General features: G+C 46.8%; 1 protein-coding gene across 1 annotated transcript; it reads left to right on the top strand.

Moving 5' to 3' along the window:
- Positions 1-69089: 69089 nt before the first annotated feature.
- MAEA (macrophage erythroblast attacher, E3 ubiquitin ligase) lies at positions 69090-129814 on the top strand. The gene is made up of 9 exons (XM_044294925.1): positions 69090-69411; positions 77042-77224; positions 87648-87851; positions 108543-108665; positions 111308-111384; positions 118428-118536; positions 119210-119343; positions 127568-127763; positions 129070-129814. Exons 1-9 carry the CDS (start codon positions 69343-69345, stop codon positions 129163-129165), a joined length of 1191 nt encoding a protein of 396 aa, XP_044150860.1. The 5' UTR covers positions 69090-69342; the 3' UTR covers positions 129166-129814.
- The last annotated feature ends 5740 nt before the right edge of the window (positions 129815-135554 follow it).

Below are 135554 nucleotides of genomic sequence, written 5' to 3'. Positions count from 1 at the left end.
TGTGCGTTTTACAGCGCGTAGGAACGCGCTGTAAAACGCTCAGGTGTGAACCCAGCCTAAGGCTGTGGAGAGTGTTACAGAGCTGAAGGTACCCTGTCAGTATCCTTTATGGTCTAGGGCAGTAAGGCTGGAATCAGTATCCTTGGTGGTTTAGGACAGTAAGGGGGTATTGTTAGCAACCTTGGTAGTTTAGGGCAGTGAGGGGGTAATGTCAGTATCCCTGGTGGTTTAAGGCAGTAAGGGGGTAACATCAGCATATCTGGTAGTCTGGGGCATTAGGAGGTAATGCAAGCAAACCTGGTAGTCCAGGGCAGTAAGGAATTCATGTCAGTATCCCTGGTGGTTTAAGGCAGGAAGGGGATAATGTTAGCATCTCTGGTAGTCTGGGTCAGTAGGAGGTAATCCAAGCAAATCTGGTAGTCTAGGACAGTAAGGAGTTAATGTCAGTATCCCTGGTGGTGAAAAGAAGTAAGGGGGCAATGTTAGCATCCCTGGTGATCTAGGGCAGCAGGAGGTAATCCTAGTAAACCCGGTAGTCTAGGCAGTAAGGGTGGTATTTTCAGTATCTTTGGTGGTTTACAGAAATAAGGCCTAGTTCACACAAACGTTTTTTTTGCGGGTGTACGGGCCGTTTTTTTGTGTTCCGTATACGGAACCATTCATTTCAATGGTTCCGCAAAAAAAACGGAATGTGTTCCGTATGCCTTCCGTTTCCGTTTTTCCGTTCCGTTGAAAGATAGAGCTTGTCCTATATTTGGCCGTAAATCACGGGTTGTGGCTCCATTCAAGTCAATGGATCCGCAAAAAAAACGGAACACATACGGAAATGCATCCGTATGTCTTCCGTTTCCGTTCTTTCTGAATCATCTATTGAAAATGTTATGCCCAGCCCAATTTTTTCTATGTAATTACTGTATACTGTATATGCCATACGGAAAAACGGAACGGAAAAACGGAAAGGAAACGGAAACACAACGGAACTTAAAAACGGAACAACGGATCCGTGAAAAACGGACCGCAAAAAACAATAAAAGCAATACGGTCGTGTGAACTAGGCCTAAGGGGGTAATGTTAGCATCCCTGGTAGTCTAGGGCAGTAAGGGTGGTATTTTCAGTATCTTTGGTGGTTTACAGCAATAAGGGGGTAATGTTAGCATCCCTGGTAGTCTAGGGCAGTAAGGGTGGTATTTTCAGTATTTTTGGTGGTTTACAGCAGTAAGGGGGTAATGTTAGCATCCCTGGTAGTCTAGGGCACCAGGAGGAGGTAATCCGAGCAAACCTTGTAGTCTAGAGCAGTAAAGAGTTAATGTCAGTATCCCTGGTGGTGAAAAGAAGTAAGGGGGTAATATTAGCATCCCTGGTAGCAATGGCATACATAGAGAAGTAAGTGACTATTAGAGGGGTTTTCGGTGACTTTGACACTGATGACCTACGTCCACCTCCAGACAGCTGCCTGAGAAGGCCGCGGTGCTCCGCCGAGTGCCGAGTCACAATTACAGTAAATATACAAACTACATTTTTGGAAACAATTTTTCCAGTTCAATCATTTTTTGTTTATTTGTTTGTTTTTTATAGTTTTTTTTTTAGACTTTTTTATGTTTTGCTTACAACACCTAATGCCATAAATCGGTTTGTCGCCATCTCACTGACCTGACCAGTCCCTCTAACAATTGCTCCAGGACTTTATTAAATTAGCCTTCTGCCTTTCGGGCCCAGTGAAATTATTAATAAATCATTATGTGACAATCCTGAAATATGCGGCGCCCAGCGCTCCAGGCCGCCTCCATTACTCTCGGGGTACGAGCCGTCAGCAGCATCATTACCGGTCGACCTTTGCCCCAGATGATCATTTTCAGTCTCGTCCAAAAGTTTTTGCCCATTACTTTTTTTTTTTTTCCCAGCCACTGCCTCGTCAGTTTTTATTACTGATAACGAAGCGTCGACGACTAATTAATCCCGACGTTCTCGTCCTGACTCTTCGGCGGTGTAAGCGTTAATGGACGTCTTGCATTTATCATATTCATTTCATAACGTGACCCAGAAAGAACCCGGCCTCGTAGTTCGGAGCCTACACTGCACGACGGCCCAAAAAAGTCACAGTTATCTTTTTTTGCTTAAATGAGTAAAAACCGGTGCTTGGCATTTGGCAGAGCAGACGGGGAACTTCCATCCAAATTACACATCTCCATCCAGATTTGTTTGTAGATGGATTATCGAGACTGAAGAGGGATGAAATAAATTACCCGAAAAATAAGAATATCGCCAATTATACATGGTAACGCACCCATGTGGTGCAGAGACCTGAGCCATGATGCCAGGGCCCCCCTCACCCTAAACTGCGAAGGTTTACCCGCCAGAGGATAGGTCATCAGTATAAAAATCTCATAAAACCATTTTAATGGGGTTGTTCTCACTTCAGCAAGTGGCTAGTATCATGTAAAACTACAACTCCCATCATGCCCTCCTGTTGGCTGATAGCTGTAGGCTGTCCGGGCATGCTGGGAGTTGTAGTTTTGCAACAGGTTGAGGGCCGCAGGTTGGGCATCCCTGCTGTAGAGGAAGTTAATACAAGCCGCTTACTAATGTATTGTGATTGTCCATATGGCCTCCATCCCATCACAATATACACCGCTCGTTTCCATGGTTACGACCACCCTGCAATCCATCAGCGGTGGTCATGCTTACACACTATATGGAAAACAAAAAAACAAAAAAAAAAACACTGGCCTCTCCGGTAGCCGGGACCGTGGGAGCTCACAGAGGCTGGTGCTCTTTCCTATAGTGTGCAAGCATGGCCACTACTGATGGATTGCAGGGTGGTCATAACCATGGAAACGAGCAGTGTATAATGTGATGGAAAGGAGGCAATATGGACAATCACAATACATTAGTAAGTGCCTTGTATTAACTTTCTCTACATGATAAATGCCATTTGCTAAAGTGAGACAACCCCTTTAAGGCCACCATTATATGACATTTACTAGGTACGTGGCCTCTCCGGTGCCCAGTGTACACTAATGTATATTTTTCTTTTTAAGCAACAGGACTCTATCCGCCGTGAATGCGAAATTGTACCCAGAAAATATACTCCTATCGAAATAATGAGGTGGCTCTTCTCCTCTCACCATGGGATTGACCACCAGCACAGAGCAGTCTCAGCTACCAACTTAGGCCTCTTTCACACTTGCGTTGTCCGGATCCGGCGTGTACTCCACTTGCCGGAATTACACGCCGGATCCGGAAAAACGCAAGTGTACTGAAAGCATTTGAAGATGGATCCGTCTTCAAAATGCGTTCAGTGTTACTATGGCAGCCAGGACGCTATTAAAGTCCTGGTTGCCATAGTAGGAGCGGGGAGTGGGGGAGCGGTATACTTACAGTCCGTGCGGCTCCCGGGGCGCTCCAGAGTGACGTCAGAGCGCCCCATGTGCATCGATGACGTGCCATGCGATCACGTGATCCATGCGCTTGGGGCGCCCTGACGTCCCTCTGAAGCGCCCCGGGAGCCGCACGGACGGTAAGTATGCTGCTCCCCCGCTCCCCGCTACACTTTACCATGGCTGCCAGGACTTTAGCGTCCCGGCAGCCATAGTAACCACTCTAAAAAAGCTAAACGTCGGATCCGGCAATGCGCCGAAACGACGTTTAGCTTAAGGCCGGATCCGGATCAATGCCTTTCAATGGGCATTAATTCCGGATCCGGCCTTGCGGCAAGTCTTCAGGATTTTTGGCCGGAGCAAAAAGCGCAGCATGCTGCGGTATTTTCTCTGGCCAAAAAACATTCCGTTCCGGAACTGAAGACATCCTGATGCATCCTGAACGGATTTCTCTCCATTCAGAATGCATTAGGATAAAACTGATCAGGATTCTTCCGGCATAGAGCCCCGACGACGGAACTCTATGCCGGAAGAAAAGAACGCAGGTGTGAAAGAGCCCTTACCAGTGACCCCTTTGAAATGGGAAGAGCTTTCATAAGGGCCATGATGTGAGCCGGATACCTGAAAGCATTCTCTTTCAGATATTGGGCCCCCTATACAGGCTCCAGGGGCCCATGTGCATCTGCAATCTCTGCAGCCCCTATAGATACAGCCCTACAACTGAGGAGGCCATATCGAGTGGAGAACCTGGCACGACGGCAAGATCCACAGCTCCATCAATGCATCTTCTATAGTGATGGCTACCCTAACGTCACCCATCTCTAGACATAGTGATGATCCAAGATCACAAATAGCAATTTTCTGCTATTTCTATTGGAGTGAGAAACTAAAGAAATTACCACAAAATACCACTAAATCTGCAGTTTCTGAAGCCCTCCACTACTGTCTGAGGAGATGACGGGGCATCCTGCGTGTCTTACTGCTCTTCATAGTCATCCATCACATTATGGGTGAAGCGATGCCTCGGGTGATAACACACGTATGAAGGACACTTTCCAGCAGCGAGCGGACAAGTCCAGAGATACGTGCAAAGAACACTGCTCACAGGATACTTAACTTATATTTATATCTCCTTGACTGACATCACTACAGGTCAGTGCTGACAGGAAGAAAATGTCCCAGCCTTCATTTCCATCATTACTTCCCTTCTGGACCATGAGAGAATAGAATCTGATGGATCTCAGTGTATACGGCTCTATACAGAACTCCATGAGGATGATAGATCGATAATGACAGATGATAGATATGAGATAGATAGATGCTTTGGCTGAGGTCAGGTGTCACATGGACTCTGTAGCCTCTAGCATACTTGCCACCAGTCCCGATTATGCCAGGACAATCCAGCAAATTAGCAGGGCTTATGAAAGGTCCACGACCATTGAGGAGACCACCCAGAGTAACACAAGTGGTTGCAGACCACTTCCGACCTACAGACTATGATGTGATAGGTCCAAACCTGATATTCCTGAAGGAGAAGAGCCAAGAGGAGAAGTATAAGACCGGAGTAGAAGACATACAGTAGGTGAAGATGGACACGAGATGTATTTGCCGGTTTCTCATGTAGAAGGTGAACAGTGGAGATGGGGAACAGTGAATACCAGACATGGATCTCCATGTACCGTCCCCTCAATATACAAACACGTTGAGATACAGGAAACAGTTTCATTGCCAACCGGTACAGAAACCGCACCACATCAATATTTACTTTGGGATCTCAACCTCCTCCTGGCAAGGATCCAAATTATATCTGTAAATCGGCTTCGTGATCCAAGCTTCTAATTAAGAATTTATTGACTTTCATTGAGATATGACGGCTGGACTGAAGCAACGTATCTCATTTCACATCATTACTAATAGCTGTCGGGTCGGGGGCATTAGGGTTATACACACAGTTATAGACAGAGACCCACCATAAATACTGACAGTATCAGCCTCCCCGTCCAGCTACAGGCTCCTGACCATAGGTGCAGGAATGAGTTAAACGTCCACCTTTTAACACCATGGGGTTTTTAAAGGTAAAATTTTCTGTGCAGATCAATTTCTTTCTCAAACTTTCCTTTTCTGACAGTGTTCCAAATCCCCTGCACAGAAATAGTTTTTAATGATAACCTTCTGGTTGTCTGCAGCCACCACTAGGGGGAGCTTAAAGCATATTGTGTATACAATGACCATACAGACCCTTTGGGCTTTCTCTGTGGTCATAAATTATCACCTAGTAGTGGGGAGCGTCAAGGGGATGTCCAGTCCTAGAAAAAAAAAGGGTTTCTTTTCCAGACAAAGTGCCACCTCTGTCCATGGATGGAGCCTGGTACTGCACCTCATCTCCATTCAAGTGAAGCCACTTTGGCCTTTGCTCCCCAAATCTTTCTTTCCTCTCCTTAGGCCACACTTACGGGTCAGGTCTGAATAAAGGCCCCATAACTAAGTGACCCCATAAAAGATAGCAGGGGGTGTAGAAACTGAGGTGACACCCAGGACCCGTAGCCTGAGGGGAGCCCAAAAGGTGCAGCTGACCCACAGCAGGAGACCAATTCTACAAACTAGGTGTCATCACTGGGGGCCCAGATGAAGATTATGCACTGGGGCCCAGGAGCTTTATTCCTGCCAGAGGCCAAACACGCCGATATCCTATGGCACAACCCGACGTCTCACCCAAGAACATTCTTAAGGAGCACCATCTCTCCTTGTAGTAAAGACGTAGCATTCTTTATCTTCGCCTCTGGGACCTGCACGCATCACAACAGGCCCCGAAATTGAAGGAGATCGCACTGCGCATGGGCTATTCGTTTGCGTGGGAGTTGCAAAAATAGCTGAGCTCAGCTATTTTTGGAGGTCCCATAGAAATGAAGGAAGAACGCACTGTGCATGCGCGACCACCACTCCGTTCACCTCTACGGGACTGCCGGAGATAGCCTAGCCAGTGCTCTGAACTCCCATAGAAATGAAAGGAGGGTGTCCTGGCGTGAGCATTGAGGGGTCCCTCCAGAGATGGGATCCGCCACTATCTGACATTGGTGGCATACCCCAACGATATGCCACCAACGTTTGTGGTGAGACAACCCCTTTAAAATGGCGAATATCATGTAAACCGTACTGGTGCGCCTAGTATCCCTTGTATCGTTATCCCGTCCTCTATTATTCATCTCAAACAAATTGCCGATTAAAACCATCAGCGCTGACATTGAGCTGAAATCCGTGTGAATCTGCAGCTGAGCCGTTCGTCTCTTTTATGTATTTTATAGAACAGAAGAACGTTACATCTTGGCCCAATACTTGGTGGTTTTGTCCTAATTTGTTATCGAGTTTACAGCTCCAAGAAGATTCATGTCGGCCAAATATTCCGGCCAAAATGTACAGCTCTGAAGCCTGCCCGGGAACATTCTGCAGCGAGTGAGCGGAAATCAGTGTCCAAAAAAGCAAAAAATAATAAAATGCGGCTTTGGTTCAGAGAAATGACTAACGACCCTACAAGATGGCCAGCGATGGTCAACGCGGAGGAGAAGCCAGCAATGTGCTACTACATCTTACATATTAGTTGTACATAGAAGGTGGGGGGTCCATAAAAATGATCAAATATGGGCCCCTAATATGGTTTGTCACCTAGAAGAGAAGGGCCCGGTGTTTTTTTTTTCCCCTTCGATCCCCACCATGAATCCTTGGGCCAAGTCCACCTACACAACTCATATTTCACAATGGTCTCAGGAGCCACGTGTGGCTTGCAACCTCCATCTGGGTGGATCCCAAAGAATTCCTCATTTAGGGCCCTAGACACTAGTTACATATGGTTAAACAGATCTCTGCTTGCTGTCAGTGACTGGAAACATTTTATCTAGAAGTCGAAACCCATCTATACCTTGTCTTTCTCATAGCTATCCAGTCTAGCAGATATGGGAAGGCGTTAAAGGGGGTTGTCCCACAAAAAGTATTCTACAGTTTTCAAACCAGCGCCTGGATGTGAATACTTTTGTAATTGCAAGTAATAAAAAATTTAGCGTAGACACAGAGTTTTTCCATAAAATATATCTGTATGGCACCACCTGCTGTGTTTTTTTTATATCTGTGTCCTGCTCATTGAGATGGCCGCACATGCTCAGTTTCATCCTTCAACTGCCTCCTGAGCTGTGATAGGGAGAGCATGGGCACGCCCCCTGAGCTGTGATAGGGAGAGCATGGGCACGCCTCCTGAGCTGTTATAGGGAGAGCATGGGCACGCCCCCTGAGCTGTTATAGGGAGAGCATGGGCACGCCCCCTGAGCTGTTATAGGGAGAGCATGGGCACGCCCCCTGAGCTGCAGCAGAAAAGACACTCCCCTGAGCATTCAGCTTGATATAAATCTAGCAGAGCAATGAATGGGGAGATCTCTGGATCCATGTGAGGTACCGGGCTGGTTCTAGCTTTGTTAGAAAGAGAATGTCATGTGTTATATGATGGCTGATTTTCATTTTTTTACATAAGTCATGGGATAACTCCTTTAAGCGTACGCCCTTTTTGGTCAAATTGTGTGCCCATTGGTTAACACAGGTGGTTGTGGCTTGGCCGCCATGCTGTGCCCTAAGGACCAACAAGCACTGGTATCTCCTGTCATGGGCAGTAGTGCCAGTTTGCATTTCAATATGGATCCCTCTCTTGGCTCTTTGCATTATCCCGGCCCCTTCTCATAGACAGAGATGGAAGAATATTTTTGTAAACCTAGGCAAAAAAAATTATAATTTTTTGCACACGATTACAGAAGCGACCATCTTGACAGAGGTGTAACTGCACTCAAGAGATTTACTTTACAGCAGTCACATGGACTATAACTGCTGTAATTTGCAGATGACATATTGACTTCTACGGGAAGGTGTTGTGGGCATGCTCTGTGACCTGTACAGAAATCAATGTGCAGGGATGGGGAGTAGATAAGCTGAGAACATCACCTGCTGTCAACGGGGGATCCTGTGTTATCTATACAGAGGTGCTACCTATCATTGTAATCATTGCCTGTGATGAGAATGAGATGACTGTGAAGTGATCTCTACAGAAGAGGAGGTATCAGCCTACGATTAGGTTCAGTGATGATAACTGCAAGATTTCAGGATTTTTTTTAAATATACCAGAATGTTTTAAAAATAATATTTAGCATAAAAACTTGACAGATCATTTTCTGACTTTCCCTTTGTAGAGAACTGGTGGTACTATGGATGGTATCCATCTTGTAGATGGAGATGATGAGAGTCTGAAAGATAGGCAGCGATCTTACCATGATGGACACATTCATTTTATCTTCCTACTATGACCACCATTATGCCATCAGGGGCTTCTGCCAACTCGGAATCAAGCCCACCCTTCCTGGCACATATCTGTGTTCTTCTACGTATGTGACAGGCTCATATTTTAATAATCCTTCTTCTGGTAAAAACCCCCAAGCATAATTAGTTCCTTGCAAATATTGGAATACTATAAATAGTTTCCAGGACAACACATTTTGTAAGTGCAAATTTGGCAAATGAAATGTGCCACTGGCAAATCCTTCCCCTGAGAAAACAGAATAAGAGAAGAATTTCTTAGAGGGCTTATCTATATCTTTATACATATATAGATGGGTTTTTTTTTACTTGGTATCTTCTTATGAAGCAGAGATGTCAGGGGTTATCAGCGGACAGATGTGACATCATCACGCCATGCTCAAAACAGCCTAAGATGAAAGTACGTCAAATCAAGTCTAGTGAAGACAAGTCCATCTCCAATGGAGGTATCCATCTGATTGACAAGGATCAGATATGTCATGACTGGTGGAGGTCCAACAGATAGAGCCCTCACCGATCATGAGAACGAGCTCAAAACCTTTCCAAAGTTGCTGCTCAGACCTCATGTGCATGGTCACCTCATCACTAACTGGTGGAGTCCACCAGCTAGGACCTTCGTTGATCGTAAGGATGAGAGGAATGAAGTGGCCTCTTTTAGACCTATCACTGGTAGGTTGTCAATTCTTACAGGAGATTGACCTCACATGCATGGGTACCTCTCCACTGAACATCAAGGAAAATACTTCTTTAATTCTCCTGGGAAAACGGAATTAGAGAAGTATTTCTTAGAGGGCTTACCTATATTTTCATACATACATAGATTTTTTTTGGACTTGGTATCTTCTTATAAACCAGTGATGTCAGTTGTTATCAGCGGACAGATGTGACATCATCAAGCCATGCTCAGATGAAAGTACATCGAATCAAGTCTAGAGAAGACAATTTCAAGACAAAAAGCTATCTCCAGTGCAGTTATTTATCTGATTGACAAGAATCAGATATGTCATGACTGGTGGAGGTCCAACAGATAGAGCCCGCACTGATCATGAGAGTGAACTCAAGACCTTTAACTGGTAGGCTTCTGAAGTTCACTGAGTATCAAGAGCAAGGAAAAGAAAAGCATGACTGCTGGAGTCCACCAGCTAGGACCTTCACTGATCGTGAGGATGAGAGGAACAAGGTGGCCTCTTCGACCTATCACTGGTAGGTTGTCAAATCATACTGGAGATTGACCTCACATGCATGGGTACCTCTCCACTAAATATCAAGGAGAAGAACACCTCATTTTTGAGAGGAACAGGGGGTAAAATTTAACATTATTCTCACAGGAAACATTAATTTATGAGATAACAGAAACGGCAGAATTTATCAGTTAAGAGGCCCCCTCACTCCATGTATACAGCGTCTTCATTCTTCATATATCCAATGAGCTGCCAGTGCTTCACTTCCTATATGCATTGCTATATACTTGCAGTATAAGTTTTTAAGAGCCTCATGGGTTTAAGGGCTACAGTTCATTCGGTTTCCCAGTGACATGGCTAGCAATCGGCACCAGGGTCACATGGTGGAAGAGGCAGCAGGGGACTTAAGGGCACCTATTAGCAGGATCAACCCTATTAAACTAGACATGGTACCTTGTAGGGTTGATCCTGCTGATTAAAATGATATCCGTCTTGTGAAAATCGGTTGTGGCGTTCCTGAGAAAAATAGACTTTTCTTCTTTAGGCAAATGAGGGCTTCAGTGCCCCGAGGGGAGGGGCCTAGTCTTGTTGTGCACCTCAGTGCTGGCCACGCCTCTCAGTGCACTCAAGACCTCATGTGCCTAAAGAATAAAAGTCTATTTTTCTCAGGAATGCCACAACCGATTTTTACAAGACAGGTATCAATTTGATCAGCAGGATGAATCCTACCTGGTTTATAATGGTTGATCCTGCTGACAGATGCCCCTTAAATATTCCAGTTTGACTACATTTAACCCCAATACCTCATTCTAATGATATCCTAATCCAGAAGATTACCACACCAACTCCACGGCATGAACTATAGTCCACCCTGACCCTAAGGAACTCCCGACAAAACCTAATGTTTCCTCTAATGCTTCCGAAGCAGGAGGAGCAGCAGGAGGGCTGGTTCTAGCTTTGTTAGAAAGAGATTGTCATGTACTGTATGATGTCTGATTTTCATTACTCATGGGAGAGCCCCTTTAAGGTCTGTCCACTGGGGCAGACAACCTGCCGACTCACTTAATCGCAAGGATTGTCCTCGTTTGTGTTTTCTTGGTTCTTCGTTATAAATGACTGCGTGACCTTGCGCACTCTGCTCTTCTTCTTGTCTTTTTGGCGTGTTTACTTGAAGACACGATTCCATTAATTATGGCTTCGTCTTTCAAACTTTGGGGGCGCGCACTGAGGTGAAGTAATGCGTCTGCACATCAACGCCACAGCCATTTATTAGACTCATTTTCCGTTACTTCAAGCAAATTACTCTAACGAGCTTGACTCATTTCTGCGTTATTTTCTGACACGAGGGTAAACTTTCTCCAAACAAAATGTACCAGTGACAGGACGGAAATCTGGACCGCAACGACGCGTCCAAAACAAGTGGGCAACGGCGCAAAAATATTGTGCAAATTTTTAAAAAGTCACGCATGCAATAGTTTTATTCCCATAAAGCATAGGAGTTCGTTAAAATAATAATAATAAAATATTATTACTAGCCGCCAAGTCTCCAAGCATGTGACCGCTGTAGCCAATCAGTGATCAGAGTGGTGTCGCCACGGCAGTCATGTGCTTAGAGAGCAGGTAAACAGAGACCGAAGGGGGCCAAGGAGGTGGTGGGTTATTTTATTATTTAAAGAGCATTTATCATCAGGAGCAACCCTATTAAACCAGGTACAGTACCTGGTAGGGTTGACCCCGCTGATTAAAAGGATACCTGTCTTGCGAAAATCGGTTGCTCGGTTCCTGAGAAAAAATACTTTTATTCTTCATTTAAAAAGAGGGCCCCAGTGTTCTGAGGGGCGGGGCATATCCACTCAGTGCACCTCAGCTCCTCAGTGCTGGCCACACCCCCTCGGGGCACTGAAGCCATCATTTGACTGAAGAATGAAAGTCTCTTTCTCCTCAGGGACGCCACAACCAATTTTCACAAGACAGGTATTGTTTTAATCGGCGGGGACAACCCTACCAGTTGGTATGACTGGTTTAATAGGGTTGATCCTGCTGATAAGAATATGTATCGGGCATCACTTTTAAAAAAGTTACACACTGCACAATCCCTACTTATTAAAAAAGGTCTCTTCACGGGACCCCCATTGATCAGCATGGGAGCCCAACTAGAGCAATGGACTATTCAGTATCTTCCTAAGATCTGAATAAGTGTGCGTGAGCCCTAATACTGTTTGTTACATTATCAGGATTTCCATACCATCAGTTTCTGGACTAAAGGACTTTTACTGTACTACTGAAAAATACTCTTGATTGCGAGAGAAAGGCAAATTACATCTGTTAATACTTAAAGGGGATGTCCTATCAGAACAAACAAGGGCTTATGGACACCATACAGGGGCTGCCATGCAGACCTCCATTTATGTGCCAGTGCAGAGAGCTGCTTTCGAGTACCCGACACACCCATGAATTCAGTGGACAGCTGTCACTAAAAATATTCAACATTTTTTCAAACCAGCACCCGGATCTGAATACTTTTGTAATTGCATGTAATTAAAAAATTTGTACAGCCAGTGAGTTATTTAATAAAATGTATCTGTGTAGCGCCACCTGCTGTCCGATCATTTGCTTATTTCTCTGTCCACCTCACTGAGGAGGTCGCACACGCTCAGTTTAGATCTTCAACTCTCACTGTTTGTTAGAAGCTGTGGCAGTTACACGGAAAGTGCTACAGCAGAAATAACACACCCACTGAGAAAGGACACGCCCCCCGAGAAGGGACACGCCCCCGAGAAGGGACACGCCCCCCCCGAGAAGGGACACGCCCCCCGAGAAGGGACACGCCCCCCGAGAAGGGACACGCCCCTGAGCTGCCAGTTGGAAATATATCTAGCAGAATAACTGGAGCAATGAATGGGGAGAGCTCTGGATCCATGGGAGGTCCAGGGCTGGTTCTAGCTTTGTTAGAAAGGGATTGTCATGTACTATATGGTGTCTGATATTCATTATTTACATTAGTCATGGTATAGCCCCTTTAAGACTGTTTACTGTGCAAATTACTGGCAGCCCCCCTGAGGAAAAGTGGTCAGTTGTGAGGTCATCTGAGAGGTTAAATGTCTGCGATCGGCGTTATCGCCAATCATAGACATTAGCTCTGGATGCCTGTTGTTTGAAACAGCAGAAACCCGGCTGCTATGGTGCCATGTTTCAAAACTCAACTTCTGCCGTAAATGTTGAGGAAGGGTTAAAGACAGCGAAGGGAAAAATATATACATATTTATCAATACGGAAGGGTCTCTAGACCTCCCTAGACCCTTACGCATCTCTGTAAAGGGGTTTATGGCAATGTCTGACAGATGTGGGGTCCATTGAATAAGACAGAGCTGCAATACCACACACAGCCACAGACAAGGGTGGCGCTATTTCTGGAGAAAAAAAACTAAAAAACATTATTTCTAGTTTCATACAAGCCTTTTACGTTTCGGTAAGCACTGACACCATTTTTGAACTTTTTGCTTTTTGTGTATGGTGGAAAATGAGACAACCAATAGGAGGAAAATCTAAGAACATGCCCCAACCCACATACAGCACCTGGGAAAGGATGCCTTACTTTAAACGGGTTGTCCAGGATTAGTAAAAATGCCCGATTTCTTCAAAAAACAGCGCCACTCTTGTCCATAGGTTGTGTGTGGTATTGCAGCTCCACCGCCTTCACTTCATATAAGCTGAGCTGTAATACCAGACACAACCCAGGGACAGGAGGGGCGCTGTTTCTGGAAGAAAGCAGCCATGCTTGTCTAACCCTCGACAATCCAGTTCCCACCGGTAAACTTCCTGTTTGACGTTGGTCACATGACCGCTACAGCCAATGGTATGTGACCTGGTGCGGCCAGCCATTGGCTGCGGTTGTGACGTGACCCAAGTCAAATGGGAAGTCTACCTGCGGAGTGCGGCAGAAACAGTGGAGGACACAAAGAAGCCGGGACCTAGCGGCGGAAGGGGGGTAAGTACGCTTCCGCCTGCAGGTTCAACCACGTGGGGGGCTCTGCCTATAAGGCCCCCTGAAGGTGGAAGACCCCTTTAATTCCAGGCTGTTTAGCTCACAGAGGAGTGTCTAGGCTGGATGCAACTGGAACAAACCCTCAGCTGTGATAAGTATGGGCTTCGTGTGGATTTTTAGCTTCTGGATATTAATACCCAGCTCCCATTCAGTGACAGCAAGCAGAGGATTTGAAAATGGTGAGAAACTAAAACGTAAAATATATCACATTACAGAAACATTGATTAATTCCAGAAAATCAGAAGACGGAGGAGCCGTCCGCCCTCCTGACACCTCCATTTCTTACATCTCTGCTGTCGTGTCCCTCTGTTATTCCTCCAGGAAATGTATGAAATAATGTAACCATTGGGGCGTTACCCTTCCATTTGTGCATCCCTACACTGCCAGCCCCGATTTGGCACCATCAGAGGGCGCAAGGACCCCCCCTCCCCCCAACGGCCCATTTATTCATCAACATAAATTCATACATTTCCGGGAGGAATAACAGAGGGACAGCACCATGCAGAATTCTATGAACAGAGGCAGCAAAATTGGTGAATCCAATTATTTACCAAAACAGACACATGCGGGGGTGGGGGGTGACAGCTCTTCTCCAAGTCCCAAGAAAGCCCTTTATCGCTTCGGCTCTGCTACATCCCAGGAAACCCCATTAACGCTTCGGCCCTGCTACATCCCAGTAAAGCCCTTTAACGCTCGCTTCGGCTCTGCTACATCCCAGGAAAGCCCTTTAACGCTTCGGCTCTGCTACATCCCAGGAAACCCCATTAACGCTTCGGCCCTGCTACATCCCAGTAAAGCCCTTTAACGCTTCGGCTCTGCTACATCCCAGGAAAGCCCTTTAACGCTTCGGCACTGCTACATCCCAGGAAAGCCCTTTAACGCTTTGGCACTGCTACATCCCAGGATAGCCCTTTAACGCTTTGGCACTGCTACATCCCAGGATAGCCCTTTAACGCTTCGGCACTGCTACATCCCAGGATAGCCCTTTAACGCTTCGGCACTGCTACATCCCAGGATAGCCCTTTAACGCTTCTGCTCTCCTACATCCCAGTAAAGCCCTTTAACGCTTTGGCTCTGCTACATCCCAGTAAAGCCCTTTAACGCTTCGGCACTGCTACATCCCAGTAAAGCCCTTTAACGCTTCGGCACTGCTACATCCCAGTAAAGCCCTTTAACGGTTCGGTGCTGCTACATTCCAGTAAAGACCTTTAACGCTTCGGCTATGCTACATCCCAGTAAAGCCCTTTAACACTTTGGCTCTGCTACATCCCAGGATAGCCCTTTAACATCCCAGGCTGGCCCTTTAACGCTTTGGCTCTGCTACATCCCAGGATAGCCCTTTAACATCCCAGGCTGGCCCTTTAACGCTTCGGCTCTGCTACATCCCAGGCTGGCCCTTTAACGCTTCGGCTCTGCTACATCCCAGGCTGGCCCTTTAACGCTTCGGCTCTGCTACATCCCAGGTAACTCCTTTAATGCTTCGGCTCTGCTACATCCCAGGTAACCCCTTTAACGCTTCGGCTCTGCTACATCCCAGGTAACCCCTTTAACGCTTCGGCTCTGCTACATCCCAGGTAACCCCTTTAACGCTTCGGCTCTGCTACATCCCAGGTAACCCCTTTAACGCTTCGGCCCTGCTACATCCCAGGTAACCCCTTTAACGCTTCGGCTCTGCTACATCTGACACATTGTTAAATCCGGATTAAAGACAAATGACAAAAAAATAATAATAAATAAAATGAAACCAAACCATGCTGGGAGTTGTAGTTTGTCCATGCATGCTGGGAGTTGTAGTTTTGCAACAGCTGGACAAGGATCCATATCCCTTCAGATCTCACTGCTCGCTCACACATGGCACAACTCCAACCCCCATCATCATTGCCATCACCCTCATCATCATTAGCCACAGCTCCTAGGTGTACGATGCTTCCCAGTCACTCCAATCCAAAGGTATCTCAATCCCAAAACTTCCAGCGACCCCCCCCCCTCCCCGGAGGAAAATGCCGCATGAGTGCCGCACGCGTTTCTTTCTGCTTTCCATGAACGGCAGAACAACAATAACAACAAACAAGACGTCCGCAGGAGAAGCTCCGGCCGGAACGGACACGGAAGGGGGGGGGGAGACATGACGGAGCCGCCGATCTGTCACCGTACCTCAGCCCGCATCCGCCCGCAGCAGCGACCATCCCTGTCCATGCTCTCCCCGGACTCACCTCCCGCTGCCAGCCCCGCCCCCGGCACACACCTCTCTGCAGCTCCGCCGGCAACTGTCACCGCGCGCCTCACTCCGACCGGCAGGGCTTGTTGGTTTTTTTCCTCCTCCCCTCCCCCCTTTTTTTTTATTATCATCAACTCTTCCCTAGCAAGGGTTAATGCCATTAAAAACAATGGAAGAAGTCCCTGGGGCTACTGGTTTAGAGGGTTAGAATGGATGGGGGGGGGGATTTATGACATTCCCCCCCGGAGTAAAGTCGGGGACGCATTCCTGCACACACCATGGCGGAGATGTGGCCGCTGTCAGGCCCTTTGTTACGGCGCAGCGGTCATTTGCATGAAAGAAGCGGCGGTTTGTGGTATTTTTTCCTTCCCACCTCCCGTCGGATGCTCGGAGCACGGACACACGGAATATGAGAAGCCGAACCTTTGGAGCCCGGCTCCCGCGCACTGACGGCTCAGTCCTCTCCGGCGGCGGACGCGGCCACTTCTGCTGAAGTTTCACCGCTTTTATCTGTCACGTTCTAGTAGTATGACGGGTCCGGTGTCACCGGGGGGAGGGGAACCACCGGGAGAGGTGTAGCAGAGCCGAGTGTGTCATCTATCGGTTTGGTAGGAGCAGCGTGATGTCTGCGGGGTGAAACCAACATCCTGTGATATCATCTATCATATGTTATCTCCTATCTATCTATCTATCTATTATCTATCATCTATCTATCTATCTATCTATCTATCTATCTATTATCTATCTATCTCCTATCTATCTATCTATCTATCTATCTATCTATCTATCTATCTATCTCCTATCTATCTATCTATCTCCTATCTCACTGCTTCGTATTTCCCTCTGACAATATTACCAGAAAACCAGGGATATAATAGTTAAGCCCTAAAATATGGTAGACCACCAGGGACATTATACTAACCCTCTAAATCCCATAGATGGACAGGTACATTATAATGATCTTCTAAATCCTCCTAGACCACCAGGGATTTTTTAATAACCCTCTAATTCCCCCTAGATCACTAGGGAAATTATAATAGCAACTAGGGCTGCAGCTAACGATTATTTGAATAATCGGTTAGTTGTCGATATTTTCATCGATTAATCGGGAAAAAACACCAAAATGACAAAAAAAGGGGTTTATATGATTTTACTTGAAAAATTATGTTCAAAGGCCATATTAAAACAAATTGTGGATGGCACTGTTATGGGGGATCTGTGGATGACACACTGTTATGGGGGATCTGTGGATGGCACTGTTATGGGGGATGTGTGGATGACACTGTTATGGGGGATGTGTGGATGACACTGTTATGGGGGATGTGTGGATGGCACTGTTATGGGGGATGTGTGGATGGCACTGTTATGGGGGATCTGTGGATGGCACTGTTATGGGGGATCTGTGGATGACACTGTTATGGGGGATCTGTGGATGGCACTGGTATGGGGGATCTGTGGATGGCACTGTTATGGGGGATCTGTGGATGGCACTGTTATGGGGGATCTGTGGATGACTATGCTATGGGGGGATCTATGGATGACACTATATAGCATCTTATGCTATATGTGCCATCCACAGATCCCCTCCATAACAGTGCCATCCACAGATCCCCTCCATAACAGTGCCATCCACAGATCCCCTCCATAACAGTGCCATCCACAGATCCCCCATACCAGTGCCATCCACAGATCCCCCATAACAGTGCCATCCACAGATCCCCCATAACAGTGCCATCCACAGATCCCCCATAACAGTGCCATCCACAGATCCCCCATAACAGTGCCATCCACACATCCCCCATAACAGTGTCATCCACACATCCCCCATAACAGTGTCATCCACACATCCCCCATAACAGTGCCATCCACAGATCCCCCATAACAGTGCCATCCACAGATCCCCCCATAACAGTGTCATCCACAGATCCCCCCATAACAGTGCCATCCACAGATCCCCCATAACAGTGCCATCCACAGATCCCCCATAACAGTGCCACCCACAGATCCCCCATAACAGTGCCATTCACAGATCCCCCATAACAGTGCCATCCACAGATCCCCCATAACAGTGCCATCCACAGATCCCCCATAACAGTGCCATCCACAGATCCCCCATAACAGCCCGGCCCCTCCGCTCGCAGCAGTATTCCTTAACCGGCAGTAAGTTTTACTTTAGATCACCGCATATTCATAAAGCAGGCGGAGCTTGCGCGTCTCGTGAGTAAGTGACGTTATGCCGCCGCCCGCTCTGCCTGTTACTGGAGCTTCCATGTAAGGTTTAAGAAGATGCGGTGATCTAAAGTTCAAGGACCCGCAGGCATAGCGCCTGACCGCCCGCATAGCAACGAATCGGCCGATTATTCGATAACGGGATTCGTTGACAACGAATCCCGTTATACGTCGATTAATCGTTGCAGCCCTAATAGCAACCTTCATCCTTCTAGACCAAATCCCCCAATACCACCAGGGATATTATACTCTGACAGGTTTGTTTCATATGCAGAACAGAAAATAAACCCGTCACCTATCGCCCTGAGATGGGGGAGGGCAGGGACAGCAAGGCGCATCTGACTAATCTTCACAGCGCTGCAGGCTCCAGCGTATCACTGAAATCAGCGGGTCAATCAATACAATATGGTGCCCCCCAGACCACCAGGGATATTATCATAACCCTGCAAATCCCTCTAGACCACCAGGGATATTATAATAACCATCTAAATCCCCTGAGACCACCAGGGATATTATATAAGACCTTATAAATCCCTTTTAATCATTAGTGACATTATAATAACCCTCTTAATTATTCTAGACCACCAGGGATGTTATCATAACCCTGTAAATCCCTCTAGACCACCAGGGATGTTATCATAACCCTGTAAATCCCTCTAGACCACCAGTGATATTAGAATAGCCCCCTAAATCCCCCTAGAAAACAAGTGACTTTATCATAATCATTGCAATTCACCTAGACCACCAGGGATATTATACTAACCCTCTAAATCCCCCTAAACAACAAGTGACATTGTAATAACCATTTCACTCCCCCTAGACTGCCAGAGATATTATACTAACTCTCTAAATCCCCAGGAATACTTTAATTAGTCGGTAAATATTCAAATATAGTTAGCCCTTAAAACACTACGGACCACTAGCAATATTAGCATTATTAACCCTAAGGGCTGTTTCACACGAGCGGATGCCGTGCGTGGCATCCGCTCCGTGAAAGAGTGCCAAGACCCGATGCAGACTGCAGAGGCACGGAGCATTAACATGACTGATAACGCTCCGTGCCTCTCTGTGAGATAAAGTTGTCACTGTGATTTCGTAGTAAAGAGGTCACAGAGAGGCACGGAGCGTTATCAGCCATGTTAATGCTCCGTGCCTCTGCAGTCTGCATCGGGTCTTGGCACTCTTTCACGGAGCGGATGCCACGCACGGCATCCGCTCGTGTGAAACAGCCCTTAAGGTACCTCAGATCATCAGTAATTTTGATATTGAACCTCTCCAGTATTTATAGATTAGGAGGGACGTCAGAATGCTGGACTCTTCATCACCACCTGGTGGTCACAACTAGGTTTTGCAACTGAAAACTGGTTACTTCATATAAGCTTGACATATGATTGCTGGGGTCCCAGTGGTGGGATAGGGTCCTCCTCAGCAAATCTTTCCTCAATTCTAATGGAAAGGCTCTTTGCTGCTGTCTTCCGGTTGTTTCTATAAAGCTCGACGAGTTTATTATTGTTGGATGGAGTTCACAGGCTTCTGATTGCAGAAGAAAGCTCTTCAGGCCAGCAATAAAACAACTGTAAGGAGAACTGCTAACAGAGCACAACAGTCCTTCTATTCAGGAGAGGATATTCGGATGCAGAAGGAATGGATCTGCTGCATGGCTCCTATGTGGGACATATACAATGTGCACTATATGCTGTGGACCATACATTGTGGACTATATACTGTGGACCATACATTGTGGACTATATACTGTGGACCATACACTGTGCACTATATACTGTGGACCATACATTGTGGACTATATACTGTGGACCATGCATTGTGGACTATATACTGTGCACCATACATTGTGGACTATATACTGTGGACCATACACTGTGCACTATTATACTGTGGACCATGCATTGTGCACTATATACTGTAGACCATACACTGTGCACTATATACTGTGGACCATACATTGTGCACTATATACTGTGGACCATACATTGTGCACTATATACTGTGGACCATACATTGTGCACTATATACTGTGGACCATACATTGTGCACTATATACTGTGGACCATACATTGTGCACTATATACTGTAGACTATACACTGTGCACTATATACTGTGGACCATACATTGTGCACTATATACTGTAGACTATACACTGTGCACTATATACTGTGGACCATACACTGTGCACTATATACTGTGGACCATACACTGTGCACTATATACTGTGGACCATACACTGTGCACTATATACTGTGGACCATACACTGTGCACTATATACTGTGGACCATACACTGTGCACTATATACTGTGGACCATACACTGTGCACTATATACTGTGGACCATACACTGTGCACTATATACTGTGGACCATACACTGTGCACTATATACTGTGGACCATACATTGTGCACTGTATACTGTGGACTATACACTGTAGACTATACACTGTATACTGTGGACCATACATTGTGCACTATATACTGTGGACCATACACTGTGCACTATATACTGTGGACCATACATTGTGCACTATATACTGTGGACCATACACTGTGCACTATATACTGTGGACCATACATTGTGCACTGTATACTGTGGACTATACACTGTGCACTGTATACTGTGGACTATACACTGTGCACTGTATACTGTGGACTATACACTGTGCACTATATACTGTGGACCATACACTGTGCACTATATACTGTGGACCATACACTGTGCACTATATACTGTGGACCATACACTGTGCACTATATACTGTGGACCATACATTGTGCACTGTATACTGTGGACTATACACTGTGCACTATATACTGTGGACCATACACTGTGCACTATATACTGTGGACCATACACTGTGCACTATATACTGTGGACCATACACTGTGCACTATATACTGTGGACCATACACTGTGCACTATATACTGTGGACCATACACTGTGCACTGTATACTGTGGACCATACACTGTGCACTGTATACTGTGGACCATACACTGTGCACTATATACCGGGGACCATACACTGTGCACTATATACCGGGGACCATACACTGTGCACTATATACCGGGGACCATACACTGTGCACTATATACCGGGGACCATACACTGTGCACTATATACCGGGGACCATACACTGTGCACTATATACCGGGGACCATACACTGTGCACTATATACCGGGGACCATACACTGTGCACTATATACCGTGGACCATACACTGTGCACTATATACCGTGGACCATACACTGTGCACTATATACCGTGGACCATACACTGTGCACTATATACCGTGGACCATACACTGTGCACTATATACCGTGGACCATACACTGTGCACTGTATACCGTGGACTATACACTGTGCACTGTATACTGTGGACTATACACTGTGCACTGTATACTGTGGACTATACACTGTGCACTATATACTGTGGACCATACACTGTGCACTATATACTGTGGACCATACATTGTGCACTGTATACTGTGGACTATACACTGTGCACTGTATACTGTGGACTATACACTGTGCACTGTATACTGTGGACTATACACTGTGCACTGTATACTGTGGACCATACACTGTGCACTATATACTGTGGACCATACACTGTGCACTATATACTGTGGACCATACACTGTGCACTATATACTGTGGACCATACATTGTGCACTGTATACTGTGGACTATACACTGTGCACTGTATACTGTGGACTATACACTGTGCACTATATACTGTGGACCATACACTGTGCACTATATACTGTGGACCATACACTGTGCACTGTATACTGTGGACCATACACTGTGCACTGTATACCGGGGACCATACACTGTGCACTATATACCGTGGACCATACACTGTGCACTATATACTGTGGACCATACACTGTGCACTATATACTGTGGACCATACACTGTGCACTATATACTGTGGACCATACACTGTGCACTATATACTGTGGACCATACACTGTGCACTATATACTGTGGACCATACACTGTGCACTGTATACTGTGGACCATACACTGTGCACTGTATACCGGGGACCATACACTGTGCACTATATACCGGGGACCATACACTGTGCACTATATACCGGGGACCATACACTGTGCACTATATACCGGGGACCATACACTGTGCACTATATACCGGGGACCATACACTGTGCACTATATACCGGGGACCATACACTGTGCACTATATACCGTGGACCATACACTGTGCACTATATACCGTGGACCATACACTGTGCACTATATACCGTGGACCATACACTGTGCACTATATACCGTGGACCATACACTGTGCACTATATACCGTGGACCATACACTGTGCAGTGTGCACTCTGCAAAGGAAAAAGGGGGTCAGTCAGCACATCCCAAAGCGCAGGAGCACGTTGCTATGGCTGAGAACAAGACTGTTAAACAAGACATACAATGCAACAGCTCACTGCAAACCAAATAAAGTACAGAATTGCGTCACAGTTGCAAATGCTATACTAATAAGTTAGAGATGCTTGGCAAATCATTTTGCACTATACATTGCGGACCATACATTGTGGACTATATACTGCGGACCGCGGACCATACACTGTGCACTATATACCGGGGACCATACATTGTGGACCATACACTGCGCACTATATACCGGGGACCATACATTGTGGACTATATAACGTGGACTATACACTGTGGACCTTACACGGTGGCTCCCACAAAACACACAAAAATCTGCCCCTAAAACCCTGTAAAACTATATCCTTGCTATGATGCTAATTAGCCTGCCAGCTTCCTGGTAAGGTTGTGCTCATGCACAGCAGCCAGCATGAATGGGCAGAGCTGCAGTGTAAAGTATGGTAGGTGGAAAAGCAGAAGCCTGAGCTGGAGTCACTCATCATAGCTGGAGCAGATTTTCACCGCCAGACATCTGAGAAGCTCTGACAGACGTTCTTCAGAACCTCCTGCTTGAGGTTCTTTTGTTTTGCTTTCGTTTTGTCATCTCGTTAGCCTCTCTCAGCTGACATGTAGTTGCACTGATTGCATCCCTTTAAATCCCCTCCCATACTGCATCACTTTGCGGTTTATACAACTTCCTGGAGTGTGTGCATGCCGGATGCTACAACTGATGCTTCTACAGATAAGTCTGTTCATTTATTTGTGTTTTCCTGTTTGCTTGATCCTAGGTGACCCCTAGGTGATCCTAGGTGACCCCTCAGTATTAAGTGTAGGGAGCCGGTGGTCGTGTCCCCTCACTATTATAGGGTGTTCAGGTGTCATACAGTCGAGGCACGAGGGCATGAAATGTTCTATCATAGAGATCTTTGCATGGGCTGAGAAGACAGGGAGAGTTTCAGGGCTTAAATAGGGGTCACCCTTTTGTTCCTTAGTTTCGGATCAAGCCAGTCGGGTCCTTATTTGTAACTTCTTGTTTTCTGTTACACCATCCGTGACACAGATTTAAAAGCCAACATTGAAAAAAGGAATAGGTAGGTGCTCTCCAACATTCCTGTGAACACGGACACCAAGGAAGAACCTGCTTCCATCTCTGATCACTGGTGTTTGCCATTGATGACCACATCAGAGATCACCTACCGCCATCGTCTATAATGTGGAGACACACCGGATGAGCACCAGGGGTCATGGTGTGGGGTGCCACTAGCTACCATGGCCATTCCTATCTGGTATTCGTGAAGGGAACACTGACCAACCTCCGGTTTGTCCAGGACATTGAGGGACCAGTCCTACTGCCTTTTTTGAGTAGATGTGGTGTTCCAACAAGATAACACTGCCCGCACTACACAACGTGCTCTTCAGGGTATCCAGCCGCTCTCCTGACCAGATCTCTGCCCCATTGAGAATGTCTGGGACTGGATGGGGCAACGGATCTCCTGCACGGCAGCTGACAACCATCCTGGCCGGACTACGACTCCAAGCTGAATGAGTTTGTAATGACCACAGGAGGACATCCAGCATCTGTATGACCAAGACCATGTCAGAGCGGCAGCCTGTATAGCAGCAGGGGGAGATGCCACCCAGTATTACTGTGACCCTGCCTCCACATATACCCAGCTGCCAGGGCCGAAATAAGCTTGTGGAGACCCCGGGGAAAAATATCTCCTGGAGGCTCCCATAATAATTTACATTTTTAACTTAGACGGGGGAATGAGGCTGTTCTCCGAGCTGCATGCCGGTCTGCTGCCAAATCTTCTAAGGCTCCTTTCACACTAGCGCTCGTCGGTCCGCTCGTGAGCTCCGTTTGAAGGAGCTCACGAGCGGACCCGAACGCCTCCGTCCAGCCCTGATGCAGTCTGAATGGATGCGGATCCGCTCAGACTGCATCAGTCTGGCGGCGTTCAGCCTCCGCTCCGCTCGCCTCCGCACGGACAGGCGGACAGCTGAACGCTGCTTGCAGCGTTCGGGTGTCCGCCTGGTCGTGCGGATCCGTTCAGACTTACAATGTAAGTCAATGGGAACGGATCCGCTTGAAGATGTCACCATATGGCTCAATCTTCAAGCGGATCCGTCCCCCATTGACTTTACATTGAAAGTCTGAACGGATCCGCGCAGGCTACTTGCGCACTTGCAAAAAATTTTAAAGTTATTAATGCAGACGGATCCGTACTGAACGGAGCCTCCGTCTGCATTAATATGATCGGATCCGATCAGAACGGATCCGATCAAGCGCAAGTGTGAAAGTAGCCTTATGTCTACCTGCAACAGCTGATCTAACTGGGTGGCCAGTCCACAGTCTACTGTAAACGCTGCAGTCAGTCAGTCCACAGTCTACTGTAAACGCTGCAGTCAGTCAGTCCATAGTCTACTGTAAACGCTGCAGTCAGTCAGTCCATAGTCTACTGTAAACGCTGCGGTCAGTCAGTCCATAGTGTAGTGTAAATGCTGCGGTCAGTCAGTCCATAGTCTACTGTAAACGCTGCAGTCAGTCAGTCCATAGTCTACTGTAAACGCTGCGGTCAGTCAGTCCATAGTGTAGTGTAAACGCTGCAGTCAGTCCATAGTCTACTGTAAACGCTGCAGTCAGTCAGTCCATAGTCTACTGTAAACGCTGCAGTCAGTCAGTCCATAGTCTACTGTAAACGCTGCGGTCAGTCAGTCCATAGTGTAGTGTAAATGCTGCGGTCAGTCAGTCCACAGTCTACTGTAAACGCAGTCAGTCAGTCCATAGTCTACTGTAAACGCAGTCAGTCAGTCCATAGTGTAGTGTAAATGCTGCGGTCAGTCAGTCCATAGTCTACTGTAAAAGCTGCGGTCAGTCAGTCCACAGTCTACTGTAAACGCTGCGGTCAGTCAGTCCATAGTGTAGTGTAAACGCTGCGGTCAGTTAGTCCATAGTGTAGTGTAAATGCTGCGGTCAGTCAGTCCATAGTCTACTGTAAACGCTGCAGTCAGTCAGTCCATAGTGTAGTGTAAATGCTGCGGTCAGTCAGTCCATAGTCTACTGTAAACGCTGTGGTCAGTCAGTCCATAGTCTACTGTAAACGCTGTGGTCAGTCCATAGTCTACTGTAAACGCTGCAGTCAGTCAGTCCATAGTCTACTGTAAACGCTGCGGTCAGTCAGTCCATAGTGTAGTGTAAATGCTGCGGTCAGTCAGTCCATAGTCTACTGTAAACGCTGCAGTCAGTCAGTCCATAGTCTACTGTAAACGCTGCGGTCAGTCAGTCCATAGTGTAGTGTAAACGCTGCAGTCAGTCCATAGTCTACTGTAAACGCTGCAGTCAGTCAGTCCATAGTCTACTGTAAACGCTGCAGTCAGTCAGTCCATAGTCTACTGTAAACGCTGCGGTCAGTCAGTCCATAGTGTAGTGTAAATGCTGCGGTCAGTCAGTCCACAGTCTACTGTAAACGCAGTCAGTCAGTCCATAGTCTACTGTAAACGCAGTCAGTCAGTCCATAGTGTAGTGTAAATGCTGCGGTCAGTCAGTCCATAGTCTACTGTAAAAGCTGCGGTCAGTCAGTCCACAGTCTACTGTAAACGCTGCGGTCAGTCAGTCCATAGTGTAGTGTAAACGCTGCGGTCAGTTAGTCCATAGTGTAGTGTAAATGCTGCGGTCAGTCAGTCCATAGTCTACTGTAAACGCTGCAGTCAGTCAGTCCATAGTGTAGTGTAAATGCTGCGGTCAGTCAGTCCATAGTCTACTGTAAACGCTGTGGTCAGTCAGTCCATAGTCTACTGTAAACGCTGTGGTCAGTCCATAGTCTACTGTAAACGCTGCAGTCAGTCAGTCCATAGTCTACTGTAAACGCTGCGGTCAGTCAGTCCATAGTGTAATGTAAATGCTGCGGTCAGTCAGTCCGTAGTCTACTGTAAACGCAGTCAGTCAGTCCATAGTCTACTGTAAACGCAGTCAGTCAGTCCATAGTGTAGTGTAAATGCTGCGGTCAGTCAGTCCATAGTCTACTGTAAACGCTGCGGTCAGTCAGTCCACAGTCTACTGTAAACGCTGCAGTCAGTCCATAGTCTACTGTAAACGCTGCAGTCAGTCAGTCCATAGTCTACTGTAAACGCTGCGGTCAGTCAGTCCATAGTGTAGTGTAAATGCTGCGGTCAGTCAGTCCATAGTGTAGTGTAAATGCTGCGGTCAGTCAGTCCATAGTCTACTGTAAACGCAGTCAGTCAGTCCATAGTCTACTGTAAACGCAGTCAGTCAGTCCATAGTGTAGTGTAAATGCTGCGGTCAGTCAGTCCATAGTCTACTGTAAAAGCTGCGGTCAGTCAGTCCACAGTCTACTGTAAACGCTGCGGTCAGTCAGTCCATAGTGTAGTGTAAACGCTGCGGTCAGTTAGTCCATAGTGTAGTGTAAATGCTGCGGTCAGTCAGTCCATAGTCTACTGTAAACGCTGCAGTCAGTCAGTCCATAGTGTAGTGTAAATGCTGCGGTCAGTCAGTCCATAGTCTACTGTAAACGCTGCAGTCAGTCAGTCCATAGTCTACTGTAAATGCTGCGGTCAGTCAGTCCATAGTGTAGTGTAAATGCTGCGGTCAGTCAGTCCATAGTCTACTGTAAACGCAGTCAGTCAGTCCATAGTCTACTGTAAACGCAGTCAGTCAGTCCATAGTCTACTGTAAACGCAGTCAGTCAGTCCATAGTGTAGTGTAAATGCTGCGGTCAGTCAGTCCATAGTCTACTGTAAAAGCTGCGGTCAGTCAGTCTACTGTAAACGCTGCGGTCAGTCAGTCCATAGTGTAGTGTAAACGCTGCGGTCAGTTAGTCCATAGTGTAGTGTAAATGCTGCGGTCAGTCAGTCCATAGTCTACTGTAAACGCTGTGGTCAGTCCATAGTCTACTGTAAACGCTGCAGTCAGTCAGTCCATAGTCTACTGTAAACGCTGTGGTCAGTCCATAGTTAATGTAATGCTGCGGTCAGTCCATAGCCTGTTGTAAATTCTGCGGTCAGTCAGTCTATAGTCTGGTAAAAATGCTGCGGTCAGTCAGTCCGTAGACTGGTATAAATGCTGCGGTCAGTCCGTAGACTGGTATAAATGCTGCGGTCAGTCCGTAGACTGGTATAAATGCTGCGGTCAGTCAGTCCGTAGACTGGTATAAATGCTGCGGTCAGTCAGTCCGTAGACTGGTATAAATGCTGCGGTCAGTCAGTCCGTAGACTGGTATAAATGCTGCGGTCAGGGGGGATTCTGTTGGGGGAGGGGGGGGCACAGTGTGGCAGGACCCTGTGGTGGTAGTAGGGACAGAGGAATTTAAAGTAGCACATATAAGAAGGACAGTGCACTGGGCTGAAATTTGTTGTCAGGGTCTCAGGGTAAACAGGAGACATGACCGCCATGCTGTGAGAGGTGCAGAGGGGATATTAAGAGTCCAGTCTCTGGGGAGAGGGGACAGAAGGAACTGCAAGGGGCATTGGGAAATACAGTCTGCCAGGGGCTCTGTAGGGGCAAAGGGAAGTCACCACTGGGGGGTAAGGGGAGGCATTACTACTATAAATGGGATACAATGGGCATTATTACTGTGAAGGGGGAACAATGGACATTACTATTATGAAAGGGGCACAATGGGCATTACTACTATGAAGGGGGTACAATGGGCATTACTATTATGAAGGATGCGCAATAGGCATTATTACTATGAAGGGGGCACAATGGACATTACCACTATGAAGGGGGAAAAAGTGGGCATTACTCCTGTGAAGGGAGTGGACATAACTGTTATGGGGCACTGGGTGGGCATTATTACTGTGAAGGGTCACAGAGGGCATTATTACTGTTATGGGGGCACAGAAAGGGCATTACAACTGTGAAGGCGGCACAGATAAGGCATTACTACTGTGAAATGGACACAGAGAGGGCATAACTACTGTGAGGGGGCACATATCTGGACAAAACTACTGTGAAGGTTGTACAATGAGGGCAATACTACTGTGAGTTAAGTATTGGGAGTGCCAGAGAAAAGGCACCCACTGCTCGGCTCAATCGCATAACGTTTTCCAAGTGTTTTTTATTTTCCGCTCGTGCATTATATTTTCATATCTACAGGTCCTTCTAAAAAAATTAGCATATTGTGATAAAGTTCATTATTTTCTGTAATGTGCTGATAAACATTAGACTTTCATATATTTTAGATTCATTACACACAACTGAAGTAGTTCAAGCCTTTTATTGTTTTAATATTGATGATTTTGGCATACAGCTCATGAAAACCCAAATTCCTATCTAAAAAAATTAGCATATTTCATCCGACCAATAAAAGAAAAGTGTTTTTAATACAAAAAAAGTCAACCTTCAAATAATGATGTTCAGTTCTGCACTCAATACTTGGTCGGGAATCCTTTGCAGAAATGACTGCTTCAATGCGGCGTGGCATGGAGGCAATCAGCCTGTGGCACTGCTGAGGTGTTATGGAGGTCCAGGATGCTTCGATAGCGGCCTTAAGCTCATCCACAGTGTTGGGTCTTGCGTCTCTCAACTTTCTCTTCCCAATATCCCACAGATTCTCTATGGGGTTCAGGTCAGGAGAGTTGGCAGGCCAATTGAGCCCAGTAATACCATGGTCAGTAAACCATTTACCAGTGGTTTTGGCACTGTGAGCAGGTGCCAGGTCGTGCTGAAAAATGACATCTTCATCTCCATAAAGCTTTTCAGCAGATGGAAGCATGAAGTGCTCCAAAATCTCCTGATAGGCTAGCTGCATTGACCCTGCCCTTGATAAAACACAGTGGACCAACACCAGCAGCTGACATGGCACCCCAGACCATCACTGACTGTGGGTACTTGACACTGGACTTCAGGCATTTTGGCATTTCCCTCTCCCCAGTCTTCCTCCAGACTCTGGCACCTTGATTTCCGAATGACATGTAACAGTCCAGTGCTGCTTCTCTGTAGCCCAGGTCAGGCGCTTCTGCCGCTGTTTCTGGGGAATGCGGCACCTGTAGCCCATTTCCTGCACACGCCTGTACACGGTGGCTCTGGATGTTTCTACTCCAGACTCAGTCCACTGCTTCCGCAGGTCCCCCAAGGTCTGGAATCGGTCCTTCTCCACAATCTTCCTCAGGGTCCGGTCACCTCTTCTCGTTGTGCAGCGTTTTCTGCCACACTTTTTCCTTCCCACAGACTTCCCACTGAGGTGCCTTGATACAGCACTCTGGGAACAGCCTATGCGTTCAGAAATGTCTTTCTGTGTCTTACCCTCTTGCTTGAGGGTGTCAATGATGGCCTTCTGGACAGCAGTCAGGTCGGCAGTCTTACCCATGATTGCGGTTTGGAGTAATGAACCAGGCTGGGAGTTTTTAAAAGCCTCAGGAATCTTTTGCATGTGTTTAGAGTTAATTAGTTGAGTCAGATGATTAGGTTAATAGCTCGTTTAGAGAACCTTTTCATGATATGCTAATTTTTTTAGATAGGAATTTTGGGTTTTCATGAGCTGTATGCCAAAATCATCAATATTAAAACAATAAAAGGCTTGAACTACTTCAGTTGTGTGTAATGAATCTAAAATATATGAAAGTCTAATGTTTATCAGTACATTACAGAAAATAATGAACTTTATCACAATATGCTAATTTTTGGAGAAGGACCTGTATTTTTCCCCGAGCTGTTGGTATATAATATACTGTACAGGTTTTCAGTGTCTGGATGTAATTGAAAATGTTCCCATTCATTGACAGCAAGCAAAGATTTTGAAAATAATGAGCAATGGAAATAGAATATATCGCAAATTCTTTAGTATCATCTCTCAGGGCATGGGCCAGCTTTATAGAAAATGGAGAAGTTGGTAGCAAATAAGGTAGGGCCCCCTGCTGGCTCCTTTTATATATTCACATAAAATACAGATACAAATGCACTTTTTACATGTTTGTACCAAAATACTGAAATATTGCCATATGATAACTATTTTACAACAAAGATGCAACCATTGAGTTCCCAAATAATGCCTCCGTAAACTGCTTAAAGGGGTGCTGCCATGATTGGTGTAAAAAATGAAAATCAGACATCATATAGGACATGACAATCTCTTTCTAACAAAGCTAGAACCAGCCCTGTACCTCACATGGGTCCAGAGATCTCCACATTCATTGCTCTGCTAGATTTATATCAAGCTGGCAGCTCAGGAGGCGTGTCTGAGCTCTCCCTATAACGGCTCAAGAGGCGTGTCTCAGCTCTCCCTATAACGGCTCAAGAGGTGTGTCTCAGCTCTCCCTATAACAGCTCAGGAGGCGTGTCTCAGCTCTCCCTATAACGGTTCAAGAGGCGTGTCTCAGCTCTCCCTATAACAGCTCAGGGGGGCGTGTCTCAGCTCTCCCTATAACAGCTCAGGGGGGCGAGTCTCAGCTCTCCCTATAACAGCTCAAGAGGTGTGTCTCAGCTCTCCCTATAACAGCTCAGGGGGGCGTGTCTCAGCTCTCCCTATAACAGCTCAGGAGGCGTGTCTCAGCTCTCTCTAGAACAGCTCAAGAGGTGTGTCTCAGCTCTCCCTAGAACAGCTGAGGAGGCGTGTCTCAGCTCTCCCTATAACAGCTCAGAGGGAGTGTCTCAGCTCTCCCTATAACAGTTCAGGGGGGCGTGTCTCAGCTCTCCCCATAACAGCTCAGGGGGGCGAGTCTCAGCTCTCCCTATAACAGCTCAAGAGGTGTGTCTCAGCTCTCCCTATAACAGCTCAGGGGGGCGTGTCTCAGCTCTCCCTATAACAGTTCAGGGGGGCGTGTCTCAGCTCTCCCCATAACAGCTCAGGGGGGCGAGTCTCAGCTCTCCCTATAACAGCTCAAGAGGTGTGTCTCAGCTCTCCCTATAACAGCTCAGGGGGGCGTGTCTCAGCTCTCCCTATAACAGCTCAGGGGGGCGTGTCTCAGCTCTCCCTATAACAGCTCAGGAGGCATGTCTCAGCTCTCTCTAGAACAGCTCAAGAGGTGTGTCTCAGCTCTTCCTAGAACAGCTGAGGAGGCGTGTCTCAGCTCTCCCTATAACAGCTCAGGGGGGCGTGTCTCAGCTCTCCATTAACAGCTCAGGGGGGCGAGTCTCAGCTCTCCCTATAACAGCTCAAGAGGCGTGTCTCAGCTCTCTCTAGAACAGCTCAAGAGGTGTGTCTCAGCTCTTCCTAGAACAGCTGAGGAGGCGTGTCTCAGCTCTCCCTATAACAGCTCAGGGGGAGTGTCTCAGCTCTCCCTATAACAGCTCAGGGGGGCGTGTCTCAGCTCTCCATTAACAGCTCAGGGGGGCGAGTCTCAGCTCTCCCTATAACAGCTCAAGAGGTGTGTCTCAGCTCTCCCTATAACAGCTCAGGGGGGCGTGTCTCAACTCTCCCTATAACCGCTCAGGGGGGCGAGTCTCAGCTCTCCCTATAACAGCTCAAGAGGCGTGTCTCAGCTCTCCCTATAACAGCTCAGGAGGCGTGTCTCAGCTCTTCCTAGAACAGCTCAAGAGGCGTGTCTCAGCTCTCCCTATAACAGCTCAGGAGGCTGTCTCAGCTCTCCCTAGAACAGCTCAGGAGGCGTGTCTCAGCTCTCCCTAGAACAGCTCAAGAGGCGTGTCTCAGCTCTCCCTAGAACAGCTCAGGGGGGCGTGTTTCAGCTCTCCCTATAACAACAAAGAACCTTTGCTGGTCCAGGGGTTGTTTTGAAAACTGTAGAATATTTTTCGCGTCACGCCCCCTTTAACCTGTTGGGGACACATGACGTACTGGTACGTCATGTGCATTTACGATCACCGCCGCACGGCGGGCGATGATCGGAACTGGGTGCCTGCTGAAATCAATCAGCAGGCACCCTGGGACAATGCGGGGGGGGTCCTGTGATCCCCCTGTATCGGCGATTTCGGCAAACCGCAGGTCAATTCAGACCTGTGGTTTGCTGTGTTTCCGAGTTATTCGGGTCTCTGGTGACCCGATAACCTGGAACATTATGGTGATCGGTGGTGTGATAATACACCACCAATCACCACCCTGAGAGGTGATGGTGACATCACCTCTCAGGATCGCTTCTGATTGGCTGCAGGGGCGGGCGGGAGGTTTAAGGTTTAAGTTATTGCAGCGCTCCTCTCCTCCTCCTTTCTGTGTCCGGGAGCGAGGAGCCTGCGATCGGATCTCCTGACCCAGCACCCCCATCTGTGCCCAGCACCCCCCTTCTGACCCTCCACAGTGCCATCTGGCACTAAAAGGTATTTAGGGAAAGGTTAGGTTAGGCAGGGATAGTCAGGGAAAGTTTAGGGAAAAAAAAAAGGTTTTAACTGTTGCATCACCCTGATCGGGTGTCTGGGGTCCACAGCACAGCTGTGTGACCCTAGACCCCCCAGGGGTGCTGCAGCTCCCCCCCACACATACACACATTTTTTGGGGCGCAAGCAGTTCTTTTTATTTTTTTCTGCGTACGCTGACTGTGGCCGGCACTCTTAGCGTCCGGCCACTGTTAGCGCATCGCACACACCACCGCTGATCAGCTTCGGACGGCTGATCAGCGAGTTTGAATCTTTCTTTTTTTTTTCACATTTTTGGGGCTTTTTTTTTATTTAGTTTTTTTTTTTTTTTTCTGTTAGGTTTAGGGTAAGTACGCGAACACCCGTGCCCCCACACACACCAAATAAATATTTCCACACACACACTCCCCTATGGCCCACCGGAAGTTTTCGGCCAAGGAGGCATACGGCCAGCTTGCCTCCGACTCAGAGAGTCCCAGTGAGGACGAGGATGACCCCACTTTCCTTTAGTCATCCGCATCCTCCTCATCATCTAGCGATGATGATGAGCCCCCAAGGCGGAGCAAGGGGACAGCCATGCCAGGGACCCTGTGGCCCACCCTAGTACGAGCAGCTCTGGGGCTCGTACTAGTTTTCCGGCCCACCAGTTAAATCCACCAGAGCCCCCTGCCGGTGAACTTGCATGGTGTAGCCCAGAGCGTTTTGAGCCCGTGATTCCTGATTTTGTTGGCCAACCAGGAATCCAGATTCCCACAGTGGGCTTCACTGAATACGACTTTGTTTTGTCTTTTTTTCAGTGACTCACTGGTAAATCTGATGGTGGAGCAGACGAACCTGTACGCCCTTTTGGCTAGGCCCGATGGCTGGACTCCGGTCAGTGCAGCCGAGATGAGGACATTTTGGGGCCTCGTGCTGCATATGGGCCTAGTCAAAAAACCCAGTGTCAGGCATTACTGGAGTGGGGACGTCCTCTTCCAGACCCCACTTTACTGTACGGCCATGACACTTACCCGGTTTGAGGCCATCCGGAAATGTCTGCATTATTCCGATAATGCAGCATGTCCCCCCCCCCCCCATCCCCAAGGTGATCCTGCCTATGACCGCCTGTACAAAATCAGGCCGGGCATTGATCACTTTGGGGCCAAATTTGTGCAGGCCTATGTACCTGGAAGGGAGGTCGCGGTTGATGAGTCTCTCATTGCTTTCAAGGGGAGACTCCTTTTCTGCCAGTATGTTCCCTCTAAGCGGGCGAGGTATGGCGTGAAGCTGTACAAACTTTGTGAGAGTACCTCAGGGTGCACTTACAAGTTTTGTGTGTACGAGGGGCGAGATTCCCGTATTCAACCCCCAGAATGTCCCCCCACTCTGGGTGTTAGCGGGAAACTTGTGTGGGACCTTATGCACCCACTGCTGGATAACCTGTACGGGGATAACTTTTATACTAGTATCCCCTTGTTCCAGTCCCTCACCACCAGATCCACGACCACTTGTCGGACCGTGCGGAAAAATCAACGCGGCCTCCCAGCCCACCCCCTCCAGGTACCTATCCCCAGGGGTGAGACCCGTGCACTTACCAGTAGAAACCTGTTGCTGGTCAGGTATAAGGACAAGAGGGATGTCCTTGTACTGTCCACAATCCGCGGTAACAGCACCACCCCAGTCTCTGTGCGAGGTATCGCGGCAACGGTCCTCAAGCCCGATTGTATCGTCGACTACAATCGGTATATGGGAGGAGTTGATCTCTCTGATCAAGTCCTCATGCCATATAACGCCATGCGCAAAACCCGGGCATGGTACAAAAAAGTGGCGGTCTACTTGGTACAGGTTGCCTTGTACAACTCTTTTGTACTATCCCGAAGCGCTGGCAGCACAGGGACATTCCTCCAGTTCTATGAGGCAGTCCTCAAAGACCTGATCTTTTCGGACCGGGAAAGAGCAGGCCGGAGTACCTCGGGAACTGGAGGCGCCCGGATCGTCCCTGGCCAACACTTTCCAGGTGTGGTCCCCCATACTGGAAAGAAGGGACGAACCCAAAAAAGGTGCAGAGTGTGTCACAGGAGGGGGATACGGAAGGACACCACCACTCAGTGCGACACGTGCCCCGATCATCCGGGCCTCTGCATTATTGGTTGCTTCAGCGAGTACCACTCTTCCATGGAGTACTAAATGTATGATCCCCTTCCCCAATTTTAATTCCATTTAGCAACTGACAATCGTAAAATAAAATATGGTTCTTAGACTTGAGACACTAAAACAATCAAACATTTTTTTTCAAAAATATTATTTTGTAAAAAAAAAAGAAGAAAAGTTGACATATTCGGTATCGCCGCGTCAGTAAGAATCTGCTCTATAAAAGTACCCCATGACCTAACCCCTCAGATGAACACGGTCATAAAAATAAAAACAGTGTATTTTTTTGTCACCTTACATCACAAAAAGTGTAATAGCAAGCAATCAAAAAAGTCATATGCCCCCCAAAATAGTGCCAATAAAACCGTCCTCTCATTCCACAAAAAATGAGCCCCTACCTAAGATAATCTGCTAAAAAAAAAAAAAAACTGACTAAGACTATGGAGATACTAAAATGTTTTTTTTTGTTTAAAAAAGGATAATATAGTGTAAAACCTAAATAAAATAAAAAAAGTAGACATATTAGGTATCACCGCGTCCGTAAGGTTCTTCTCTATAAAAGTACCCCATGACCTAACCCCTTATATGAACACGGTCAAAAAAATTAAATAAAAACGGTGCCAAAACAGCTATTGTTTGGCAAATATTTGATTTTAATCAGTTTTTTCAAATAACAAAGCAAGGGTTAACAGCAAAACAAAACGTAATATTTATTAAGAAACAGGAACACCCCATTTGTGTCGTAAACTGTTGTATGACCAAACGGCAGGGCGCAGAAGGAAAGGTGCGCCGTATGGTTTCTAGAAGGCAGATTTTGCTGAACTGGTTTATTTACACCATGTCCCATTTGAAGCCCCCCCCCCCCCCTGATCCACCCCTAGAGTAGAAACTCCATAAAAGTGACCCCCATCTAAGAAACTACACCCCTCAAGATATTCAAAATGGATTTTTCTAACTTTATTAACCCTTTAGGTGTTCCTCAACAGTTTATGGCATATGGAGATGAAATTTCAGAATTTCTATTTTTAGTAACCTTGCCTCACAAAAATGGAATATAGAGCAACCAAAAATCATATGTACCCTAAAAATAGTCCGAACAAAACTGCCACCTTATCCCGTAGTTTCCAAAATGGGGTCACTTTTATGGAGTTTCTACTCTAGTGGTACATCAGGGGGGCTTCAAATGGGACATGGAGCAAATAAACCAGTCCAGCAAAATCTGCCTTCCAAAAACCACACGGCGCTCCTTTCCCTCTACGCCCTACTGTGTGCCCGTACAGCAGTTTACGACCATATATGGGGTGTTTCTGAAAACTACAGAATCAGGGCAATAAATATTGAGTTTTGTTTGGCTGTTAACCCTTGCTTTGTTACTGGAAAAAATGGATTAAAATGGAAAATTTGCAAAAAAAATCGAAATTCAGAAATTTTATCTCCATTTACCAATAACTCTTGTGGAACACCTCAAGAGTTAACGACGTTTGTAAAATCAGTTTCGAATACCTTGAGGGGTGTAGTTTCTAGAATGGGGTCATTTTTGGGTAGTTTCTATTATGTAAGCCTCGCAAAGTGACTTCTGACCTGAACTGGTCCTTAAAGTTTTTTTATTTTTTTTATTTCAAGATTTGCTTCTAAACTTCTAAGCCTTGTAACGTCCCCAAAAAATAAAATGGCATTCCAAAAATGATCCGAACATGAAGTAGACACATGGGGAATGTAAAGTAATAACTATTTTTGGAGGTATTACTATGTATTATAGAAGTAGAGAAATTGAAACCTGGAAATTTGCAAATTTTTCCACATTTTTGGTAAATTTAGTATTTTTTTTATAAATAAAAATGATTTTTTTTTACTCCATTGTACCAGTGTCATGAAGTACAATATGTGACGAAAAAACAATCTCAGAACGGCCTGGATAAGTCAAAGCGTTTTAAAGTTATTCACACATAAAGTGACACTGGTCAGATTTGCAAGGTGAAAATGAGCCTGGTACATAAGGGGTTAAGGTAAAAAAAATTACAGTGACCTTCAGAAATGATTATTTTAAAGACTGTTGATGCAAAATGGAAAACCCCTTTAAGGGCTCATGCACACGAACGTATTTTCCTTCTGTTTTTTTTGCAGTTCCGTCGGTGGAACCATTCATTTCAATGGGGCTTGTCCGTTCCACCAAAAAAAAGAACATGTCCTATTCTTGTCCAAGGACAGGAATTGTTACAAGGGATCTGCAAAAAAAAACGGATGCAACACAGTCATCCGTTTTTTTTGTTTTTTTTTGCAGATCTGTGTTTTGCGGACCGCAAAATACATACGGTGGTGTGCATGAGCCCTAAGTTCTTGAATTCTCATCTCTCCATCTTTCCATTCATCATCATAACTCCACAGACGAGCACACACCGCCCCGCAGCGAGCTTCCCACAGCTCTGACCTGGTTCGCACGCTAAACCCACCTTCGCTTTGACGTCTATCAATAACCGTTTGTCGGAAACATCGCGGCCAACTGGAAGGGTCTTTACTTAACGGAGCAGACGGGTGGGAGGCAGTCATCTGTCTAAGGAACCAGCGGGAGCTCGGCGGTAGAACACGGGAGGGAGCGCGTCTCGTCTTTAACCTTTACATACAGGATCTTCACCCAGGCGTCTTTAATTGCTGAACGTCTCAACTCATTAATCTGGGAGGAGGTGGGATAAATATTTCTGTAGAGTCTACGCCGTCTTCTTGGCATCCGTTCAAGCGCAGGGTGCCGCTGATCTCTTACATGTCTGACGCCTGCACGTTCCGCAGCCAGAACCTAGATTACATTTTAATTACGGCTCATTAGTGATTGATTCAGATCTGATAGAGAGATGGAAGGGGCGTGGAGGAAGTCGTCTTCTTCTGCAGCAGGTCGGCCTGTGACGGAGGTGCATTGATAAATATGCAAAAAAAAATATAGTAGATGACATAACCTTTCTAACAAAGCTAGAACCAGCCCTGTACCTCACATGGATCCAGAGATCTCCACATTCATTGCTCTGCTAGATTTATATCAAGCTGGCAGCTCAGGGGGGAGTGTCCTTTCTACTGCAGCTCAGGGGGGAGTGTCCTTTCTGCTGCAGCTCAGGGGGAGTGTCCTTTCTGCTGCAGCTCAGGGGGGAGTGTCCTTTCTGCTGCAGCTCAGGGGGGTGTCCTTTCTGCTGCAGCTCAGGGGGAGTGTCCTTTCTGATGATGCTCGGGGGGGGGGGGTGTTTCCTTTCTGCTGCAGCTCAGGGGGCGTGTCCTTTCTGCTGCAGCTCCGGGGGTGTCCTTTCTGCTGCAGCTCAGGGGGAGTGTCCTTTCTGATGATGCTCAGGGGGGTTTCCTTTCTGCTGCAGCTCAGGGGGGCGTGTCCTTTCTGCGGACAGATCAGGGGCGTGCCCTTTATGCTGACCGCTCAGGGGGAGTGTCCTTTATGCTGACAACTCAGGGGGAGTTTCCTTTCTGCTGACAGCTCAGGGGGAGTGTCCTTTCTGCTGCAGCTCATGGGGAGTGTCCTATCTGCTGCAGCTCAGGGGGAGTGTCCTTTCTGCTGCAGCTCAGGGGGAGTGTCCTTTATGCTGACACCTCAGGGGGAGTGTCCTTTCTGCTGCAGCTCAGGGGGAGTGTCCTTTCTGCTGACAGCTCAGGGGGAGTGTCCTTTGTGCTGCAGCTCAGGGGGGGTGTTCTTTGTGCTGCAGCTCAGGGGGGTGTCCTTTGTGCTGCAGCTCAGGGGGAGTGTCCTTTCTGCTGACAGCTCAGGGGCGTGTCCTTTGTGCTGAAGCATGAGCGTCCACCTCAATGAGCTGGACATAGAATTTAGAAAAAGACCAAACAGCAGGTGGCGCTATACAGATAGATTTAAGCGAATACAATTTTTTTTTATTACATGCAATTACAAAAGTATTCAGATCCAGGGGCTGGTTTGAAAAATGTAGAATATTTTTCATGGGACAACCCCTTTAAAGGGCAGATCTGTACCTATGACGCTGGCTGACCTGTTACATGTGCACTTGGCAGCTGAAGGCATCTGTGTTGGTCCAAGGCTTTGTAGGTGTAACGGCAACGCCCCCGTTGCACCTAGAGGCTCATTTGCATATAATAAAACCTAATCTTTCTCAGCAATGTGGGCACATATGAACATGGGACCAACACCTATGCCTTCAGCTGCCAAGTGCACATATAACAGGTCAGCCAGTGTCATAGGGACAAAACTGCTGACAGATGCCCTTTAAAAAAGGAAAAAATAAAGTTTTTACAAATATAAGGAAAAATTATAAAAATAAAGTTCAAATCACCCCCCTTTCCTTAAAATAAAAATACTTAACCAATAACAAAAAAATAAACATCATGGGCATTGCCGTGTGCGAAAATGCCCATACTATTAAAATATAATAATATTAATGGCATACAGCAAATGGCGTAGCGGGAAAAAAAAAACTGCCAATTTGCAATTTTTTTGTCACTTCAGCTACCCAATAATTTTTTAATAATGTGATGAAAAAGTCGCACACACTTAAAATTGGTATCACTGAAAAGAACAGACCGTCCCGCAAAAAATGAGCCCTCACAGAGCTCCGTACACATAACTACAAAACAGTATTGACCTGGAGAATGAAGATAACAGGTAAATTTTACCGAATACAGGGAGTGCAGAATTATTAGGCAAGTTGTATTTTTGAGGATTAATTTTATTATTGAACAACAACCATGTTCTCAATGAACCCAAAAAACTCAATATCAAAGCTGAATATTTTTGGAAGTAGTTTTTAGTTTAGTTTTAGCTATTTTAGGGGGATATCTGTGTGTGCAGGTGACTATTACTGTGCATAATTATTAGGCAACTTAACAAAAAACAAATATATACCCATTTCAATTATTTATTTTTACCAGTGAAACCAATATAACATCTCAACATTCACAAATATACATTTCTGACATTCAAAAACAAAACAAAAACAAATCAGTGACCAATATAGCCACCTTTCTTTGCAAGGACACTCAAAAGCCTGCCATCCATGGATTCTGTCAGTGTTTTGATCTGTTCACCATCAACATTGCGTGCAGCAGCAACCACAGCCTCCCAGACACTGTTCAGAGAGGTGCACTGTTTTCCCTCCTTGTAAATCTCACATTTGATGATGGACCACAGGTTCTCAATGGGGTTCAGATCAGGTGAACAAGGAGGCCATGTCATTAGATTTTCTTCTTTTATACCCTTTCTTGCCAGCCACGTTGTGGAGTACTTGGACGCGTGTGATGGAGCATTGTCCTGCATGAAAATCATGTTTTTCTTACCTTGCAGACTTCTTCCTGTACCACTGCTTGAAGAAGGTGTCTTCCAGAAACTGGCAGTAGGACTGGGAGTTGAGCTTGACTCCATCCTCAACCCGAAAAGGCCCCACAAGCTCATCTTTGATGATACCAGCCCAAACCAGTACTCCACCTCCACCTTGCTGGCGTCTGAGTCGGACTGGAGCTCTCTGCCCTTTACCAATCCAGCCACGGGCCCATCCATCTGGCCCATCAAGACTCACTCTCATTTCATCAGTCCATAAAACCTTAGAAAAATCAGTCTTGAGATATTTCTTGGCCCAGTCTTGACGTTTCAGCTTGTGTGTCTTGTTCAGTGGTGGTCGTCTTTCAGCCTTTCTTACCTTGGCCATGTCTCTGAGTATTGCACACCTTGTGCTTTTGGGCACTCCAGTGATGTTGCAGCTCTGAAATATGGCCAAACTGGTGGCAAGTGGCATCTTGGCAGCTGCACGCTTGACTTTTCTCAGTTCATGGGCAGTTATTTTGCGCCTTGGTTTTTCCACACGCTTCTTGCGACCCTGTTGACTATTTTGAATGAAACGCTTGATTGTTCGATGATCACGCTTCAGAAGCTTTGCAATTTTAAGAGTGCTGCATCCCTCTGCAAGATATCTCACTATTTTTGACTTTTCTGAGCCTGTCAAGTCCTTCTTTTGACCCATTTTGCCAAAGGAAAGGAAGTTGCCTAATAATTATGCACACCTGATATAGGGTGTTGATGTCATTAGACCACACCCCTTCTCATTACAGAGATGCACATCACCTAATATGCTTAATTGGTAGTAGGCTTTCGAGCCTATACAGCTTAGAGTAAGACAACATGCATAAAGAGGATGATGTGGTCAAAATACTCATTTGCCTAATAATTCTGCACGTAGTGTAGTGTACAGTTTAAAAAAAATAAAAACCTTTATCAGAATCGCGTTTTTTCCCAATTCTACCCCATTTGGAATTTTTTTCCCGCTTCCTACTACATGGCATGCAACTGTAAATGGTGCCATTAGAAAGTACAACTTGTCCCGCAAAAAATAAGCCCTCATAAGGGTATGTGAATGGAAAAATTAAAAAAATAGGACTATGGGAGGGCGGGAAGTGAAAGACGAAAAGGCAAAAATGGAAAATCGCAGGGTCCTTAAGGGGTTAAGTCACCTTGGGTGACAATAGCTGGCAGTCATTCGATTGCCCATAGTATTCAGTGATGGCTAAATAGTCATCATTAAAGACTCCATTTGCTCTATATCAGGGATGCGCAACCTGCGGCCCTCAGGGGCGGATTAAGTGCATGATAGGCCCGGGGCTGTCTACCCAACTTAGGGCCCCCCCCCCCTCCATTTTAGTTTAGTTTTTTTTTGTATGAAGAGGCTGCGGTGCTTTATGAGCGCCACAGTCTCTTCTTAGGCCATATGACATCTTCAGACTAAAAAAGAATACCCCAAATTGGGTCCTAAACTGAAAAATTTGGTCGCCAAATTTAAAATACATATAATTGTAATAAAAAAGACATGGAGGAGAATACAGCACCACATACCTGTTACATCCAGTGACATCTCCTGTCATGTAGACCTTCTCTTTCCTCTTCTCCTCCATTTGACCCAGACCACTATGGCAAATTCTTTCAGCCGCATCTCGTCTCTACAGTTTGTAACACAGACATGTTAGATTTCTAAATTTTTCCATCAACCTCCTCATCCTGGTGTCCCCACAGTGTCATCCTGCCACCCCCAATACTGTGCCCGTTGTGCTCCCCAATGCCCCAGGAACTATACTGCTGAAAAAATAGTGACCCTGATAGATATAATTGGGGTCATTTATCAAACTGGTGTAAAGTAGAACTGGATTTCCAAAAGAGCTGTCAAATATGAAAGGTGGAATCTGATTGGCTGCTATGGGCAACTAAGCCAGTTCTGCATTACACCAGTTTGATAAATTACCCCAAATGTTCCTATAGTGCCCACAGCAGCTATAATGTCCCCTAGAGTGCCCCCAGTAATAATACCACCCTCTATTGTGCTCCAGGCAATAATCCCTGTATAGTGTCCCCAGAAATAATAGAATTGCCCCTACAGTGCCTTCCCAATAGCAACACCCCCATATAGTAATTTCCACCACACTGCCCCCACATAGTAATCCCCCCATAGTAATTTGCCCCCACACAGTAATTTCCCCCAAACTGCCCCCATATAGTAGCTTGCCCCCACACAGTAATTTGCCCCACACTTCCCCCACATAGTAATTTCCACCACACTGCCCCCACATAGCAATTTCCCCACACTGTTCCTACACACAATACTTTTCCCCACACTGCCCCCCATAGTAATTTGCCCCCACACAGTAATTTCACACAAACTGCACCCATATAGTAGTTTGCCCCCACACAGTAATTTGCCCCACACTGCCCCCACATAGTAATTTCCCCCCACATAGTAATTTCCCCACACTGTTCCCTCACACAATAGTTTTCCCCACACTGTCCCCACATAGTAATTTCCCCACGCTGCCCCCACATAGTAATTTCCCCACACAGAAATTACCCCACACTGTCCCCACATGGCAATTTCCCCCACACAATAGTTTCCCCCACACTGCCCCATCTAGTAATTTGCCCCCACATAGTAGTCCCTCATAATAATTTGCCCCCACATAGCAATTTGCCCCCAAATAGTGTAGTCCCTCATAATAATTTGCCCCCACACTGCCCCCACATAGCAATTTGCCCCCACATAGTGTAGTCCCTCACATAATAATTTGCCCCCACATAGCAATGTGCCCCCACATAGTGTAGTCCCTCTCATAATAATTTGCCCCCACACTGCCCCATCTAGTAATTTGCCCCCACATAGTGTAGTCCCTCTCATAATAATTTGCCCCCACATAGTGTAGTCCCTCTCATAATAATTTGCCCCCATACAGCAATTTGCCCCCACATAGTGTAGTCCCTCTCATAATAATTTGCCCCCACATAGTGTAGTCCCTCTCATAATAATTTGCCCCCATACAGCAATTTGCCCCCACATAGTGTAGTCGCTCTCATAATAATTTGCCCCCACATAGTGTAGTCCCTCTCATAATAATTTGCCCCATACAGCAATTTGCCCCCACATAGTGTAGTCCCTCTTATAATAATTTGCCCCCATACAGCAATTTGCCCCCACATAGTGTAGTCCCTCTCATAATAATTTGCCCCCATACAGCAATTTGCCCCCACATAGTGTAGTCCCTCTCATAATAATTTGCCCCATACAGCAATTTTCCCCCACATAGTGTAGTCCCTCTCATAATAATTTGCCCCCATACAGCAATTTGCCCCCACATAGTGTAGTCCCTCTCATAATAATTTGCCCCCATACAGCAATTTGCCCCCACATAGTGTAGTCCCTCTCATAATAATTTGCCCCCATACAGCAATTTGCCCCCACATAGTGTAGTCCCTCTCATAATAATTTGCCCCCATACAGCAATTTGCCCCCACATAGTGTAGTCCCTCTCATAATAATTTGCCCCCATACAGCAATTTGCCCCCACATAGTGTAGTCCCTCTCATAATAATTTGCCCCCACCATTGCCCCCCCCCCCCCCCCAGAGTAGGCACACGAAATAAAAAAATGAACAAAAAATGAAAAGATAAATACTCACCTATGTCCAGGGCCAGGCGCTTGCTCGCAGAGGAAGGCGGGATGAGTCAGGCGCGTCACAGTGCTGCGTCCCGGCACAGGCGCGCGATGACGTCATCACGCACGCCTGCGCCGGGATTTCACTACCGCATAGGCCTCAGGCCTACAAGGCCTGAAGCCTATGGCGGTGACCGGCGACGGGACAGGGAGCTATGCGCTCCCGTGCCCCGCCGCAGTATGTGGGCGTTCGGGTCCGCGCTGGGCCCGGGGCTGCCGACCCGAACGTCCCTATTATAATCCGCCACTGGCGGCCCTCCAGATGTTGTAAAACTACAACTCCCACCATGCTCTTCTGTAGGCTGATAGGTGTAGGCTGTCCGGGAATTATGGGAGTTGTAGTTTTGCAACAGCTGGAGGGCCGTAGGTTGAGCATGACTGCTCTATATCAATACAAGGCTGCCACCTAGTGGCCTGTATTGATATATACATCCAATTGACTCTGAAGCCTGCTTGAGGTTTCGGTCAATTAGCGCAAGGTAACAGGTCCCCCGATCTCAGCCGGGCAACGCTGTTACCGGACCTGGAAGCGCGCGACTTCCGTTTCCGGTCTGCACAGATGCCGTGGTCACATTTGACCACGGCATCTGAAGGGTAAGATGTATGCGATCAGCCTTATGGCTGATCGCATACATGTGCCGCGGGTCTCTGCTATTTAAAATAGCAGAAACCCCGCGGCTAAGGAGCCCGCTGCACGTGCGAGCGGGTGCCATGTTTAGGGACCGGACCTGTGACGTACATGTACGTCATGGGTCCTTAATTAACTATAATGTGCTCATCATTGCCATTCAGGCATTCGTTAGAGCAAACCTAATTAATGCCTTAAAGGCTATGTTATGACTAATGTAAAAATGAAAATCGGTCATCATATAGTACATAATAGCCCTGCACCTCACATGGATCCAGAGATCTCCCCATTTATTGCTCCAATTGCTCTGCTGGGTATTCTTCAGCCTGGAAGCTCAGGGGGCATGTCCATTCTGCTGCAGCTCTCTTCCTATCAAAGCTCAGGGGGGGCGTGTCCTTTCTGTCGCAGCTGTCTTCCGATCACAGCTCAAGGGGCGTGTCCTTTCTGTCACAGCTATTTTCCTAGCACAACTTGCACAACTTGCTTTGGGCCCTTTTCCTTTTTTGTTATTTTGAAAATGTAAAAGATGAAAATAAAAAATAGTTTTTGCTTAAAATACAAAGGAAATTTGTCATCTTTAAAGGGGTTTTGCAGCCGTTAATATTGATGACCTATGCTCAGGACAGGTCAGCAATATCAGATCGGTGGGGGTCCGACACCCGGCAGCCCCGTCGATAATCTGTTTGACAAGGAGGTGGTACCCCATGTGCTTCCTGGTCATTACACTATGCCTCGTCTCCTGTGTGTAAGTAAGTACTTGCTCCGTTCACTTGAAAGTAGCGAGTACTTGTATTGCACTGAACTTCCAAGACGAAGTGCAATGTAAAGAAGAGGAAGCGGTGTCCATATGGAGAGCCACCTCCTCAAATAGCTGATCGGTGGGGATGCCGGGTGTCGGACCCCCGCCGATCAGATATTGATGTGTGGGGGGCACTAAAGGAAGCTTAATTGTGTGAGGTCATCTACAGGGAATTTACTGTGTGTGGGGGCCACAACTATCATGGGGGGATCACTTTATGGGGGGTCTTTGAAGGGGGCATAATTATGAAGGGGCATCACTTTGTGGGGGCCATCTAAGGAGCATCACTCTGCACGCTGTGTGGGGACACTTTTTTTTATTTTATTAGGTTTTTTTATTTTCATCATAAATAGGAAACAACACACATTATATTGTGTATCAGCCAATACACAAGAAACCACTATACAAAAATAGACCGCCATCCTATAAACGCACAGCAGAATCCTACAGGAATTATAAATAGGGCTGTAAATTCATACTTAAAACATATAATATAACTGTAACCCCCCCCCCCTCTCATTCCCCCCCCCCCCTATTGGCTGTCGTCACTACCAGCTCCAGGTAAAAACCAGCACCGTTTCACCAGTAACTATGTATAAAAAGTCCTTCGTGCCGCTCTCAGTTTCCTTTCCATATCTTCATACACTTAAGGCTCCATTCACACGTCCGCAGAATGTGTCCGCATCTGTTCCGCAATTTTGCGGAACGGGTTGCGGACCCATTCATTCTCTATGAGGACGGAATGGATGCGGACAGCACACAGTGTGCTGTCTGCATCCGCAATTGCGGAGCGCGGCCCTGATCTTTGGGTCCGCAGTTCCGCAAAAGATAGAATATGTCCTATTCTTGTCCGCAGCTTGCGGACAAGAATAGGCATTTCTATAGGGGTGCCGGGCGGGTGTGTTGCGGATCCGCAATTTGCGGGTCCGCAACACACCACGGACGTGTGAATGGAGCCTTAATTTGTTGATGGTGAAGGATCCATTCATTTATCGAGGGTGGAGAAACAGAGCCCCAATGTCTGACTAAAATAACTTTTGCCACCATCAAACCCCTCATCCAGATCTGTCTAACCCGGGCCTGCCATATCTAAGGCACACATTGTGCTGTCCGAATTTTTTCAGGACCCATTGAAAATGAATGGGTACGCAACTGGTCCGCAAAAAACGGAACGGATCCGGAAAGAAACAACGGACGTGTGAATGGACCCTAAGACCGGAGCTAAATTAAGCTCCTAAAACCTCTTGATAGGGAGACCAATCTTGATCCCCAGATAATCCAGGGTATCATTCGGGGCAAGAACCCTTACTCCGCTCCCCTCATCTACGGCCTTGCGGTTTAGCAGAAGGAGCGATGACTTGGACCAATTAATCAAATAGCCCGAAAATCTCCCAAAGTCCTCTATTACTGCCATCACATAAGGGAGGATTTTCCATCCCTGATCCAAAAAGAGAATAACGTCATCGGCGTAGAGGCTAATTTTGTCGCTCACTCCTGCCACCCCAAAGCCGTCTATGCTTATTATCCAAACGGATCTTACAGGCCAATGGTTCAATAAATAAGGCAAAAAGAAGGGGAGAGAGAGGGCACCCCTGTCTCACCCCCCGCCGCATCATAATAGGGGAGGTGCAGATACCATTGGTATTTATCCGGGCAAACGGCTGTTCATATAGCATTTGAGTCATCTCTATATATGCGACACAGCAGCCCACAAAAAAGTGTGGGGGTCACATAATGGGGCATCATACTGTGTGTGGGGGTCACATAATGGGGCATCATACGGTGTGGAAGCCACTTAAGGGGGCATCACTCTGTGAGGCGGCATTTAAGGGGGCATTACTGTGTGTGTGGGGCAACGAAAGGGGAATAAATATAAAGGGGGCATCACTGTGTGGGAGCAATCTAAGGAGCATCATTCTGTGTGGAGACACGTAAGTAGGCACCACTATGTGGGGGTCACTTAATGGGGCATCATATTGTATTGCAGGCACTTAGAGGGCATTACTCTGTGTGGGGGGCCACTTAATGGGGCATCATACTGTATTGCAGGCACTTAGAGGGCATTACTCTGTGTGGGGGGCCACTTAATGAGGCATCATACTGTATTGCAGGCACTTAGAGGGCATTACTCTGTGTGGGGGGCCACTTAATGGGGCATCATACTGTATTGCAGGCACTTAGAGGGCATTACTCTGTGTGGGGGGCCACTTAATGGGGCATCATACTGTATTGCAGGCACTTAGAGGGCATTACTCTGTGTGGGGGGCCACTTAATGGGGCATCATACTGTATTGCAGGCACTTAGAGGGCATTACTCTGTGTGGGGGGCCACTTAATGGGGCATCATACTGTATTGCAGGCACTTAGAGGGCATTACTCTGTGTGGAAGCCACTTAAGGGGGCATCACTCTGAGAAGAGGGCATTTAAGGGGACATCATACTGTGTGAGGGGGCACTTAAGTTATCATCGTACTGTGAGGGGGCACTTAGGAGCATCATGCTGGGTGGAGAGACATTACAGAGGCATCATGGGCACTAAAGGAGCACCATACTTTGGTTTTACCACTAGAGAGTGGCGAGGTTGCAGCCCCAGCAAATTTTCTAACATTTATGCCTGGAAACAGGCGTAAAAGAGGAGTAAAAACGACTTCAGTCAGGGGCTGGAATAGTTTTCACTCCAGGCGCACAGACTTCCGAAGGTGCACCTAATTTATGACGAGGCCTGTGATTTTGAATAAATTAGGCTCTTCCTCCGGGAGCGCAGGGGCTATCCAAGACCAGCGTAAAAAGTTGTGTTTGATAAATGACCCCCAGTCTCTCACACAAGGTTGCTTACACCTTTATGGCTTCCAGGCTAGGTAGCTTCTTTCGACCCCCTCAGCTCCGGCCTTAACTATTCTGCAATACTCAGTTTCTCTGCTGCCCTCTCTATGCCCTGAAGTGTTGTAACGTTATGACTGGTACCAGTCATCTGCACTTGCTAGCTAGCTACATGCAGGATTACTGCTGGCTATGTCTCCATTAGCACCTTCCTCTGTCCTCTAGCACGTTATCGAATTTTTAATGACAGATTTTTATTGGGAATAATGCTCAATGGCAAGACAGGCAGGTGGACATTATGGGCTTTTTATTATTTGACCTTCATCAGAGATGATTGCTTTTAACATCATCTCAAACCCGATAATATCGCCTATTATTACCCGTTCTACTGCTGGCACACAGGCAAATGGTCTGATAAAGGGCAAATAATTAACGACTAAAAACATTTATCTGCCTGTATTGCCATTGAGCATTAGGGTGCTGCCCTGCTGTGCTGCATTTTTGATGCGGCAAAAAAAAATGCACAAAAAACCCCCCAAAAACAAGAAAAACGCATGCTGTTTTTACAACATACCTGCGTTTATGATGCTGCCACATTCTCGCACCTTATTAAAATCAAGTCACATGCTCCACAGGTCCTGTGCATCCACACGACGTATTACCCAATACAAGAACAAAGGGGTCTCTCGTCTTCGATTGACTCACAGGCCATCCCAATGATGCAGTTGGGACTATGGAAGCCCCCCACCCCCGTCAGCCCTGTGGACCTAGAAAGGCTCTTACGCACAGCTTGTGGTGTGTGTACATTATAAATACAGGTGGTTTAATCAACTAAAAAGAAAAGCTGTCTTTGCTGTTCACACAACATAATCTGTGGGCAACAAACAGTATAAAAATAGTGAAACACTTAACAAAACCCTATAAAATACAAAGCAAATGTATCTGTGCCTCTTCAATGGCACCTAAAAAAAAATGACAATTCCTAAAGATAGGTTATCGGTGTTTACAATTTATTAAGTTATTGAAGTGAAGGGGAACAAAATATTGTACAATACATGTGAAGAAGAAAAAAGAAAGCGAAGAAGAGCAGAATAAATGGCATAAGCATCGTAAGCACAACTAAGTGACAAAATCATGTTGGCACAGTAAAGGCCACCAATTTTTAAAGGCCATGGACAACTTCAGAGGCATTTTTTATTATTGCATTTTCTCATTTCGGGCTAAAAATATATTTTCAATATTATTAAAAATGTTCAGCCGTTTCTGAGAAACAGAGTTTAAACTCAGACACGCTAAAGTGGAGCAGCTCGGAGCAGACGGACGGTCACTGCTCCTCTGCTAATAAAGTTGCATTGGCAGAAAAGGCTTAAATTTCGCTGATTGGCAAAGGGTTGTCTTCTCCAATGAGTCATGGTTTGTGCTTAATGGAACGGATGGACGTTGGCGTGTCAGGCGAGAAACATCAGAGAACAAACACCCTGCAACAATTTCTAGCAGAACACGAGCTGGTGGTGGAAGCGTTATGGTCTGGGGAAGGTTTTCTTGACATTCTCTGGGCTCAGTCATCCATATGGATGGCACTCTCAACCGTTTTGGGTATGAATCCATCCTATCAGATCATGTACACCCACCCATACATGCTGATTGTCTTTACTAGGGTGGATGGGATCTTCCAGCGAGACAATGTGACACGTCACATGGCAAGAAATGTCTGACATTGGTTGGGAGAGCATGACCAAGGCGTCCAAGTACTATCCTGGCCCCATAATTCTCCAGACTTCAACCCAATTGAGCATCTGTGGGACCACCTCGATCGTCGAGCTCTTTATGGATCCCCCCCATGCACCCTCCAGCAGCTGTGGCTCCAGATACCTGAGACAACCTACCAGGACCTTATTGAGTCACCCCCAGACCGTCTAGCTGCTGTCCGTGCTAACTCTGGAGATACTCTGCAGCAGGCTACTGCTACTATTCCACCTGTCAAAAAGTAATGGAAACCCATCAGAATGGACCCAAAAGATCTTTTCACATCTGCGTCAAGGCGGCAGCGAGGACTAAAAAGCTGCTCTTGCTGCCAAAAATACTTTGACCTCAACAAAAACCTGACAGATCGTATAGAAAAAAATCTGTGAGATCCATAAAGAGTCATTGGGATCTGTTCTAAACGGATCAGGGCCTTCAAGTAGCCTGGACAGAGTTTAAAGGGACTCCTGCTTGATTGGAATTCAGCTGGGTAGGCGAGCGCAGAGGGTCCAGCATTTCTTTTTAAAAATTTTTATAATTGTATATTTATTATTAAGTAAACAAAGATGAAAATACACTTTTACAGTAGAATAATGCACATCTGAAACCAGTCCGACCAAGGACTACTATGCAATGTATCTTAAACAAAAAGACATCAGGAAGGAGCGGGAGAGCCTTAAAGATGCAAAAGCCCGGAGCTTCTCAGCTAATAATGCCTAACCCAACAAATAACCGACAGACAAGACAAATGACATAGACAAAGACATAATGGGGGGGGGGGGAACATTCCTTTCGCATGAGATCATCAAGGTTGTCTAGTGGCCCAGTAATTATCCCATAGGTCCCATATGGTGTTGAAGAGTGCCATTTTGTCCTGAAACATAGCAGTGGAGTACTCCATTGTTCGGACCTCCATCACCCTAGCATATAAAATGGAGACCCGTGGTGGTTTGGGGTTTTTCCAAGCTCGGGAGACTAGACAACGAGCTGCTGTTAGTATCAGTAGCAGTAGCTTGAGTGCATGTTTTTTAACTTGTATGGGGACCACATTGAGCAGGAAGGACACAGGATCCGGTCGGATTTCAAATCCAAAGACATCACTCAGAAGGGCGCCTACTCCGATCCAGTAGGGGCATATCTTGGGACAGTCCCCAAAAATGTGAGGCAACGTACCCCTATGTAAGCCACATCTCCAACAATCACCCGGGACTACTGGATTCATTCTATGGAGGAGGTCAGGAGTGGGATACCAGTGCATTAAGATTTTATATTGGTTCTCCTTATGAAGTACCGACATAGATGATTTTGCTGCCCTCCTCCATATAAGGTGCCAGAGTGAGTCCGGCAAGGCCCTCCCCAGATATTCCTCCCACCGCACCATATAGCAATGCCTTTGGACCCGATCAGGGAAGGGAGTCAGCAATATGGAGTAAATCTCAGAAATCAAACCTTTAGCATGTATCCCTTCCCTGCAAAGGCGTTCAAAGGGAGTCGGAAGGGAAACTGTGACCCCTGAGAAAATGGACTGGGCGAAGTGCCTAATCTGGATATAAAAGAAGTTGGAGGATGGGGGGAGATCATATTTGGCCTGCAGGGTAGGAAACGGCAGAAGGACCCTAGTGAAGGGGTCCACAATATCAGCAAACCGAAACACCCCCCGCTGAAACCATGGTCTCATTGTGGACGTGATAAGACTAGCAGGGAGCGTGGGGTGATATAATAAGGAGGTCATGGCGGAGTGAATGGACTCCAGAGGGAATTTGCTACTGCACTGCTGCCAGATGCGTCTGGTACAAGCCATGGGCCCTAGGAGATCCTTGGCTGGCTGAGTCCCGTCCGGTCCGGACCATAGCATGGAGGTAGGATGTACAGGAGCCAGCCAGAGTCTTTCTATCTGCATCCAGACAGAATATGGGTGCAAGGAAGCCCAGGCTGTAACAGAACGCAGCTGGGCCGCCCAGTAATATTTGGACAGATCCGGGACCCCTAGACCGCCCTGGTGCCTACTAGATAGGAGGACCGACCTCGGGATTCTGTGCCGCCTTCCCACCCATATGAATCTAAGGAGGTGAGATTGAGTGGATCTCAGATCCTTAAGGGGGATTTTAATCTGTAAGGTCTTAAAAAGGTACAGCAGCTTGGGCAAGATCATCATTTTAGTCGCAGCAATACGCCCCATGAAAGAGCGTGGGAGAGGATGCCACCTCTCTAGAAGACCCCTAATCTCAGCATATATACGTTGGCATTAGCTTTGTAAAGCTCTCCATATCGGGGAGTGAGGTCCACACCCAAATATTGCAGTGAGTCCATCTTCCAATGGAAAGGAAAGTTAACCCTGAGAGAGCCCAGGGCCGTCTGAGAAATATTAAGAGGGAGGGCCTCAGTTTTATGGGTGTTGACCTTATACCCCGAGAGGCGACCAAACTCCCGTAGGATGGAGTGGAGGTTAGGTCGGGAAATGTGAAGCTTGGTAAGGGTAAGGAGGATATCGTCAGCATGTAGCGATAGCTTAAACTCCCTGTCCTTTACCATAACACCTCTGATGTCCGGGCAGGCCCTGATCTTGGCCGCCAGGGGTTCGATACACATGGCAAAGAGTAGGGGAGATAGGGGGCAACCCTGCCTCGTTTCATTAGCAATGCTTATGGGTCGAGATTGAGCATGAGGTAATCTGATCGTCGCTGTGGGGGAGGAGTATAGACTATGATTGGCTCTAACAAAGGGAGGCCGTAAGCCTGTAGGGTAGCAAAGAGGAAAGGCCAACCTAAACGGTCGAATGCCTTTTCTGCATCTAAACTAAGAAGTAATGCCTCCTCACCCGAGCGAGATAAGACATCTATAAAGTCAATGTTCCTTTGTGTGTTGTCGGTCCCCTGACGGCCCGGGACAAATCCCACTTGGTCTTTATGAATCTGGGAGGGGAGGAAAACGTTAAGTCTGGTAGCTAGGGTTTTGGTAAAAATCTTAAGATCTGAGTTAAGTAGGGCAATGGGCCTATAGTTAGGGCATTCGTGCGGATCTTTCCCAGGTTTCAGAATCATCGTGAGATACGAGTGAGACATTGGGTGAGGTACCGCATTACCAGCTAGAAAATTATTGAATAGGGTTACTAAGTGGGGAATTAGTTCAGTCTTAAAGGTCTTATTATATTTGTACGAAAAGCCATCAGTCCCTGGGGATTTACCCTCAGGTAGATGATGAAATAGAAATATAAATAGTTGTAATCTGCTCTCCAATATCTTTGTGTAAGGAAAGCTAAAAATCTCAACCGCAGTCAGCCAAAGGTGTTCTCATGTTAAGTTCTGCTGAGCATCTGCCCCGCCCTGCTCAGTGTGTTCACTTTTATTTACTAACAAAAAGGTGTAAAAGGGGCTGGCCCAAGACAAGGATGCAGGAAGTGATGACATACAGGAAGTGATGACATACAGGAAGTGATGACATAGGAAGACAAGACACCATCATTTAGAATAACATAGCCAGCTAACAAACACTTGTATACAATAATCTACCATTACCACTGGAGCGAACTTTATCCAGCCTTGCTCAGTGATCAATGTCAGATAAAGTTACTATGATCCACATGCAGGTTTATTTACAGGACAACGTCATTATCTCCAGCGGCTGATCAGGCGCACTAGAGACAACAAACGCACGTTCCTTTCGTTTATATTGTTCTCTTAACAAATGCATCCACGCCAAGCCAATAAATCCGCGCCTTGCACGGGGGCCCTAGCCGGCGGCAATACATGAGCCAACAAAACACTGCTCTGCTGAACACATCAGTCTCCCCCGGCCCACAGCCCAGTGCTTAGCACATGGACCATTTGCCGATGGAGACCCCTGCGCCCAGCAGCTGTGACAGGACATACATGGGAAGATATCCACTCCAATGGTTTACCCTGACACTGAGAGACATGATGACAATACACAATATATTAAATACACATCCTAATAAAATTTCCACAACAGTCCCTCCTCTTTGTCATATGCTCCCCAGTGTCCCTTGACGAATCTCGATCTTCTTCTTTGAAAAAAAACAGTCTTGTCAACGAAAAGTCCTGAATCCATAAAACAAAACAGTTGATGGAAAACAGAAAGTCAATCTTGACACGTAGCTTAAAACAAATCTTGACTCTGAGATTCTTTTCTTCGGGAGCTGACTCAGGAGGTGGTGTTTCGCGCTGGTCGCCAGCTGGTTTGGAATCCTCTGTATCTGGTCCTTGGTCTTCAGGGTATCTTGTCTGTTCGGGATTAGACATCAGGAACATCTCACTCCTTATAAGCGGCTAAACCGCATAGGAAATAGTACGGACCCGTCAACTCCACACAAGAACTTCTGACGGTCACTGGCTTCCAGTAATAACTGAATAGACTGAGGGATCGCTCCCTGAGTCTGAACGTCACATCCTTCTTTCCAGCAGATATAATCTAGTCTATGGGTGTTATTAAAGAGATCGGGGGTTTCATTAGTAAGGTTGACCGTTATACCTTCCTCACAACTGGAGGATCCCACAAACTTATGCCCTTTACCACATCTACGGGCCGCCTAGCTGCCCGGACACCCATACAGGATTAACAAGCGAGGAGCAGGAGCCAGAGCTATTATTATTACCCTCTAGGAATGTATCGTCTATCAACAAATGCCTCCTTGTAACAAATAAACAAAAGTGATACTCTGCATTATTTGACTTAGTTGAGCAGCTTCTTGCAGTGACCGGTGTGGATCCAGTTGTCTCATCCCTCGAACTTCAGAGAGGTTGGCGTCATCAGCAGCACCTGGAATGGCCCAAGATATCTCGGCTCTAGTCCCGTCCTCGGATGTTTCTTTAGCACGACCCAATCACCTGGTTGACTAGAATGAACACTGGTTATTGAGTCTGGGTCCGGGAGAAACTTCCGAACCCGGTGGTGGACATGGGGGCATACCTGATGGAATAAAAGGGTTACAGCAGAACATTCAGGCCATGGATCGGCCGTGATTTTTACCTTCTTTGCAAAAATCTGACCCAAGTACCAGCAAAGAAAAGGCAGTTGTGATGGTTTAGAAATTGATTGACATTTGATAGGTTACAAAGTTTGAAGATCGTTGTTTTCTGCACCACTTTCCCCCCTTCTCATCGTCCTTAAAACCAGGACGAAGAGAAGCTGGATTAAACATGGTGCATCGTCTCAAGGTTAGATAGAGGGATGAGAGAGAGAGATAGAGAAAAAGATAGAGAAAGAGAAAAGCAACCCTGTCAGTAGTGGAGGTGGAAGTGACAGTTAGGGACTCACTTACCTCGGGTACTGGTTGTTTCAGTAGGCCCTGGTTTAGTGGATCCGGCCTGTTTCAGCAAAGTCAGTCCAGATAGAGCCTCCTCTGCTTCCTGCATCGGATCCCTAAACTCAGTTTACCCCTCAGGCCAGGCCGTACATCACTCGGTTCTTCCGGATTAAAACTGGGTTCTGTACGCCCTGCTTAATTACCATGATTGACTTTTGCAGCCACAATTGCGCTACCTAACGTTCAGAGGGATACTCCAATTAGTTCCCTTGGACCACCTACTCCATTCTTTAAGGGGCTTTGTGGCCTTCACCCCATAACTAGATCTCATGTACTGAGCAGCCGTCTGACCCCACGAGGGTAATTATGTTTTCCCCCCCGAAAATGGATCTACCACAACCCATCCTTGGTTAACCAAGCCTTACCAGTGTTGCCTGCGTCCAGGGACACGCTTTTGACCGTACATGGAGGGTACCGCCTGGCTCATTCTTACGGTACGTCTGCCCGACCCCAAGTTTTACACAGCCTATGTCGGACAGCTAGAAATCTCCTGCACTGAGGGCGGCCTATTGCTACTCTCAATACTATTTCCACTCCCACAGGGCATTTAAGCCAAAGCTCCTTTTGCTGGATTCCCAGTATGCCTCCTAAAGGGCTATACACACAGCTGAGCTACGCCTGCGATTGGTCAGCCACGACTAGCCAATAATTGAGACCCGCTTTTCTCCAGCTCAATGTGGCTTCTCCAGTCAATCTCCTGCTGATAAAGTAAAAATAAATACGGGGTTAACCTCTTGTTGTTAAAGAGAGAAGAGTCCTGGAGTGTAGAACCGTCACTTGGAAAAGAGTAATAGAAGGAAAAAAAGTATGTTAAGATTGAATATAGAACTGCAGAAAAATGTAAATATGAATTAATCCAAAATATGAAAAAAAAATGAATAGACTAAAAATATAAATGAGTTGGTAAATAAGGAAAAACTGAAAGAAACTTCAATAAAAACCTAAAAAATAAAAATGAATTAGTAAAAAAAGAAAAATGTCAATGTAAATTAATCAAAGAAATACCCAAACAAAAATAGACAAAAATAACTGTAAAATAAAAAAGGAAAAAACTTGATTACATACATTGAGATTCAGTAAAAAGTTAATTTTAACTTAAAACCCAAAACTCAGATACAAAACCTAAAACCTTAGGAACACATACAATTATATAGGACTGAATTAACAAATCAATGTCTTGGAGGGTTCCCCTGAAACCGTACAGGAGAATTTCTACCCACCCAGTAATTGAAATGTTAATTTGCCCAGCCCCAAACAGCTTCAGATTCATTTGACCAGAGAAGCAGGATTTAACATCACAAGGTCCCAAAACCGGTTTCTTTCACATTTTAACCGTTCATATTGTGATTTAAAATCCGCTTCATTGATCCAAGACCTTGGCTGTCCCTGCGTTCTCTGCCTTTGCAAAGAAGCATGTCTGGGACCATTACCCCACCTTGCTGAATAAACCACTTCACTTCTAGGTGTGGTTCTGCGGTACTTAACATACCTGTGTCTCTTGCCATTAGCAACGTCACAATATGGTGCAATGTGCCCGTATTCCCTGCATGCAAAACAAAGAATAGCTCGCCTCGGGGCACAAGGCAATTTGACTTGGCGCACAACATTAACCATCCTAGCATGAGTAGATCCCACACTACTATCTGTATTGAGTCCACTTACCACGGACTCATCTGAGGAATCTTCTGGCCTTGTGTTAATATGCCCAACTCCAGGGTCAGACACGTTGTCCATCTCCATCCCTGAGTCGGTTCCACCATGTGACCCACAGTCCTCAGACTTCTCCATGCTTTCAGCCCATACATTGCCTCTAATCCCAGACACATTACTCTCCAACGGTTGTTTCAATAACTCTGGCAATTCCCTTACAGCACCCTGTGCATGCCTCAGGCTTTCAGATAAACTTTCATTCTCCTTGCACAGCTCAGTATTACCCCTCACAGTACATTCATACTCAGGGCTAGCTTCAGCTGCCTGCTAGACAAGAGTTCTCAATTTAAGAATTTCCACTTTTAAATCTTCCACTTCTCCTTCCAAACTCAGCTTCAGCCTACAAGACTCCTGATATTTATCCGCTATCCACCCAGCAGCAAAAATCAGAGCATACTTGCCTTTCCTTTTGCGCCATTTTTTGGTACTGATCAGGTTTGCTACACAATTCTGAGCCTGCAGCCATGGATCAGTAGATCCCTGCATAGCCTGAAGAATGGGCGCTGTGTCCTTCAACTTTGCTACTTCTTTAAAAATACTTTCCATTGCACAAAAAACAAACACCACAATGGTTGCTACAAAAAACAACACACTAGTACCAATCTCTAGGAGTTGACCTAATACTTTTGGCACAGAACCTTTCTACACTGTAGTACCCGTATTAATTATGCCAAACAAGTCTACAATTCAGTGTAACAGCCACAGATATACAAACATTAAGCAGAATCATCAACTATAGGACGATTTCACCACTAAACTGCCACTAATGTTCACACAATGACTTCCTGTATCAGACTGGTCACTGCGCTATACCATAACCGAACACTAAACCGATATCCAGCACAAAACTTATCAAAACAAAATCAAACTGTACATAGAAAGGTTACAAAAAGACAAGATAACTATTCGACAAAACTAACATTTCAGGCAAAAACAATCAAATCGACTCCATAGTAAACTAACTAAGATGGTTGACAAGCCCTAGCCGGCGTCCATACATGAGCCAACAAAACACTGCTCTGTTGAACACATCAGTCTCCCCCGGCCCACAGCCCAGTGCTTAGCACATGGACCATTTGCCGATGGAGACCCCTGCGCCCAGCAGCTGTGACAGGACATACACGGGAAGATATCCACTCCAATGGTTTACCCTGACACTGAGAGACATGATGACAATACACAATATATTAAATACACATCCTAATAAAACTTCCACAACAAATGATCCACCACCTCCCCAATCTCCTCCGATGTAATCGGACTATTAAGGGCGGCAAGGTCGGAAGTCGATAGGGTAGGAAGGTGACAGGATGCCAAATAAGACTAGAGTGTACTATCTCTCATCTGTGGGAAGGTCAGAGGGTAAGTTATACAGGGAAGAGTAATAGGCTGAGAACCTCTCCGCTATCACTCGGGGGGTCATAGTGGATTGGTCCGTTAGCCCCCCTAATAGCACTCTGACCCGTTTGGGAGCTATGATTCCTGAGTTGTCTGGCCAGCAAAGTGTGGGGCTTGTTCCCCCAAGCATAATAACGCTGTTGTGTGTAAAGTAATAACTTGCTGACATGACCTAAAGCTAGACTCTTCAATTGGGCCCTAGTATCTACGATTCGTCTCAGTGTGCAGTGTGAGCAGCCATCTTGTCTTCTAGTGATTGTAGGCGGGACGTAAGGGTCTTGACTAAGGCAGTCGAGTCCTTTATTTAATTTTGAGCTTATTGCAATACAATGACCCCTCATGACTGCTTTATGTGCTTCCCACAAAGGACGGACATCCCCTACTGATCCCTCATTTAGGTCAAAATACATTTTCAGATGTTCGCGGAGTTCCTCCCTAATGGTAGGTTGTTTCAGGAGGGAGTCATTAAGTATCCAGTGGCAATGGCGAAGATGGCCCAACTCACTACTAATGTCAACTAGTACAGGAGCATGGTCTGACCAGGTGATTCGGCCCATGTCCGCTCCCTCAAATAATCTGAGGGTCAAAATGGTACCAAAGAGGTAATCAATACGGGTGTGTGAGCCATGGGGGGCAGAGTAAAAGGAGAAGGACCTATCAGTGGGATAAGTGAGACGCCATAGGTCATACAGGGAGTATTTCCGCACTAGTTTACGAAAATCTCTGGCTAAGCGCCGCTGCGTCGAGTGCATTGGTCTACCCGGGAGTGCCAGGCGATCTATTGATTCAGAGAACACTGCATTAAAATCCCCACCCAGGAGGACTAGGGGCTCTGAGGAGTCCGCTCCCTCAGCAAACACCTTGTGGAAGATTCCGCCGAGAAACCGTATCTGGGACGTGTTTGGTGCATAAATGTTACATAAGGTGATGGGCCTATCTGCCAAACGGCCACGGAGAATGATATAACGGCCCTCTGGATCTATAATTGAAGATTCAATCCTGAGGGGACACTGTGCAGACACCAAGATGGCAACACCCGCCCTCCGACGGCTATGAGTAGCCGAATAGGCGGTAGGATACAGGTGAGAGATGAAACGGAAAGAGGAGCTGTCATCAAAGTGTGTTTCCTGTAAGAACACAATATCCGCTTTAAGGGATTTCAATTCCAAAAGCAAGAGTTTCCTCTTGGCGTTGGAGTTAAGCCCCTTGACAATAAAGGTTATGTACCGCATCATGTGAGTATGTGATGGTACACAATATATGCAGGGTACTGCTCACCGAGTGTCATGCCCCACTCTGACGATGTGCGGAGGTCGGCCAGGATAGCAGCACGAAGTTAGTGTTTGTTTTGGTGCCGTGCTGGATCCGCCTCTCATCAGGTGCACTGGGTGGAGTCATTAGTTTAAATGGCCTCCAGCCAAGTGATCTGAGCGGATTATACTAATCATTGTGGTCTGGGAAGCTAGGAGGGAAGGTTGGCTGTCTGTTCCTGCTCTGGAAGATAAGTGTCATTTCTAGTTTGGTTGTTTTGTGTCACCTTTCCCATCCAGGTTCTGTGCGAGCAGGCTGCTACTATTTCCCCACTTCACCATCTCAGGGAATTCAGGGTTTTGTCAGCCCAGGCTGGAGGACACATCTCGCCTACCTTCAAGGTCTGTATGTGGGCTGAGCAGTGCAGGGAAAGAGGTCAGGGATTAGCTAGGAGGTGACCCTTCCCCTGTCTCTCGTCCAGAGCCTGGTTGGTGCGTTATCTGTTATTCGGAGTGCACGCCCGCCGTGACACCGAGGGAGTCCGTATATGGCAGTAGGTTCGCCCTGGTCGGGCAACGGATCAAAGGCAGAACTGAGGTACACGATCTCTGCAGGCAAGGAAGTTCAGGCACCTACAACAGGAGAGAGAACACAGGGGGAGGGGGAAAAGACAGGACGGGACAACACAAAGACAGACAGTTAGCAGTAAACAACGATTCCCAGGGATGTAATCCCTGCTAGGGGCAAATAAGAAGCCCCTTTGGGGGTGTAAATGTCGGAGACCAACAAATTAAGGCTGGCCAAGGAGCCAACTACAGTTATCTGAGAGAAACGAAAACAAGTTACAACTAGGTGGGCCCGTCAGACAGCCTGCACTGTGATGTAGCAACAAGAAAACAATAACTGGCTTAACAGAGGAAATAATTGATCGTTATGGGGGCCCTTCAGGGACCATCAATTCTGAGGGTAAAAAGGGTTAAGGGCATGTTCTGGACAACCAAGTCCACCCAGCCGTTGGTGGTCAAGCAGATGGTCGATGTCCTGATAACGGTGGAGACAGCGGGGAAGAGGACGCACTTGGACCAGGCATTCTTTTCCTGGTTACAGGAGACCAGACGCGGTGCGGTGGAAGCGCTGGAGACTCAAATTCCCAGTCCGACATGTCAGGGATAGGAATTCCAAGTGATTCGCAGAAAGGGCAAAGATCCGAAAAGGTACGGAGAGTCTCTGTTCTTCCTTGATGACGGACCGTCAGGGCAAAAGGGAATCCCCAGCGGTAGGCGATCTGGCGGTCCCTGAGTAATGTGAGGAGAGGTTGGAGATGTCTCCTTTTCTGGAGTGTGAACCAGGATAGGTCAGGAAACAAATGAACTGGAGCGCCATCAAAGTCAAAGTTGCGTAGAGATCTCGCCTTAGCCATGATGGATTCTTTAAGGGCAAAATCGTGGACACAACAAATTATGTCCCTAGGACGTGTAGCAGATCCCTTAGGCTTGAGTGCTCTATGAGCCCTGTCCAGCTTGATCTTGTGCGAGGATGGTTGCCCCAGGATCATGTTAAAAATGGCTTCGTCACCGGTAGCCTCCGGAAGACCCCGTACTCGGATGTTATTCCGGCTCCCTCGATTATCCAAGTCCTCTAAATGCCGTCCCATGCCCTTGAGTACTGCCATTTGGGCAGAAATGGATTCATGAAGAGTAGAAATATATTGCCTGGTATTGTCATGGGCAGTTTCCAGGGAGTCAACCCGGTCCACCACATGTTTAATATCGGTGCGAACTGCCGCAATTTCAGCTCTGCAGGCTTCCGTAACTTCAGAAATAAGAACCCGAAAGTCCTCTTTTGTAGGAAAACGGTTAAAATAGCTTGCCCATGGCTGTGGAGGTTCAGGCAGGGATGGGGGGTCCATAACGGCAAGTGTTGGAGGGCTTGGGGATCTGGCCCAGATGTCAGAAGGGAGAGGAGAGCTGCTGTCCCCCTGGTCCAGCAATGGTGGGCCTGGGAGCTGCTTATTTTGCAGGGGGTCCCAGGAAGGCTCAAGCAGGGGGGTCCCAGGAAGGCTAGATGCAGGGTCCCCTGGGTTAATATCCCGTCCCTTAGTAGCCACAGTACCTTTACTTGCAGTCGCCCCCTGAGAAGTGGGTCCAGGAGCCATCATGGCGGGATCCCTCCTTCCAGCAGTAGCAGGCCAAAAGTCCGGGGCGGCCGGTGATAGCCCCAGGTCAGAGGATCCGCGTCTGGACACTGCAGATGGCGATCCGGTTCCCTGAAGAGATCCAGCAGGGGTAAGTAGCACTGTGTCCTTCTCCCTGGCCAAGGCGTGGGAATCCGGCGGGGGGAGGTAGGAATGGCGGGAGGCCCTCTGTGTCTTGGTGCTGCGCGGTGGAAGCGCCGGACCTGGAGTGCAATCCCAGCACTGTTCATGGGTCCTTGTAGGTGAGGGGGATCGGGGAGGGATAGGGGTCTTTTTTGGAGCCTCTTTCTTCCACATATGATCCAGGAGAGATGTGATCCAGGAGAGTTGCAGGCAAGAGCAGCTCCTTCAGGCAGCCATCACCGTCAGCGTCCGGACACGCCCCCGGGTCCAGCTTTTCTAATTTCGAAGCCATGTCTGCGGAGACTGATCGTGTGGATGCTGGTGGGGGATCTGCTTTTACAGGGCAGGTTTTATGAGGTGGTCCTCAATGGGGTCATAGGTTGTCTTAATGAGATGGCGGTCTGACACTGAAAAGCTGGAGGCAGGTAACATAACGCTGCATGAGCAAAGGTTGTCAGTGTGTAGCAACGCGTTTCACGGTCATAACTTTGCAACAAAGGAACAGAGCAGCAATCGAGTGTCATAGACTGAACGAGGACAAGGCCACACGAGAGAGACGAGACAAACCGGATGGTTAAACGTAAGCGGCTGCACAGGCAGAGCTATTTCAGTATGGGGATACTATACATAGTACATGCCCCGGGGTAGAATGGGGACGTGATGATCTTTAAGGCATAGATATAATGCACCCACGACCGTCTAATATCTGGAAGCAGCAGGATGTCTACAGGTCTAATCATCTTCTCAATTATAGGATATTCTTCCTTATAATATGCACCTCAGCTGCTGCAGAACTTCCTTTAGGAACCAAGTATACATATACTGCATACTGAATCGGATTACCCTATAGCAGGGGTGCACAACCTGCACATCGGGCCCTTGATACCATTCTGTGCAGACATGTACAGGGAGTGCAGAATTATTAGGCAAGTTGTATTTTTGAGGATTAATTTTATTATTGAACAACAACCATGTTCTCAATGAACCCAAAAAACTCATTAATATCAAAGCTGAATATTTTTGGAAGTAGTTTTTAGTTTGTTTTTAGTTTTAGCTATTTTAGGGGGATATCTGTGTGTGCAGGTGACTATTACTGTGCATAATTATTAGGCAACTTAACAAAAAACAAATATATACCCATTTCAATTATTTATTTTTACCAGTGAAACCAATATAACATCTCAACATTCACAAATATACATTTCTGACATTCAAAAACAAAACAAAAATAAATCAGTGACCAATATAGCCACCTTTCTTTGCAAGGACACTCAAAAGCCTGCCATCCATGGATTCTGTCAGTGTTTTGATCTGTTCACCATCAACATTGCGTGCAGCAGCAACCACAGCCTCCCAGACACTGTTCAGAGAGGTGTACTGTTTTCCCTCCTTGTAAATCTCACATTTGATGATGGACCACAGGTTCTCAATGGGGTTCAGATCAGGTGAACAAGGAGGCCATGTCATTAGATTTTCTTCTTTTATACCCTTTCTTGCCAGCCACACTGTGGAGTACTTGGACGCGTGTGATGGAGCATTGTCCTGCATGAAAATCATGTTTTTCTTGAAGGATGCAGACTTCTTCCTGTACCACTGCTTGAAGAAGGTGTCTTCCAGAAACTGGCAGTAGGACTGGGAGTTGAGCTTGACTCCATCCTCAACCCGAAAAGGCCCCACAAGCTCATCTTTGATGATACCAGCCCAAACCAGTACTCCACCTCCACCTTGCTGGCGTCTGAGTCGGACTGGAGCTCTCTGCCCTTTACCAATCCAGCCATCTGGCCCATCAAGACTCACTCTCATTTCATCAGCCCATAAAACCTTAGAAAAATCAGTCTTGAGATATTTCTTGGCCCAGTCTTGACGTTTCAGCTTGTGTGTCTTGTTCAGTGGTGGTCGTCTTTGCAGCCTTTCTTACCTTGGCCATGTCTCTGAGTATTGCACACCTTGTGCTTTTGGGCACTCCAGTGATGTTGCAGCTCTGAAATATGGCCAAACTGGTGGCAAGTGGCATCTTGGCAGCTGCACGCTTGACTTTTCTCAGTTCATGGGCAGTTATTTTGCGCCTTGGTTTTTCCACATGCTTCTTGCGACCCTGTTGACTATTTTGAATGAAACGCTTGATTGTTCGATGATCACGCTTCAGAAGCTTTGCAATTTTAAGAGTGCTGCATCCCTCTGCAAGATATCTCACTATTTTTGACTTTTCTGAGCCTGTCAAGTCCTTCTTTTGACCCATTTTGCCAAAGGAAAGGAAGTTGCCTAATAATTATGCACACCTGATATAGGGTGTTGATGTCATTAGACCACACCCCTTCTCATTACAGAGATGCACATCACCTAATATGCTTAATTGGTAGTAGGCTTTCGAGCCTATACAGCTTGGAGTAAGACAACATGCATAAAGAGGATGATGTGGTCAAAATACTCATTTGCCTAATAATTCTGCACTCCCTGTAGGTCTATGTCTTTTGGCTGCTCACATGTATTTTTCATGTAATCTTCCATTAGAGGGGAGCCCTGAAGGTAAACCAGACATTTACGATATATCCTGTATGTTCAATATGCCATAAATACAGTGTTTCCGTTGTTAATACCCCTTAAAATTTTATTTTCGGCCCTTGACGTTGCTTCAGTCTGACAATGTGGCCCCCATCCAGAAAACTCTGTGCACCCCTGCCCTATAGATAGCGGGACACTTTGATCAATGACCATTCTCTCCCACACCGCTCTCCTGCCCCTGGCACAGCAGTGTGACTTCTTACTGTATAAGTGATAACTCCGGACCATTAAAGACCATGGCAATAAGTCTGAGGGGGAACTGGGCTACAATTATATGGACACTACACAGGTTGGTAAAAAGGGGCCCGCCAAATTATTTGGCCATGTCCATTTATAGAGGACACTCCGCCAAACAACAGCATTTGACATAGTGCACATGATCCCCTTCATCACATCCCAAAATGAGCACACACCCTGTGAACTAAAACAGAACACCTAAATTAATGCAAACTTCCTAAACAAGTACAGACTCCAGACTAGACTCTCCCTTGATGCACATTGCTAACCACACTAGACTCCCCTAAATACAAACCCCAGACCAGACTTCCCTCTAATATAGACCACAGACCATACTTCCCCTAATACAGACCCCAGACCAGACTCCCCCGAATACAGACCCCAGACTAGACTCCCCACTAATACAGACCCCAGACCAGACTTTCCCCTATTTCAAATCCCAGACCAGACTCCCCCTATTATAGACCCCAGACCAAACTACTCCCCAATACAGACCATACACAAGACTTCCCACTAATACAGACCACAGTCCCCCTAATACAGACCCCCAAACCAGACTCCAGACTAGACTCTCCCTTGATACACACTGCTGACCAGACTACCCCTAAATAAGGATCCCACACTGGACTCCCCTAAATACAAACCCCAGACCAGACTCCCCTCTAATCCAGACTCCAGACCAGAGTTTCCCCCAATACAGACGCAACACTAATCCAGACCCTAGACCAGACTTTCCCCTATTTTAAACCCCAGACCAGACTCCCCCCTAATATAGACCCCAGACTCACCAATACAGACCCCGACCAAACTATTCCCTAATTCAGACCCCAGACTCCCCCTAATACAGAATCCAGAAAAGACTTCCCCCTAATACTGACCCCAAACCAGACTCCTTCTAATACAAACCCCAGACCAAACTATCACTTGATACACACTGCTGACCAGACTACCCCTAAATCAGGATCCCACACTGAACTCCACTAAATACAAACCCTAGACCAGACTCCCTTCTAATACAGACTCCAGACCAGAGTTTGCCCCAATACAGACCCCAGACCAGACTCCCCCTAATACAGACCCCAGGCCAAACTATTCCCTAATTCAGACCCCAGACTCCCCCTAATACATACCCCAGACCAAACTACTCCCTAATACAGACCCCAGACCAGACTCCCCCTAATACAGACCCCGGGCCAAACTATTCCCTAATTCAGGCCCCAGACTCCCCCTAATACATACCCCAGACCAAACTACTCCCTAATACAGACCCCAGACCAGGCTCCCTCTAATACAGACTCCAGACCAGACTCCACAATATAGACCCCAGTCCAAACTGTTCCCTAATACAGACCCCAGACCAGACTCCTCCTAATACAGACCCCAGACCAGACTCCTCCTAATACAGACCCCAGACCAGACTCCTCCTAATACAGACCCCAGACCAGACTCCCCCTAGTACAATCCCCAGGCAACTGTGGACATTTAATAGCATTTTGAGAGGATATGCCATAAATGTCTGATAGGTATGGGCCCCACCTACAGGACCCATGTTCAGAATGAGGGCTCATCTTGCTCCTTTGTGAATGGACAGCTGACTGCGCATGCACAGCGCTCTACATTCAATTCTAAGTAAGTGCACTCAGCTATTTTCTAAACTTCCACAGAAGTGAACGGCCATAGTGTGCCGCCACCTCTCTGTGTATATCAGCGTGAGATGAGGCCCCGTTCCCTACATAGGAGCAGGTCCTAGAGGTGGGACCCGCATCTATTAGACATTTATGGCACATTCTGTGTTCAGATGGGAATACTCCTTTAACACAGACCTCAAACCAGACTTACAGACACTCACCTCTCCCTGATCCTGCGGTACTTTCCACTCTATGGCGGCGCCCTGTAGTGGAGGGTTGTACAGAAACAGGTAGAGACGAGAATATTCTGTGTCTGTAAGATTCGCTCTTTCCTTCTAGAAATCTTCCTTTTTTTTTCTCGTGAGTTTCCCAGAAGTTGCAGGAGGGTTTTCCAAGTATGCTTCAAGGGTTGGCATACACATATGGACACCACAAGAGGTGGCACATGTACCTCAAAGAACAGCAAGGAATGTTAGGAGATTACAGCTCTGAAGCCTGCAGAATTGCGAATGCAGCTCTGTACCACAATACAGCATGTGATGCAGTGAAAGACTGAGATTTTTCAGCAGTTCCTTTGGTTATTTCAGTAAATACGGTGCCTGTACTAAGCTGGGGGTTGTGGTCCCTCTTTCTCAGACCCCTGACTTTAGCTATCCGGGAGTGATAAAACCCGTACTACTATAATGTCACAAGACGAGAGAAATTTGCCAATCCGGAGCCTGGGAAAGCTGGGTGGTAGCCCTGTTAGAGCCGCCAATTAAGCTATATTGTCTGTTAGAGATTTACAAAAATGGTGCAATATATTGTTATATCAAGAACGCACCGGAGCCCGCGCACCCCGTCAAGGTCTCTCAAAGTGGCACGAGACCTAACGCTAACCTACCTGTGACGTATGGGCAATTACAGATAGGGGCATAAGTCCGACACACAGAGAACAGCTCCCAGTTACCTCCAGCGTGAAATCACACATACAATGGGAGGAGGGAGGGAGTCCCACCTATCACTGACTCATGTGACGCAGGCCGCACAGGTGCACCTGAATGTTAGGGCTCTTTCACACTTGCGTTGTCCGGATCCGGCGTGTACTCCATTTGCCGGAATTACATGTCGGATCCGTCTTCAAAATGCGTTCAGTGTTACTATGGCAGGCAGGACGCTAATAAAGTCCTGGTTGACATAGTAGTAGTGGGGAGCGGGGGAGCAGTATACTTACCGTCCGTGCGGCTCCTGGGGCGCTCCAGAGTGACGTCAGAGAGCCCCATGCGCATGGATGACGTGCCATGCGATCACGTGCGCTTGGGGCGCCCTGACGTCACTCTGGAGCGCCCCGGGAGCCGCACGGATGGTAAGTATACCGCTCCCCCGCTCCCCACTACACTTTACCATGGCTGCCAGGACTTTAGCGTCCCGGCAGCCATGGTAACCATTCAGAAAAAGCTAAACGTCGGATCCGGCAATGCGCCGAAACGACGTTTAGCTTAAGGCCGGATCCGGATCAATGCCTTTCAATGGGCATTAATTCCGGATCCGGCCTTGCGGCAAGTGTTCAGGATTTTTGGCCGGAGCAAAAAGCGCAGCATGCTGCGGTATTTTCTACGGCCAAAAAACGTTCCGGTCCGGAACTGAAGACATCCTGATGCATCCTGAACGGATTTCTCTCCATTCAGAATGCATTAGGATAAAACTGATCAGGATTCTTCCGGCATAGAGCCCCGACGACGGAACTCTATGCCGGAAGAAAAGAACGCAGGTGTGAAAGAGCCCTTACCCAAAAAATAAAATCAAGGCCCATTCAGACCTGGAGTTGCCACACCTCCAGGCGTGCATGTACAAACAGAATAACAGCTGTCACTCAGCTTTCCCAGAGACAGATATCAGCTGCACAGAATTTCTATCTGGACAGAAGGGGGAAGCTTATGCAATTACAGTATATTAGGAGGTGTTTGAGTGTTTTTTCTTTTGCAGGTCCTCTTCAATCACACATTTACTAATAATGAAAATCCATTCACAACACAATACAATCCAATAAAACCAATTCACTAAAATTGTGCTAGTCTGTTTTTTTTTTTTTTTACTGCCCGCCCGCTTACCTTTTTCTTTCAGAAACTGAATAGCCACACACAAAAAATAACGAACGTTCCCATTGGCTGTCACACACAGCTCCATTGGCTGTCACACACAGCTCGGCGCGCTCCCATTCGTCCATATACCTGTCACACATTTCATCCAAACACGCCCAGCATCACAAGCCAGAGGGAGGGGGCGGGCCGTTTACAGACATCGGTCACTCCTATTGGTTGCTAGAAATTCCTCCACAGATTTTCCTCCTTTCCTTATCAAGCGGCTGCTTTGGGCCACGCCTTCTTTCATTGTTACGTCACTGAGTTTACCTGGAGTGTCAAAAAGCTGCGCCTCGGATTGGAGAATGGCGTGGGCGCAGTTCGCCTAAACCATTGGCTGGCGGAAACGTCAGTCGACACTGGGTGGGCGTGGTCAAAAGTGGGACGGGCTGCCGGAGCAGGCGCTGGGGCATTAATTGTTTTGCTGCTGAGCTGTCAAGTTGAGCAGTGTCGGTCTTTCTGCGCCCGCCCTGCTCCATTTTTTCCTTTGCGATTATTTTGATTTATTGCTATAGCTCTGCCATATCGCTGCCTCTTAATAATTACCCATGATGCCCGGGACTGTGGGCATGTAGCGTTCAGCTAGGGTTGTCGACCCCTCCCCCTCCACCTTACAGTCCAAGATGGCGGTCCAGGAATCAGCTGCTCAGCTCTCAATGGCTCTGAAGGTTCAGGAGTATCCAACTTTAAAGGTGTGTCATGCTGTCTGTCCTGTGCAGGGGTGCCTGGGTGTCTGCTGGGTCTTAGATTGCACCCATACCAGGGCTGGACGTAACAGGGGGGCATGCCCTGGCGCTTACGGTTCTGTGGATTGGCGCCGTTTACGCCTTTATTCATAAAACCGCGCACAATGTTGCTGGTATTGGCCTATACGCTACTGTGTGCATGGACTGACCCGTCGTCTGGGGCCACTGACGTAACGAAACTGAGCGTAGAGTTGATTAACGACGTTCTGCCTTTTTGTCGCGCCCCCCTGTTTACAAAAACAAAGGGTCTGGTGTCTTGGGAAGCCGCTGTCTTATAGAGCGCCTCGAAGACGTTGACTGGCTCGTAACGTGACCAAATGATTTCCGACCTGTAGATTGTCACATGATCTGGGCCCCAAAAAGTGACACCCATTTCGCTGCTTCCTGGGGCAGTGGGGGGGGGGGGGGGGGGGTTAATTTTGGCGTCTTCACCCCCCCATCGTGTCAAAGGGGCGCACTGGCGTCTGTAAATATGTGATGAAAGCTTCTACAACTTTGTGTTTTCGATCCTTGTTTTCAGGTTCTCCGCTTGCTGTCAGTGAATGAAAGCATTCTTCTTTATATCCAGAGGCTGAAATCGCACTCAGACCTCACGCTTATCACAGCGGAGGGTCTGTTACAGTCGTATCCAGTCTAGGCTGTTACCTTGTAGCGAACTATCGACGCAGGATTGCGTAGACTGGATACAACTGTAGCAGACTCTCAGCCGTGAGACGTATTAGGCTTATTCACTGGCAGCAAGTAGAGATGTTGGAAATGGTGAATATTAAAGGTGTCTTCCGTGTTCACAATATTGAGGGCTGATCCTCAGGATAGGTCATCAATATCACTGGTGGGGGGTTCATCTCTCGCCTCCCCCCCATTGATCAGCTGTTTGAGCGGCTGCAGCGCACGTAGGAGCACCGCAGCCTCTTCATTCTTTACACAGGTCCATCTACCTACATGCTATCTATTTAGTAGTGGCCGTGCAATGTATTGAACAGGACCAAGCTGCAGTACCCTGCCACGCCACTAGGTGGACAGCCCTATGGTAAACCATGAAGAGGTCGAAACGCTCACACAACCAGCATGGCACTGATCGCCTGGCTTCTGAGAGTCAGATCCCCAACCGATATGGTATTGATGGCCTACCCTGAGGAAACCCCCTTTAAGAGTGTTGAAGGGGTCCTTGTGTCCCCACCATAAGTGGCTGGTGGAGGTCCCAGTGGTTGGACATCAGTGGCATAGCCTAGCTGTGAGCCACCAGTGTCTGTCCTGAGGGACATACAGATGTTGTTGAGGAGGATCGCCGGCTTCGGTTGGCCATGTATAAAACTATTCTTCTCCTGCAGCATCACCCAGGGGTTCTAGCCGCTGGACTCCTAGAACACAGCAACGTGGAAGTTACATCATCCAAGAAGTTGTCCTGATTGGCCCATTTACATAAGACCCGGTTTTATATAAGGGTGCCACCTTCCAACCCGTTTTATGCCACTGGTAACCTTACTATGATGTAAGAATGATCACGTTCAGATGTCTAAGGCCATGTTCACATCTGACCTACAGTAGGGTCTGTCAGAGCCCCTTCGCAGTGCTGCAGGCCACGCTGTTCTTCCTGTCAGATGTAGGTGGATGATTTTCTTCTGGATTGGGTCTTTACTTTTGTTTGAGGTTTCGTGTTTTTTTTTTTTTTTTTTTACATGGTACTGTTATAAAGTAGTTTTAGAATTTCCCTGGTGGTCTAGAGGTTTCTTGCTAATACTGCTCAAAAATGTCCCTGATTTACACAAGAGGCTTGGAGATCTCTGGTGGTCCATGGATGTTTGGGAGAATCCTTACTGACACTCAGGTTTGCCAGGCTTCTGGAAGACCCTGGAATTCTCGATGGTCCCTGGTAGTCCTAGGGGATCTCAAGAGCTATGAGAGTTCACTGGCAGTGCTGGGGTTTTGGCAGGTCATTGGTGGTTTGGGAGTAAATTGGTAAATCTGGAGCATTAGCAGATCCTTGTTGGTCTGGAGGATCTGGGGGTCTCCATAGATTGGTAAATCTGAAGCGTCTGCTGATCATTGGTGGCTCCTGGTAGTTTGGGGGTACATTGGTAAATCTGACTCATTGGAGGATCTGTGGTCCTGGAGGTGTCCATAGGTTGGTAAATCTGAATCAGTGGCAGATCCTTGCTGGTCTGGAGGATCTGTGGTCCTAGAGGTCTCCATAGGTTTAAAAGTTGTGGAAGTTTGGCAGATTTGGGAGTCCCCCTGGCAGTTCTGAAGTTATGGCAGATGTCTTGAGATCTTATAAATCCTCTTGGGTTTGGGATGTCTCCAGAAGAGCCAGAGATTCTTGATTGCTGTGACATTTTGGCAGATCCCTGGTGGCCCTGGAAGGTTCCTGTATGTTTGAAAGTTCTCTTATTAACTTGGTGGTTTGGGAGATCCCCAGCAAACTATTGGTGACTTGATACCTGGATGTGAGGTTGGTCCTATGCTACCTTTGCAGGACCTCTTGTGTAATATCTGTCATTTCAAGATGGTCCATCATTGCCATACCTCAGTATAATAAATTTATGGATGTAAATCTGATCACCCTGTCCTCTACCTGTATACTGTATCCAGAGGTATATTGTGTGACTTGTTCCAATGTACCTCTCCCTGCCGTCCATGTTTAGTCCGTGGTTTCAGAGACAACTAGTAGGAAATGCTCTGGAAACTACCAGCCTAGCAACGTCCGTGAAACACGGATGATACATGCAGGGCCAAAAATGGGTCCTTCAGAGACATCTTTACAGATGAACCACTGCCCATCTTGCCACAGATGTCATCACAGACATGGCCCGGTGAACAAGGTCTAAGAGTGCTGCCACTACAGCGTAGCAAACGCAGGAAAATTCATAACCTACAGCTGCTCACCCAGTGCTCCCAGTAAGCGGCAGCCGGCACACTGTGTCAACACCCCCCCCACCCCTCCTCTCACATAGCCATATTCTACTTCACATCATAGAAGTGTTATAGGAAATTACTTATAAGTAGTGTTGAGCGAACTTGTGTTTTAAGTTCGGCGTCTAAAGTTCGGGATCAGGTTATCGAAGAATCGCGTTATGGATTCCGCTACCCCGGACCAAGTTATGGTCTGTGGTAGCGGAATCCATAACGCGATTCTTCGATAACCTGATCCCGACTTTAGACGCCGAACTTAAAACACAAGTTCGCTCAACACTACTTATAAGGCAATTCCCTCATGTGCAAGCAATGGTTTACTGACTACGTCCAGCAGTTTATACATGAAGAACTGGCCAGATGTGTCGGATCCTCCATCTTATTAGTGATGTGCCAGCAGCGGGTACGTGTAATTGCTTCCTGTGTGTGATGCCAGCTTGTCGGCCTGTTTCCAGAGGAAGCGGTTCTCTGGGCAGTAGAGGTTTTTGGAGAAGCCCTGGTGGTGACTTCACGTCCGTTCTGCTGATCAGAGGTTTGACTCATACACTGGAATGTGCAGCTGCTGGAAAACATCACGTTCCTAGAGAAGTTTACATCAAGCTTCTGGTCCGACTTGTGTTACTTGCTCAGGACTACAAGTCCCAGCTTGACTACCAATGAACGACCTGGCGAGATGTGGCCTGCTGCCACCTCATTTGTTTTATGGATACCTGCCTTGTCAGTTTATATTCTGATGCTGGGCCTTATCCCTACCCGTACATAGAGGTGTAGGAGCCAGCAGCACGCGTAGTACGGCACTACAAAACCAGCACTATATAAGCCAGACCCTATCTGTCACTTGTGTTTCTGGGAGGTTTTTTGTCCCCTCCCTCCCCAAATTAGTTATAGCATTTCCCCATCTAGACTTGGCCTGGTGGGGCCTGCCTTGGCCGCCTCCCCCCCCCCCACTTGGTCTGGTGGGGCCTGCCTTGGCCACCTTCCCCCCCCCCCACTTGGCCTGGTGGGGCCTGCCTTGGCCGCCTTCCCCCCCCCCCCCACTTGGCCTGGTGGGGCCTGCCTTGGCCGCCTTCCCCCCCCCCCCACTTGGCCTGGTGGGGCCTGCCTTGGCCGCCTTCCCCCCCCCCACTTGGCCTGGTGGGGCCTGCCTTGGCCGCCTTCCCCCCCCCCCACTTGGCCTGGTGGGGCCTGCCTTGGCCGCCTTCCCCCCCCCCCACTTGGCCTGGTGGGGCCTGCCTTGGCCGCCTTCCCCCCCCCCCACTTGGCCTGGTGGGGCCTGCCTTGGCCGCCTCCCCCCCCCCCACTTGGCCTGGTGGGGCCTGCCTTGGCCGCCTCCCCCCCCCCCAACTTGGCCTTGTGGGGCCTGCCTTGGCCGCCTCCCCCCCCCACTTGGCCTGGTGGGGCCTGCCTTGGCCGCCTTCCCCCCCCCCCCCCACTTGGCCTGGTGGGGCCTGCCTTGGCCGCCTTCCCCCCCCCCCCACTTGGCATGGTGGGGCCTGCTTGGCCGCCTTCCCCCCCCCCCACTTGGCCTGGTGGGGCCTGCCTTGGCCGCCTTCCCCCCCCCCCCCCCCACTTGGCCTGGTGGGGCCTGCCTTGGCCGCCCCCCCCCACTTGGCCTGGTGGGGCCTGCCTTGGCCGCCGCCCCCCCCCACTTGGCCTGGTGGGGCCTGCCTTGGCCGCCTCCCCCCCCCCCCCCACTTGGCCTGGTGGGGCCTGCCTTGGCCGCCTTCCCCCCCCCCCCCCACTTGGCCTGGTGGGGCCTGCCTTGGCCGCCTCCCCCCCCCCCCAACTTGGCCTTGTGGGGCCTGCCTTGGCCTCCCCCCCCCCCCCCACTTGGCCTGGTGGGGCCTGCCTTGGCCGCCTCCCCCCCCCCCCCCCACTTGGCCTGGTGGGGCCTGCCTTGGCCGCCTCCCCCCCCCCACTTGGCCTGGTGGGGCCTGCCTTGGCCGCCTTCCCCCCCCCCCACTTGGCCTGGTGGGGCCTGCCTTGGCCGCCTTCCCCCCCCCCCCACTTGGCCTGGTGGGGCCTGCCTTGGCCGCCCCCCCCCCCCCCCCACTTGGCCTGGTGGGGCCTGCCTTGGCCGCCCCCCCCCCCCCACTTGGCCTGGTGGGGCCTGCCTTGGCCGCCGCCCCCCCCCCACTTGGCCTGGTGGGGCCTGCCTTGGCCGCCTCCCCCCCCCCCCCCACTTGGCCTGGTGGGGCCTGCCTTGGCCGCCTCCCCCCCCCCCCCACTTGGCCTGGTGGGGCCTGCCTTGGCCGCCTTCCCCCCCCCCCCACTTGGCCTGGTGGGGCCTGCCTTGGCCGCCTCCCCCCCACTTGGCACGGCAGCGCCCAAACGCATGAGACGGTTGAAAGGTCCTGACTAAATTGGTCGGTTTGGCCAACGTACACCTAATGTATATGGCTGCCTCTTGTCTTCAGTAGCAAGTCTCTAGGCGTTTTAGCTACCTGCATCTTCTAATTTATTATTATTTATCTATTGGAGTTGAAGATGGAAATCGGGAGAGCCTGCGGGGAATCGGCCTCCGATGAGCATACAGACGGTCTTGCATGTGATGACGGAGCTTTTCAGAGATAATTATTTACTGTGCCGTAATTCTGCTATTAGGAGATGTGATTGTGAGCGGTTTTACTGTTGTGCTCTGTTAGGTTGAGTTTGCTATTGGTTTTTGCATTTTAATTAAACCCTTAGGCTAGAGGCGTGTGTTCGGGTGTAATTATCAAAATATTAGCAGAAAGGGGGGGTTATAAAGCGCCCCTAGACAATAGACAGAAGAGGGGGCAATCGCTGGGGTCCAGAGGTCGTACATGGGGCAGGGTCGAGCATGTGTGCCTCTGCAACCAATCACTGGCTGAATCGCTGCCGGGTAACGTATCGCTTGTGGACACGTCAGTCATTGGCTGAAGCAGCACACATGACCCAGTCAGTGCGGGAGTTGTCAGACTGGCTCTAAAAGTCCAGTGAAGACATCCCAAGAGTCACGGACCCCAAATGAAGCGGTTTGGGAGCAGGTACTGTAAGTATGGGTTTCTCCACAGGTACTGTTGGGGGAGGGGGGATTTAAAAAATAAAATGACAACCCCTTTAAAGACTATGTTCTCCTTTGGGGGCATTTTTTATATGATAGCTTGCTACTCGTTTTGGGCTAACATTATTTTTTCAGTTGTATTTAATTTAAAAAAATGTTCAGCCGTTTCTGAGCTACAAGGGTTAAGAATCAGTCTCATGTGTAGCTCTGGTCTCTGATCTTTTGACCTGATAAACACTTATTTAAGCCATATTCTTATCTGTTTGGTAAGGATTGAGCTATAATTAAGGTTTAGGAGGTTAGAAGATCAGAGATAAGAGCTACCCATGACAGCATTCAAAGAAAACAAAGTCACAGCGAACCGACAGATTTTCTTTTTTTAACCCTTGTATCTCAGAAACGGCTGAACATTTTTTTTATAAAAAACAATTGAATTTAATATTTTTAGCCCAAAATGAGTGTAATGCAATCATAAAAAAACAATTGTCCCGAAGGTGTCCGTAGCCTTTAAAGAGGTTTGCCATTTTAAGCAAATAAAAGAAAAATTCTACAACTTTGTAAAGTACTTTTGAGCTTCACCTTGATGTCACACAGTCCAGGCAGCCCTCTTTGAGTTGTATCCTCCTCTCAGCTCCAGTGAGAATTAGAGTCCATTCACACGTCCGCAACTTTGGTCCGTATCCATTCCGCAATTTTGCGGAACGGGTGCGGACCCATTCATTTTCAATAGGGCCGGAATGGATGCGGACAGCACACTATGTGCTGTCCGCATTTCCGGGTCCGCAATTCCGTTCCCGAAAAAAATAGAACATGTCCTATTCTCATCCGCAACTGCTGAAAAGAAAAGGCATTTTCTATTATAGAGCTGGCGATGTGTGGTCCGCAAAATGCGGAACGCACATTGCTGGTGTCCGTGTTTTGCAGATACGCAATTTGCAGATCGCAAAAAGCCTACGCACGTGTGAATAGACCCTTACCGGAAGGGTCTTTTTTTTTTTTTTTTTTTTTCGTCTTATGGAGTAATGGTATGTAGGTAGGATAATATGCCATCATTTTAGGATCGGTGGTGGTCTGACCATTCCCTTTACCGCTACTGATTATGAGAATGAAGAGGCCACAGCGCTAGATTCATTGTTTTTGCACCCAAAGTGTGAGACAAATACAACGCAGTCTTACTCATGTGAACGGGCAGCCGGGTGGTTGGGAGCACCTTCGTTCTCGGGATTATTGATGATCCCAGAGGTCAGATCGTCACCGATCCTATCTGTATGCCATCGCTGTAAGTCTACATTCACATGACTGGTGAAAAATTGGCATAGCCTTTTATACAGGAGTGCACTCGTCTAATGGCCATGAAAAACAAGTGCAGTCCCATGGTGCCTTATGAATGGAAGGGCAGGTGGCACGTGTCCGCTGGTGCTCTGTTCATTCTCTATGGGACAAGTGCTGTACTCGGCTATATCCAGTTGAATGTAGTGGCAAGCATGCATGCTCGACTGTGGCTTCATTCATCACCTTGAGACCTTCTACACACCACTTTTAGACATGGTGGACCTTCAAATTCTGCAACATGGTTTCACTTCACTTCTGAGACTCTCATCATAGGTTACAGAATACAGGCCCTTTTTTCTATTTCAGGTTCCTTATGAGACCCTCAACAAGCGCTTCCGGGCAGCACAGAAGAACATAGATCGAGAGACGAGCCATGTCACCATGGTGGTGGCCGAGCTGGAGAAGACATTGAGCAGTTGCCCCGCCGTAGACTCTGTGGTCAGCCTGCTGGATGGGGTGGTGGAGAAGCTAAGTGTTCTTAAGAGGAAGGTAAAGCCACGTCCTCTCCCATATTCAGTATGTTTCTACAGTAATGTCTTATATGTCTCTTGGACATCTTTTGTATGTCAGGAGCTTCTTTACCTTACAGTGGTATCCTGCAGCCATTTATATACCTGTTGTGATAACGCAAGTCATGGTCCTTTTTAAAGGGGTTCTCTGGTTTTCCCATATTGATGACTTAGGTTATCAATAGCAGATCGGCTTTTGCCAGCGCTGCGTTCTCGTCACTGTTCACCTGCACAGGCATTGACATTGCAGCGGTGGAGCGTTGTAAATGGGACAGGAGCAGCTGTAGGTACAGCCAGGAGTCGGACCAGTGCTGATCTGATACTGATGACCGTAAGAATAGGTTATCAGTATGGGAAAACCGAACAACCCCTTCAATGGGTCGTGTGTTGCCTTACAGGGTAGCTTCCTCAAGGTGAGAGTACAGAGAGGTTTCTTCTTTCTGGAAGAGACCTAATTTGCATTGGCTGTGGGAATCCTTACACCAGTTGGATCTCCACAATCTTTGCATCTTCAAGGCTAAAACAGAAAGACTCTTCTGGTTCAGTATTTTAATGGGTTCTCACGTAATATCTCAATAGATGTCACAATGCTGCCAGCTATTCATGGTGCCTCGACTGATGGCCTTGGTCCATGGAGCACCATTACTGACAACTAGTTGTCTAGGGCAGTGTTCCTCAACTCCAGTCCTCAGGGCCTACCTGTCTGTCATGATTTGAGAATATCCCACAGAATGTATACCTGTGGTAAGTCCTGATTGATGGACACTATTTATATCACCTGCTCAATTACTAAGGAAATCCTGAAAACATGACTAGTAGGTGGGTCCCGAGGACCAGTTTTGAGGAACACTTGTCTAGGGTACTTCCTTCATGGTGCTAGCAACTAGCTGTCCATTGTGCCCACTTTTGGCGCTGGTTAGCCATTTGTTCATTATGCTCCTATATGGCATCTGCCAACTGCCCCCAGTACGATGCCAACCAGTTGCTGTGGTCTTCTCCAAACTAGGGCAGAAAAAGAACACTTCTGTCCGGCTCTGCTCATTCCAAAAGGTTGACATCCCTCCCTTTATAGCTATAAGTAAAGATCTTTGAACAGTTCTCTTTACCAGGCTCCACCACTGGTTATATGTACGGCTGATATTACCAGTGGTGAGACTACTAACATATGTAGTACATATACAGATGATGTGTCATTCGTCCAACACCGAAGACGTGTTTGAATGATATATCAGTAATCCCACCAGAGGTGATTTGTGCATGTGATATGTATGGTTCATCTGTCAGTATTTCACCACTGGTAATATGTATATATGATATGTAAATAGTCCACTACTTGTGATATGTACAGATGATATCTCAGGAGAAGTCCACCACCGGTAATATGAATATATGATTTGTACAGACAGATGATATGTCAGTATTCCACCACTGTTGATATGTACAGATGATATCTCAGGAGAAGTCCACCACTGTTGATATGTACAGATGATATCTCAGGAGAAGTCCACCACTGGTGATATGTACTGACGATATCTCAGTAGTCTACCACTGGTGATATGTACAGATGACATCTCAGGAGAAGTCCACCACTGTTGATATGTACAATTGATATCTCAGGAATCTACCACTGGTGATATGTACAGACAGATGACATCTCAGGAGTCCACCACTGGTGATATGCATATGTACGTTTGCTGTGAAGCTTGTAGACTCCATGTTCCCTCTTTGATTATTGCTCTCTCTTTATTAGGATGCTTAGTTTCTGTTGTTAATAAAATGGATAATGCCGTCCTGGATCTCCTCCAGGGTAATATTTTAGCGGCGATTGTGATACGGAGCAGAAGATGAAGGATGTCCTTATAGCGGCAGCTTTATCCATCTCTCCCCAGGGAACAGATATATAATTACTCAGGGGAATAGTCTTGTAATAGTGTATGTCGCAAGCAGCACAGCAGGGGTTAATAATAATTATACAACGGCATTTCAATTTATTTTAATAACTTCTGTTATCCAGTTAGAAAAACCTAGAGAAAACAATGTCCTCCTGACGGCCTCCAGCTGTCATCCTGCTTCAGCCATATTAAGGAGGACCCCTCTCCTCCCCTGACATGTCTGTTTCGGTAACTACTTGCAACACCAATGTAATCATTCTGGAGACTCTAGTCTCATTTTCTTATGTTGTGCCATTCCTCTCCTATTCCTGTTATAAATGAATTGTCTGCAGTGAAGGTCCATCCCGAAGGGTGTTACCAGTTGGGGGGTCCCTCCAAACTGGTACCACCCATCTGGACCTTTACTGCAGACTACTGGCAATTCATTCATAAAATTCTAGTGGGAATAATGGGGGAATGGCATGATATAGTCATGTTATTACATGGGGAAAAGAATGCAAGTAGTTACTAAAGCAGACATGTCAGGAGAGGGGACAGTTCCTCTAGTTTGGTGCAGTCGGACTCCTACTGATCTGCCTTAATTTTGGGGGATACCTAGTCTTTGGTGGACAGAATTGTTTAAAGAGGATCTTCCCAATTGTACAACCCAGTATTAGGGACCCCCAGATAGCCAGAGTAGAGAGTTGCTGAAAAGCGTACCTCCGCCCTGGAGGACTCGGCTGACTCAACTGCAATGGCTGCCCCCTGCAATGCTAGCCGATCGCCTGGTTTGGGCTGTCCAGTTGAAGCTGCATTTACAGTGGGCCATAGATTTTTAGTGGAAATGCACTTTAAATACATAGCGCTTGTCATTTTACAGGATTTATGTTTTATCCCCATCTGCGGGGTCTTCATTCCCACGTACCCCCCCGTACCTCATTCTGATATTACAAGCAGCACTGCTACTTTAACCCGCCTCAGTAAGGATTGGCCTCCCATGCAGTTAACAATGTGTGACCGCCATCTCGGCGCAGTGAATGAAAGAGACATCAGATCAATCACCGTGATTTCCATGTATTTCCAGCATGTTTTGCTTTTCCATCCGGCAGCTCGGAGACAGTGATGAATTAGACTGTGAGAGAGCGGCCTCTTTCCTCCGACTCTATCCTCCTCTCTACAATTCACAGCATTTTATTGAATTGGCCAGGGCGGTATTATTTTTTTCACCTTGTAAATTACCAGCGTTTCTTCTTCCGAAGACCCCAGTGCTTTTCATAATGATTCGCTGATGGAATCCAGGCCCAGGCTTGCCTGAAATGCGCTAGTGCCCCCCTTGATGGCCACACATCACATTGCGGTATATACATATTCATAAGTCAGAATGGCATATTTCACATGCGTTGGTCCAGGAATAAGAACATATTAACACTTTACAGAAAGCTGACACTTTTTCTGTGACTTTCAGCTTGTGCTGTGTACGCCGGGTGCTGGGCGATCTCAAGATTACGCGTCTCTCATAAAGCTGGAGGCAGATAACACTGAATCCACCTTTCACAGTAGGTGATGGATACAGCTCATCTCCTCCCCCTCCCTGCGCAATGACCTCTGCACAGATCACAGAGCATGCTCGCACTCCTCTTGAACGGTCTGTCCCATAATCATGTAAGATAGAAAATATAATAAAAAAATTACAAGATGTAATACAGCCCACCAAGCTTCCTTCTCAGCACCTACATAGCACATCCTTATTTCACCCTTGAGCTGCTTGATTTAGGGTTGGGTGAGTGGGCGTACATGTAAATATGGAGTAACTGCAAAAGAAAGCAAGTGATCTTTGCAAAAGTTTGAGGCAGACTGTATTTAACAGGTGGTAAATAGGCATGGGTTGGTAACGAGTTAGGAATAATGGGGTCGAAGACCTTTGCCATTGACATGAGAATACAAAAAATGTAATTTCTCAGGTGTTTAAAGTGCACCTGAGTTTCCAAAAAAGTTTGTATAATGGCTATGTTTCATTGTAGAATCATAACTGTGAAGCAGTTATGTTTGGGTTTCCCTAATGTCTCTTCCAGCCATATAATTCCCTGTTTCAGCTGCACAGCTAGATGCATTTCTCTCAGAAGCAAGGGCCGCTCCCTTCTGCCAGTGCTGTACTGCTGTGGCGTCCTTTCCCTTATTTCTCATTATGTTCGTTTTTTAGCTCTGGAGCTCAAAGAACAGATGAGGAGGGATAGAATCACACTTGCACACAGGAGGCTCGTGTGATGTGTAGAAGCGGCTCTGACACGCCCCCATTTCCTGTGAGACGTCTTCTGTGTCTGTTACCAGGGACTGGTCTTGCCTGGCATTGGACTGCAGCTTAGGGGGAGGTGAGACCCCCTAGTGACCATGACTTTACAGCTTTTTTTCAGGTGGATGCAGGCAGATTTATTAAATGAAGTTGCTAATTACACCATTCTCTATTAAATGAAATGAAATTGTGTGACAGTACAGTGGCATTTTAGGTCCGAATATGTAGAAGAGAGTTGTCAGGAATATGGATTCATATTTACTGTCAGCCATGTCCTCACACCCACCATTTGCTGAAAGATAGCAGAGATAGTGAACGCCACAGGAGGGCCCTGCTTCAAAGCCACAGCTAGATAGCAGAAAACTCCTAGCAGGCCACATTTGGTTACATTTCACACCTCCATTCAGACAGCACGGATCCTGCAAGAAAACCTCCCTGCAGGGGGTCTAAGCATTTCCCCAGTTCAATTGAATCTAGCAGAAAGCATGGAACCAGCGATTTATAAGGAATTATGAATCGCCTGGCCTTCGCAGCTGCAAACCGGATACATATTTGTGTCCTGGTGGCCACGATGAACATGCCCATGTTCTTAGTTTGATGTGTGATGCCAGGGAAGGGAGATGTACATAACTCCACAGAGAAACCACATAGAGGCACCATGTTTGGACTCTAGTTGTAGCTGGAACCCAGGCGGACCAGGCCATTTTTTGGCGAGTTCCTAGAATATTTTTTTTTGGGCACAAGTTAGTGGAAAATGATTTTTTTTTTTTTTTTTTTTCTCTTACGAAATCATTTTCCGCTAACTTGTGCCAAAAAAATATATATTCTGGGAACTCGCCATGCCCCTCACGGAATACCTTGGGGTGTCTTCTTTCCAAAATGGGGTCACATGTGGGGTATTTATACTGCCCTGGCATTTTAGGGGCCCTAAAGCGTGAGAAGAAGTCTGGAATCCAAATGCCTAAAAATGCCCTCCTAAAAGGTACTCATTGGAATTTGGGCCCCTTTGCGCACCTAGGCTGCAAAAAAGTGTCACACATGTGGTATCGCCGTACTCAGGAGAAGTAGGGCAATGTGGTTTGGGGTGTATTTTTACCTATACCCATGCTGGGTGAGAGAAATGTCTCTGTAAAATGAAAACTTTGTATAAAAAAATTTGAAAAGTTGTCTTTTACAGAGATATTTCTCTCACCCAGCATGGGTATATGTAAAAATGCAAAACACATTGCCCTACTTCTCCTGAGTACGGCGATACCACATGTGTGACGCTTTTTTGCAGCCTAGGTGCGCAAAGGGGCCCAAATTCTAAAGAGCGCCTTTCGGATTTCACAGGGCATTTTTTACGCATTTGGATTCCAAACTACTTCTCACGCTTTAGGTCCTTTAAAATGCCAGGGCAGTATAAATACCCCACAAGTGACCCAATTTTGGAAAGAAGACACCCCAAGGTATTTCGTGAGGGGCATGGTGAGTTCATGTAAAATTGTATTTTTTGTCACAAGTTAGTGGAATATGAGACTTTGTAAGAAAAAAAAGAAAAAATAATTTTCCGCTAACTTGTGACCAAAAATAAAAAGTTCTATGAACTCACTATGCCCATCAGCGAATACCTTAGGGTGTCTACTTTCCGCAATGGGGTCATTTGTGGGGTGTTTCTACTGTCTGGGCATTGTAGAACCTCAGGAAACTTGACAGGTGCTCAGAATGTCAAAGTGCGTAAATTCACATTTTTGTACCATAGTTTGTAAATGCTATAACTTTTGCGCAAACCAATAAATATACACTTATTGCATTTTTTTTTTTTTATCAAAGACATGTAGAACAATAAATTTAGAGAAAAATTTATATAGAAATGTAGTTTTATTTGAAAAATTTTACAACAGAAAGTGAAAAATGTCATTTTCTTGCAAAAATTTCGATTAATAACAAAAAAAAGTAGAAATGTCAGCAGCAATGAAATACCACCAAATGAAAGCTCTATTAGTGAGAAGAAAAGGAGGTAAAATTCATTTGGGTGGTAAGTTGTATGACCGAGCGATAAACGGTGAAAGGAGTGTAGTGCCGAAGTGTAAAAAGTGGCCTGGTCATTAAGGGGGTTTAAGCTAGGGGGGCTGAAGTGGTTAAGGAACGGGCTCATTTTCACCTTAAGGACCAGGCCATTTTTTGCAAATCTGACCAGTGTCACTTTATGCTTTAATAACTCTGGGATGCTTTCACCTATCATACTGATTCCAAGATTGTTTTCGTGACCTATTCTACTTTTAGTGGTAAATTTTCGCCGATACTTACCTCATTTCTTTGTGAAAAATTTTAAAATTTCATGAAAAATTGGAAAATTTAGCATTTTTCGAACTTTGAAACTCTCTGCTTGTAAGAAAAATGGACATGCCAAATTAATTATTGATTCGCATATTCAATATGTCTATTTTATGTTGGCATCATAAAGTTGACATGTTTTTACTTTTTGAAGAAGTTAGGACTTTAAAGTTGAGCAGCAATTTTTCATGAAAATGTCAAAATCAGATTTTTTTCAGGGACCAGTTCAGTTTTGAAGTGAATTTGAGGGTCTTATGTTAGAAATCACCCATAAATGACCCCATTATGAAAACTGCACCCCTCAAAGTATTCAAAAATGACATTCAGAAAGTTTGTTAACCCTTTAAGTATTTTACAGGAATAGCTGCAAAGTGGAAGAGAAAATTTAAAATCTCCTCCCTTTTTTTACACTCTTACATGTACTGCTTGAAAACGGCCGATATCGGCCGTTTAACCCCTTCCATGCCGTGGACCTTAGGAACGCTGTATGGAGGGGCTAACCATCGGGCCGTTGCTCTGTTGTGGCAGGACCGATGCTTGAAGGGTAAACTGAGGGAGGGTGCTCCCTCCCCCATCGGGCCGCAATCGCCCCGATGGTTACCATGGCAACCTGACGCCTTCACAGGCATCCGGCTTACCGTGGTAAAAGCCTGATCAGGTTCCTGCTAAGGCTTAGGCCTCATTCACACGACCGTTTTTTTGTGGTCCGCAAAAAATGGGGCTCGGGTGCGGACCCATTCACTTCAATAGGGCCGCAAAAGATGCGGACAGCACTCCGTGTTCGTTGCACCGTTCCGTGCCCCTGCAAAAAAAAATATAGCATGTCCTATTCTTGTCCATTTTGCAGACAAGAATAGGCATTTCTACAATGGGCGCCCGTTCCGCAAATTGCGGAAGGCACACGTGCGGCTTCAGTTTTTTGCGGATCCGCGGTTTGCGGATCTCAAAAAACGGCACTGTCGTGTGCATGAGGCCTTAGTGTGAGTTCAGTACACTGCAGTACACTATATAGTGTACTACAGTGTATTGTAAGCCATCAGACCCACTGGATCTTCAAGAACCAAGTGGGTCTGGGTCAAAATTTTTTTAAAAAGTTACAAAATAACCTTCCTATATCCACACAATAAATTGGTTAAAAATGTAAAAAAAAACAAAAAAAACACTAAACATGTTTATATAAAAGGATCATGTTACTTTTACCGCATGGTGAACACCATAAAAAAGAAAAACTATGATGTAATTGCAATTTTGCCCACCGCACTTCCCAAAAAATGGTATAAAAAGTCATCAAAAAAGTCATATGTATCCAAAATTGGCACCAAACTGTTACCTCATCCCACAAAAAGTGAGGCCCTATATAAAAGCCAATCATCCAAAAATAAAAATAAATGACTTTCAGAAAATGAAGTAACAAAAACATGATTTTTATTTTTAATTTTTTTCAAACATGCTTTTATTGAATAAAATAAAGTAAAAAAAATGCACTTATTGGGTATCGCCATGTCCGTAACGACCTGCTCTATAAAAATTCAACCCATCTGATGAACACCATGAAAAAATAAAATTATCACCTTACATCACAAAAAGTGTAATACCAAGCAATCAAAAATTCATATGTGCCCCAAAATTCTACCAATTAAACCATCATCTCTTCCAGCAAAAAATTTGACCCTACCTAAGCCATTTGCCCAAAAAATAAAAAAAATATGGCTTTCAGAAAATGGAAACCTAAAAACATTTTATTGTGCAAATCCCCCCCCCCCCCCCCAAAAAAAAATATATAGACTTATTAGGTATCGCCGCATAGTTTTAACCTGCTCTATAAAAATATCTCATTATCTACTCTGTCAGGTGAACATTGTAAAAAATGCACAACTACCTCTAGCAAAAGATTTCTATACTGCAGGAATAACCCTAATAATAACATACCGCTCACACCATCGGGACACGGCGCTCCACATGCCGCCTGCACCGCCCACACCTGCAAGCAGGTTGGAGCGCCACCATTTCTGTTCGTCAGTCACAGCACTATCAGCCATATAGAGAGGAGCCCCTGTCAGCAGTCTGACCCACCAGTCGCTACCAGCAGTCAGTGCCAGTCGTACAGCCACCAGTCAGGGCCAGCAGTCTCCGCCGCAGCCACCAGTCAGGGCCAGCAGTCTCCGCCGCAGCCACCAGTCAGGGCCAGCAGTCTCCGCCGCAGCCACCAGTCAGGGCCAGCAGTCTCCGCCGCAGCCACCAGTCTCGGCCACCAGTCAGTGTGGTCAAGTTCCCTTGCCATTTAATATAGACTGTTCCTGCTAATGTTTAAGCACTACTGTTCTAGCGCCCGTTATTGTAACGGGCTTAATGTCTAGTAGATCAATAATTCAATATTGTGAGTGCGGATTTTGCATTTTGCGTCCTGTCACACAGCTTGTCCTCGCAGACCCATTTCCATGATGGAATATCATTATGGTTTTTATTTTGTTTTACAAGCGAGAAGTACAATTTTAAAGCCAGATTGAGGGAATCGATGGGAAACTACAGGAATAAGCAGAGTTGCCCTTGAGGAAACCCTGATGTGACTGGAATTGCACAGAATAGGTTTTATGCAACTAAAGGTTTTTATCTTTTTATTTTTTATTTTAAATTTTTCAGTTTTTAATCCTTGGCGCAGCCATCTAATGCCTTGTTTTATGCAGGATAAATTTTAGGGGGGAGGTATATAGATTATTGTTGAATTTATACTTCAAAAAAAAAAAAGTTATCAGCATTGTCTGTTTTTGGACCATTCCTATTTTACAGTAAATAATTCATCAGGTTATTACGTTAGTATGGATGCCTAATAATAAACATTAAAAATGCAAAAGTATATTGGCGCAAGATTAATAAGTGGTAGTTAAAGGGAGGTGTAAGTCCAGGATACTTAACCTGCGGCCCTCCAGCTGTTGACAAACTACAACTCCCACCATGCCCTGCTGTAGGCTGTGAAGGCATGCTGGGAGTTGTCGTTTTGCAACAGCTGGAGGGCCGCAGGTTGGGCATCCCTGCAATAGACCTATTAGCAAAAAAATCACAACTGGGCAGTACTCTCCAAAAAAATGCTTTATTCACCCAAAATGGTTGGAGCGTTTCAGCCCCTCATTAGAACCCTTCTCAAGTCTGAGCGGTAGGGGCAAGAGTGAAGAGATGAGCAAACAAAGGCCATATTCTCCAACCTGCTTATATGACTAAATACGTAGCTAAATATGGTGCCTATGAAATTAACCATGTAATGGTCATTAGTGAAAATCTGCCGCAATGTTAAAGGGTCTGAATTTAATGCCTTCTCTGATCTACTAATGAATCACTATGCAGACAATAGCCAGTCATCATTTATGCACTTGTCTCACTTCAGCAAATGGCATTCATCATGTAAAGAAAGTTAATACAAGGCACTCACTAATGTATTGCTATTATACATATTGCCTCCTTTGCTGGTTTGATATTTTTTTTTCCATACACCGCTCGTTTTCCATGGTTACGACCACCCTTCAATCCAGCAGCGGTGGTTGTGTTTGCACACTGTGTAGGGAAATCACCCGGCCTTTCTGGTGGGCAGGACTGTGGGGAGCGCACATAGGACAGCGTTTTTACCTATAGTGTGCAAGCACGACCACCACTGCTGGATTGAAGGGTGGTTGTAACCATGGAAACGAGCAGGTAGAATGTAATGGAAAAATGAATCGAAACCAGCAAAGGAGGCAATATGTATAATAACAGTACATTAGTAAGTGCCTTGTATTCACAATTTGCGGACCATTAAATACTTACGGTCTTGCGCATGAGGCCTACATAAGTCATAAGGCCCCTCTACGGCTGCCGTAAAATGGCGTATTGGCAGTCCTTAAGGGTACTGGAACCCATCTCTTACCTGGTTCTTTCTGTTGCTCTCCTCCTTTCAGGCGGTGGAATCCATCCAGGCAGAGGATGAGAGCGCCAAGTTGTGCAAGAGACGGATCGAACACCTGAAGGAGCACAGCAGCGACCAGACAGCTGCTGTTAATATGTGGAAAAAGAAGCGCATGGACCGCATGATGGTGGAACATCTCCTGCGCTGTGGCTACTATAACACAGCGGTGAAGCTGGCCAGGCAAAGCGGTATAGAGGTAAGACGGCTGGCACAAAGACCTGATACAAACCCTAAGGAAGGATACTAAGATTCTGCTGGTAGTTTGTGTAGATATCAACTCTATAAAAAAAAAAAAGTGGAGTAACTACTCGAGGTGGCCTCCAAGGGAGTCTAGATCCAATGAACTTCAGCAGGCTCTTCGTCTGCCGGATCAGTTACATGCAGATGTGAATCGGCACTAAGGCTCTGTTCACATCACAATTTTTGGGTTATGTCGGAGTTATACGTTGGGGCTGAGGGGTTATCGCCTGACGTGAACCTCCAACGGAAGACTCCTGAGTCTTTGCAACTTTATAGTCATACCGCTGCATACAGTACGTCCACCATTAAAGGGGTTGGCCCATCTGGGACAAGGATGCGTCATCAATGTCATATAGGTGCGTGTCCCACATCTGGGACCACCTTCTATCTCCCGAACGGGGTCCTTGAAGTGAAGGCGAACACACCACGCATGCACAGTGTGCTCTCCATTCATCACTACGGGAGTTCGAAAAATAGATGAGCAACCACACTTGGCTGTTTTTTGGAAGTCTTATAGCGCTGAATGTAAAGCGCACCGTGTATGCGCAGCCACCCTCCATTCACTGCTGCGGGAGTTCTGAAAATAGCCAAGGACTGGCTAGGCTATTTCCGGCAATTCCGTAGCGGTGAATGGAGAGGTGGTTGTGCTTGCACAATGCGCCATCCATGCAGCGATATGAGACTTCTTCTCGTCTATTTTCAGATCTCCCGTAGTGATTGATGGAGAGCACACTGTGCATGCACGGCCGCTCTGTTCACTTTGGGGGTCCCGTTCTGGAGATAGGAGCCAGTCTTAGAGGTGGCCTAGCAATATGCCATTAGTGTGATGGGCTAACCCCTTTAACAAAGAAAAAAGGGCACATCCCAATGCACAGGTGCACGTCGCCATGGCCGAAAGCACAAAAGCAAAAACAAACCCATTGCAGCAAACACAAAAAAAATATGTACTAGAGCCATAATCATTAAAGAAAATATACTGGCACAAATGCTACGCTCATTTTATAAATATGAGGTTCTTGGCAAATACATCTTGTACAAAACTATCTGTGCCTGTCCGCCAGCATAAAGGCGACCTCTACAGTACAGGAACCTACACTAAGTACTACCTGTTGTGGTGCCATATTGGCTACTATAAAATACAGGGAATGCAGGTTCCACATGCATGCTGGGTCCACCCTGCCTTTTGGTGCCAAAATGGCCTCCATTCAATCCAGGGAATGCAGGTCCAACATACATGCTGAGCCTACTCTCTGCCTTACCTCTCCTGGTGCCAGAGGGCTTTTAATGAATACAGGTCGCCTTGATGCTAGCGGACAGGCACATCTTGTACAAGATGTAGTTGCCAAGATTTTTATTTATAGGTTGGGTGCATGGGGGCCTTTCGACACTTACCTGTCACATACCAAATGTGTTTCAGCATACGAGATCGGGATTGCTCTTAAAGGGGTTTGCCCACAAACAACATTTTGCACCTTTTTTATAGACTAGGTGATAAATGTAGGAGTGCCGGGGTTCCCAACAATCACAACAGTTGGGGTCCATCACTATGTGAGTGGAGAGGTCTTCACATCTTTGGCAGTCCAACAACATGATCTAGGCCGCATGTTAACACAACACTTTGTGCCTCAGTCCTCCCGCTTCTGCCTGTTTATAGAGCAGCACAGATCTCCAGAATATGAATACATTTTGGCGTCGTCTTCAGAATACAAAGCTCTTGACGCCGCGCATTTACACATTCGCGCACGTTCCTTTACTCGGAACAAGCAGATTTTTATATATTTTTTCTTTCCAAGAAAATAATGAGACGAGAGGTTGTACATCAACAGGTGCCGGCAGGAAGAACTGCACTAATCAAATCTGACTATTGAGGTAATTTGCTAATGGTTTCCAGCTCTCTAATGAGGTGATAAACAGCGGCGCGGCCATTGTGATAAAACGGCCTAATAAAGACGCTTGTTAGACCCGGGAATGATTTTACTTTGATATCACTCTAGCTGGAATGAAATGGGAAATATTTCAATTTCTATGGACGCAGGTGGGGCTCCGAGTCTCCAGTGCTCCCATTTATCGGCTGTTTCGCATGTTTTTCATCAGAGATAATTACATCCCTGCATTTACTTATTTGCTCTGCATCCTTGGATCCAGTAACGATCAGATCTAGATCCTGTACGCATCACTTGACAGAGGGGCCGGTCCCGCCCTAAAGCACATTGTATGGTAGATTGGATGAAAGGGTTAAAGGCAACCTCAACAAACATTGAACTTTCTTCACAATCCAAGAGGCTGAATGAGGTTTTAATTATTTTGGTCTTCAAGTTATGCAGGCCTAGCCCAAAGGTGGACGAAATACTACAACTCCCAGCATTCAAACGTTCTAGGCTGTCCTTGGAACTCCCATAGAAGTGAATAGAGCATCCTTGGAGTTGTAGTTTCACAATAGGCTGTTTGCTGGAGGTTGCTGACGCCTGCTGTAGAAGATGGAAGCCAGATGGACCAGACAATAAGACCTTCATGCACCTTAAAGAGGTTGTCCCATTACGGCTTATTCCCCATTGTTATCTCTGGCAGCCCCACGTAGTAGCGCCCATGAGTGTCTACTGCTCCATTTAAAAAATGGGGGAACACAAGCTCCTATTCTTGTGATCGGCAGGGGCCCCAGTGGTTGACACCCTCTCCTCAATGATCCGAAACATCCCTTATCCTGCGGCTAGGAGCATAAGTGGCTGTAATGAGACGACCCCTTTATAGGGCTATTCTCATCATGTACAATGATGGCATATCCCTAGGGTATCTCTAGTCCGACCTTTGTGACCTCCACCGATCCTGAGAATGAAGGGGCTGCAGCTGGAATTCTGCTCTGGGGCCCTATTTATGGTTTTTTCCTTGCACCGCAGCGGTGCCCGACCACCCTGGGGCTTACTGTAGCTCCCCGCATGGTCAGGTGGCCAGGAGCGCCATCATGCAAGAAAATTTTAGAAGAGGACACAATGCTGTGAATCTTTATTTTCAGGAACAGTGGGGGGGGTCCCAGTTCTAGGGCCCCAATTGATCAAAAAGTGACGGCATGTCCTAACAATGTGCACTCATTTACCAGATGGAAATATTCCTTTAACTAAATAGAAATTCGCTAACTTAGGCCCCACCGGTAGATAACATAATATAAAGCTAGTATACAGCGACCTACTGGCAGATTCTACTGGAAGTAGTGGTTGATGAAGGAAACTATGACGGAGCGGGTGTAGCACACGAATTACTGGTCATATATGGACTGCAGAAGGCAACACATGGTGGTGGCTGTCCATGTCCTGATATATCTACGATAGAAGGAGTAAATGCTCTCGTCTCATAAGATGAGCCTAAATCTGGAATCAAATGAGGTGAGAGAGAATACAGTCTACGAGAGGTTCTGCACTCTCTGGAGATAAACAGTCTGATGAAAATCCAGAAAAGAAAATTGAGCGCCACGTCTTCCTGATCCCCACTCCATCTTAGGCTGTCACGGCTTTTCAAGAGCTTGATGACCAGTGTAGAACATCCATTCCTAAAGATGACAGATGTCTACTCTTGTCACCTATACCCATTTTATATACTGAGCTAGCTTGTTGCTTCATGGTCAGTATAAAGCTCTGGTCACATCACATCTGGCCCATGTATCGGATGTATCTAGAGGCCAAAACAATGTCCTTCAGACCTCTGTTGTATCTATTGCGCTTTCCCGTACAGTGAACTGCCATAGGGCCGTCTTTAATATTGATTTGACCCTGGGCAAGATTTTTCTTGGGCCCCCTGGATCCCGCCTTCCCACACCCTAAAAAAAATCTTATACTCACCTGTGTCCTTTCACTGGCGCTCACTAGCTGCTGGTATGGCGAGGGATGGTGCAACGCAGACGCGCACACCTCACCGCGTCCTGGCACAGCCGGGCGTGATGACATCATCACGCCTGCATGCGCTGGGATTTCACTACCAAATAGACCTCAGGCCTGTAGCCTATGACAAGTCTTGTCGCCATCTGCAAATTTTAAGGCGCATTGGCGACCATTTTGGTCTCCATCTGGAGCGCTGTATTGCATCAATGACATGAACACTCTCCACATATAATGTTATATTACATCAGTAACATCACTGCTCTCCACATATAAGTGATATTTTAAATCAGTGACATCACCGCTCTCCCTGTGCGAGCTAACCTTGTGGTAGTGTTACCTGCAGTCCTATGTAAAACCACAGATAACACTAGTGTAGATCATGTGGTAGTGTTACCTACGTCCTGAGTGTGCCTCCCTGTGTCTGTCGCATGGACTCCATGCTGGCGCTGCCTCCTCTTCCATCTTCTTCTTGCCCCGCACAGAACGTTCTGAAGCAGCTGCATCAAGACATAGGAACACTGTGGGCATGGTGATATACACAGGGAGAGACACACACACACACACACACACACACAGGGACGGACAGATGCGCACACACACAGGGTAGGACAGATGCGCACACACACACATACATACAATAAATATGATCACCACACGGCTCCTGCCTGTCTGCTTTGGTAAAGCAGGGCATAGCTGGGCTATGCCAGGCTTTAGCAGAGTGGACACAGGGCACGATATGTATGCGAGCACAGCTGAGCGAGTGCAGGACAAGGGCCCGCATACACATCGCCCCTCCTGCCTGTCATACCACCTTCCCCACCGGTCATTTTGGGGGGCATTAGGGGTTGGATGATGCGGAGTGTGCACATAGCCACCAATCATATCCCCCCCCCCCTCCCCCTCCTAAAGGTAACTGATGTGCTGGGGGGAGGGAAATATGATTGGTGGCTATGTGCACACTCAACATCAGCAGCAAGGAGTTAAAGTCCAACCCTTAAAGGGCTTCTGTCACCCCACTAAAGTCATTTTTTTTTTTTGGGCTAGTTACATTCCTTATAGTGCGATATATGAAAATATAATGGTGTTACTTACTTATAAAAACGAAGTTTTATAATATGTAAATCAGGTCTCTACCAGCAAGTAGGGCGTCTACTTGCTGGTAGCCGCCACAAAAAACCGCCCCCTCGACGTGTTGATTCACAGGGCCAGCCGCGATCTCCTCCTCCGGCCGGCCCTGTCAGCATTTTAAAAATCGCGCGCCTCTGTTCATTCGGCGCAGGCGCTCTGAGATGAGGAGGCTCGTCTCCTCGGAACTCCCTCAGTGCGCCTGCGCCGATGACATCACCGAAAGAGAAGACGTCATCGACGCAGGCGCACTGAGGGAGTTCCGAGGAGACGAGCCTCCTCATCTCAGAGCGCCTGCGCCGAATGAACAGAGGCGCGCGATTTTTAAAATGCTGACAGGGCCGGCCGGAGGAGGAGATCGCGGCTGGCCCTGTGAATCAACACGTCGAGGGGGCGGTTTTTTGTGGCGGCTACCAGCAAGTAGACGCCCTACTTGCTGGTAGAGACCTGATTTACATATTATAAAACTTCGTTTTTATAAGAAACGGCTGAATGAAAGTAAGTAACACCATTTTATTTTCATATATCGCACTATAAGGAATGTAACTAGCCCAAAAAAAAAAATGACTTTAGTGGGGTGACAGAAGCCCTTTAACCACTTCAGCCCCGCTAGGTGAAACCCCCTTCATGACCAGAGCACTTTTTACACTTCGGCACTACACTCCTTTCACCGTTTATCGCTCGGTCATGCAACTTACCACCCAAATGAATTTTACCTCCTTTTCTTCTCACTAATGGAGCTTTCATTTGGTGGTATTTTATTGCTGCTGACATTTTAACTTTTTTTTCTATTAATCAAAATGTAACGATTTTTTTGCAAAAAAATGACATTTTTCACTTTCAGCTGTAAAATTTTGCAAAAAAAACGACATCCATATATATATTTTTCGCCAAATTTATTGTTCTACATGTCTTTGATAAAAAAAAAAATGTTTGGGCAAAAAAAAAAATGGTTTGGGTAAAAGTTATAGCATTTACAAACTATGGTACAAAAATGTGAATTTCCGCTTTTTGAAACAGCTCTGACTTTCTGAGCACCTGTCATGATTCCTGAGGTTCTACAATGCCCAAACAGTACAAACACCCCACAAATGACCCCATTTCAGAAAGTAGACACCCTAAGGTATTCGCTGATGGGCATAGTGAGTTCATAGAACTTTTTATTTTTTGTCACAAGTTAGCGGAAAATGATGATGATTTAATTTTTTTTATTTTTTCTTACAAAGTCTCATATTCCACTAACTTGCGACAAAAAATAAAAAATTCTAGGAACTCGCCATGCCCCTCACGGAATACCTTGGGGTGTCTTCTTTCCAAAATGGGGTCACTTGTGGCGTAGTTATACTGCCCTGGCAATTTAGGGGCCCAAATGTGTGAGAAGAACTTTGCAATCAAAATGTGTAAAAAATGACCGGTGAAATCCAAAAGGTGCACTTTGGAATATGTGCCCCTTTGCCCACCTTGGCAGCAAAAAAGTGTGACACATCTGGTATCGCCGTACTCAGGAGAAGTTGGGGAATGTGTTTTGGGGAGTCATTTTACATATACCCATGCTGGGTGAGAAAAATATCTTGGTCAAATGCCAACTTTGTATAAAAAAATGGGAAAAGTTGTCTTTTGCCAAGATATTTCTCTCATCCAGCATGGGTATATGTAAAATGACACCCCAAAACACATTCCCCAACTTCTCCTGAGTACGGCGATACCAGATGTGTGACACTTTTTTGCTGCCAAGGTGGGCAAAGGGGCACATATTCCAAAGTGCACCTTTTGGATTTTGCAGGCCATTTTTTACACATTTTGATTGCAAGGTACTTCTTACACATTTGGGCCCCTAAATTGCCAGGGCAGTATAACTACGCCACAAGTGACCCCATTTTGGAAAGAAGACACCCCAAGGTATTCCGTGAGGGGCATGGCGAGTTCCTAGAATTTTTTTATTTTTTGTCACAAGTTAGCGGAAAATGATGATTTTTTTTTTTTTTTTTTTTCTCTTTTTTTCCTTACAAAGTCTCATATTCCACTAACTTGCGACAAAAAATAAAAAATTCTAGGAACTCGCCATGCCCCTCACGGAATACCTTTGCCCACCTTGGCATCAAAAAAGTGTCACACATCTGGTATCGCCGTACTCAGGAGAAGTTGGGGAATGTGTTTTGGGGTGTCATTTTACATATACCCATGCTGGGTGAGAGAAATATCTTGGCAAAAGACAACTTTTCCCATTTTTTTATACAAAGTTGGCATTTGACCAAGATATTTCTCTCACCCAGCATGGGTATATGTAAAATGACCCCCTAAAACACATTGCCCAACTTCTCCTGAGTACGGCGATACCACATGTGTGACACTTTTTTGCAGCCTAGATGCGCAAAGGGGCCCAAATTCCTTTTAGGAGGGCATTTTTAGACATTTGGATCCCAGACTTCTTCTCACACTTTCGGGCCCCTAAAAAGCCAGGGTAGTATAAATACCCCACATGTGACCCCACTTTGGAAAGAAGACACCCCAAGGTATTCAATGAGGGGCATGGCGAGTTCCTAGAATTTTTTATTTTTTTTTTGCATAAGTTAGCGGATATTGATTTTTCTTTTGTTTTTTTTCTCACAAAGTCTCACTTTCCGCTAACTTAGGACAAAAATTTCAATCTTTCATGGACTCAATATGCCCCTCACGGAATACCTTGGGGTGTCTTCTTTCCGAAATGGGGTCACATGTGGGGTATTTATACTGCCCTGGCTTTTTAGGGGCCCTAAAGCGTGAGAAGAAGTCTGGAATATAAATGTCTAAAAATGTTTACGCATTTGGATTCCGTGAGGGGTATGGTGAGTCCATGTGAGATTTTATTTTTTGACACAAGTTAGTAGAATATGAGGCTTTGTAAGAAAAAACAAAAACAAACAAAAAATTTCCGCTAACTTGTGCCAAAAAAAATGTCTGAATGGAGCCTTACCAGGGGGGGTGATCAATGACAGGGGGGTGATCAATGACAGGGGGGTGATCAATGACAGGGGGGTGATCACCCATATAGACTCCTTGATCACCCCCCTGTAAGGCTCCATTCAGACGTCCGTATAATTTTTACGGATCCATGGATCGGATCCGCAAAACACATGCGGACGTCTGAATGGAGCCTTACAGGGGGGTTATCAATGACAGGGGGTGATCAGGGTGATCACCCCCCTGTCACTGATCACCCCCCCTGTAAGGCTCCATTCAGACATCCGCATGATTTTTATGGATCGGATCCACAAAACACATGCGGACGTCTGAATGGAGCCTTACAGGGGGGTTATCAATGACAGGGGGTGATCAGGGTGATCACCCCCCTGTCACTGATCACCCCCCCTGTAAGGCTCTATTCAGACATCCGCATGATTTTTTACGGATCCATGGATACATGGATCGGATCCACAAAACACATGCGGACGTCTGAATGGAGCCTTACAGGGGGGTTATCAATGACAGGCGGGTGATCACCCATATACACTCCCTGATCACCCCCCTGTCACTGATCACCCCCCCTGTAAGGCTCCATTCAGACATCCGCATGATTTTTACGCATCCATGGATAGGATCCACAAAACACATGCGGACGTCTGAATGGAGCCTTAAGGCTCCATTCAGACGTCCGCATGTGTTTTGCGGATCCGATCCATGTATCCATGGATCCGTAAAAATCATGCGGACGTCTGAATGGAGCCTTACAGGGGGGTGATCAATGACAGGGGGTGATCAGGGAGTGTATATGGGTGATCACCCGCCTGTCATTGATCACCCCCCTGTAAGGCTCCATTCAGACGTCCGTATGCTTTTTGCGGATCCGATCCATGTATCCGTAAAAATCATACGGATGTCTGAACGGAGCCTGACAGGGGGGTGATCAATGACAGGGGGGTGATCAATGACAGGGGGGTGATCAATGACAGGGGGGTGATCAGGGAGTTTATATGGGGTGATCATGGGTGATCAGGGGTTTATAAGGGGTTAATAAGTGACGGGGGGGGGGTGTAGTGTAGTGTGGTGTTTAGTGCGACTGTACTGAGCTACCTGAGTCCTCTGGTGGTCGATCCTAACAAAAGGGACCACCAGAGGACCAGGTAGGAGGTATATTAGACGCTGTTATGAAAACAGCGTCTAATATACCTGTTAGGGGTTAAAAAATTCGGATCTCCAGCCTGCCAGCGAGCGATCGCCGCTGGCAGGCTGGAGATCCACTCGCTTACCTTCCGTTCCTGTGAGCGCGCGCGCCTGTGTGCGCGCGTTCACAGGAAATCCGGCCCTCGCGAGATGACGCGTATATGCGTCGTCGTGCGCAGGGCTGCCACCTCCGGACCGTTAGGCGGTCCGGAGGTGGTTAATGGCCCCCAAAATCCCTGGGGGGGGGGTTGATGTAGTAGCAGGAAAGCACACACTGTCCCCCTGTCCTCTATGAGCCCCCCCCCCCCCCCCCCCCCCCATGGCATATTTCTCCCACTCCATCATGGGCCAGTGACAGATGGGATCCATCCAGTTGTTACTACCAAATACCTGTAAGTTGCTTGGCTGGCTCAGGCTGTGTCTGTTGTGGCTGCTTGCTGGCGCTTGGGCTCGCTCCGCCTCCTTCTTCTCTCTGCCTGTGCGGCAGCTGCGTCACGCTCCAGCAGCCACTGGTCTGCTCTGTTAAAGAGACAGGCAGGCCAGGCAGCAGAGCGGCCCCGCCCCCTCCTCACTTAGTCTCTTTCTATAGTCCAGACCGTGACTCGGTGCTGTTAGATGACTGGTGGGTGGCGGTGGCAACAAAATATAGTAGTAAGCACAGCCCGCTCGCACACCCCAAAGGCCGGCCCTTTGCGCAGCGCACAGCTCCCATGCCCCGCCGCAATATTCGGCAGCTAAAAGGCTAAAAAGTCTTGTTGGTCACCGAGTGCTGCTGGGCCCCCCAGGAGTAACTGGGCCCGGGGCAGCTGCCCCTTTTGCCCTGCGGTAAAGACTGCCCTGAACTGCCATAAAATAATGTATACTGTGTGCTATATTTGTTTTTGTTTTTATTAACATTGTCATTGGACCTTTTGTTTGGCACTAATGTGAGATTTCCTCAGCGTAGATGCTGAACGTAATGGGAAAATGAAATGTGAACAGAACCTTGGCTCTCTTTAGTCTGGATCTATCTCCTCTCCAACATTCTTGGATGTTGGAAAACCAATAGGCTGAATTTTCTTGTCCCTTTCTACATTTTACTTGCTCAAGATACTGGAGTCCTAGTTGTACTCTACTCTCCCCTGAAACCGAGCAGGTCCTTGGAAGATCTACCAGTCCCGATTGTTGGCCTGTGAGACCTTCTAGCTGTCGCATACTACTGTCTGTTGGTCATCCTGTTGTCACGTAGTGATGTGGGAGGGAACACCACACCGACAACAGGAGGGAAGGGAAAAGGAACTAGGCCTCAAAGTTAGGGAAAGGGAAACGGTCAGTCCTAGCCCTGACTACTATCCATACGAAGAGACCTTGAGGGTAGGAATGTTCACACTGGAACCGAAGACCCTGAATAGCCCTGGAGTAGTGTCTGGGCTTGAGACGGCTTGCTCCTTCCAATATGAAAGAACCAGCGTCTCCCTGATGCCTAATAACAAAAGACAGAGGGGAAACAACAAAATATGAAAGGGAAGTAACACTTTTTTTTTAAGTAAATGGACGAGCAGGAACTCAGAAGAGGACAACACACCAGCACTTCCAATACCAAACTGAAGCTCTCAACCGCATAGCATGATGGGTAAATCCAGACTAAATAGAAGAGTAGTAATGACCACTAAGCTACACCTGAGACCAGAGGTGTGGTCCTACCAGCAACAACACTGAAAACAAGTGATTCCAAAGAGGCTGTCAGATCACATCACGTGCAACCAGTCTCTTAGATCTTCTGACACCTGTCACGTTAGGTGTCACAGTCTGTCTCCTGTAGGGTTGACCCGTCTATAAAAGCTCTTCCTCCAAATATGAGCTTACCCAATTTAACATACTGATAATCGAATAAAAAAAAAATCAAAACTGGTCATGAAGCTCAGCAGAAACTTGAAAGAGAAAAAATAAGTCTCCGGCTGTCTGAACTTCTCTTCTTTGATCACTGCAAAAAAAAATATATTAAAATAAAATCACCAAGAAAATTATATCTATACATTTTTTTTTCTTCTTTTTAATGTGAATATGAAAAGCATATGCAAATGGAGTCCTCCCATTATTTCGCATCGCTCAACTAAAATGAACAAAGTGCTAACCAACTAATTGATACCCTTGTCTGTGTGCTTTGTGTCTGTGTGTAAATGGTTTTATCTCTGCAAAAATCTGTCATTTAATCCCTTTCATGCAGCCCCTCATTACGGATCCCGCTATGTGATGAATAACTCTCGCCTGTGTATTATTTAGTGTTTTTTTTTGCTGGAAGCTTTCTATTCTGGATGTAAAGGAGAACATTTCTCTGAAGGCCCCAGAGGGCAGCTCCAACACTGTTAGATAACGCTGCAATTAGCAGAAATCAAAGTAAATATTGCCTGGAAAATCAAATGCTATTAAATAAGCGCTCGTTCCGTCCCCGGCGCTGGCCCTCTACCCTTTTTTTTTTTGCGCTCAAATCTTTTTTTTTAAGGCGGCATTCAAAGGGAGCCTCTCGCCTACAAAATCTGCTTCACATTCAGCATACCGCCATGTAGAGTAGGTGCTCTGAAACTCAAGCATACCTTTCTTGTGAAAATCTGTTCCGCTAATCCTGAGAAATGCCTCTATTTTTTATTTTTTTATATAGTTTTATGCAAATAAGGATTTCGGTGCACTGTTTGGAGCACCATCGCTCCGACAGTAATGTTTTCGGTGCACTGTTTGGAGCATCATCGCTCCGACAGTAATGTTTTCGGTGCACTGTTTGGAGCATCATCGCTCCGACAGTAATGTTTTCGGTGCACTGTTTGGAGCATCATCGCTCCGACAGTAATGCCGCCCAGGATTTCAGAGCCAGTAGTGATGAGACTGGGGAAGCCAGGGGCACCAAACTGAGTGGCTCCGCCCACAGTGCACTGAAAACCTTATTTGAATAAAGATTAAAGAAGCATTTTCTCTAAATACGAGCACAACGAAGGTGTGGTTAAGGTTCCGAGCACCTATGCTAATTGGCAGTATGCTTACTTTGAGGGTCCATTCACACGTCCGTTGTTTCTTTCCTGATCTGTTCCGTTTTTTGCGGAACAGATCTGGACCAGTTCATTTTCAATGGGTCCTGAAAAAAAATCAGACATTGTGCTGTCCGATTTAAATTTTTTTCAGGACCCATTAAAAATGAATGGGTCCAGATCTGGTCCGCAAAAAACGGAACAGATCAGGAAAGAAACAACGGACGTGTGAATGGACCCTAAAACTGATTTTTGGAGGGGAACGGCTCCATTTAAAGGGGTGGGCCACTTTATATTACTAGCTGCGTATGCACTGGGCAGGTTGTATAAGCGTTAATAAACTATTAGCATTGATATCCCATTGTTTAGTATGAATTATTCATGTTTTATATGCAAGTCCCCTGACCTGCATGCCAGCGCTGCACATGACCCCGGCCTCCGTTCAGTTACGCTGGGGATGCACTGCACATGCGCTAGTTTCCCTGTCAATGAATGGAAGCTACTGATAGATGAAGTCAGGTCAGGGCACCTGTGTGTAAGGCCTCATGCACACGACCGTTGTGTGCATCCGTGTCCATTGTTCCGTTTTCCGTGATTTTCTGCGGACCCATTGACTTTCAATGGGTCAGTTAAAAACTCGGAAAATGCACCGTTGTTCATCCGCGCCTGTGTTTCCTGTCCATCAAAAAAATAGGACCTGTCCTATTTTTTTGGACGGACAACGATTCGCGGACCCATTCAAGTCAATGGGTCCGTGAAAAAACACGGAGGCACACAAGATTGTCACCCGCGATCCGTGTCTGTTTTTTTCCTATCATTTTCAAGGCAAACCTGACTTAGATTTTTTTTTTTTTTTTTCACTTTTCTGGCCTGGTGATCCTCCAAAAATCAAGGAAGACACACGGAAGGAAAAACTGACACTGATCACGGAACAACGGAACCCTGTTTTGCGGACCGTGAAAAAATACTGTCGTGTGCATGAGGCCTAAACCTGAATTATGCATACTAAACTATCGGACATCAGTGCCAGTAGTGTAATAATGCGTATTACTAGCCGCAGGTTTGTGCAGTTAGTATTATAAACTGGCCAACCCCTTTAAGCCAAAATGGCAGTATAAGCAACAGAAGTACAAGGGCCAGCAGCAACATCAGTGGTCAGGTCAGCGGATGAGACATTAGGTCTAGTGGTTAGAAATATGCCAAAAACACGTCCAATTGAGGTTGGAAAGTCAGACCAAGTCAGCAAACGAAAGTCGAAAACATGAAAAACCTGGAAGTACAAGCTTGCCACAGGATCCAAAGTGCAATCGGTGACTGGTCCAACACCAGTTAAGGCTCTTTAAAGGGGTTATGCCACGATTTATGTAAAAAATTTAAACCAGACACCATATAGTACATGAGTCTCTTTCTAACAAAGCTAGAACCAGCGCTGTACCTCACATGGGATCCAGAGATCTCCTCATTCATTGCTGCAATGGCTCTGCTAGATTTATTTCCCCGTAACTTCCACAGCATCGAACAGAAGATATGGCTGGTAACAATTAAAACTGAGCACATGCGACCACCTCAGGAAGGTGAACAAGAAAGATGGAAAATTACAAGCAGTAGGTGGCGATATAAAAATACATTTTACAATTACAAAAATATTCAGGTGGCACAACCCTTTTAACATAGTAACATGGTAAATAAGGCCGAAAAAAGACATTTGTCCATCCAGTCCGGCCTGCTATCCTGCAAGTTGATCCAGAGGAAGGCAAAAAAAAACTGAGGTAGAAGCCAATTTTCCCCTATTTAGGGGAATAAAAACTTCCTTCCCGACTCCAATCAGGCAATCGGAATAACTCCCTGGATCAGCGACCCCTCTCTAGTAGCTATAACCTGTAATATTATTACACTCCAGAAATACATCCAGGCCCCTCTCTAGTAGCTATATCCTGTAATATTATTACCCTCCAGAAATACATCCAGGCCCCTCTTGAATTCCTTTATTGTACTCACCATCACCACCTCCTCAGACAGAGAGGTCCATAGTCTCACTGCTCTTACCGTAAAGAATCCTCTTCTGTGTTTGTGTACAAACCTTCTTTCCTCCAGACGCAGAGGATGTCCCCTCGTCACAGTCACCGTCCTGGAGATAAATAGCTGATGGGATAGATCTCTGTACTGACCCCTGATATATTTATACATAGTAATTAGATCTCCCCTCAGTCGTCTTTTTTCTAAAGTGAATGACCCTAATTTTGATAATCTTTCAGGGTACTGTAGTTCCATTATTCCAGTTATTACGTTAGTTGCCCTCCTCTGAACCCTCTCTCCAGCTCTGCTATGTCTGCCTTGTTTACAGGAGCCCAGAACTGTACACAGTACTCCATGTGTGGTTTGACTAGTGATTTGTAAAGTGGTAGGACTATGTTCTCATCACGAGCATCTATGCCCCTTTTGATGCAACCCATTATCTTGTTGGCCTTGGCAGCAGCTGCCTGACACTGGTTTTTGCAGCTTAGTTTGCTGTTTATTAAAATTCCTAGATCTTTTTCCATGTCAGTGTTACCGAGTGTTTTACCATTTAGTATGTATGGGTGACTTGCATTATTCCTTCCCATGTGCATAACTTTATATTTGTCAGTGTTAAACCTCATCTGCCACTTATCTGCCCAAGCCTCCAGTCTATCCAGATCTCTCTGTAGTAGTATATTGTCCTGATCAGTGTTAATTACTTTATACAGTTTAGTGTCACCTGCGAAAATGTATATTTTACTGTGCAAGCCTTCTACAAGATCATTAATAAATATATTGAAGAGAATAGGGCCCAATACTGACCCCTGAGGTACCCCACTAGTGACAGTGACCCCTCCAGTACTGACCCCTGAGGTACCCCACTAGTGACAGTGACCCAATCTGAGTGTGTACCGTTAATAACCACCCTCTGTTTTCTATCACTGAGCCAGTTACTTACCCACATACAGACGTTTTCTCCCAGTCCGAGCATTCTCATTTTATATACTAACCTTTTATGTGGTACAGTGTCAAATGCTTTGTAGAAGTCCAGATACACGACATCCATTGATTCGCCGCTGTCAAGTCTAGAACTTACCTCCTCATAGAAACTGATTAAATTGTGTGACATGACCGATCCCTCACGAAGCCATGCTGATATGGCGTTATTTGCTTATTTCCGTTGAGATGCTCTAAGATAGCATCCCTCAGAAAACCTTCAAACAGTTTACCCACAACAGATGTTAAACTTACCGGCCTATAGTTTCCAGGCTCTGTTTTTGGACCCTTTTTGAATATTGGCACCACATTTGCCATGCGCCAATCCTGTGGGACATTCCCTGTCAGTATAGAGTCTGCAAATATTAGAAATAAGGGTCTGGCTATGACATTACTTAATTCCCTTAGGATACGGGGGTGTATGCCATCTGGTCCTGGCGATTTGTCTATTTTAATCTTTTTAAGTCGCTGATGTACTTCTTCCTGGGTCAGACAGGACACTTGTAATGGGGAATTTATTTTTATATTCAGCATGTCATCTGACAGTTTATGTTCCTCAGTGAATACATTGGAGAAAAATATATTTACGGCAACAGCTTTGCTTTCTCCTCGTCGCTCTCTGCGACTCCCCCCTCATTACTCTTTAAAGGGCCGACACCTTCAGATTTATACTTTTTAACATTTATATAATTGAAGAACATTTTAGGGTTCGTTTTATTCTCTCTGGCAATTAATCTCTCGGTCTCTAGTTTGGCCGCTTTTATTAGTTTTTTTACATGTTCTATTTTTTTCCTTATAGTTTTTCAGTGCTTCCTCGCTACCTTCCTGTTTTTAGTGTTTTATATGCTTTCTTTTTGTCATTTATTGCTTTCTTTACAGTTCTGTTTATCCACATTGGTTTCTTTTTGTTCCTTAACCTTTTATTCCCATACGGTATGTACCTCTCACAATGAGATTTTAGGATGCTTTTAAAGATATCACAGTTTGTGGTTGTATTTTTATTTTTGAGGACTTTGTCCCAGTTAGGCCTATGGCCTCTCTTAGTTGGCAAAATTTTAGCTTTTTTGAAGTTTTTGGTATTTTTGTTCCTCCCTTTAATTGGGAAGAAATTGGTTTTCTGGGTAGCTACCTATAGGGTGCTTGTAAGTGTGTCTGTAAGACTCTTCACACCATTTTGGATCTCCTAAAAAAAAATGCCACCTGTGAGATCTTTTTCCAGCTGAGCCTTTTTTTTTTTTTTTTTTTTTATGCTGCATTCTCCTTATTTTGTGATTCAAAAACTTTCTACCACAACTGGTTTGCAGATCTTTCAACTGCTTCTCAGTGCTTATTATCTTAATTCTAATCTGTATTCCTAAAAAAATGATTTTTCCTTTTCTTTGTATTTGATCTGTGAGGTCTGACACCCCGAACCCGCGGCACTCCTGTGAGAGCCGCTGTCTTCTCCCTGCTCGCCAAACACATTGCCATACATCGTATAGCCACTGTTCTTGGTATTGCACTGTTCTTGCAATATAGTCCTAGAGGTGAGACCCGCACCTATCGGACATTTATGGCATTGTCCTATCGTTAAGCCAGAAATGTCCAGATGGGACAATCCCTGTAACCCCAGCTAGAGAACTTGAGTGAGACAAAACACCTCCTAAGGGTCCCAGACAAGGTGGAAATGATCTACCGAGTCATGATAGGAGGTCATCCTTCAAGTGTGAATCTCCCTCATTTATGCATGTAGGTCCATCCTAGACAACGATAACTTCTGGCTCCACTGCTGTTTTATCCGAAGTAACAAAGTACTGAAGAAGCCTGGTGGACCATTTCCATATCTCTCGGGTACATTCAGTATATAGTGGAGTGGGTCCAGCGTAACATTACGATGCAAGACTCCAGAAACCCGATACCTCCTCAACCAAAATGGTGTTACCTGAGGACAGTCCCAACAAAAGTGGAGCAAGGAACCCTCCCGATCCTGGCATCTCCAACACTTAGGCCTGGGATGTGGTACCAAAACGTAAACATTTCTTATTGAGTTTCCTGGTAAATGGTGCGTATCTTTTTGGTTTTGTCAATTCCAGACCGGATAATCTGCTAGAGCTCAGGGGAAATTGTTCTACCTAAGGGGACTACCTTTTTGGATGGTAGGTTCAGACGGCTTTCCCCTGTGTGGACACTTTTTAAAAAGGCGGTATTCCTGAGAAAGTACCGTAGGGTTGTCATGAATGGACGGTTGCTGGTCTGTACCTATACCCTGCTGTCTCTGAATTGAGAATGGAGAATTTGGGGAAGAGAGACCCTCACTACTTACACATTTTTGGTTTCTCAGAATACCCCTTTAACCTGCAGAAATGAAATATATCATTTAGACTTAGCGCTAAAATGTCCACAAATCCTAAGCACTGGTGATCATGTGAAGGAAGTCTGGGAAATTATACCGCGATGGCCTTTCTCGGTACGACGCGTCTTTGTTCGACCCGGGGCGGTTCCAGATCCCTGTCGTATACTGACTGCTTCACGTGTCAGATTTTCAGTCCTGCGCCTTCGGAAATGCATCCACTTTGAATGTGCTGGAACAAGCTCATTTTTATGTTAATACAAACATTCACAGGACGGGATTATTGTGTTTGCAGTACATTGAATTGCATGGCTCCCCACCGAGGAGGGTTTTTCTCTTCTTCCCCGGAAGAATGAACCGTCACAGCATGACATATTTATGCAGCTCCAAATAATCTCTGTGGATGCCAATTCAGAATAAATCGGGTTCATCGCCTCCCTTCAGCAGAGTTTCGAGAAACGCGTTTGCTGGCAGCATTGAATGCATTTGTAAAGCGCCTTCGCTCATCAGGCTCTCTCTAAGGGGGTTAATAGTGCCGGCAGCCATGTTGTTTGGCCTACACTTACAGACCCATTCGATAAGGGAATCGACTGGCCATCTACATCTAATATTGGGGGTAGCATCCTTTTTTTTTTTTTTTTTTTTTAGAAAGAGTGATCTGACAAAAAGAAGAGGTCATCTGCGGAGAAGTCTAATTCTAGGCTGTGCGCAGAATACAGACCTCCTTGGCTGATTATAGTCTTCCTATTGTGTGGCAGACAGAAACGCGTTGAGATGGGGCCAGCTCCAAGTGTATGTGGGTCCCTGGGAACAGTGGTTCTTGTCTTCCCCATTTTTACCTGGGAATTATGAGAAGCTTAGAATCGGTGAAGCATTATAGGATTTTGCTTCAGCTTTGCTTTTTTTTTTTTTTTTTTTAACTTTTTTTTTTTTCTCTTCTATCTCTGGAATTTGAGATCTTTGCCAAGCCAGGGCGAGTGTCATGAATGATATTTCCTGCCCGTACGTCGCGTCTTCTATTTGAACATCTGTTCTTTATATTTGTTTTAATTTCGTGAAGGGGGGGGCTGCTGCTAAACCGAGGAACCACAGAGATTGCACCTACAACAGTCTATGCTACTTTAGTATGTGCCCTACCAGCTAAGTGTACTTTAATATTACATAATGCTATACCTAATAAACTCTCCATGCAACAAACCCTACTGTGTCCTTAATTGGCATGGATAGTGCCGCTAATTCACAGGAATAGTTCCCTCATTGGGCGTGGATGGTTCCCCCTAATTGGCATGGGTATTGTCCCTGGCTGGCATGTATCTTGCCATTAATTGGAGTGGATAGTGTCCACAATTGGCATCGATACTATGCCCTTAATTTGGTGTGTGCAGAGTTCACGTTTCTGAAGTGCAGGTAAAGCATCTGTCCCTTTATAAAGTATACAGAGTTTGTAGAGCGCATGGTAACATGGCATCCAATATTCTTCATTGTGTCTCTGTTATGGCAGTGGTTGTGGAACCACTGTGTCAACCAACAGATTAGGCTTTGGGCTATTCCTAAGCGCGTTATCCTGGCAGTTCCATGGTTTTCACCCTTTTAACCCCTAGTACAGGGATCTGGACTTCGCTGCAGGGGAACCACCAGGCTGCTACCTCCTGAAATAGTCTCTGTGAGGTTGACAGCTCAGACATGAGGAGTCAGAGACACCAGTATAGAACACAGAGGGCAAAAACCTTAGTTAGGGCTAGCAGCCTACATTCTATACGGTTAAACGGTCCGAGGTCAGGACCAGAAGCAGAGAGTCCGTATGGAAGACAGAGGACAGGCAGCCGGGGTGTGGGGGCGGTCAGGATCTGACAAATGGGCAGAAAATCAACGCAAGGGCAGACAACAGAACACAAACCTTTGCAAGTCACTAAAATGATAGAACACTTGTCTCACAGGGGAAGGTGCGTTAAAGGGTTGTCTCGCTTCAGCAAATGGAATTTATCATGGAGAGAAAAATCAATACTAATGTATTGTGATTGTCCATTGTGCCTCCTTTGATGGCTTGTTTAATTTTTCCATCACAATATACACTGCTGGTTTCCATGGTTACGACCACCCTTTAATCCAGCAGCGGTGGCTGTGCTTGCACGCTATAGAAAAAAGCGAGTTCACATAGGCCAGTGCTTTTTCCTATGCTAGAAAAAAATCCCCTCCATAAATTTGGTATCGCCAAACGTAGTAAAACACAAAAAAACGATATATGTATTTGGTATCGCTGTAATCATACTGACCCAGAGAATAAAGTTATCATGTTATTTATGTAGAAACATTAATGCAGCAAAATTTAACATAGCAGTATTGTTTTTAAAAAAAATTCTATCTTCCCCCAAAAAGTTAATAAAAGTTAATCAGTAAGTTATGTGTACCGCAAAATTTTGCCATTAAAAACTACAACTTGTCCCGCAAAAAAAATAAAAAAAGTTAAATAAATGGAAAAATAAAAAAGTTATAGCTATTGGAATGCGAAGATGAAAAAAAACTAAATAAAATTGGTTGGTCACTAAGATAGTGGTCCCCAACCACCGGTCCGCGGCCCAGAACCGGGCCCTGGATGATTGTTTGCCGGGCCGCGGCAATACAGACGAGGAGAGATGCGGGACGCGCACATTACACAACTTCAGGTGGCAGAGGAGGAAGGAAGGAGAGCGCTGCTTCCTTCCAACTGTGATGCTGGCCAGCCACTGCCACCAATGAAAAGCCTGACAAAGGGGTTGTGAGAGAGGGATTGGTTAGGATGTCTCTGCCCCACCAATGGAAATAAACATGACGGGCCAGATGCCGAGGGCGGAGTGGTTTCAGCTAGTATCGGAGGGAGGAAGCGGGAGAATGACCTTGGAGCACAGTTCTTCTTCCTGTCATGTGCACCTTGAAAATATCACAGAGACAGACCTCGGCAGAGGCCCCAGTGCAGCAGAGGCCCCTGTGCGGCAGAGGCCCCAGTGCATTTAAGTTATAAATTGAATCGTTATGTAGTATTATATATTTTAATATGCATCTTGTGTTAAGCGCGTGAATCAGGGAAAATTGTCATGCATGAAACTGGTCCTTGGTGCAAAAAAGGTTGGGGACCACTACACTAAGGGATTAGTTAATATGAGTGAATTATGCCCGTATTACAATAATGACCTCTACTATTCTCTGTCTCGTAGGATCTAGTAAATATAGAAATGTTCCTGACTGCAAAAGAAGTGGAGGAATCCCTGGAACGACAGGAAACCATGACCTGCCTGGCGTGGTGCCACGATAACAAGTCTAGACTTAGGAAAATGAAGGTACGGTATATTGCGGTGTATTGACTGTGCGGTGCTGTGTGTACTTATGTGACCTGCTGGTTGACAGAGTTGTGGTCTGTAGGTATCGCTAATGTAAGCAGAGCTGTGGGGCCAAACAATCGAGAGGGTCCACCTCTGATGTCCAAGGGTCCACAGGAGAAAGGGGAGGGCTCCAGAGTCCTTGGTGAGAGTAGGTATTAAAAGGAAGAACTGGTGAAGCAGTGAATACCAGAATACTGGTACCTATGGAGTCAGTGGTCATAGTAGAGTGGGGCCCTGTTTCACCGTGTGCTGGGGGCCATAGGCTTACTGATTGCACCTCTGCTCTAGACCACACGTAGCAGGTGAAATGTCAAGGACAAGTCACAATTGGCTGGTTCCAAACCCTATACCGAGCTGGGGGTTGCATGGTATACCTTACCTACAGGACAGCGCTGTGTGGTACCAGAATGGAATGCAGAGTACCCGAGCACTGAGGTGTTGCCCAAACATAAGAATCCCTCTTAGGGCATGTAAGAATCAGAGTGGGTCATGGCGCTCTGGCTGGCATACCTGCCCCATCTGTGCATTTCATGGACGGCCATTTTGAACTGCTTCCACACATCCCCTTATAAAGAGCATCTAGTTAAACAGGTCATCCCATCACAACAAGGTATTCCCCATCCAGCAGATAGGAGATAAGAGTCTGATGGGTGGGGGTCTGAACGCCGATCACTAGAATGGGGTCATACATGCGCACTGCCGCACCATTTAACTCTATGGGGAGATAACCGAGCGCTTGTACACCGCTATCTTCGCCAGACCCATTGAGGTGAATGAAGCAGCAGCACAAATGCATGTCTACTGCTCCATTCAAATGGGGCAAGCACAGGCCACCATTCGATTGATCGGTGTGTGGGCCCCGGTGGTCAGACTCCCGCAGTTTCTAAATGATGGTGTCTCTGGGCCTGATGGTTGAGAGGCACTAAACGATGTAGACCTCTCGGCCAGTCCGGATGAGGGGAATTGTAATTTGGAAAGTGAATGGAAGTTTTGGGGGTGCCTTTTAGTGGGTACAATAGAGGGTTCTCTGTGGCGCATCTAATAGGTGCTCTTACTTATAAAAGGCTCTGTCCCGGTTATGGAATTGGTCATAGAATTTCTCTTTTATGTCTGTGTCTCAGTGAGTTGTACTAATGGGCAAGGGTGGGATTACACAAGACCGTGCCCACCTGGCATCTAGAACCATTAATGATGAGAATCTGCACATGACGGACTTGCTGCGTTGCAATCTGATTTGCATAATAGTCCCCCAAAAAAAATCACATTAGCGGAAACTCAAGACTAATAATTTTACAAAATGAATGCCCTAGATCCCCCTGCATTTTGGGGTATGCATTTATACTTAAAATCAGCTTTATTAGTAATGAATACATCATTTTTCAGTAAAACAGCGCCCCCATGGTCAAACTCACATGAAAAATACGTCAAATCACTTTTCGGCTTCCCAAAAATAAGAACTACCTAGTAATGCTATGATAGATAGAAGGTACGGTGAAGGCCCAGGGGTAAAAGTGGCCATATATCCCCTTCCATGGTGAGCGCTCTGCCCTGTTGCCCCCCCTCTCGCCTTGTCCTTTGTCACACTCGGCCAGAACCTGTTATGATGAGAACCTGTTATGACCCCTTTAATAATATATTAATCATTCTACAGCATCTTAAAGGGGTTTTCTGATAATTTTATTTTATCCAATGACCGCAGGCTGCCCCCTGAAACAGAAGATTCATACTTCCCTGCTCCCCAATGCTGCAGTTCTCCATGCTGCCTCCGCTGTGTCCATGTTCCGATCCCGGCAGTTTTTTCATGCGGCAGTGCATGGGCATGCTCACATGCTCCGCTGCAGCCAATGAATGGCTTCAGCGGTGACTTGCTTGTGGCCACATCACCGCTGAAGCCAGTTAATGGCTGCAGAGGAGCACATGACCGCGACCATGCACTGCCGGGAAACGGAACATGGACACAGCGGAGAACTGCAGTGGCAGGGAGCAGGTAAGCATGAATCTTCTGTTTTAGGAGGCAGTCTACGGGCATTAGATAAAATGTAATTATTCCCAGAAAATCCCATTTTAATACTCTGCATTGTGGTGTCCCTCTAGTATTCTTCCTGGAAATGTTTGATTGGCGGTCCACTTGTCAGTAGGATGTGTCTCTACACAGCCTGACCATAGAGAATCTGATGGGATAATATGTAGAGACATTCCACTTTGACAAGAGGAATGCTAATTTCCAGCTATCGGGTTATTCCTACATTTCCAGGAGGAACATCAAAGGGACAGCAGAGTTCTAATAACACATGCTCCAAAATTATTTAATGGGGGGGGTTCAAGTACGTACTGAAACACACACGTCTGGAGTGACCGGTCCTTTTTGACATGTTCTCTAGTCTATACTTCGACAGGTATAACAATGAGGGTTCAGCTTGTGTCGCCATGTTGTGGACATTTCCTGATGTTGGCCTCTGATCTTGGTCCTCCGTGGTGGTGGCTTATCGTTCCTTTGTATTTCAGCCACAGGTCACCAGTGATTTCTAATGTCTCCACCCTGGAAGGAAGGTCTCCCGGGGGCACTAGTAACGTCTCCCTTTTGCTGTCCTCCTTTTTAGAGCTGCCTGGAGTTCAGCCTGAGGATCCAGGAGTTCATTGAACTGATTCGACAGAACAAAAGACTGGACGCAGTTAGGTAAGACCTGGACCTGAGGATATTACTGCTAATCAACGCCCTCCTCAAGCAGTGCCCCCATAGTATTATATTCGGTCTCTATGGTGCACGGCTGGTCAGCACTGCAGAAAACATGGCTTTTCAAGGACCACTCTATTTTCCAGATTAGGCACACTGTTCTGACCACTAATGGTGACCTGTGGAAGGGTCCTCTTGAGGCAATGTATGTAGTGAAGCCACTTTGTTTGAATCCAGTTGACATAGTTTTTAAGATCCCTTGGTGATATTCCCCCCCCCCCCCATCCCTAATTTTCCATGTCTTTTTATTAAAAAATAATTTCAGAAATTTTACACTCTCTTTTACAGCTTCTTTGGTGACCACCACGTATAGTTTTGGTGGTCATCAAGGAAGGAAGTAGAGTAGTGGAGTACAAACTTAAAATACAACTTTGAGGGGTAAAAAAGAGAAATCTAACCCCATTCAGTTTCATTATTTGAGATGCTACCTGTATGGCCAAAATCACCCAGCCTGAAGGGGACACTACCACCCCTTTTATTCTACTGGTTGTGGCGGTCTCACTGGTCAGATTCCTACCAATCAAACATTGATGGCTTATCCTCAGGAAAGGCAGTCAGTCCTGGAAAAGCACTTTGATGGTGTGGAGATGGGATTTAAAGGGGTCGTACACCTTTTGGAGTAGATTCTGGAAATCCCCCCCGACTTCCTGGCAAGACCTGCCAAGGGAAGTATACTTACCTCCTATTTGATGCTGTCTCCTGGCATCTTCGCTCAGCAGCCTCGGCTGCTCTGCTGGGCTCCCTGGATGTAAACTTCCTGTTTGACACTGCTGCAAGCAAATCGCTCGCCGCAGTAGTCACATGCATGACACAAGGGGAGCTGGTCACCAGTGCGGCGGCGTCATGGAGGAAGTTTACATCTAGGGAGCTCAGGCTGGGAAGTAAGTAAGTGTGCTTCTGTCTGCCGGTCTGCCCAGGATCGGGGGGTTTGCCAACCCACCCACCACCACCCAAAAAAAGGTGCATAACCCCTTTAAAAGGAATTTACACTTTTTCTATAAGGTGTACAATTTGCTTAAATATGACATTTCTATGTTAGACCATATAAAACAGAACAATTTTTAACTACAGCCCCTCTGTCTAGATATTGCTTTTACAAACTTGTTTTAGCGCCCCCTGGTGTAAAATATATATATTATGATTTTTATTTATTTATTTTTCTGTGTAACTTACTGCGAATGCCTTCCTAATATAAGGAAAAAGTCACTTCTGCTTCCTTGATTTTTTTTATAATGGCTACACAATGACAGGAATCGGTGTGCCGGAGGATCCAGGCGATGGGACTGAACTACTCAGTACTGGACACATTAGGTTAATTCGACGTTCTGAGAAGGAATCCTCTGTTCAAGATCCTCATCTCTTGGCCAGAGCGGTCACAAAAAAACATCACTCCCTCTGGAGGACCTGTCCTGCATTACACACATCCCATTGATATAAATGGGAATTGTGTAATGCTTAATCTCTCCTGTGGGGGCACTGTAGGAAAATGAAACACCTCCAGGTTTCTTCACAGATTACAGCAGATCACTTGGAGTCTAATACCGTTCTAATACATAGGGGTTGTCCAAAGTGGAGAACCCTTGTAATAGGGTTATTAGGATAGACGATGCTGGCGAACAGTCAGTGGACCCTCCTCTCTTGCGGTCACATCAGAATGTGGCCACAAGCAATAAGAGTTTGCTCTATTGTGTCCGCAGACTTCTAACTAGGTCACTTGTCACATAATGGCGTCCGATCCGACCTTCGCTTCCTGATATTTGTTACCATGGAGCTGGAGTATGTGGGATAGCTTTGGTCGTGTCCTGCTGAGGATCCTCACAGCCAGGTAACACACAGTTAGAAGCCTGCTCCGGTGTGAGGCGACTTTACATATGATTTTTAGAGGCTAAGTAGCATTTGGAGGGATGGCCATTAAAAGTGTATCTGAAAGCTTACAGCAATGAGCCCTAATGACTGCAAGTAATGCAATTTATGGTCTGTGTGCTGGAAGCTGATGGCTCTAGTCAGCTATTTCTTACTATGCGTGCACGAGACCTGCTGCAGAAGAAGCCACGGGTGCACTGGAGGCAGGCAAAATCCTCCTTTACAAATTTTAGGTCCATTTTGCGTTTTTTTTCCCTCATATTGCAGGTGCCAATGTAGACAGCAGAAGTATTATGGCACAGGCAGGAGTCTGCAGAGGACATGTGTATTAACTCTGCGCTCCTCCCTCCCCATGCCGGCACAGGCGCCCAGCTTCTCACCGTCCACTGCGCTGAGCCCCATGCCAGTCCTCCTGCCCTTGGGCCGGCATGGGCACAGGTCTCCTGTTTGCCGCTGTCTTCTGGTTTGCCGCCACCATCTTACTTCTGCTCTGGATGGAGCTTGTGCTCAGAGCTCTTCAGTCTGTATTTAGGGTGCACGTGCCTCTCTTCCTTATGTGAGGCAGTGCGTGCATACACCCTCATTCTTCCCCCCCCCCCCTATGGATGGTCTCCAACATGTATAAATAGGTGCCTTCTGCTACAGGAAGGTGCCTGAGCAACTTTGATTCCTAGCCTTGTCTAGTTCCTGTTTTCAAAGGTGTTTTTGTGATTCTTGCCATTAATGTGTACCGGACTTTACGTCTGCCTTTCTGCCACCTGACCTGACCTCGGACCTTGTCTATGAACTACGCTATATAGCCTCCTGACCTTGGACCTTGTCTATGGACTACGCTATATTGCGGCCAGCCCTTGTAGTCTGACCTTGCCTTGCCACCGCCTGATCAGCCTCTGGCCTCCCATCGCCGTCTGGGTGTACCGTGCCATCTGGAGGTCAGTCCAGTGGGTCCACACCCAGGTTCCTGTTCCCTTGTGTTCCAGGCCTCCTCAGCGGTAGCACCTGGTGTACCCCTCGGGAAAGTCTATCCTCCTCCATCATCAGAGGTATTTTGAAGAACGAGGGGTGCATTTACAGTGCTGCCCACAATTATTCATACCCCCTGGCAAATTTTGACATTACTTGCTGGTTGAATAAAAGTAACTTTTTCTACGGGAAATGACATAGGTGTCTCCCAAAAGATAATAAGACGATGTACAAGAGGCATTATTGTGGGAAAAAAAAACATTTCTCAGCTTTTATTTAAGCAAAAAATACAAGATGTTCCGCACTGTGGAAAATCTCAGAGGACGTGGTCGGAAGCCAAAAGTGACACCTGTGCTGGCCAGGAGGATAGTTAGAGAGGTGAGAGAGAATCCAAGGATCACCACCAAGGCCATCCTGGTGAATCTGGGCTCTGCTGGTGGCAATGTCTCAAGGCAGACAATCCAACAGACACTGCACAATGTAGACCAAGGAGGACGCCACTTCTCCAGATAAGGCACACAAAAGCTTGCTTGGCCTTTGCAAAAGCTCATCTGGACAAAGAAGAAGACTTCTGCTCTTCTGTGTTATGGTCAGATGAAACAAAAATGTAATTGTTTGGTCACAATGATGTTTCCTTCATTTGGCGTAAAAAAGGAGAAGCCTTCAACCCAAAGAACACCATCCCCACTGTCAAACATGGTGGTGGGAACCTAATGCTTTGGGGGTGTTTTTCAGCCAATGGACCAGGGAACCTAATCGCAGTAAACGGCACCATGAAGAAAGAGCAATACATGAGGGTTCTTAACGACAAGATCAGGCCGTCTGCAGAGAAACTTGGCCTTGGGCACCAGTGGACATTTCAGCATGACAATGACCCAAAATACACAGCAAAAGTGGTGAAGAAATGGTTAGCAGACAACAACATTAATGTTTTGGAGTGGCCCAGCCAGAGTCCAGACTTGAATCCAATTGAGAATTTGTGGAGGGAGCTAAAGATCAGGGTGATGGCAAGTAGACCCTCCAACCTGAAAGATTTGGAGCTCATTGCTAAAGATGAATGGGCAAAAATACCTGTGGAGACAAAAAGCTGGTCTGCGATTATAGGAAGCGTTTGATAGCAATGTAATAGCCAATGAAGGCTTTTCTATTTATTATTGTGAAGGGTATGAATAATTTTGGACACTTTTTGCTCAAATGTAAATAAAAGCTGAGAAAGGCACAATAATTCCTCTTGTACATCGTCGTATTATCTTTTGGGAGACACCTATGTCATTTCCCGTCAAAAAATTACTTGCTGGTTGAATAAAAGTAACTTTAAGTGAAAATTTGCCAGGGGTATGAATAATTATGGGCAGCACTGTAGACACTGCCCTCTAAGGAGGTGTACCACTTGGGACAGCGGGTTCGCACCCTCTGATCATTATACTGTGTGGTACTGTTATGGCACTGATCATGACTGTGAACCTTCTCTAATTATCGAGACCAGAGAAAGCTCTGATCTCTATCGTTGAACCATGGGGAGGATCCCTTGAGGGATCCCTGTGTCATGATCTATAGTGGGGTGGGCAACCTGCCGCTCTCCAGCTGTTGTGAAACTCCCAGCATGCATACTTGCTCTGCTCTTCTCAGAACTCTCATAGCAATAAATGGAGCATGCTGGGAATTGTAGTTTCACAACAACAGGAGTGCTGCCTAATGTACATACTCGGACAGCCCAGAGTCCTTTAAAGCACAGCCTGTTAAAGAGCGTCTGTCAGCAGTTTTTACCATGGTAAACTGATAACCGCGCTAGGTAGAGGCTTTTATATATAGGAAAAGTGTGAATATTAAGTTTTCTTCAGCCAAATTCTGTTCCTGTATTGAGCTGCCCCTCCCCACTGCTCTGAGTGACAGCTGTAGCTTCCAATCAGGAGACCAGTACAGCTGTCACAGAGTGGAGGGGCTGTCAAGCACTTCACAGTGGGCACTTGCAGGAGCAGAATAAAAGTTGATATTCACACTACTCCTGATAAATCTCCACAAAAGGTGCTGTCCTGCTCTCCCCAGCTCCTACCTAGTGCTGTCAGCAGTTAAGCATGGTCAAAACTGCTGAGAGATTCCCTTTAAAGGATTATTCCAGGATGTGTATATTGAAGACCTATATCAGAAAAGGCTATCAATATGAGATTGGTGGGGGTCCGACACCTCATACCCCTACTGATTAGCTAGTCAGGAGTAGCTCTGACAGGGGAACTACACAGCTCTGTCTGTCAAAGTGAAAGGAAGCAGCACTGCAGTATCCAGCTCTGTCCACTACAGTGGATGGAGTTGTATTGTTTCTGGAGCAAATAATCGTAACTGCGAGGGTGTCTGACCCTTGGCGATCTCAGATTAAAGATCTTTCCTGAGGATAGGCCATCAATGCAAAAATTCAGAAAAACCCCTTTAAAGATGTTAGGGGATGCTTATATATAATACTACTTGTAGGTACTCCAGCTAATATAAAGCACAAGTCCAGCTGTGGATAATTCCCGGAAGCACGGATAACCCCTGGATCGGGTGTACCAATCTTGACACACAAATTTTATTTATGCAAAAAGATATAATAACCATATACAGAGACAACAGCATCTACGCGTTTCGGGTCTTTGGATACAGACCATTACTCATGACATCAGTCTAGCAACCTTCGGCACTGCAGCTGCTGTGAAACTACAACTTCCAGCATGCACACTTTCTTGGCTGTTCTATCACCGGGTCCCACTGTCTGTCTAAATGGAGCGGTATACACACGTGTTTGTCCGCCGCTCCATTCAACTCTATGGGACTAATAATAATAAGGGAGTCCATTCCTTGTCACGTCTACTTGTATATGAACTCTGTCCTTCATCAGTAGCGTCTCTTCCTTCCGTGGTCAGATTGCTTCCCTGTGCGTTTCTGTTGCCTCCATTATTTTCTTTCCAGTCTGCAGCAAATAAAGATGAAGCCGTTGTTTGCTGTAATTAATCATCTGTGTGATTACCGCTCTGCACAGGAGTTTTGTTTATCCAATCCAAATACAGATTTCTAGCGGCAGTAATAGGGAAATCTACCGTGAAGGACAAGCGACGTTCATCAACTGAGAGAGAGCGTCCAAGAAGTAGCTAAATTACAGCAGCCATTATAGCTACTATGGAGCTGTTGTTTAGTCACTAAAGTCACCGAGGATTCATAGAAGTGCATGGTCCCTGCTCTCTCCTCTCTCATTCCTGTCTGCTCTCTTCTCTCCTCTGTCTGATGTCCTCTCCTTAGTCTGCTTTCTTCTCTCCTTTCTGCTCTCCTGTTTGTTCTCTCTTCCTCCATCTTCCTTCCCCTGTCTGCTCTCTTCCTCCATCTCCTTCCCTGTCTGCTCTCTCTTCCTCCATCTCCTTCCCCTGTCTGCTCTCTTCCTCCATCTTCCTTCCCCTGTCTGCTCTCTTCCTCCATCTTCCTTCCCCTGTCTGCTCTCTTCCTCCATCTTCCTTCCCCTGTCTGCTCCCTTCCTCCATCTTCCTTCCCCTGTCTGCTCTCTTCCTCCATCTCCCTTCCCCTGTCTGCTCTCTTCCTCCATCTTCCTTCCCCTGCCTGCTCTCTTCCTCCATCTCCCTTCCCCTGTCTGCTCTCTTCCTCCATCTTCCTTCCCCTGTCTGCTCTCTTCCTCCATCTTCCTTCCCCTGTCTGCTCTCTTCCTCCATCTTCCTTCCCCTGTCTGCTCTCTTCCTCCATCTTCCTTCCCCTGTCTGCTCTCTTCCTCCATCTTCCTTCCCCTGTCTGCTCTCTTCCTCCATCTTCCTTCCCCTGTCTGCTCTCTTCCGCCATCTTCCTTCCCCTGTCTGCTCTCTTCCTCCATCTTCCTTCCCCTGTCTGATCTCTTCCTCCATCTTCCTTCCCCTGTCTGCTCTCTTCCTCCATCTTCCTTCCCCTGTCTGCTCTCTTCCTCCATCTTCCTTCCCCTGTCTGCTCTCTTCCTCCATCTTCCTTCCCCTGTCTGATCTCTTCCTCCATCTCCTTTCCCACCAATCTTGAGAATGAAAGTTTTGCTGTGCTTCCTCAGAGGTCGGACCCCCACCTGTGCCTACAGTTGTATTCCTCTCGGTCGTACATAGATCACTGGAAGCTAGTCCTGACTTATTGATAGCAAACTCTTATTTCTCTCCTCCTAGACATGCTAGAAAACATTTTAGCCAGGCAGAAGGAAGTCAGTTGGATGAGGTGCGACAAGTGATGGGGATGCTGGCCTTTCCTTCAGACACGCACATCTCTCCTTACAAGGTAAGCACGGGCTGGACTCCATCCATAGCTACAGCCTGTCTGGATACTGCTCGGGGAGGACCTAATTGGCTCCTCTATATTCAGTCAGAAATGTGATTTTTCCAAACCAGAAAACCTCTTTAGTATTGTATGTTTGTTTTAAAATATTTTAACTCAATCAGCAATTGAACAGGTCCACTGAAATAGAGAAATCCTGGTTTTAGAAATGTTTGGAGCCCACATAGGTGGTCATTTTTGGTGGTGTCCCCTCTGTGCAGAGGGTTTTGCATTAGAGCTATCCTCACAACATACGAGTGATGTGCTAGACCAGGAGCACGGACTGTTTTCTTTACCAGTCCCTGCACATGACCTGGTAGGGGGGGGGACAGCAAGAAATGACAGGTTCTGTCCACCAAGCTATAATCATCATCTAAGGATATACGTGGGATTTACTGTCATCTGCTGCCCGGTAGCTGATGTGTTTCTACAGTGGTCTCCTCTGTGATGGGTGTTTGGATTTTCTTGCTTTTAGACTTCTCTATTCAGAAAACCCTGTAGATGTTGGGGGTCTCTCATCAGGACGCCCCTCTACTGGCTGACCATCACATTTTTAGGTCATGAGAAATGCTGTACTGTACCGTGATGACTGTGGTTGGGCAAAACCTCTATAACAATCCATTTATTTTTGTTGTAGGATCTCCTGGACCCTGCCCGATGGCGCATGCTCATCCAACAGTTCCGCTATGACAACTATAGGCTACATCAGCTGGGAAATAACTCCGTATTTACCATAACTCTTCAAGCAGGCCTATCTGCCATCAAGACACCGTATCCTTCACACGCCGGAGACATGGCGCATGCCGCCCTCACTAAATCTCCACAGTCTACATGGATGATTTCACTGGATTTGTGCTGCATGCTGTGCAGAAGCTGGAGAAACTGTATATGAACACAGTCTGACTCCCTAGTTCATGTATTTCTTAGGGCTCTTCTTGATGTATATAAGAGATTGAATCCAACAGTAATGTCCTTGAAATATGTCCCTGTTTTTTGCAAAGCATGCAGCATAGACCCTGAGGCTTAATGAGCTATGGAAAGGGTCTGCGCTTTCCAGAAATGGCACCACTCTCATCCACAGACTGTCTCTGATATTGCAACTTCTGAATGGAGAAGAGTGCCAGTGTGTCTATGTTCCTACAACTTCTTCAGGTTGATCTCAGTCGGATTCAGAGAAGCCGTACTTGCTTCATAGATAGGTCGTGCCCTCAGGAGTATTTCTTCTTTTTTTTTGGCAACTACCACCATGATGTTCTAGACCTGTGAAGGCTAACCTCTGGCACGCCAGCTGTGGTAAGACCATGACTCCCAAGATGTACACTTGCTTGACTGTTCTCAGAATTTCATAGAAATGAATGGAGCATGCTGGGAGTCGTAGTTTCACCACAGCTGGAGTACCAGAGGTTAGCCATCACTGTTCGAGGTTGTCGCTTTGATGGTGTGGGGTCTGACCTTTATTACTGGGTATGGAAGGTTCACAAATATAACTGAACAGGTTTCAGTCTGAAAAACCCTTGGCACAAGAAGACAGCCATGTATAGGGTGTCTTTAGGTAAAGTGTCCCTGTACTTTAAAAAAGCATAGTGACATATCAAAGGTCTTGGGTGGGGGTCTCGTAGCTTTTCCATTGAGCCTGTCACTTGCAGCAAAAAGAGAGAGTGCACTATGTTTCTCTCTGTCCTAGTGATCGTGGGGGGGTCTCAGCACTCCCCCACCAATCAAAGTGAAGCTTTAAAACAAAAAGGAGCCTGGCACTGATTGACCATAAGGCTCTTACTGTAACGGCAGGAAGAGAGATACCGCTGATCCCGCCACTTATCTCCTTAGATGTTACGGCCAGTAGCAAACAAGGTATTGTCACGGAAGGTGAGGGAAGGGAGTTAAACAAAACAGCAGGCTAGGCCCCACAGCTAGGGAACAGGGAACGGTCACCTCCTCGCCACCTAAGCCCTGCTGCAACTAATACAAACCCTCAGCTAGAAAGCAGGCAAAAAGACAACAGGTTCCTTGCACAAGATGAAGGAACCCGCGTCTACCTAAGGCCTAGCCAGTACAAACAACAGAAGGGAAGGAAGGAGAACTTAACTGAAGACGAACTGGGAGCAGGAGATCCACAAAACACCAGCAGAGATGTCCAGGAGAAACTATAAGCCGCGAGGGCTATAGTGAGAGGCAGGTATAAATAGCACCGCTAACAAACGAATGAGCAGAACCTGTGCGGGGTGGGATCCTGCCCAAAGCCACAACAAAGCAATCTGTCAGATGGATTCACGTACAGCAAGTCTGACAGATCTTCTCAGATCACTCACAGGGCAGGGCGTGACCGGTATCTAAGATGGTTGACAGAGGGATGTGCCAATGGGTAACAGAGGCCCCAGGCTAGCCATGAGCATCTTAAGCCCCTGCCTGCTATACATAAACTATGCTATGTACTCCAATGCATTATGTAAGGGATTAATCTAGGGGTTTGGCTCCTAACCTGAAAAATGTAGGAGCCAAATAAAATTTTTGGTCGCCAAACTTAAAATACATATAATATAGCTGGGATGCTTAGGGGCATGGGGTTCTCTAAGCTGCAGCCCGCGCAGTTAAAAGGGTTGTGCACTCATTTCCATGGCCTGTCAGACTAGCCAGATTCACGTTGGTAATCCCTAGGTGCTGGGTCCTGGCTCATTCACTTCCGGGCCTCCGCTGCTTGTCTTGGGTTTCTCCATGAAAACATTTGGCTGCAGTGGCATCAAGACCATCACTGGCCACAGTGTGAGGGCGGATCTTCACCCAGCAGACGTCTGGATGAAAGCCTTTTTTTCTTGGAGGCAGAGCAGAGGGTCTAGGCGCAAATGGCGACAAGACAACAAAGTCTTGTCGCCATTTTGCAATTCTAAGTTGCATTGGCGACCATTTTGGTCGCCATCTGGAGCACTGGTGTCCGCAAAACAAAAAGGATGATGTCCGAATGGCATCCGTGTTTTATTTTTTATTTTTTTGCGGATCCATTGTAACCATGTCTATCCTTGGCAATTTCTATCTTTTTTGCGGGGCTACGTAATGGACATACGGACCCGGAAACAAAATAGCCTAACCCTGCTTTCACACCTGAGCGTTTCTGTCGCGCGTTTTTCTGCACGTTTTTTTTAATAGTAAACGCGCGTTTGTGTGATTGACTGCAGTGTCCTATGGCCACAAACGCGCGTCAAAACGCCCCAAAGAAGCTCAAGTACTTGATTATGCGTCGGGCGTTTTACAGCGCGATCGTACGCGCTGTAAAACGCCCAGGTGAGAACCATTCCCATAGGGAAGCATTGGTTTTCATGTGTTGAGCGTTTTACAGCGCGTTTGAACGCGCTGTAAAACGCTCAGGTGTGAACTTAGGGTAAAGGTGTATTCAGACGCAGCAGATTTGTTATAGAAATTTCTGTGACCGAAATGCACTTCCAATCATCTGAATGGGGTTGTTCCTGCAGCAGGTGCATAGTTTACTGCCTTCAGTTGAACGGGACAGTCACAGAAATGTCTCCAATAAATCCGCCACGTGTGAACACACCCTTAGACACCAGAATTACTGTAAAGGATTTACTAAGAACTAAGGGGGTTCATCAAACTGGTATAAAGTAGAACTGGCTGAGTTGCCCATAGCAACCAGATTCTAGGAGCTGTGAAAAATGAAAGGTGGAATCTGATTGGTTGCTATGGGCAACTCAGCCACTTCTACTTTACACCAGTTTGATAAATGACCCCTTAAGGGTTTTTCTACAATCCTAAAACCTTCATAAGGCTGTATCACCGCTGAGGTGCACCAAAAACTGCAGGTGTCCAGCCTAAACACTCACCCCCAATTATTCTACCAGACAAGAACATTTTGGGGCATCATATCCTCTGTGTGGCAGTTGCCCATCGCAACCAGTCAGCCTGCAGCTCAGAGAACATGACGGGTCCGATTGGTTGCCAAGGGCAACTGCTAACCTGTCCTCTCCTACCTGCCGCAGTGAGCGCCTCACACGCCGCCATCTGGAGCTGTCACCAGCTCTTCTCGTGTCCTGGTGTGAGCCGCGGCGGCCCGGACTTCAGCGGTCACCAGGGAGACGGCGCGGAGGAGGGAGAGGAGAGTGGACCCCACAGACCTGGCACACACCGGGCCATCCTCCGTTATCACCTACTGGCCATTCGCCTTACTGCCAGGCAGCATATCCACCCCGACCACAGTGCCCCCTGCAGGCTGGCGTATACAGATATCCCTCAGTATTTCCTGGCGCTGTGATGCCGGCAGTACTAGCGATTCCGGGCGGCACAGGAAGAATATCAGTCCGAAGCGAATAGTCCGGTTGTGGGGAGGCTGCGGCTGGTCTGGGCCCGGTTTCTCCCCCTTAAAGTGGCTGTCATGTTTCGGGGTTCCATGCTGTGAGGCCCCCTGTTTAAAGAGGCAGAGCAGCGGAGGGTTTAGGCGCAAATGGCGACAAGACTTTGCTACTCTAAGTCTCATTGGCGACCATTTTGGTCGCCATCTGGAGCCCTGGGGAACAAAAAAAAGAGGTAAAATTTAAAGGCATTATCCAGGATTTTTTTGTTTTAAATTGCCAGAGACCATCCAGCCAGCAGCGGTTCACATGACCACTGCAAAGAGTCTTTGGCCCCGGTGGTCATGCCCTTTTCATGCACACGTGACCACTGAGACCAGTGTTTGACTGCAGCAGAAACATGAATGGCACGTGATCGCTGCAGCAAAAGAACAAGCAATCATACAGCTGCATTGAAATATGACAATAAAAAAAAAAAAAAGGAAAAGCTTGGTCCTTAAAGGGGTTATCCCATGATTATTGTAAAAAAAGAAAATCGGACATCATATAGTACGTCAGTCTCTTTCTAAAAAAGCTAGAACCAGCCCATTAATTGCTCTGCTAGATTTATATCAAGCTGACAGCTCAAGGGGAGTGTCTTTTCTGCTGAAGCTCAGGGGGCGTGCCCATGCTCTCCCTATCACAGCTCAGGAGGCGTGCCCATGCTCTCCCTATCACAGCTCAGGGGGCGTGTCCATGCTCTCCCTATCACAGCTCGGGAGGCGTGCCCATGCTCTCCCTATCACAGCTCAGGGGCAGGGCCGGTGCAAGGATTTTTGCCGCCCTAGGCAAGATAAAAATTTCCGCCCCTCCCCCTTATCAGATGTTCTGCCCATATCATGACATCACATATGTTCCACCCCTTTCACTAATGTCGCCCTGGGGTCCGTCCTGGGGAAGAATAAAGCAGCTGCACCTGTCCTGCACTCCAATCCAGGAAGGATGGTCTGGAACCCACTTCTGTTCTGTCCCAGAGAGAGAAGGCAATTTAGGCACTGCCGCTGCTGCCGCACTGGGGGTCGGGGGAGGGAAATTGCTGGTGGTGGGACTGGTGGGCCGTGGCTGGCTGGCTCAGCCTGGCTGCTCGGCTGCTGCTCAGTGTGCGGCCTTCTCTTCCTCCTTCGCTCCGCCCCTCTCTCTGCGTCACGTGACGTCCTCAAGGGTGGGAGGGGTCAGGGGGTTCAGTCCAGATCAAGATCATTCAGGGAGGGCGGCAGAGCTCCGCCTCCGCTCCACCCTCAGCAGCCAGCCAGGTAAGCTAGCAGAGCAGACGCCAGTGGCGTACCGCCCATAGAGGCAGACCACGCCACTGCTATGGGGCCCGCGGCACTGGGGGGCCCGTAGCGCAGAGAAGGCCCCGCCCACACATGACCTGCAGCCGGCTATGCGGCTGCTTTTCTCCCCAGCGCCCAGCCCCAACATCAACTCATCTTCAGACTTCTGCAATCGCCCCCCCCCCCCCCCTCCCGACCTGAGGCTGATCCTGACCTGACCTCCTCCTGACCCGGACCGTCTGCCGGAATCAGGATCAAACCAGGCCAGCCTGCATGTGGCGCTCGAGCCGCTGGCCAATCAGCACGACAAGACAAGGGCTTGAGGCAGCTGCTGATTGGCCAGTGGCGCAAGGGAGCGGGCGGGAGAATCGGCTCGAACGCCGTCGGCCGTCACCAGCAGAGTCAGTGCCTGCCCTGAGCTGAGGAGAGAGAGACGAGCTGACTGAGGACTGTCTTCAAGAGAGGGAGGAAGATTCTGAAGTGAGTGTCGTGAGCAGTGCACCGGCTGTGTCCCTGGCTGGCTGGCCTGAAGACGAGTCACAGTCTGGGCTTGGCCCCTCTATGTTTGGGGGTCTCCTCTGGCTCCGCTCCTTCCCTCCTGTCCTATGTCCAGGCACTGGGCCCCTCTATGTATGGGGGTCTTTTTTGGCTGTACTCCTTCCATTGCATCCTCTGTCCAGGCACTGGACCCCTCTATGTTTTAAATTAAGACCAATTGAAAACCAGAGGAGACCCCCAAACATAGAGGGGCCCAGTGCCTGGACAGAGGATGCAAGGAAAGGACCTGAGCCAGAGGAGACCCCCATAATAGAGGGGCCCAGTGCCTGGACGGAGGATGCAAGAAAAGGACCGGAGCCAGAGGAGACCCCCAAATTGGCCCCTCTGTTTGGGGGTCTCCTCTGGCTCCGCTCCTTTTCTTGCATCCACTGTCCAGGCACTGGACCCCTCTATGTTTGGGGGTCTCCTCTGGCTCAGCTCCTTTCCTTGCATCCTCTGTCCAGGCACTGGGCCCCTCTATGTTTGGGGGTCTCCTCAGGTTCCACTCCTTCCCTTGCATCCTCTGTCCAGGCACTGGGCCCCTCTATGTTTGGGGGTCTCCTCGGGTTCCACTCCTTCCCTTGCATCCTCTGTCCAGGCACTGGGCCCCTCTATGTTTGGGGGTCTTCTATGGCTCCGCTCCCTCCTATCATCCTCAGACTTGATGTAAAGTGTCATCCTTTCACTTCTTGAGATTGTTTTCTGTGTTTGTAGCCTGGGCCTAACAGTTTCTGTAGGTCATGTATAAATGTATTTAATGGGGGTGTGGCATGGGAGGAGCCAGGCCAGGAAGTGGGAGGGGCCATGGTGGGTAGTGGGCGGGGTTAAGGGGCCCAATTCAGATTTTTGCTATGGGGCCCAGTGATTTCTATGTACGCCCCTGGCAGACGCAGTTAGTCACTCAGTCAGACCACCAGAGACAGACACAGACAGCACAGCGGTATCAGACTGTCATTGTCAGTGTGCAGACAGTCTGTCAGACTGTCTCTCTGGTCTGCTGCTCCAGTGCGCCCCTGCCCCACCCCCACGGCTTCACTGAGATCTGTGGATGACGTACTGGTATGGGGGGGGATCTGTGGATGACGCACTGGTATGGGGGGGGGGGATCTGTGGATGACGCACTGGTATGGGGGGGGATCTGTGGATGACGCACTGGTATGGGGGGGGGGGGTCTGTGGATGACGCACTGGCATGGGGGGGGGGATCTGTGGATGACGCACTGGTATGGGGGGGGGGGATCTGTGGATGACACTTATGTCATCCACAGATCCCCATAAGTGTCATCTACAGATCCCCCATCAGATGCATCAGTGTGGAGGGAGGAGGCGGGGACACTCATGGTGGGGCCCGGTGCAGTGACTCTACTCTAATACACCGGGCCCCGCAGCTGTTAAGTACATTCAATCCGAATGGGTTCACAATTACTGTACTGTACTTACTGTAGTACCTTATGTATAGCATTAAGACGGTGCAGACCGGCAGCTCCCTCGGTCATGCGCTGCCTGCCTATCTCACTTTATGAATGAACAGGCAGACGGGCAGGCGGCGCATGAGGAGGGAGCTGCCGGTCTGCGCCGTCTTAATGCTATACATAAGGTACTACAGTAAGTACAGTACAGTAATTGCGGACCCATTCGGATTGAATGCACTTAACAGCTGCGGGGCCCGGTGTATTAGCGTAGAGTCACTGCACCGGGCCCCGCCGTGAGTGTCTCCTCCTCCTCTCTCCACACCGATACTTTGCTGGCCGCGCTGTGGAGCATAGCGGCCAGCGAAGTATCCACAATCCGCTTTATAAGACGTGCAGCCATTTTCCCCACACTTTTTGGGGGGGGGAGTGCGTCTTAGAAGGCAAAAAATACAGTAAATAATAAACATATTGCATTGTCTACTGACTACTTACCAGTCCAGGACAATAAGATGAGCTGGTCTCTGGCTGCAGTCTTGCTCTGGGGACTGGTCCTGGAGACAAACACACGGTAGGTAGGTAGTAATTCACCAATGTCGCCCTCGGGGGGGCGCAAATTGCTGGTAGTTGGTGCCTGCCTGGGGACTGCTGGACCCTGACCGTGGCTGCTCGGCTGCTGCTCAGTGTGCGGCCTTCCTCCTTCACTCCGCCCCTCTCTCACGTGACGTGCTCAAGGGTGGGAGGGGTCAGACATCAAGATCATTTAGGTAAGACGCAGAGGTAAGGACGCAGACACGCAGTTGAGCGGCCGGAGCGATTCTTTAGAACAGCAGGCAGGCAGCAGCCAGCAAAGCGCTCAGCCTCAGCATGAGGGGCGCCGCCGGCCGCCCGAACCTATATATTATAAGTAACCAACGTTTTTTGTTTTGTTTTTTAAGCCGCAACGGGCGGGCGCCCCCTGCTAAATGGCGCCCTAGGCGACTGCCTAGTTCGCCTTACTGGTGGCGCGGGCCCTGCTCAGGGGGCGTGTCCATGCTCTCCCTATCACAGCCCAGGAGGCAGTTGAAGGATGAAACTGAGCATGTGCGGCCATCTCAGTTAGCAGGACAAAGAAATAAGAGAAAAACAAACCGCAGGTGGCTGTTTTCTTGAATAGCTCAGTGGGCTTACAACATTTTCAATTACATGCAATTGTAAAAGTATTCAGATCCAGGTGCTGGTTTGAAGTCTGTAGAATGTTTTTTCAGGGGACAACCCCATTAAGAAAAGTTTTGTAAAAAGAAAAGAAAAATCAGTGCAAGGGGTTGAGCGAAGCATAGAGGTGCATAAAGGGTAGAGGAGATGAGGAGGAAACGTTCCTATGGACTTAGGGCAGGAGATACAAATTTGGGTTTTATGATAATACAGTTGTTTTTGGTTCTACTTAACCACATCCCAAACAGACAGTGCTACAAAGAGGACGGGACTTCCAAAAACCCAGACTGCCCAGTGTGCAGCAAGTCCCTGAATAAGCTAGCCCAGCCACTTCCAATGGCACACTGTGCCAACTCCAGGCTTGTGTGTAAGATTTCGGGAGACGTCATGAATGAAAACAACCCTCCTATGATGCTGCCTAATGGATATGTCTACGGATACAATGTGAGTTTTCAAGTTCTTCACGTTTCCTTCATGACCTATTCAGTTGCCTCTGGGATCTTATTGAGGGTTTGCTTTGGAAAGCCTCTTATTAAATGCCTAAAAAATGTTCCTGTCAAAAATGGAGCAGCACAGCAGTATTCCCCTAAGAGATGAAGGTACCCGTCTGGCTACAGACTGCTATTTCTACTTCTTAGCAGATGGAACTGTGGCCAAGGACTTGTGAAGATCATTTGCGCTGACTTGAGTTTAATTATTGCTGCCCTTTTCAGTAATGAAACCATATTAAGAAGACTTTCAAAATTTTAAGTTGAAGCACGTAACCTAGGCCAGTAATGTAAGATCCTGGGGTGGTTTGACTCTTGACCTGTTTGAAGGATCATGGTGCTCTGGCGAGCGTTGTGTTCTCTTCGTTGTTTACCAGGCTCAGAACTGAACAGTACCAGTCGCTACTACAGGTAGGTAGCCGCGCTGGTAAACCATGAAGGTGATGTGGCATTTGTCAGAGCACCACAGCCTCTTAAAACAGCTGATCGGCATGGGTGTCAGTCCACCACCCATCTGATATTGATGGCCTTGCCTAAGGATAGTTCATCAGTTTTGAATTCCAGGATAACCACTTTAAAGGGTCTTTCTCACCTTCAAAATTGATGGCATATCACTAGGGTTTGAATAGGTTCTGACCACCCATGGAACATACATGTCTGAGGGTGATCTATTGGAACCAACAGGGCATGGCATTCATGATTTGTGATCAAAGGGATCCCAAGATTTAGATCCTCACTCGTATTTGTGTCCTACCAATAAGACATAAAAAAAACGTTAGAGTGTGAAGAACCTTGGTTGACTTAGGTTGGATACATCCATTTGTTGACTGTTGTTTTGGAGTAGTTGCTCTTTATCTGTATTGAGTCGGATTCTGGTGTACAGTGTTCATTTTAGGATATGGTCAGATATCATAGTCAAGTATCAGAATAATGGCAGTGTGACACCTGACTCTGACACCTTACACCATTCTGATACTTGACTATATCTGACCATGTCCTAGAATGAAGACTGTACTGGTGAGATGCCATGTGAACTCCCTCTTAGAAAGTAGATTTGATTTTCTCATCCCCCGTAGGTGGCACTAGAGAGACAGTTTTCTTCCTTTTTGGAGAGTTATTTTGAAGATTTTTAATTTTTTTCCCCCCAGGAAGCACTGCTCTAAAATGTTCTAGAACAGCTGCATCTTCAATAAGAATGGGTATCTTTGGTGTCCAATAATTTATCTAACCCTGTTTTTTTTTTGTTTCCCCCCTTCATTCAGTCTCTTCTTTCTATTCGCCAAGATGACAAAGTGACTTGCCCAAGAACCAAAGAAGTCTTCAACTTCTCCCAAGCCGAGAAAGTCTACATCATGTAGACATCCACGTGCCTCCCTAACCGCTGCTGAAGATTAAACGGACGGGGGGAGATCTAGTGTTCAGCAGTATGACACGCACAACAGGCAGAAGGGGACACCGGGAACCCTATTCCGTGGTTGCATTTAGTCTTTTTTTATTGCGACCAAAGAATTTAAACAAGCAACAACAATACGTAAAAACAGCAACAACGTGCAAAAACCGAAATAAAACATTTGTACTTTTAGGAAATTAAATTGTTTTGATTGTGAGTTTTTTCGTTTTTTTTTTTGGTAACACAAGCCAAGACTGAAGCTTCTGAAGCCTCATGGCTACAAGGGTTGCGTTAGTTCTGTGTTAGGTCTTGGGATCATATCCGTACTGCTGCCTTATTCCTAGCTTTCAGAATGTACTACTTGCATAATACAGTCCTTCCTTCCTATGTTGGATCTCTCGACCGCTTCCAGGACCTATGTTTTTAAGACATTCACAAGGAAGAAGCCACAGCTCTGTTTGTTTTTAGCAGCGCAGGATTCATCTTCATCCACCGCAGAAGAACATTTTAGTATTTCCAAGTCTTTAGGAACCAGTGCTGTAGAATTTGTATTTAGTGCTTATTTTTGCATGTTGGTGTTAATTAGCTAATAAAAAAAAAAGATTCTAAATTTGAAACCTGATGCTGTTTTTTATTTCTTTTTATGTTCCAGAATAAAACGTAATATGGGTTCGGTGCCGAGGTTTAATTGCGCTTGGGGTAGAATCCTGCATTAAATAACATTTGATGTGCAGTTTGCCTGTTTTGTAAGATTGTGACTGCCCAGTCGAATCCATGGGTCACATTTCAAAACGCAAAAACCTGCATTAAAAAAAGAGGGGGTACCTTAAGGCCGATGAAAATAACTGTCTTACAAGTTGTATATCTTTTATTGGGGGTGGGGTAGTATGATAAAAAAAAAAAAAATAGAGGCCATGGATGGGGTCTAGCGGCTTTTTGTTTTAAAAACTCACACCTACGCCGAGAACGGTGGCTGGAGAAGCCCGGGTCCGGCCACCGCCAAGCACTTTCCCCCCCCCCCCCCTCCCATTCGCACTGCGCTTGCGCGGCCACCGCTCGCATTCATTTCTATCGGGCCTCATAGAAATGAATAGAGGGCGGCTGTGCATGCCTGGTGCGCAGAGATGGGACTAGCACCTAGCGATATGTCCCCATTGTCTGTGATGGGAATACCCCTTTAATTCTCCCTGTCATGCAGGATATCAACTGGGCCAGATCCTGACTGATTGCAACACATTCTAGACTAATCAGTATTTGGAGCTTATCACAATTTCTGTTCTGACCACTGGTTCTCAATAGGATTTCCTGGCCATGAACTCAAAATTTAAATGTTCACCAAGCCACTTAGTTATCACTTTTGCCATGTGAGCAAGATCTAAAAACACTGAAGCAGCAAACTTTGTGAAAACCAAAATTTGTGTCAGTCTCAAAACCTTTGACCACAACTGTACACTCATTGACAAAACAAAATGCCACACCAAGAAGGAGCGGTTGGGATGAAGCGTTCTATATGATGATATATGGAAGTGATCACAATATTAGAGAGAAAGAAGAAGTTTATTGAGGAAAACTGTACAACTGAAAGGAGGCTCTAGGACCCTGTTGGGGAGTCTCTAGCCTGGATACAAGATGACATACGGCCTCTGGCCTGGATACAAGATGAGATACAGTTCTGTATGCGGCACATTTGCCCACTGATGGCAGGACACGTAATGGATGCCGTGACACCAAATTTCTTTCTGCTAAGTGGCTGGAAATGGTCTGGGCAGAGATGGGGGTGTAATATGCAGAGTAGGCCACCTCGTAGAGTGCACTCTGCCTGGGGGCACCAGCAGGAGTCCAAATCCCAAGCAGTAGCTCTCTGCTGCCGCCTGCAACCCCTACTTGTGGATCCATCTGACATCATCTCCTTCACTTCACTGCTTCTGTTCCTGTACTTGCCGGCCAGATGCGCTGCGACACACAGCTACGAGACCCTGGTGTATTTAAATCTCATTTAAAGTTTGTCCTGGGATTCAAACTCATGACCTCTACACATCAGAGGCAAGGTATTTACCCTCACAGCCATGAAAGCTGTCTAGCTAGTTACTTAAAAAAATAATATTATATATGTATCTACTGATACCTCGTGTACTGATACCTAGTGTACAACCATACACATGACAGCTGCCCCAACACACCCAGCTCTGCTACATCCATACACAGTGGGCAGCTGTCATGTGTATGGATGTATACTAGGTATCAAAGTTACCTACAGTAGAAGTCTTATTTATTTATTTTTAAGTAACTAGCTAGACAGCTTTCATAGCTGTGAGGGTAAATGCCTTGCCTCTGATGTGTAGAGGTCATGAGTTCGAATCTCTAGACAAGCTTTTCTAAAAGTGTTTTTTTTTTATAAGACTTCTACTGATACCTAGTGTACAACCATACACATGACAGCTGCCCCAACACACCCAGCTCTGCTACATCCATGCACATGTGCCATGATACTGGCACATGGAGTGGGGAGGATAGAGGCACTTGATACTGGCACATTAGGGGACAGGGGGAGAGGATGGCACTATGATATTAGCACATGGGGGGGGGGGCAAGAAATGGACATGAATCATGAGGGGCAGAAAATGGACATGAATTATGAGGGGCAGAAATGTGAAATGATGGGGGGGGCCAAAATGTAAATTTGCTTGTGTTGACAAAAATCCTTGACTTCGGGCGCACAATCCCGCGAGACCAGTGACCTCCAGAGGTGGGTCTCGCGGGATCAAGCGCAGAAGACACATGATCTTGGCAAGAGCCAAGGCAATGTGGACATGGAGCACAGCGAGGAGCAGAACCTGGTGAGCACCCCTGGCAACTGCACTCTGACAACCTGCACTAGGGTGTCAGAGGCTGCAGGACAGTGACTGGCAGCAGGGTGGCACTCACTTGTGTACAGGGGTCAGGGCACACCTGCTGCTTGACTAGGGGCCATAGATTCTGACTGGCACAGGGTGCCCAGCAGTGGAACATGGAGCCTAATAGGTGCCACAGACTGTCTAAAGGGCTATGAATGGTACAGGGTGCAGGACAGTGCCAGACTAGCAGAGGGCACAAGGCAGCATACTGTTTTATGTTGCCCTGGTGGCACAGGATTTCAGACAGTGGCTGAATGGTGCCTGGCAGTGAATAGATGGCAGAGTGATTGGCATCACTGGGATGGTACTAGGTGGCAGACAATGGCTGGATATTATATATACATGACCATAGTCAGACTGGCACAGGGTACGCGACCATAGTCAGACTGGCACAGGGTACACAACCATAGTTAAATGTTACATGCAATAGGTGGCTGAAAAAGGGGTGGGTAAAGGGGTGTGGTCAATGGGAGGAGTCAAGGGGGCGGCAAAATTAGCTTTTGCCTAGGGTGGCAAAATTCCTTGCACCAGCCCTGGTTGTAATAAAGGAGTCACCTGTGTCTGGATGGTGGACAATGGAACTCTGGCAGCCGCTTGTCGGAGGTTCAAACAATCCTCTCTACTGGTGGTCTGTCTGTGCCATCCGTAACCTGTTCACCGTGTGTGCCCTCATGTAACCAGTGCTCCCAACACCTCCTAACAGCTATGGTAGGTCAGAATGGCCTACAGGGCTGGGAAATCCTCCTTCTCTCAATGATGCACCCACTCTCAAAGTCTGTCAAATGGGCAAAATTTATTTGGAATGTGTAGTAGAAGCATGTCTAGCAGTCAACAATCTTGCACCAAAAGGTTCACTACCCAAAAATAGCCTCTGAGAGCCTTTTTTATAAAGCAGCGGGGGAGCACTTTTATGCCCTCTTGTGGCAAGGCCCAGTGTGTAATCGGACCACACCTGTAGTCATTTACATACCACCCTGAGACATAACTGCATTCCGAGTTGTGCAGTAATGTGACATTTCTATATGGGGGCGGTATTTGTTTTGTCGCCCCCTGCCAGTGGGAGGGGGAACAGGTAAAACTGCTTTGACCACATTTTGTGGTGACCCTGGGGTGCCTGAACACACTGGGGGTGGGAGCCCACCGAGTGATGGCACATTTGCACGCACTTCACTTTCTCACATTTTGAGCGCACACACCTCGGTTCTTTACCCGGCCGTCGGGCCTGGCGTAAGGAGGAGGATTTTTTATAATTCCGTCCGGATGTCCGGGCTGAGCTTCAGCACACATTCACTATTTTTTTCAAAACTTTTTTTGTTCACTTTCCACGTTTGTTTGTCACAAGGATTTCTTGGGTTGCGGTGCCCTTATGGGTAACCCCCTAGAGGTCTAGGTTGGGTGTGTGTGGCCATCCCGGTTCCGCACCCCCCTCCAAAACCCCTTGGTTCCTCCCTTCGGGGAGAGACCAGCCTAGTTGTTGAAGCTCCGTTCCGACACCTGGGGTGGCAGCCTAGGTGGAAGCCGGAGCACAGACTTGACGTACGCGTATATGCGTGACTCCGCGCAGCGCTGCCGCCTCCGGACCGCGATCCTGCGTTAGGCGGTCCGGAGGCGGTTAAAGGGGTTGTAAATATTCAATTAGTGGGGATCTGACACTCAGCTTTCCCCCCCCCCCCCCTCCCCACGATCAGCTGTTTAAGGGCAGCCGGTAGCGCCAAAACCATACAGTGTACAGAGCTGGAAGCAGAAGGCTCTGTACACTGTGGAGGTAGTGAAGCTCAGCTCCTATTCAAGTGAATGGGAACTGAGCTGCAATACGTTGGATCGGGAAACTACACCGCGTACGGAGCCTTCTGTTTCCGCTTGCTGTAACTGTGTATCTACTGTTTAAAGCAGGACTCCCATAAAAAAACATTTCTTTGAACTGTTAGACAGGTACCAGATGTAAACTGTAGTGAAGATAATCTTTTTACCAGTGTCTTGTGAGTTATCCCCTCCCTTCTGATCCTCAGCTGTGTCATCTTATGTGTGGACAGGAAGTCCGTTTCTCTATGTGTTCCTACAGGAGCCTCAATGTCGGTCTCATATGAATGAACAGAGAAGTAAGTGACTTCCTGTCCTGTGTCAGTTGGAGATCAGAGTGCTGGTCACATGACCCGGCGGAGGATCAGAAGGGAGGTTATAACCACACCACAAATTCACTACAGTTTACGTCATCATTTTTACACGCCCCCATTCAGATGAATGGAACAGAGATTTAGTTGCAGAATTCTCTGCGTGTGAAGGCTGCCTGATTGTCATATCTACATCCTCCACAGTATGCTACAAACTTAGGGCTCATTCAGACGGCCGTAGTGTTTCGCAGTCCGCAAATTGTAGATTTTCAAAGCATTTTGCGGACCGCACATGGCCGGCATTATGATAGAAAATGTCTATTGCAATTGCGGACAGGGCGCCCATTCAAAATCTGCTGTCGGGCCCAGTCAGTTCTAGCCACGCCACTGGTGACTTCATTTCTAACCCCTTGTTTACCTGTATGGATCAGAGAATTTTTCATTTAACTTTTTCCATGCGTACGTAATAATATCCACTGGTACCGTATCTGTGAGGACACGCGTTAATGGCAGCCCCCTAACGCTGCCATTCTTCCCCCAAAGTAGAAGATAATTTAGATGACGGAAGGACAATCTATAGTGCATTTCACCACGTTTTCACGTTAGCGCCCTCTGCTGGTCAACAGTGGGACATGTGAAATATTATCATTTAATTTTTCCTATTTTCAGACAAGTGTACAATCCCAAATATGAAAAAATACAGACAAAGTGGTTTCATCTTTAAAACCAAAAATAAAGATTGGATGACTCAATCTCTTTGAATGATCAGCGTGATCCAACACGCGGACCTCTACCTCGGAGCTCTTTTTCCATAAGCAACAAGGAAAACCTGCACAAACTATTCACAGATTCTGAAATACGCAGAGCAGGTCAATTTCTGCACCGTGTAGATGGGACTTAGAAAAAGTTATCTGTAAATATACCATAACATCATCAGGTCATCAGTATCTGATTGGTGGGGTCCGGAGTGTTGGACCCCACCAGCGCTCCTGTAAGTGCCAGGGCCTTATCATCGCTTCCCCTAGGCCAGTGATGTCACGTTCATTGGTCAAGTGGCCTAGGCGCAGCTCAGCCCTATTGAAATGAATAGGGCTGAGCTGCAATACCAAGCACAGCCACTATACAATGTACGGCGCTGTGCTTGGTGAGCTGCTAGAAGGCCGCAGCACTTACAGGAGCACCGGTAGCTTCTCACCTGATCAGCAGGGGTCGTGAGTGTCGGACCCTCACCGATCAGATACTGATTACTTATTCAGAGGACAATCCCTTTAAAGGTGTTAGGTCATGATTGATGTAAAAAATGAAAATCGGACATCATATAGGACATGACAATCTCTTTCTAACAAAGCTAG

Source organism: Bufo gargarizans, chromosome 1, assembly GCF_014858855.1.
Source record: "Bufo gargarizans isolate SCDJY-AF-19 chromosome 1, ASM1485885v1, whole genome shotgun sequence".
Classification (NCBI taxonomy): Eukaryota; Metazoa; Chordata; class Amphibia; order Anura; family Bufonidae; genus Bufo; species Bufo gargarizans.
The sequence above is the reverse complement of the archived record's forward strand: the minus strand, read 5'-3'. Positions and strand labels throughout refer to the sequence as shown.

Excerpts from the sequence above, each read along its gene's own strand:
- MAEA (XM_044294925.1), top strand. The coding sequence starts at position 69,343 with ATGGCGGTCCAGGAATCAGCTGCTCAGCTCTCAATGGCTCTGAAGGTT. Across the intron at positions 69,412-77,041 it reads AGGAGTATCCAACTTTAAAG|GTTCCTTATGAGACCCTCAA; the intron begins GTGTGTCATGCT and ends TTTCTATTTCAG. Across the intron at positions 87,852-108,542 it reads CCAGGCAAAGCGGTATAGAG|GATCTAGTAAATATAGAAAT; the intron begins GTAAGACGGCTG and ends TCTGTCTCGTAG.